Source organism: Arvicola amphibius, chromosome 2, assembly GCF_903992535.2.
Source record: "Arvicola amphibius chromosome 2, mArvAmp1.2, whole genome shotgun sequence".
Classification (NCBI taxonomy): domain Eukaryota; kingdom Metazoa; phylum Chordata; class Mammalia; order Rodentia; family Cricetidae; genus Arvicola; species Arvicola amphibius.
In genome coordinates, this window is record NC_052048.2 from 1,054,766 (window position 1) to 1,176,661 (window position 121,896).

General features: G+C 42.1%; 2 protein-coding genes and 1 pseudogene across 4 annotated transcripts; 2 read left to right on the forward strand and 1 right to left on the reverse strand.

The window, feature by feature from the left end:
* The first annotated feature begins 29,622 nt into the window (after nucleotides 1-29,622).
* On the forward strand, nucleotides 29,623-66,828 carry Amn1 (antagonist of mitotic exit network 1 homolog). 2 transcript variants are annotated; one of them, XM_038319518.1, is made up of 7 exons: nucleotides 29,623-30,861; nucleotides 44,590-44,722; nucleotides 48,283-48,427; nucleotides 55,594-55,811; nucleotides 56,655-56,711; nucleotides 57,884-57,995; nucleotides 66,395-66,828. In XM_038319518.1, exons 2-7 carry the CDS (start codon nucleotides 44,681-44,683, stop codon nucleotides 66,466-66,468), a joined length of 648 nt encoding a protein of 215 aa, XP_038175446.1. In that variant the 5' UTR covers nucleotides 29,623-30,861; nucleotides 44,590-44,680; the 3' UTR covers nucleotides 66,469-66,828. The 2 variants fall into 2 exon arrangements, with proteins under 2 accessions (XP_038175446.1, XP_038175445.1); XM_038319517.1 differs by having other exon boundaries at nucleotides 29,625-30,881.
* A 7,044-nt stretch (nucleotides 66,829-73,872) lies between these two features.
* Etfbkmt (electron transfer flavoprotein subunit beta lysine methyltransferase) lies at nucleotides 73,873-83,396 on the reverse strand. Of its 2 annotated transcripts, XM_038319973.1 has the most exons (4): nucleotides 83,292-83,396; nucleotides 81,607-82,001; nucleotides 77,434-77,564; nucleotides 73,873-74,883 (listed from the first exon to the last, which is right to left on the reverse strand). In XM_038319973.1, exons 2-4 carry the CDS (start codon nucleotides 81,897-81,899, stop codon nucleotides 74,540-74,542), a joined length of 768 nt encoding a protein of 255 aa, XP_038175901.1. In that variant the 5' UTR covers nucleotides 81,900-82,001; nucleotides 83,292-83,396; the 3' UTR covers nucleotides 73,873-74,539. The 2 variants fall into 2 exon arrangements, with proteins under 2 accessions (XP_038175901.1, XP_038175902.1); XM_038319974.1 differs by lacking the exon at nucleotides 83,292-83,396 and having other exon boundaries at nucleotides 77,434-77,590; nucleotides 81,607-81,737.
* LOC119806469 lies at nucleotides 83,005-108,906 on the forward strand (annotated as a pseudogene).
* The last annotated feature ends 12,990 nt before the right edge of the window (nucleotides 108,907-121,896 follow it).

Sequence of the window (121,896 nt, forward strand, 5' to 3'; positions counted from 1 at the left end):
GGGAACCAAGTATTCTAACATATAAACGTACAGAGGCCCTTCTCATTCAACTCCTCACACATCCAAGCCTCTTCTTTCTTTCTGAGAGGTCTGCAAGCCAACTTATATTTATGTTTCAGACTGGGGTTTAGCAATCTAGGCTCTGAAGTTCCAGTCCAACTGTTGTTAAGACTCAGGCTGAAGGATCCATGCTTGGAGGGCACGTTGTGTTGTTCAGTAATCTGACTACAAAAGCAAATGAAGACAGGAGGCAAGGCAAGCCTCTTAAGGCCTTCAGTTCACATTCATATCCGTCCTCAGTATCTCACCATCCAAAGCATGCCCTAGGGTCAGGCCTAAGCACTGCCTGCCCACAGTAGAAACCAAAGGAAAGCGAATATTTACTGAAGAAGAAGCAAGCCATTGCCCTAATCTATCATTCAGTGGTTTACCATAGAACAGACAGTTGATGTTCTTACTGTTGTCATTATTATACGATGTTATCAATGCACAGGAATACACACACACACACACACACACACACACACATCCTCTACACCCCCTTTTCCCACGGAAGGGTAACATCCAGTTCAAATTCCTGTTGTAATAGGTATTATAAGCTTTGAAATTATTCCAAATATTTACCTGATTTGCTACTTGAATAACTTCTTTTGCTGTAGTAAGAACCTGGAGTGTTCTCTATTTGTGACTATGATTTTTGTTTTCTTTTTCCTTCTTTCTTTTCTTTTTTTCCTGTGCTGGGGATTGAAACCAGGACCTTGTGAATATTAACTAAGTTTCTATCTCAGAGCTACAGCCCCAACTTCCTCTTTTAACAGACTCCATATCTGAGAACTCAGGGTGAACTCACACCTAGGAATGCAGTGTTTTAATTTGTCAGACCCATTATATGAGCTACTAACCTTAGCGGTATGGACTTGACCAACCTCATTTTGTTCCCTGTAATTTATAACTTGTTTTCACCTCTGTAATTTCATGATTCACATACCTTAAAAAATGTTTCCATTGTTCTGAACCATTCCCAGGGAACTGACTAACCACAAACCTGAACGCTTCCCAGGCTTGCTCAAAATAGCTAACTGCCACTTTCCCGTTTTGTATTGTGCTTGCTTCCAAAAGGTCCGTATCTCCAACTCCCATAAGATTGTAAGTCAGACCAGCCTTAATAAACCAATTTGCATTGCAACTCCTTGGTGTGTTCTCATTTGGTTCCAACACCATAACAAAAACTTTATTTCAAAGTGCCCGAGTTGAATGGTCATTTGGAGTACATAAGCCGTGTTAACGTCTATCTTTTTTTCAGAGATTAGCTGTATTTTCCAGGCACAGTGTGACTATTATTTTTGACTTATACTACCTCTGGTTACTTTAGTTTTATGTTTTGGCTTGCACAAGCATTAATTATTTTAGTTAATACATCTAGATCATTAGTGTCACGGATAGTCCCAGAAGCATTGCCAAGGCAAATGTGGGTATTGGGGGTAGAAGGCTGAGAAGTGTCACAGCAGACACAAAATTGAGTCGGACAAGATGGCGTTCATTACCTTAGTCACTTCAGTGATCTACACTGTCATTAGCTTCTCAGAACACACAGGGCACCGACTACTGCAGACTACACCCTGCTAGTTTTCCAGCTAATCTCTGAAGTCTTGTTCATTCCACACCAGCACAACCAACACTTGCACTGCCCTAATGTTGAACGTCCTCAGGCACAGTTTTGGGGGAAACATATTAGGTTGAAACCAATTTCCACACATCGACAGTGTTCCAAATGTTCCAGGACTGTTCATGCAGGCAAGAAAACAGACAGGAACCGTCCTAGAGCAAATGTATTTGCATTTATGGTGGTTCGGAAGAAAACGGCCCCCAAACGGAATGGCACTATTAGGAGGTGTGGCCTCACTGGAAAGAGTGTGTCACTGTGGGAGCAGGCTTTGAGGTCTCTTGTTCAAGCTTCCCTTTGTGTGACAGTCAGTTGACTTCCTGTTGCCTGCAAGATGTAGCGCTCTCAGCTCCAGCACCATGTCTGCCTGCACACCACCATGTTCCCCATCACGGTGGTGATGGGCTGATCTCTGAAACTTTAAGTAAATCACCCCAATTGTTTTCTTTATAAGAGTTTCCAGGGTCACGGTGTCTCTTCACAGCAATAATAACCCTAAAACAGTATTCCTTGGTTAAAGAAAACCAAACAATGACTTTAGTAGGACTTGGTAGTTTCCATAGTAGGAATTGTAGGAAAAGCTATCTAAGTTTCTCTTTCGAGACTACTTTTGACCTCCTCTTCACATCTTAAAATACAGACTCCAGAAAACAATGGACTCCATTTTTCTTGGTGTGCATAAGCTCTCTAGACATGTCTATGGGCATTTTGTGTCAGATTTTACATCTCCAGTGATTGATTCCGACTTGGTGAACTCTTTTCATGATATCTTTTTCACTCTAATGTTCCTAAGTAATTTAAATGCTGGCTTTGCTGTGAAGGATTGTACCTAGGAATTGATGAAGGGGATGTCCCCAAGGTATATACAAGGCTATTTTCAGTGAGTTTAATGCATCCTTACCCAGTGTTCAAACACTTTAACCTCAAGGTTCTTCTAGTTAAATTGTAGGACCCAGGGCAGCTTGGTACACACTTGCCAAGACAGGCTCTATAGACCGACAGGAAGGTAGGCCTGAGCCTCAGTGTACCCTAACGCAATACCTGGTTCCAAGAAAGACCACAAACTGAGACCACCCTTGCTCCACTCAGGAACAGACCATCCAAAGGAAATTCCTAAATTTCCAACTATTGTAAATAGGATCACTTGATGTCTCATAGCCTGGCACATACCCATGCCCTTTTCGCCAGGGCACCCAGTCAGGGGACTTAAACCTTAAAATTCCCTCTGCTTTTATAAAAACCCCACCCCTACTGCACCAGTACATTGGGAATGTAGAAAGTCCAAGATATTAAAGGGTCATATTTAACCATTGATTCAGGGAACCAAAGATGAATATTGCTGAGTGTGGTGACATACACCTTTAATCTCAGCACTTGGGAAGCAGACAGCCAGATGGATCTCTATGAGATCAAAATCAACCTGCTCTGCACAGAGAGTTCAAATCCAGCCTGAGTAAAATAGTAAGACCTTGTCTCAAAACATTAGCCAGGCAGTTGTTAAGTGAGACTGCTTATTTGTTTCCCAACCACCCAGACTCCCAAAATAATCACATAGGACCTATATTATTTGCAATGCTGTCTGGCCAATACCTTAAGCATATTTCTAGCTAGCTCTTATATCCTAAACTGACCCATCTTCATTAATCTGTACATCACCACAACGTCGTGGCCTACCAGCAAAGTTTCATGGGCTCCATTAGAGGTGTTTCTGGCAGTAGCTACATGGCTTCTCTCTGACTCAGCCTACTCTCTCTATCCTCTACCTGCTTGGAACTCCCACCTTGCCATGTTCTGCTAAACCACTGGCCAAAACAGCTTTATTCATTAACCAATAAAAATAACACATAGACAGAAGGACCTCCCACACCAGGCGATGATGGTCCACATCTTTACTCTTAGCACTCTGGAGGCAGAGGCAGGAGAATCTCTGTGAGTTTAAGGCCAGCCTTAAACTGGTCTATAGAGGGAGATCCAGGACAACCAAGGCTACATAGAGAAACTCTGTCTCAAAACAAACAAACAAACAAACAAACAAACATTAGATAGATACTAAACAAGAGCCCAAATTAATTTTTAATATTTTATAATAAAATCCAATATTTTAAAACATACTTTAATACTGACTTAGTTATACAGTGTTTTGTGTACTTTAAAGGTTTTCCATAAATTATGAAGAAAATTTTAAACTATTATAGACATTTTTACTAACATTTAAAAAGAGATAAGGCCATCTTCCGAAGTTGTTTAATCCTTCCATATGCCAGAGATAGTTTAAATTTTTTTGTTTAGATATCTGGGATAATAAAACAATAGTAGTATAGGAGGTCTGTCTGTCTTTGTGTTGCTTTCATTGGACAATAAAGAAACTGCTTTGGGCCTGTTGATAGGGCAGAATGTAGATAGGCGGGGAAGACAGAACTGAATGCTGGGAGAGAGAAGGGCATAGTCAGAGAGACGCCATGGACCCACTGCCAGAGGTAGATGTGCTGAGACTTTGCTAATAGGCCACAACCTCGTGGCCATACACAGATTAATAGAAATGGGTTAAACTAATATGTAAGAATTAGCCAATAAGAAGCTAGAGCTAATGGGCCAAGCAATGATTTAATTAATACAGTTTCTGTGTGATTCTTTCGGCGCTAAGCTAGCCAGGCAGCCGGGATGAACAGGCGCCCTCCTTGCAACACAATAGATGCTTTTTCTAAAAAAATTGACTCAGTAAAATGCTTTCACCTTCTGCACAGTGATTTCAGTTGTTCTTATCAATAAATAGCTACATTTGTGGACAAATAATAATCTCTATGTCTTGTTCAATATTTTACATATCTTTTTCCTTTCATTTTCATTTAATTTTGTTCTCACTGTAGCCTGACTTCTGAAGGAGCAGAACTGACTCCATTTTGAGAAATGACTCCATTTTGGGACGTGACCAGGGGCTGAACCAAGTTCTAGGAGAAACCACAAACAGTTCCAAGAAAGACTACAAACTGCCAGAGCCCAGTACGAGCGACCCCACGAGTGGGCCAGCCAGTGAGAAATTTTGGCAAACACCATCTGGGGTTTTTGTGTTGCTCCAGATGTCTTTGTGGTTTTTCTGTTAACCTTGATAAAAAGTTCCCCTAGACCCCACCCAGCACGTACCCTCACCCAATCCAGAAACCCCAAGGCATGCAACACCCTGCTTGCAATTTTTCCCTTTTAAAACCCCTTAGCCCAAAGGCTCGGGGCTATTCTTCTCCACCCACTGCTCAGGAGTGCTGGACATCGGTCCAAGCTCGAGCTTGTAATCAATAATGTGTTTGCATCAGATACTGACTCTGTGGTGGTCTTGTTTTGGAGGACTCATGACAGGGGCAAGACACCACATAAAGAAATCCTATCTCAAAATAATAATAATGGTGTAATGATAATAATATATTTGTTATACTGGAAATTTCAGTTTTATCAAATACTTCATAATCCTAGTTCTCATGCAGTATTAGAATTGATGATTACTTTTGGTTTTTTTAATGAGCACTTATTTATTTTGTGTGTACACATGACTTACGTAGAATTTCTAGTATTGTGATGAAACAGCATGACCAAAAGCAAATTGGAGAGGAAAGGTTTTATTCAACTTATACTTCCACACTGCAGCTCACCATCAAAGGTAGTCAGGTGTAGTGATATTTCATTTGTATTTTCATAAGTAAAGCAAGCCTGAAGATCACAGAGAAAAACAGCTGCACTGGTCACCCTTACAGACCAGGCAGTGGTGACACACACCTTTAATCCCAGTAGACACACTAATTTGCCATAAAAACTGTGGTTTTTATGTGGTCGTGGTGCACACCTTTAATCCCAGCACTAAAGAGGAATATAAGGCAGGAGGAGACAGCTCTCAGGCACAGCCTCACTCTGAGGACTCCTCGAGACAGGACTGCTATTTTTGGACTGAGGTAAAGATAAGGGCCAGTGGCTGACTGCTTTGCTTTTCTGGTCTTCAGGTTGAACCCAAATGTCTGTTTCTGAGTTTTTATTAATCGTACTACAGTCAGGACAGAAATTCAAACAGGGCAGAAATCTAGAGGCAGGAGCTGATGAAGAGTCCATGCTGTTTACTGACTTGCTCCCCATGGCTTACTCAGCTTCCTTTCTTACAAAACTTAGAACCACCAAACCAGAGATGGCACTACCCACAATAAGTTGGACCCTCCTCCATAAATTGCTAATTAAGAATATGTCCTATACGTTTGCCTGCAGCCCGATCTTATGGAGATATTTTCTTAATTGAGGTTTCTTTCTCTAGACTGACTTTAGCTTGTGTCAAATTGACATAAAACTATCCAGTATAATACATGTGTGTCTGTGAGTGATATATGCACATAGTGCAAGCTCACATATGCCTTGGTGCAATGTGGGTCCAAACACAGGCTGTCATATTTGGTGGAAGGGCCGTCTTCCCAGCTACACTCTTTTTCCCCTTTGAGACATAGTCTCAGTTTGTAATCCAGGCTGACCTATCAGAACACAGTCAAAAGAATGACACATAGCGAACAATGCCTTGGGGAACAGAAAAGAAAGAAGGCCTTTTACCTCAAGCGCATTTTGTTCCATGGGTTGTTCTTGGATGTGATTTTGTGCCACCTGTGTTAAACATTTACATTCAATTTATAAGACATGTTTATTCTTGTTGGACATCAGAACATAGCTATAGAACCCAATCTTGTCAGTGTACCCTGAATCTGGATATGGGTGTCTGCCTTGCTTTCATGCTTTCCAGATATAACCCATAATATGTGCCAGGCAATCGTGTTTAGACTGGTCTGTCTTGAGAAAATTCTGGAAAAGGGCCACTCTGTCAATGTTTAGTATGGCTTACTGACATTTATTCACATGTTTATCTGAATTCAAATAACCTTCCTTGGATCATTGCTTTCTTTGTTATATTTGTATATAAAAGTACACTGAAACTGAAGTGATATTGTCTACAGCATGTAGTCCACCCCATTCTATCAGGTCCTCAGATCCCAGGTCTCAAAGACACACACTGACCTAGAACGCATGGTGGTACTACTACCTCAGCCTCCCTAACACTAAGATTATAAAAGTCAACCACCTTTCCCAGTGCCATTTTGCATTTTAAAAACATGATATTGCTCTGTGGTTCAGGTTGGCCTTAAATTCACTTTTGTAGTTCAAGCTATCTTCATTCCCTATGTGCCGAGTTTATAACATCTCATCATCAGTAACTCACAATCAAGAGATAGATCTTGGGGCTGGCAAGATAGCACCACCTATAAAGACATCTGTCAAGCAAATGTGAAGACTTGAGTTTGATCTTCAGAATAAATGTAAAGGGGAAAAATGAAGTCATCAAGTTGTCTTCTGATCTCCACATATGTACTGGGGCATGAACAATTCTCTCTCCCTCTCTCTTTCACATACATATGCACACATACACATGCATGCACATGTGCACACACTTTCACACTAGAGAAAGAGGGGGAGTCTTTCAGCCAGCTCTTGTAGATACATCTGGTAGATTTGTCTCATGTAGAATGTTTTCATGTAAATTCTGACTAGAATTTTTTTTTCTTTGTTCATTAATTATCCCTAGAAAGGAAGCTAGAGGAAATAATTCTAAGAGATGTCATATTGAAATGTAGTATTGCCATTTCTTAACTATAAGATGTATGCAATCATGGGCTGGCAAAATGGTTCATCAAGTAAGAGTGCTTGCAAATAATTCTGAAAATATGAATTCAGTCTTCATGGTGGAAGAAAAGAACCAACTCCCATTGTCTTCTGGCCTCTATGTTTGTGTTTTGTGCACACACACAGACACAAATATAAATATATATAAATAAATTAAAAAATAAAAATAACTAAGCAATGGTGACACATGTCTTTAATCTCAGAACTCAGGAAGCAGAGGCAGGTAGATCTCTGAGTTTGAGGATAGCTTGATCTATAGAGTGAGTGCCAGGAAAACCAGGGCAATTCAGAGAAACCCTGTCTCAATAAATAAATAATTTAATTTAATTAAAATATAAATATAAACAAATTGATAAATTATGTGGGAGAGTCTTCTGTTTGTGTGGATTTCATTTGTTAATAAAGAAACTGCCTTGGCCCATTTAATAGGCCAGCCCTTAGGTGGGTGGAGTAGACAGAACAGGAAGAAGGAAGTGAGGTAGATGGCTAAGGCAGTCGCCATGACTCTCCTATCCGAGATGGATGCAGGCTAGAATCTTCCCGGTAAGCCACCCCTCGTGGTGCTACACAGATTACTAAAATATGGGTTAAAGCAAGAGAGAGTTAGCCAGTAAGAGGCTAGAGCTAATGGGCCAGGCAGTGTTTAAAAGAATACAATTTGTGTGTTGTTATTTCGGGGTATAAGCTAGCCAGGCGGCTGGGATCTGGGCGGCAGGAATGCAGCCCGCAGCACCTTCTACAGAAGATATAGCACAATATGGATCTAATGATAAGAAAATATGAGACAAATCCAACTTGAAAGACATGCTGCAATATAGTAGTAGTAACAATAATAAGTTATAGTAATAATAATTAATAATAATAACCAGAACTTAATGTCATGTAAAAAAAAAAAAGGAAAAGCTAAGGAACCATTCCAGATTAAGGGAAATAAAAGGATATGAGATCTAGAAAGGTTGGACCCTAAGCCAATGCAGTCTTTTTATATATCTTAGAAATGATATTTCTAAGGCAGGTGGTATATATGTGTTAGAATTAGGGAAGATTAAACAGAACTACCAACTATTTGTATATCCTCTTGAAATAGAATCTGTCCTCTTATATTTTTCACCTTTTGGGAAATAAGGGTGTTTCGAGACAGAGTTGTAAGTGGAGACTGCTTTTTCATTTTTTTCCCATGCCACGAGAAGGCGTGGGAAGGCAGACACTGGGGACACAGATGGCCCACACCACTCTGTGACAGGATTGAACAACTCGGGAGAGACAGTCGGACCCAGGAATTGAACTCGGACCCTTGGGATTCGCAAGCACTGCGCTTAACAGGCTGAGCCACCACTCAGCTCCTGCTTTTTTTTATTTCCCAGCCTCCCAGAGCCAAATAATCAGACAAAAACTACATTTATTACAACACTGTTTGGCCAATGACTCAAGCATATTCCTAGCTAACTCTTATATCTTAAATTAACCCATTTCTATTATTTTATATTTTGCTACAAGGCTCATGGTTTGTTACCTCTTGCTCTTTGGATGGCTACATGGTATCTGTTTGACTCTGCCTTCTTTCTCCCTTCATTCAGATTAGTTTTCCCACCTATCTATATTCTGCCCTGCCACAGGCCAAAGCAGCTTCTTTATTAACCAATGGTAATAAAACATATTCACAGCATACAAAGGGGAGTCCCACATCACAGAGTTTCACTTTATAGCTCTGGGTGGCCTGGAATTTACCATGTAGCCCAGACTTGAACGACTTGAACTCTTCCCACTTAGTCCCCCGAGACTTGGGACTATAGGTGTGAGCTACACAGCAACCTGTTTCTTGAGTATCAGGACAGTCTTGTGACTTGCTTTGACCTATTAGCTGCAGAAGTAATGACACATGATGACCACTACATTGAAGACCAGCCTCCCACAGCACAGGGCTTGATGTTGGAAGTATACTAAGACATTTTTATCTGATGGAGTAAGGAAAAAAGACATAAACACACTCAGGATGGTTTCCTTCTGACTTTTTCTTTATTCTTTTGTATTTTGCTCTTTGTTTTTCCTCTATGACTTATAAACCCCCAACAAAATCTTTCCAGCAATATAAAAATCACAATGTGGTTACAATATCTGTGTTTATTACCATACAAAAGATATGGTCACATTCTATTTTTCAAGTGAATGATTATAATGAATACAGGCAAAAAAAGCATGTTTTTTTCCTACATGATTAAAACAAAGTCATCCCAAGAACCCACATACATTTACATCTAAGTGACTTGTTATAGATTAACAGAGTGTGAGCATAGTTTTTTTTTTTTCTCAGTCAGTTCTTTTACTGGCTGTCTGCGTATTGTGGTTACAAAGAAAGAATCAATCACTTTATTACTTATCTTGAAAGGTAATCTTATAAGGATTCTTAAAAGAATCACAAACCTAAACTTTTATATATGAAAAACAGTCAACTGTGCTTTAAAACCTCAAGGTGCGTACCCACTCACCAACAGTTTTTTATATCAGGAGGTTGAGGGCATAAATGGGCACAAGGAATTAATCATCATCTTTGATCACTAACCAATTCTATCAAGGAAGGTACACCGCTAACAATAATTGAGCTGCTTTGCTTTTGACCCCTAACCTTAATGAATCTATCACTCAGCTTTGTGTCCTTGTGGACTTTAGATTGTCTTCTTGGACTTTTCACCTCAAAGCCATTATCAAAACATCTTAGTCTAACCTGAAGCTATTTTCAAAGCTTTGTTTCAGCTATGATAAACTCTGAAACGTGTGAACACATCTCCCAACATTAAGATTAAAACCATTTAAACTAGCTAGGATACTGGGACTCAACTGATTTTTCTTAACACTAATTTAAGCTAGTTTATACAATTCTTCAATAGAAACTCAAGTGTCCTAGCTGTGTGACACTTCCTTGTTTTATTTTTTATCCTTTGGAGCCTCTGCTTTATCAGAGGCAGAAGCAACATTTTATATTATTTTTACTGATGTTAATTTTTCTACTAAACTAACCCCTATAATAGTCCCTTACTATATTTATTAAAAACCCTCAATCATCAAAGTCTTACTTAAATTAATACTGTTATATAAAATCATTGCTTCAGTTAAACAGCTTAGGGGGAAATCATCGTCATAATAACCCACAGGTAAAAATGCCCAAGTAGAATGAGTTATTTCCAATAGATGATCCTTCTGTATTAAGGGCAGTTGGGATCTCCCCACGCCCATTCACACCATGCCAAATAACAGAGAAAAATGACAGCAGCAAAAACATGCAAAGACACAGCAGCAGCAAGAAACATTCTGGGGCTGAGGCTCTCACGAACCTTGCCTACTCAAGATTCACCCATCATGGTTTTGTTTCCTGGTGGACTGATCATCCCCTGAAGTCAACTGTCATCTGTTCCTCCTCTGACATGGCCATGGGCACATGACCTCTGTACCTCATCCTCCAAAGACCTTTGGGTTTCTGCCCTCCTGGTTAGAATGCCACCTTTACTAACTACCTCAGAAGGCTCAGTCAGACCTACTAGAAAGTGTGACTTTTGTAGAAAAAGACCAATGAGGAAACCAGACATCATTCAGAGAGTTGGAGAACTCAGTCTTACTATGGAGGAGACCAAACTTGAGCTGATGCTGTGGGGAGATGGGCTCTGACCCATAACCTTTTACAACATTTTTAGGCTAGTAGTGTCATTGCTGATCTGTTCTGTCATTGATGAGCTACACTTTCACCCTACATGACTGACGGATATACTCAGCAGTTTCTTTGCAATGACAAGTTTACTGATGTAGAAACAATAAGGTTAGAATGGCTATATTTTAATAATGTCTATTTCTAAAGATATGGAAGGGGATTTCAGCTGGTGCAGAATAATGCCTGTTTTCTAGAGATAAGAGAGGAGTTTTAGCTGATACAAGAAGTAAACAAGAAGCAGAAAATAGTAGACATTATCCTTAGCTATAAGTTTAGTAAAAATTTTAAGTCATTCTGATCCTCTTTATTATTCCCCCTTCCCCCCCTCCCCTTTTTTGGTTTTTCGGGACAGGGTTTCTCTGTAGCTTTGGAGCCTGTGCTGGAGCTAGCTCTTGCTCAGGCTGGCCTCAAACTCACAGAGATCCTCCTGCCTCTGCCTCCTGAACACTGGGATTAACACTGCCTCCTGAACACTGAGTGCTGGGATTAAAGGCGTGCGCCACCACCACCAGGCCAAAGATTTATTTATTTATTTATTTATTTATTTATTTATTTATTTATTTATTTATTATGTATACAGTAGTCTCAGTATTCTGTCTGCATGTATGCCTACAGGCCAGAAGAGGGCACCAGATCTCATTACAGATGGTCATGAGCCACCATGTGGTTGCTGGGAATTGAACTCAGGACCTTTGGAAGAGCAGGCGGTGCTCTTAACCACTGAGCCATCTCTCCATCTCCCCCCTTTTGATGCTCTTATTCTCATTCTCTCTCTCTCTCTTTCTCTCTCTCTCTCTCTCTCTCTCTCTCTCTCTCTCTCTCTCTCTCTCTCTCTCTCTCTCTCTGTTCTCTCTCTGTCTCCTCTCTCTATATATGTAATCCTGACAGTCTAGGGGGTTACTATGTAGACTAGGCTAGCCTTGAACTCACAAAGACCCTGCCTCTGCCTCCTGAACACTGGGATTAAAGTTGTGCACTACCATATCTGGCTCTTATACTTTCCTACAGTATCAATCCCTGTGTCTTTTTGGTTGATAAACTAACATTTGAAGTTTGATGCCTCTATGTGGGAAGAGGAACCAAACAAGCAAATTAAGGATTCAGGAAGCAACAGGAGTGTCATAAGAAGCTTAAGGAGGCTGGCAGTGGTGGTGCACGCCTTTAATCCCAGCACTCAGGAGGCAGAGGCGGAGCTCTATGAATTCAAGGCCTGATCTGCAAAGCAAGTTCCAGAATAGGCTCCAAAGCTACACAAAGAAACCATGTCTTGAAAAACAAAACAAAACAAAAAGAGCTTGAGAAGAGGATCAATTAACAGAATTAGCCAGGTATCCTAATCCAAAATATTATTTTACTAACTTCAGGAAGAAATAAACTTCAATGGAAGACCCAAGTTTATTTGAGCATTAGCTCAAGTTGGGTCCTCTGCTCAGAAAGGCTGAATTCTCCATTCTCCAACTAGCTCTTGGTTTCTCCTTCTTCAATTTATGCATCAAGGTGGATGAGTATGAAGAGTTTAAAGTCACCACCAAGTATTAACAAGTTCAAGGTCAGACTGGAGAGGAAGCTAGACAGCTACCTCAAGAGTAAAGAGCACTTTTCTTGCAGAGGACCTGGGTTCTTTTCCCAGCACCCACATGGTGGTTCATAATCACCCACACATCCAGTTCAGGGAATTTAACATCCACTTCTGATTGATAAGGGGACTAGGCATATGCATAGTACACACACATACAGGCAGGCAAAACAATCGCACACATAAGATAAAAAGTAAATAAATCTTTAAAAAATAATTTTGATAAAATTAAAAGTAGAAAGGGGAAATAAAGAGGATAGAGGGGAGGAGTGAGGAAGGGAGAGACAGAGGAGTGGAGGGAGGGGGAATAAAAGAGAGGAATGGAAAGAGAGGGAGGGAGGGAGGGAGGGAGGAAGAGATGATGATACAGGCCTTTAGTTCCAACATGTGGAAGCCAGAGGCAGGTGAATCTCTTTGAGTTCAAGGCTACCTGGGCCTACTGAACAAGTACAAGGACATCTAGAACTATACTGTAAGACCCTGGCCTTGGTGCTGAAGAGATGGTTCAGTGGTTTAGAGCACTGACTGCTCTTCCAGAGATCCTGCGTTCAATTCCCAGCAACCATAACCACATGGTGATTCACAACCACCTGTAATGAAATCTGGTGCCCTCTACTGGTCTGCAAAGACACATGCAAATAAATCTTTTAAAAAGAAGATCCTGGCCTCAAAACATATTATTAATTATTATTATTATCATTATTATTTTAGTAATTAAAAAAAGGAAGGAAGAGAAGACAGACAGACAGACAGACAGACAGACAGACAGACAGACAGACAGACAGACAGACAGAGGAAATAAATGAACATCTGATGGGCCAGCACTTATATGCCTTGAAATGTCCACATGGAGATTTACAGCCATTTGTAACTCTAGTTCCAGTAGGTTCAGTTCTTTCTTTTGGCCTCCTTGGGTGCCAGACAAATAGTGGTCAGAACTAGAGGGAAGGCTTGAACGTATTTAGGGGTATGATACTGTAGCAGGGCCCCAGACCTTAGTAGGCCCCTAGACCTTAGCACAACTGACTCCATGGGGGAAATACCATTCAGGCTGTAAAACTCAGCAAGTAGACAGCACCACCTGCTAAAAATGAAAACAAAGACCTAATCCATCAAAGTCCATAGTTATGGGAAAGTCTCTGAATGTACTAACCTTGCTTTTTTGTTTTTGTAGTTCTGCTTCTGGCTAACTGTTCTTGTTAACTGAAGTGTGCCAACCCAGGACATGGTTTTTGTTGTTAAAAGCTCACCGTGATGAAGGCTCAGAACTACACTGGGATGTAGTTGCTGATGAACTAATAAAGATTCCTATTGGCTTAGACCCATGTCCTAGCAGTCTTCTCTGGTGAATACCATAATACATACTCCTAGTTTAATAGGGAGAGAACACAGAAGACGGTGTGATAGAAGTGTTACTGACTGTTGCTCATCCGTGAAGATACCAGAGCATGTTGTACTTCTCTTGTAACTTTTCTCTAGCTTTAATGTCTTTTTTTCCACACCAGGTGTGGTAATTCTCTAAGAAATGTTGAATAACCAATCTATCCTGCAAAATCCTGTTTTAAAAAATTTCATACTTGCCGGGCGGTGGTGGCGCACGCCTTTAATCCCAGCACTCGGGAGGCAGAGGCTGGCGGATCTCTGAGTTCGAGGCCAGCCTGGTCTACAAGAGCTAGTTCCAGGACAGGCTCTAGAAACTACAGGGGAACCCTGTCTCGAAAAACCAAAAAAAAAAAAAAAATTCATACTTACCCCTTTTCTCTTACTGCTGAACATCTACAGTTCCCAGACGTTTAACCAATTCAGTGATCTCTTCTAAAGAGATTTAATCTCTTCTATAAAACAATAGCATGACTATTTCCCTTTACCAAAAGAAGGAATGTTTGTTTAGCCAGATGTGACCATCTCAAAATGATTAAACTGTGTTCTCTCTCTCTCTCTCTCTCTCTCTCTCTCTCTCTCTCTCTCTCTCTCTCTCTCTCTCTCTCTCTCTCTCTTCCTCCCTCCCTCCCTCCCTCCCTCTCCCTCTCATCCTTTCAAGCCATTTTACAAACTAGCTGATCAGGTGTAGAAAAGATGAAGATTTCAGGTTCTGGTATTTGGAATTTAGTCTGTGAAATAATTAACCTGTAAACTTGATAGTTCACTGAGTATTTGGCTTGGCTTGCTGTGCTCTCAGGAGCTTTTCTAGAACCTGGGTCCTGCAGCTCCTCAGCAGACTTGGATTTCTGTAGTCCTTTGTCTCCTCTATCCAGACTCTCCAATGTCTCTGTTCCTGGCTGCTTTCTGGAACTCTTCAGCCCTCCCTCTAGCTGCTGTTGGCTGTGCCTGGGATTCATAACACCAGAGTAGCCCTGTTCATGTTAATAGCTTAATCCACTCTGCCTGTTATTAAAACCGTAAGTAGACAATAAAAAAACTCAGATGAGGTTTACTGGAGCCTAGGATGTAACACCCAAGCCAGCAATAAGTAAGAGGAAGGGCTCCCAGACTGCTCCTTGAAGAATGAGGTAAGCCAGTCATACACATGTCCTAAATTCATGGGCCAGGAGTATACTTACCATGACTAAAAGACGGTTATAAAGAGTTCAGAATTGTCTGTAAGCAGGGTTATTTGGCATGAATGTAGGTGAGTCATCTTAAGTTGTCATGGCCAAAGTGAAACCTTCTGAAGAAAAGCCATGAAAGTGTTGTGCTTCCACAGACTGGAACAAACTCCCTGTAGAGCATCACGGTTGAATTTCCCTCTGGGTCACTGTGGCTGGCTCAGAGTCTCCCTGAGCTGTCACAGCAGTTTTTAAATGGGAGACTGTGCTAATGGTAGTCTCAGGATCCCTTTAGAAGCTGCTTCTTTAACGTAGGTGATGGTTGGATGATAATGGCTGGCTCCCAGAAGTTTCTTCAAGAACAGCAGCCACATTTGTAACAATCCCAAAACTTAGAACCCAGAAGACAATAGGAGCATTTTGATCCAGCTTCCATTCCTGGTCAGTCAGAACCAGTTGCTGCATCAGGGTCAAGAACAGGCCTGACAGCTGTCATCAAGTGGCCAGTTAACATAACTTAAAAGGAAAAAAATCAGCAGGGCGGTGGTGGCGCACGCCTTTAATCCCAGCACTTGGAAGGCAAAGGTAGACGGATCTCTTCGAGTTCAAGGCCAGCCTGGTCTACAAGAGCTAGTTCCAGGACAGGCTCCAAAGCCACAAAGAAACCTGTCTTGAAAAACCAAAAAAAAAGGAAAAAAATCATTAAGCATAATTTACAACAAAAGTCTGTCATGAAATTAATGTTTTTACCTTGCTTACTTTCTAACCAAATGCCCTTTAACAGATATGTGGGTTCTTCTAGACTTAAAAATAAAAGACTTTAAGCCTAGCCTGTGCTGGTAAGATTTAGCAGTTGGCATAACCCTAGTCTGCTTTAACAAGCAGAGCTAGCCCTTATACTTTATGCAAATATCTTCCATAATTTGTTTTTCTTAGACCCTGCCAGCCTGTGCCTAACCACCCACGAAAATATGCTATCTTTGTGTTTCCTGTTATTGAACTATTTGACAAAGCTGGTTGACTTCAAAACTTCCCTCAAAAGTTTTAGTATACCCCTTCCTCTTTCCACCATCACCTGTTCCCATACCCCCGTTTTTTTTTTTTTTTTTTTTTTTTTTGTTTTTTTTTGTTTTTTTTTTTGTTTTTGTTTTTGTTTTTCATGACAGGGTTTCTCTGTATAGGCCTGGCTGTCCTGGAACTTGATCTTTAGACCAGGCTGGCCTTGAAAGTGGAGATCAACTTGCCTCTGCCTTCAGAGTACTGGGATCAAAGTCATGTGCCATCATGCCCAGCTTGTTGTGTTTCCTCTCTTGTATATAAAATTTTGTTTATTTATCTCTTCTCTGAGACATGCATATGTTTCATACATATATATACGTGCATGAATTTGTTAAGTCAGATTTAAATCTTTAACTGGTCTAGTCACTGTTCTGTTGTTGTGAAGAGACACCTTTGATGGAGGAGGGTCATCTGCCTATGTGCTACTTTCATTGGTTAATAAAGAAACTGCCTTGGCCCTTGAATAGCACAAAAAATTAGGTAGGTGGAGTAGACAAAACAAAATTGTGGGAGAAAGAAAGCAGAGTCAGGCAGATGCTTCAGACAGACACCATGCCTCTCCTCTCTGAGACGGACGCAGGTTAAGATCTCTCCTGGTAAGCCACCCCTCATGGTGCTACACAGATTACTAAATATGGGTTAAAACAAGATGTGAAATTAGCCAATAAGAGGCTAAAACTAATGGGCCAGGCAGTGTTAAATGAATACAATTTATGTGTTATTATTTTGGGTACAAAGCTAGCTGTGTGGGAGCTAGGTGGCAGGACGCAGCCCGCTGCTCCTACTATACACCATGACCAAAGCAACTCTTTTATTTTATTTCTTCATGTAGCTCTGCCTGTTCTGAACTTGCTCTGTAGACCAGGCTGGCCTCGAACTCACTGAAAGCCATCTGCCTCTGCCTACTTGAGTGCTAGGATTAAAGGCATGTGCCACCACTGTCTCAAGGAAATGCTTATAAAAAGAAAGTATTTAACTGAGGGCTTATAGTTTCAGAGGTTTAGTCCACTACCATCACAGTGGGGATAATAACGGCACACACGGTACCGGAGCAGTAGCTGAGAGTTACATTCCAATCCACAGGTTGAGAGAGAGAGAGAGAGAGAGAGAGAGAGAGAGAGAGACTGGGTTTGGCATGGGCTTTTGAAACCTCAAAGTCCACCCCCAGGGACACACCTCCTCCGACAAGGCCACATTTCCTAAACCTTCTAAGTAGTGCCACTTCTTGGTGACTAAGTATTCAAATACATGGGCGTATGGAGGCCATTTTTATTCAGACCACCACAGTACAACAGTTAAATCACACCTGAGAAGCTGAGAGCTGAGTAGTTACTCAGTCCTTGAGGCTGAAAGCTTCAATAATTAAGTAGTTTCACAATAGCTCTCTTTCATGGTCCATGTGGCAGGGTACCTCTGTGGTTCTAATCTGGTGCCTGAAGCCCAGAAACTTCCTGGAAAGCCTCTCGTCCCCAGTCTAGGGTGTAAGCTTGGAAACGCTGGCTATGCTATCAGTGAAGGAATCAGCAGCAGCAACAACAGAGCAAATCAACAGGATGACAGTAGAGAGGGCACCCCTTTTTATCTGGGCTGCTACCAGAAGGTGCTGCCCACAATTGGAATGTGTCTTCCCACATCAATCAATGCAATAAGGACAGTTATTTAGGTGTGGTTCCCTACTTGAGCACTAGAATTAAAGGTATGTGCCACCACTGCCTCAAGGAAACACTTATAAAAAGAAAGTATTTAACTGGGGCTTATAGTTTCAGAGGTTTAATTCATTACTATCATGGTGGGGATATTAACGGCACACACGGTACTGGAGCAGTAGCTAAGAGCTACATCCTAATTTGTGATTTATGTTATCTTGAGTGTATCTCTATATTACAATTGTCTCCTTTTTTAAAGCTTGGCCTTATTAAGGCCTGACATCATATTTTTGCTATACTATCAGAAAAGGTTGAAGGATACTAATTCCTACAAATTGCTAATTTCTAGGTTATAAATTTAAGGTTAGTGACTTTTGCTTAACAGTACTTATGCTTTACCTATAATAAAGTAAGTTTATGGAATCTGATGATATAATCCCTATCTATCCTGTTTAAATCCAGTTCAATACTGGGGGGAGTGAGCTGCTTGTTGGTTCCTGCTGCCCAGAATTAAAATAATCACACAGAAACCATATTAATTAAATCACTGTTTGGCCCATTAGCTCTAGCTTCTTACTGGTTAACTCTTACATATTAAGTTAACCCATTTTTATTAATCTGTGTATCACCATGTGGCAGTAGCTTACCAATAAAGTTTCAGTATGTCTGACTCTGGCGGCAGCTCCATAGCTTCTCTTTTCTGTTTAAACAAAAAGGAAGGCTTTAACATAGTAAAATTACATATAGAAAAACAGGTATCAAGCAAGAAATACAGTTACAATATTTATATATACTTTATCTTCTATCACAGTTAAGGAAAACTATAACTATAAGTTCTTCAACTCCATCAAAGACTCCAAAAAATATAATATTACCTAAGTAAACAGGGGTGCATTGTAAGCAACTTCCAAAATTCTAGAATTAACAGAGACATCTCACTGCCAGGACAGTCGGGCATCCACTGTACCGACGGTACTACTGTTGTGTAATACGGTACTATACCTGTAGTGTGGCATCTGCATTGCAGGATCATTTGCGAGCTGGGCAAGGGCGTGGAGATTTAAACACACAAAGACACACAGACAGAGACACGGGTCATCCTTGAAACAAGAATGCCAACCTCATTGGGTATTAGACTCTCTTATATATGGATCCTTAACTGGTAGCCATGCTCCAGCCATCAGGAACTCCTGAGGGTCTCGTGCTCAGAGCAGCTGCAAACACAGGAAAACAAGTTGTTTTGCTCAGAGCAGCTGCAAGTATAACAAGTTGTTTACAGGAAATTCAGGGTCTGGGTCCATAGTCCCCAACAATACATCTTCAGCCTACAGGCCCATAGTATCTGGCAGACTTTTCCACGAAGCAGGGAATTTCAAAAACAGTTCTGCCTATATTGGCAGTTTGTCAGTCACTTTCTTCTGTGTCCTGCAGAATGTCTGGCAGACTCTTTCACGAAGCAGGAACCCCAAAGGATCATTAGCCATCTAATGTCACATTATAAAAGTATTTTATTTTGTGCCTCATTCATTTTAAAAATATTTTTACATTTTTATTTTTAACAGAATTTTCTAAGATTTTTATTGTGTGGGACCCTCACCCCTATGCTCAAGGGGATGAGAAGGAATTTCCTAGCAGAATGTTTTAAAATTAGAAACCCAGACTAGCCTCATGTTCCCAGAAAGATAGTGGCTTTCCCTTCCCACCTCCCACCCGGGGAAATTCCAAAGCACAAGGACGCCCAGCCACCTGGTGGCAAAGATGGCAGGGTGACCTTGCTCTGAAAACAAAGAACAAGCTGACATAGCAGGATGAAAAAAAGCAAAAGATATTGCACCCCTGCCAAAGCAGCTCTGAAAGGCTTGCTTGTAGTTTTACCTTTAAAAACTAACCCCATAGAGGGATATTAACTTCTCTCTCTCCCTCTCTACTATGGGGAGTTGGAGATAGAAGTTCTGAGCAAGCTTGTACTTGCAATTAAAAAAAAAAAAACCTTGCTTTTTGCAATCTGGTCTTCTCTGGTTCCTGTTGGTTTCTCTGAGGGTCATTATCTGTGCACAACAACTGTTGAATTTATGTGTATATGCCTGCATGAGTCTATGTGCATCATAGGTTTCCTCAGAAGTCAGACACAGAGAGAGTCCCTGGAATGGAGTTACAGGCAGTTGTGTGCTGCCTGATATGGGTGAGACAGGAACTGATCCTAGGTCATCTGCAAGAGTAGTAAATGCTCTCAACTACTGAGTGATCACTCTAGCCTATTTTAAAATTTCCAATTGTGTGTGTGTGTGTGTGTGTGTGTGTGTGTGTGTGTGTGCAATGTGTGTTCTGTATGTGAGTAGTTTCAGGAGAGGTCAGCAAATTCCCTGGACTGGTGTTATAGACAGTTGCTTTTTAGATACTTGATGGAGTACTGGAAACCAAACTGGGGTTCTCTCAAGAGTAGATATGCTGTAGTGCCAAGCCATCTCTCCAGCCCCGGCTTTGGGTCTTGATCTGACCTTTGTTGTTATATATTTATAATATATGATAGTCTTTAAAATAAATGTTGACAAAAGTTTTAGATTTCTTTCATTGTTCAGAGGTAATAAAAGTAAGTTGAAGATGGTGGCTCCAAGCTTGGAATCCCAGCCTTTGGGAAGATGAGGCAGGAGAACTGCCCACTAGTCTAAGATCAGCCTAGAACACCGAGACTCTGTCTTAAAATATAAACTAAAGATCTCCAGCAAACAAGATCATGACTGCTTCCGTAGAAAGTTGTGTTGGCACTCTCCCTGCATTTGGGAAGTTGAGTCAAGGGGATCTCATGTTCAAGGCTCTCCTGAGCTACACAGTAAAAATCCATGTTAAAATCAATGTGTGTGATATGGTACATACAATGGTAGCGCAATTGTAGGGTGAAAAGGGCCAAGGAAAGGGCTAGAGAGATGGCTCAGAGGTTAAGAGCACTGCCTGCTCTTCCAAAGGTCCTGAGTTCAATTCCCAGCAACCACATGGTGGCTCACAACCATCTGTAATGAGGTCTGGTGCCCTCTTCTGGCCTGAAGGCATACACACAGAATATTGTATCCATAATAAATAAACAAATAAGCCGGGCGGTGGTGGCGCACGCCTTTAATCCCAGCAGAGGCAGGCGGATCTCTGAGTTCGAGGCCAGCCTGGTCTACAAGAGCTAGTTCCAGGACAGGCTCTAGAAACTACAGGTGATGGAGGAGCGTTATAAATATTGTAACTGTAATACTTGCTTGATAACTGTTTTGTTATATGTAATTTTGCTATGTTAAAGTTAAAGCCTTTCTTTTTTGTTTAAACAGAAAAAGGGGAAATGATGGAGGAGCGTTATCTGTCTATGTTTCTTTCATTGGTTAATTAATAAAGAAAACTGCCTTGGCCCTTTAAGAGACAGAAAATTAGGTAGGTGGAGTAGACAGAACAGAATTGTGGGAACAAGGAAGTAGAGTTGGGGAGACGCTTCAGGCATTCGCCATAGTGAGTCTCCATGCTGCTCCTCTCCGAGATGGACGCAGGTTAAGATCTCTCCTGGTAAGCCACACCTCGTGGTGCTACCCAGATTACTAAATATGGGTTAAAGAAAGATGTGAGAATTAGCCAATAAGAGGCTACAGATAATGGGCCAGGCAGTGTTTAAAAGAATACAGTTTCCGTGTAATTATTTCGGGTGTAAAGCTAGCCGGTGGCAGGGTGGTGGGACGCAGCCCCGCCGCTTCACACTACATACAGAGAAACCCTGTCTCGAAAAACCAAAAAGGCTCTGTGGGAGCCTTCTCAGCTTGGTCGATCACCTTCCTGGACCTGGGGAGAGTTGGGAGGTCCTTGGTCTTAGCATAGAGTGGGGAACCCTGATGGCTCCTTGGCCTTGAGAGGGAGGGAGGGGAGGTATGGGTGGAGGGGAGGGGAGGGAAGGGGGAGAAAGAGGGGAGGGAAGGGGGAGGAGGAGGGGAGGGAGGGGGGAGGAGGAGGGAAGGAGATGGAAATTTTTAAATATAAAAAAAATAAACCATGAGAAAAAAATCATTATGTAAATATCTAATATGCAGGGTATCTGATATTTGACCCCTATGGAGGTTGGGATCCAGGTTCATCTACACGATCACAACAGTGATGTTTTATCATAAAACATTAAAACCCAGCTAAATGGACCATCAATGTTGGTGAATAACCTCAAAAACATAGTTAAACTTTTTAAAACATATCAGCTGCGAAAAAAAAAAAGAAAAACCAAAAAAATAAAAAAATAAAAAAAATAAACAAATAAATAAATAAATTTTTTTTAAAAAAGGCCAAGGAAAAAACACCCTGCCCCTGACTTCACCCCAGGCTAGGGCTTGAAATCTCACCAAGCCCTGAGTTTGCTCCAGAGTCAAGCTGCAGAATCCCACCAATCACAGAGCATAAAATCTAACCAATCATAGAGCTTGCCTCAGAATCAGGCTACAAAAATCCACCAATCCCAAACTATTCTGTAAAGCTCCACCTCCGCCCCCCCACAAGAAACCCTATAAGCTCTGTAACCCATATGATTTGCTGCTGCTGTAAGGACATGGAAAATTTTAAGAAACGTTGCTTAATCAGGAGCTGGTTAAGGCACTGGGTTAATCTTTGCAACATCAAGAGCTTGTCGAAAACAGGATCCTCTGCAAAAGTATAAACCATGAAATGCTCCTAGCAGCTAGCCACCTGTCGACACCCAGCTTTGTGGTCTAGACAGAAGCAGACATAACTGCTTTGTGGGGGTGCACAGAAGAGAAGTAGCTGCTTACAGGAGGAAAGGGAGGAAGGGGGTATGCAGAAGTGGTGCACACCCTTTGTTTAGCAAGACTGACCCCTTCAACCCAAAATAAACCTGGCTTGTGGTTTTTGTCTATATGTCAACCCCAAATGAAGAACGGGAGCTCTCCCCACTGTGCTGCTTCGTGAGTGGAGGCTTTGAGCTCCCAGCTAGCTGGTTTGAATTTTGCACACAGAAATAAACCTTGCCTTTGCATTCTGAACTCGACTGGATTTTCGTGGTAGTGGCCTGACAGTAGAGAACAACAGCCCCACTGGGAAAGTTTGTTAGGTTATATAGGGGCAAACAGAAGAGGGGAGCACAGCTCAGATGCTGGAATAACCAGGTGGGCAGGGTTCCAGTGCCAACTGTCGGGATTGGGAGCCATTACCATAGAATACTGCCATCACCATCACTTGTCATTCGGGAGCCATGTCCTAATGGTGGTAAGGTTCCATGGGTCATTAGGAGTTAGCCTTTAGGCATGTCCAAACTGTGGCATGCATCCCAGGATAACTATTAATGTGGCTCAACATATTTGCAGTCATGTTGCAATGTCAAAAGGTTAGGCACTAGCTGGTGAGGGGGCTCAGTGGGTAAAATACGTTCCACCCAACCTAACAATATGTTTGATCCCTGAAACACATAGTTGTCCTTTGAACTCCATAACACACCATGTCACAAGTGTGTACACACACACACACACACATACACACACACACACAGTAAATGTAAAAAAAATTTAACAAGGTTGGACATACTGAAAGACCCCCAGTGTGGGGAGACTCTCACTCAAGTCTCTGGATAACACGACCCCCCACCCCGAGTAACTCACGAGAGACCGTCCTTGCTGCAATCACATGAGGTTTAATAATGAGATGAGATGGGAATCAGTGCACTGGGGCCAAGACTCATAACCCACACAGGGGAAGAGTTCGACCCCCAGTGACCGGGAGAAAGGGAGTTTTTAAGGGAAGAAACCACAGCCCAGTGATCTTAAAGGGGCAGGGAGGGTGTCATAGAAAATTCCGAAAATACCAGTGATGACCACAAGGGGGCAACTCCCTGCCTCTCAAGATCACTCCCAGGGTCATAATCAGCTAGTTCCTGAAACACAGTATTCCAAAATACCAATGATAATGACAAGGGGGAAACTCCCTGTTTCTCAAGATTATTCTCAAGATTACAATCTAACTTTATCTTCAGCTAGTTCCTGAAACACAGTCACTGAACCGGCTAATCCTAGATTTCTGATTCTTCTCTTCCTGTTAGATTTTTGGCTATTTTCTTCCTGCTGGGGGGTCTGGATTTATCCAGGTCTTTCAATACCTGCTAGATCTTTGTATCAGACATCATGAACTGAGTCAAACTCCAAGTAGTTTCTGTTTGGGGGGAATTTCAGTGTTTTTGTCTTTACGGATAGGTTAAAATTGGTCTTTACAGGTTGTGTAAAGTTGGCATTTTCAGTGTGGGAGGCAAAATCATCTAAAAACAACAAGCAGAATGATAATTTCCCCCCTATTTTGGATTAAACTTTTTTCTAATTTTTATTTTATTTTTTTTGCATATGGTATTTTGCCTGCCTGAATGCAATTGTGCCTAACATCCAACAAGGACAGAAGAGGGTATCTGTTGGGTCCCTAGAGGACAGGCCTTCATACCCCTACTTGATCTGTTTTGCACTCTTGAGGTTGGTTGAAAACAGGAACAAAAACAGGAACAATCTGTTGTTTTCAGCAATGTTTCTAAGGATGTTTACCCCAAGCCATTGAGTTACGGTGATGAGCTTCCTGCTTTTGCTGGTTTGGCCTCCCTTGCTGAGGGCTATATATACTTATGAGAAAGTGGAATAAAGGGCTTGTCTGCAGAACCTGAAGTCGTGTTGCGTGTTAATCCCAACATCCCTCGCTCAGAAGAACGACAGTTGCTGTGCTGGCGCGGCAAGTATCAAATACCCTGAAACTTGAATTAAGTACTGTTGTGAGCCACTATGTGGGGGCTGGGAACCAAACCTGGGACCTCTGGAAGAGCAGTCAATGCTCTTAACCACTGAGCCATCTCTCCAGATTCTTGAGACAGGGTCTTTCACTATAGCCCAACATGTCCCAGAACTCACTCTGTAGCCTCAATTCATGGCAAGCCTCCTGCCTCAGCAGTAAGATTACAGGCTAAGCCATTATGCCTGGGATGGTTTCCCTTCTGTTTAAGTGAGTGCACACACATAAAAAGGACATGGTCATTCTGTATATTTATAATTATTATATATTTTACATGTATATATCATATATGTAGTACTGAAAGACCTGGATAAATTCAGACCCCCCCCCAAGCAGGAAGAAAATAGCCAAAAATCTAAGCAGGAAGAGAAGAATCAGAAATCTAGGATTAGCCGGTTCAGTGACTGTGTTTCAGGAACTAGCTGAAGATAAAGTTAGATTGTAATCTTGAGAATAATCTTGAGGAACAGGGAGTTTTCCCCTTGTCATTATCATTGGTATTTTGGAATACTGTGTTTCAGGAACTAGCTGATTATGACCCTGGGAGTGATCTTGAGAGGCAGGGAGTTGCCCCCTTGTGATCATCACTGGTATTTCAGAATTTTCTGTGACATCCTCTCTACCCCCTCAGATCACTGGGCTGTGGTTTCTTCCCTTAAAAACTCCTTCTCCCCGTCCCGGGGGTGGGGGGGGGTTGAACTCTTCCCCTGCGTGGGTTATGAGTCTCAGCCCCAGTGCACTGGTTCCCATCTCATCTCATCTATTAAATGTCATGTGATTGCAGCAAGGACAGTCTCTCATGAGTTACGGGGGGGGGGGGGGCGGGGGGGAAGGGTTGTGTTATCTCGAGACTTGAGTGAGAGTCTCCACACACCAGGGGTCTTTCAGTACATATATCATATGTATTACACTGAAGTGGCATTTAATTTTTATTTTAATAAAGTTTGCCTGGGGATCGGGAGAGTAAAACAGCCCCTCTGGTCAGTCTTACAGCCAGGCAATGGTAACACACCTTTAATCCCAGTAGCCACACTAGTTGCCATAGAAACCAGATGGTGCATGCCTTTAATCCCAGAACTAGAGAGGATTATAAAATAGGAGAAAACAGCTATCAGACAGAGTCTCATTCTGAGATTCCTAGAGGCAGGATCACCATTTTTGGACTGAGGACAAGGTAAGGGCCAGTGGCTGGCTGCTTTCCCTTTCAGGTCTTCAGACTGAACCCCAATTTCTCTCTCAGTTTTTATTAATGGTGCTTCATTACACTATGAATAGCATACTTTAAGAAAAGTAATTTTGCTCATCTTATATAACCTACTAGAACAATAAAGTATAATAAAGTTATTTTTTAAGAGTTTAAAGTTTTGCTGGGCATGGTGGTTTACATATTTAATCTTAACTCTTGGGAGGCAGAGGCGAGCAGATCTCTAGGAATTCAAGGCCATTCTGGTCTGGTCTACCAAGTGAGTTCACAGGTCATACAGTGAGACCCTGTTTAGAATCATTTAATCAAACAAAGAGAGTTTAAACATTTTTATCATTTATATTATTTATAATATCAGTTTTCACTACTGTTTTCACACATGTATATAATAAATTTTGATCATTTCCACAACCCCCACTCCCATTATCCTTGTTTCCTACTTCCACTGATTCCCTTTGTTAGACCATGTGACTTTAAGATCAGATCCACGACCCTATTGGGTCTGTCCCTTAAAACAAGTAAATTAAACACTTACTGCCGTGGTCCTTACCTCCTAGAAAGTAACGATAACTTATGAACAAATATGCTTCCTTATCTCTGCCAAACTGATTTTGAGCTGTGGCCAGGTTCCCCATCCTTTTGCTCCTCAGAGAAATCTTAACAATAGCAAGGATTTCTGTCTCCCTTGCTCTCTATTTCTCTGGTTAGTACACTCTTGCACTCCCCATTTTGTAGGTACCCCACCAAGCTGTCCTGATAGATACCTCTTTTATTTCCACCCCCCTCTCCTTTTTCTTCATGACCAGTGAGTTTAACTAAGGCTGCTTGCCAAAAACATGTGTGAAAGGTTATTCACAGGAGCGTGGACAGTTTACCAGTGGGTATACCGCAAGAGAAAATGTCTTTTCTTCCTCTAACAACCAGTAACGGTCTATAGATTCTCAGGGAACTTTATCTTGAGCCTGGTTATATAGCTTGGGCATGAGCTACCTCCACTCCCAAAACATACCTGTCTTCACACCTTCTAAGTACTAAAACTAAAGGCTTGCACCCCACACTGCAATAAAGTTTTCTTTATATTGCACCAATTGAAGAAAACAGAGAAGGTTCAAAGATAGAAAAAACTACAGCAATATGGGCCAAACACAGAGAAGAAAGAAAAATTGACATCTGTTTAAAGACACTAGTCCTGACAACAAGTCCCTTACTATCCTTTAGAAGATTTCTAATAACCTTACATTCCAAGATAAACCATGAATAACATGAACTTTCTAAGGGCTTCCACTAATGGGAAATAATCTTGAGACAACTCACAACAAAAACCGGGCCATGAGACGCAGGTGGCAATTAGTATTGAGATGTCAGCCCACCAGAGGCATAGTTTCTTTTCTTTAGATCCTTTGTAAATAATAGCTCTACATAGAAATACAGCTGTGTCCTTGAGCAACTGTTCTCTTCTCACTGTGTCTGAATAGAAGGAGTATTTTCCCAAATAAAAATGTCTGCCAGAGTCCGTGTTCTTTCTACTCTGTTTGGGTACCCATGCATCCACAATCAGCAAGAACACTTGGACATCACCCTTTCAACAAGTTTATGGAAGCCTCTTTCCCAGAAATCTCCATCAAAACTCACTTCACATGTAGTTTCAAAATGAGTCCCTTGTCCGTGTGCCGGTTGTGGAACTAATCCTGTGACTGAAGGTATACCATGATTTTGCTGTTGTTTTAGGCCTGTTCTTAAATTCACGCTTTCAGTTACCGATGGCCAACTGTCCTAAGGTGAGAGATTCCAGAAATAAGCAATTCATATATCTCCCCTCTCCCTTTTATGAGCTAAGATCTTCATATATAGCCCACACAGGCAACAGCATGTAGCCTCAAATTTGTGGCAATTTCCCTGCCTCAGCCTCCCAAGTGATGGGCTGATAGGCTACTAGGTGATGAAAAGCCATGCTTGTACACAGCATAGATATGAGACAAAAGGAAGGTTCATATTCCTGGCAGGATAGCATGAGTCTGAGAAAGATTCTATGTCTCTACTCAGAATTGATTTCCAGGGTCAACAGTCATGTGGGTGTTGGGAACCAATCTCTGGTCCTCTGTAAGAGTGACAAGAACTTTTAACTACTGAGCCACACGTCTAGCCCATCTCTTACTTATCTGACAGAGAAAAGGAACCCACCTCCCACCAGTATCCATATTTCATTATAATGTCACTTCAGTCATTTGACCTAATGATGTAGGTGTAATGATTGTCCTGTCTCTTTAAGAGACAAGCCATGCCCACTCCCACCCCCATCCACTGGGGCAAGCTGATCTTCAGCTTTCAGCCTGAGTGTTCTTGCTCTCTCTTTTTTGGCTTCCTCTCGGAGAGGCAGCTTCGATCTCTCTCCTCTCTCTCTCTCTCTCTCTCTCTCTCTCTCTCTCTCTCTCTCTCTCTCTCTCTCTCTCTCTCTCTCTCTCTCTCTCTCTCAAACAGCTCAGACACAGTCTCATCCTGAGATTCCTGGAGGCAGGATTGCTATTTTGAACTGAGGTCAAAGGTAAGAGCCAGTGGCTGGCTGCTTTGCTTTTTGGATCTTCAGGTTGAGCTTCTATTAAGCATGCTTCACTCTTGCTCTTTCTCCCTGGCTCACTCTCTGATTTTTTTTGAGAGAGGATTCTTCTGTAGAACCCATCTGTTCTGGAACTCACTTTGTAGACCAGGCTGGCCTCAAACTCACAGAGATCTGCCTGCCTCTGCCTCCCAAGTGATGGGATTAAAAGCGTGTATCACCACATCCCAGCTCATTGTAGTAGTTTCAACCCAACATCTCTTCTGCAATATGCTTTCTCCTTTAGAAGAGCAACAGTCAATGATTTTGTCTGCTCTTTGTTCTTTTGCTCTTGTTGTCATTTTTGCCAAGAAATAGCAGAAAATAATGAAGCAACGGCTGCAGTGCACCTTCTTGTCTCTGAACTCTACACTTCCTCCTTTGAACTAATTCTAATTGTCCTTTTTGAAGACCCCAAGAATAAGAATATAAAAATGCAGATTCCAAAATAGGAATATAAAAATAAAGAATATATAAAGTTGTAAGCCTAGGAGAATGAGAACAGACTGTCAGCAGCTTTCTCAGTAGCTTAAGGATTAACTATTAACAGTGGGTTACTCAGCTTTACAGCCCATAGCTCCATTCACAAGGCCAAAGCATCTCTCTGCAAACTGAGAGCTAACCTCAGATATGAGCTTCGTCAACTTTTAGGAACTAGATATATGGCCTCTGGGTTACGCATTATCCCTGCTATGTGAAGCTGACAGCATCAAAGGGAGGGCACAGGGCTTCAGTAAACACTACCTGGAAGTACCAAGGAAGGCAGTAGGTTAAGCACAAACATTAGTTTAACTGAAAAATGAAGATTGTAAAGTAAGGCAATCTGTATCTGAGTTTTACCTTCAGATTGTGTGAGAAGCTTTTTGCTATTTTCTAAGTTCCCAGCCTAAGAACCAATTATTCTGATTTACTAACCTTCTGATATTACTAGCAGTCCCTTTTTCTGACTAACTGCTAAAAACATCTGTTTCCTTGCAATTAGTGACTTTCACTGTAATCTCCTCTGGAACACATTTCATGATAGCTGCCTAGTTACCCGTTGATGTTAGAACCCACTCCCTTCTTTTCATTACCCTGTATCTAGCCCATTTACTCCCCTAATAAACTAGACTTGATCAGAACCCTGTCTTGTCTCCGTCCCTTGTATCTCTTGTCCCTTTCATCTCTCACTCCTCCCCTTAGGTCTCCGTTGACTGACCCGTGTGATCCATGGGTCGGGGCAAGGGGCAAGATTGTAAAAATTCCTTTGTTCAGACCTAATGCTTGGTGCCCCTAATGCTTGGGTTCAGAAACAGGCCTTTTGCCACAGCCTAACAAACACCATCTCTGACTGTGGTCTCAGTTAGCTGATAACCTTCTGTGCCCCGTGGTGTTTTTTTATTTTTATTTATTTATTTTTAAGTTTGCTTCTGGTTTTCCTGGAATCTGGTTTCTGGATAGACTTTGGTGGTCTGTCCCCATCTGTGCCCAATTTCCCTGGACCCAACACTTCCTTGTCTAAGGGAAGTGTGCACCACTGAACTTCCAGCACCCAACCCAATCCTGCACCCTCATTCAGTATTTAATAAACATGTACCAACATGTTTATTAAAGCTAGGGTTATGCCCTGGATTCAAGCCTCAATATGAGGAATATAGTGCTGAGCAGTATTCTGAAGAGATGGCTGTAATGGTTGACCATTCAAGGTGTTACAAAGGAAGCTCTGACATAGGACCAATAAATTACTCTGTAAGAAAGAATGAAAAACAGCATTTAAAAGCCGCAAGTATTCTACAGCAAACTATAAGAAGAGAAACCTACCTACCGGACCCAGGCTCCTTTCACAACACGGTCTCCTGCACAATGACATTCTGAGTTTATGTGTTGGTATGGAGTGTCTTCATCTGAAAAAATAGGCTAAACAATTTCAATTTAGAGAGATGATAATGAATACATATGGCTCATTCCTGAAATCACACAAGAGTGGATGGCTCAGTTCTTGCTTTATGTGTACTCAGTGGAGATGGCCACAGCATCCTGTAAAACGTGCATTTGACGTCGGTGGCATCCGTATCTGACTGGAGTCTCGGTGTGTATCACGGAGCTCCGTAACCTACTAGCGAAAGCAGTAACCTGCCAGCAACCTTTGCCTGGACAGGCTTACGGAGCGCGGTCCTCAGGAGGAGCGGTACCCGGCAAGCGCGGGCAGGAAGAACTACAAGTCCCAGGAGACCTTTCGCGCGCCCTCAGAAGCTCCGCCCCCAGAGCGCCCGGGCTTTCCTCCTCTCCAACCCCCAGACCCGACTCCGTGTGACGTCATCTGGGCTTCCGCGTCCTGCACGGCAGGAAGTTGGCTGTGAAGTCCCGCGGCGGTCCCGGCTCCAGAGGGCGGCCGCGATGCCTTCGAGGCAACTGGTCAGTCAACTGCTGGAACTGTGAGTCCGCCCCGGCCCCTCCGTCCGTCCGTCCGTCCGTCCGTCCGTCCGCGCCAGCTCCCAGCCCCTTTCTTCCCTCACCTACTGTAGTCCTGGGCCGGGATGGGCGCCTGGTCGCTGAGGACCGTGGTGCACCGCGGAGCGGGCGGGCGGCTCCACCCGATGGGCGCTGAGTACCCAGGCAGAACAAAAGAGAGCACTAGCCGGGCTGGACAAACCTCAGGAAATGCGGGCGCGGTTCGCCATCTTTGGGACCATGGACAGTAACCTAACGCTCCCAGGGCAGGAGCGCTTCCTAAAATGCGGGTAACGGTTGGGCATGGCAGTCCCAGCCCTCTGGAAACAAGAGGGTCGCCAGGAGGCTAGTGGGGTTATGTTGTGAGACACTGTTCCCCTAAAACAAATAAATAAAATTTTGAAAATTCGTGTAATAGTACCTATTTCAGGTAGTCTTTGTGAGAAACAGCTTAATTTATGTAAAGCCCTTAGGAAGACACTGGAGATGAAAGAGGATTAAAAGTTCAAGACCCTCCTCAGTTATCTAGTAAGTTAGAGGCTGGCTTCAGTGTTGTTAGTTATTGATTCTATTTTTTAAAATAGAAATAGCTTTATTAAAATACAATTGAAATGCCACTACAAAAAAAATAAGAAAAAAAATAAATGAACAAATGTTATTTCTTGCCTAGGTTCCAGTGTTTTCTTCTGAATTTGTTATTTCCCCACATGAGACAGCCTCATGTAGCTGGCCTCAAACACACTGTGTAGCCAAGGATAACCTTAAACTTATGATCCTTCTATTTCCATTTTCTGAATGCTGAGATTAAAGGCATACACTAGTATACTCTGTTTACTTAGGCCTCCTAGGCTCTAGATAAGCCTAATACCAACTCAGTTACATCCCCAACCTCTTTTGTTTTGAGACAGGATCTCATGTAGCTCAGGCTGGCCTCAGCCTCACATATCAGACTGACTTTGAACTCCTGAACCTTCTATCCCAACCTCCCAGTGCTGAGATTACAGGCTTCAGTTATCACCACCAGCTTGTGTTTTTTGTGTTCTTTGTTTTTAAAGACAGAGTCTCATGTAGCTCAGGCTGGCCTCAGACTCATGCTGTGGCAGAGGATGACCCTGAACTTCAGATCCTTCCTGCCTTTTCCCACAGAGTGTTGGGATTGCAAATATGCATTGCCACACTTGACTATGTGGGACAGAACTTAAACACGATTTAGTGAAAATGAAATAAAGTAACAGTCGAAAAATACTGGAAATAAAAGGATGAGCACATTCAGAAGAAAACATTGAAACCTAGGCAAGATTTGCATTGCCTTAACTAGATATTGTTCCTTATGTAAAGGTTCATTTTGTCATTAGATCTAGAGTTTGTACCCCTTTGGGAAGGAACTACAGCCTGAAACTAACAGTTGGTCAAGCCAGTTGTTTCTGATTTGTAACAAAGTAAGGATCTTATGTCAGAGTAGCATTCAGCTGTGCCAAAAAGCACAGAAGTCCAGCAGATGAGACTGTGTATGAAAGAAACAGGGCTTGGTTTACATCCTGCCTTCTCCTTAGCTCCTCCCTGACCAGCGCCTGTAGTAGCACTATGTAAGAGAACCCTTAGACCTGGCATCTGGTGATGGTCTTTAAGTAGAGGCACCAAGGAAAGAGAAGAATCATAAGTCACCTTAAAATTTTGAGCTTTGATCAGCTAGAAGGGGAGGGTGGTAATGAGACTCATGAAAGAGGAAATACCTTATGGGGAAAGTATATTACAATAGCAGGTAGAAGTATCAAGGAGACAGATGGAATATAATTTTGAATCTGAAAGAGAGATGGGGGTTGAGACTAAGACTGGATTTAAACCAATATAGAGGATAGGTAAAGGGTCAGGTATAAAGGGAAGAAAAGAAGACTCAGAGACAGCTGAATTTTTGATTTGTGGTACTGAAGATCGAACCTAGAAACTTCCACTTGATAGTGTTCTGCTGCTGAGCCACATCCCTACCCCACGGTAATTTTTTGAGGCACAAGACTGGCAAGCAGTGGTAGCTTCAGCATAAGACACATTCAGCTTTTTGTCTGTGCCCAGGTTATAATGGTGGATGTATTGCCCTTTTTGATATGAAGATGAATCCTGGCAGAAATGGCAGGTATCTAGATGGTGCATACTTGATGAGTAATGAATTCTAGTCTTTTCTGGTATGTGCAAGTATATCTAATTGTCATCTCCCGTTTCCATGGTTCTGATACCTAAGGTGGTGTCTCTAACTGTTGACTTAGTCTTTGTTCCTCTTTTGGCAGGTGGTGTAGGTCTTTGTTCCTGTTTTGAAAGGTGTTGCAGGTTGCTGGTGGGTTTCAAGGCCTGAATGGTGCTTCTAACATCACATCGGTTGTGCTAAGGCCTGGGGACCTGTTACAGTTCCTCTTCCATGTTTCTGTCAACATTCATTATCAAACTGTCAGATCTGGGATTTAACTTATGTTACTTACATATAATAGGTTAGATTTTTACTTTCTTTCATAGAGGTTGGCAGAAGCTACGCTTCCTAGATTAAAGAAGAAAAAGCGTATTCTTCATAGTACTCCAAGCAGCACAAGTGTTAGCTTGTTCCTAGAACTCACGGGGTGACACAGAGACCAGGTAAATACCTGTACATATTGGGGTTTATTCTTAGAAAAATACACTTAAAAAACAAGATGTGGTTTCACTACACTGGGCAGCAGGAAACATATTTTTGCCAAGCTGTATGCTTACACTTAACAGAATGACTGGCCCTTTAGAAGTGTTAGAAGTGATGTAAGTGGATTTTTCTGTCCCTCTTGCCAGCTTCAAATCATGACAAGGAGATTTATTGTTAATTAGGGAAATTCAGCCAGTAGCTTAGGCTTGTTTCTAACGAGCTCTTATAACGCAGATCAACTCATATTTTCACCTAACTTCTTTCTGCCTAGCTATTGGCCATTTAGCTCTTTATTAAATCAATGAGAACAACACATCTTAACAGTGTACAAAAAAAATTGTTCCACAATAAAATGACACTCAGAATTGCTTGGTGCTTAAAAGGATCTGTGTCCAAAGAACTGGATAGAGAAGTAAAACGGGAGGGTGAGCATGGACGGCCTTGCCTGTAATCACAGCCCTCTGGAGCCCAACAGGAAGATACTACGAATCAGAGGCCAGCGTGAGCTACTTAGTGAGTTCCACGGTAGCTAGGTCTCCATATCAAGACCCATCTCAAAGACCAAAAATATTTTTAAAATTAAAAAAAGACAAAGGTGCCTCTTGTTATTCAGCATCATGCTGGCAGCCTTAGCTATGTGATGTGGGGGACGAAATAAAAGGAATACAAATAGGAAAGGAAGAAGTCACAGTATCATTATTATTATTATTGGCTGATGGTAAAACCTGTACTTAACAGGCCTGAAGGACTCCACCAGAAAACTTTCACACTTGTAAACACTTTCAACAGAGTGACAGAATCCAAAATTGATGTAGAAAAGCCATTAGCTAGATAGGCATATAGCACAGATCTTTAATCTCAGCACTCATGAGGCAGAGGCAGGCAGATCTATGTAGGTTTGAGGATGCCCTGGTCTACACAGTGAGTTCCAGACCAGGTCTATATAATGGGAAGCTATTTCTAAAAACGAGGCAAACAAAAGTAGCTTCCTGTGTACCAGTAGCACCTGTGGTGAAAAAGACTGGGAACAGTCCCATTCACAATAGCCTCAGAAACTTTAAAACAAAGACTTCTCTTACCCATGGATTGACAGAATTAATGTGAAAGGGGCTATATTATAAAAACAAGCAATTTACAAATTTAATGCAGTCTTAAAACTTCCAATGACATTGTGGTGGTTTGAATGAATGACCCCTATGGGGAGTGGCACTGTCAGGAGGTGTAGCCTTGCTGGAGCAAGTGTGTCAGTGAGAGTGGGTTTTGGGATTTCAGTGTTCAGGTCAGGCCCAGTGTTGTCCTCTATTCCTGCTGACTGTTGTTCCTAATGTAGAACTCTAGGCCATCTCTCTAGCACCACATCTGCCTGCAACTGCCATGCTTCCTGCTGTGATGACAATGGACTAAACCCCTGAACCTGTAAGGCAGCTCCAGTTAAATGTTCTCCTTTATAACAGCTGTCTCTTCACAGCAATAGAAACCCTAAAATAGACGTTCTTCATAGAAAAGAAATCCAACTAGGCAGAGGTGGTGCATGCCTTTAATCCCAGCACTTGGCAGAGACAGGTGGATCTCTGAATTTGAGGCCAGCCTGGTCTACAGGGCGAGTTCCAGGACAGGCTCCAAAGCTACAGAGAAACCCTGTCTCAAAAAAACATTTTAAAAAATCCTGAATTTCATATAGAAGCATAAAAACCTCCAAATAGCCAAAGCAGTCTTGAGGAAAAACCAATGTTGAGGGCAAGGGAGATAGCTCAGTGCCATGCAAACATAAGGTGTGTTATTTTTGTGTATGTTGCATTTGCTTAACACTGTGAAGCTGTGATCCTTTGCCTATAGAACATCTGATGGTCTAATAAAGATCTGAACAGCCAGTAGTGACACAGGAGAAAGGATAAGTGGGGCTGGCAGGCAGACAGAATATATAGATATCTGGAGAAGGGAGGTTCAAAGAAGTAGCCGGAGAAGGAGGAGGACATTAGGGCCTGCCAGCCAGCTACACAGCAATCCACGGAGTAAGAGTAAGGTTTACAGAAGTCAGAGAACAGTAAAAAGCCAAGAGACAAAAGGTAAACGGACCAATTTAAGTAAAAGCTGGCAAGTAACAAGCCAAGTTAAAGCCGGATGTTTCTAACTAAGAATAAAACTCTGTTTGTAATTGATTTGGGAGCTGGGTGGTGGGATCCCCCAAGAGCAAAAAGAGTACAAAACATATTACTATTACAACTACTACTACCACAACAACAAACGCCAGGTTCAGTTTTGCTGGCTTCTAATCCTAGCACTTGTGAAGGCCAAAACGACCTGGGGCTTCCTGGACAGCCAACCTAAATGCACTGGGAGACAACAGACTAATTGTAAACCCTGCCTCACAAAACAAGGTAGATGGTTCCTGAGGAGGGACATTCAAGGTTGTTTGTTATCTGGCCTACATGCACAAACCCTTAATTTTTGGCAAAGGTGTCTTTGATGGCTGTTCTTGATTTTCAACTTGACTACATGTAGAATAAACTAGAACCAAATAGATGGGCACACCTGTGACGGATTTTTTTCTTAATTAGATCATTTGAAGTGGGAAGACCTGTTGGACCCTAGAGTCCAAACATTGAGGAGAAGTCACCCCCAGAGACCACCTCTCACACCACAGCTGATGTAAAAGCATGGAGATTTTATTAATTCTGTCATGACAGGATCTTCCGGCATTCGGGAGGCTAGAAAGACGCCAAATGGCTGATACAAGCTATTTTTAAAGGGAAAAACCACAAAAGGAGGGGGTGTCTGGGGGTTGTTCTTTGACTATTATGGTTGGCTTATTTAAAAGGGCTATTACCAATAATTGGCTGGAGAGTGGTTGCCAGATCAGATGAGGTAAGAGGTCACTTTGACCCCGTTTCCCAGGGGCTGAGTCAAAACATACATGTGTGAGTAATTGTCCAGGAACTGAGTCAACATTTTAAAGGTTATCTTGCCCCAATTTCTGGAGAACATTCTCAAAGACTCAGGGAAATGGAAAGTTCCCAACATTTCAGTAGCTGTTAGGTCCTTGGTTCCCAGGAGGGAAACAGGGAGCATTTCTACTGAGACTGAGAGGGCTCAGAATTGTCAGAAAGTTTTACAGACCCACTTCTAATTCAGATCTTTGAGATGGAGATAGACCTTTAATTCAAATCTTCTGAGGTAGGAGGATCCACCTTTAGTCTGGGCCATGCCTTCTTATAACCTATATAAAGGGTGTGTAAGAAGGAAGCTGGGTCCCTCTTTGCCTGTTGCTTGCTCTTGCTAGCAAGTTTATTCCTTCACTGGCATTAGAGCTTACTTCTTCGAGATCCCAGCGTATACCAAAGACCAGCTAAGACTTCCACCCTCATGGACTGAACAACTACTGATTCTTGGTTTCTATTGATAGACAACCATTGTTAGTCTAGTTGACACCCTGTAGTCATTTTAATAAATTTCATGTATATACTATAATTTCTATTCCTTTAGAGAACCCTGACTTACTAGGTAGGTTTTGTTTCTCAACTTGACACAAGCTAGAGTCTTCCAAGGAAGGAACTTCAGCTAAGGAAATACCTCCTGTAAAGCATTTTCTCATTTAGTGATCAATGGGAGAGGGCCCAACCTATGGTGGGTAGTGCCATCCTTGGGCTGCTGGTCCTGGGTTCTATAAGACGGTGGGTTGAGCAAGCCATGGAAAGCAAGCCAGTAAGCAGCACTCCTCCGTGGCCTCTGCATCAGCTCCTGTCTCCAGGATCCTGCCCTGTTTGAAATCCTGTCCTGACTTCCTTCAGTGATGAGCAACAATGCTGAAGTGTAAGCTAAATAAACTCTTTCCTCCCCAACTTGTTTTTTGGTCATGTTTTGTCACAGCAATAGAAACCATAACTAAGACACTTACTAATACAAATTTTGGTGTCAGGGAGTGGGATATTATTTGACAGTCCTGGTCATGTTGTTTGTTGGAAAAATATGGAATAGACTTACTAGAAAAGTGGTTAGACACATTAGTGGGGGGTTACTGGGCTTAGTCCTAGTAGGAACATTGAAGACAGTGCTATTTGTGGGCAGTTTGAACTCTGGGGTGCCCAGCAAGAAGTTTCAGTGGGGAGGGATATTAGTAAGTGGTCTGGAGACCATTCTTAGAAAATTTTGGCAAAGAATGTAGCTGCTTTCTGCCCTTGTCCAAAATATCTGCCTGAGGCTAAGTTGAGCTTTAGCAAAAGAGATTTCAAGACAGCCTAGTAGCATTGATATGTCATGTGGTTATTATAGATGTCATATGCATGTCTATAATGAAAAAGGAACAAGGTGGACAAAGAGAAATACCAAGCGTACAGTTTGAAGAGAAAAGGAGCGGAGCTAAGTCTGGTCCTCAAGGAGATAAAAAGTTTAAGGAAAAGCCTGGCACTAAATACAATAAAGAGAGTGCTGACGTCAGCAAGACCCTACTCAGCTAAGCTTCTGACTTATGAGAAGGAACTAAGGGGAGCTTAAACAGTGAAGGAAAGCATCCACAACAGAAAGCCCATGCAAGTCATTGAAGTAGCCATGTTCTAACCCCAGCAAGCAGAACTCGGCAACTTCATTCACGTGCTTCTGGCTTCAGAGTCAAAGATACAAGAAAGGGGTAATAGAATCTCCCTCTGTGGACAAGCCACTAAGGCCAGGGGTGTCCGGCATGGAGGCCCAGAGAGGCCATTGTGTGAAACTGAAGATGAAGCCTGGATTGTTTTGGAGACACCAATACATTATTGGACAAATGACAAACCTGTGGGATACCTGCCAAGAAAAGCTGTGTACCAAGTGTGGAACCAGCCCAAGAAATAGAAATATGTTGCGGTCAACAAAGCTGAATTTGGAGTTTGCCCTGATGGTTTTTGGTCTCAAGTGGTCCTGTATTTCCTCACTATGCTCTCTTTCTTTCCCTTTGGAATGGTGATGTATGTTCTGTGCCATTGATGGATGTTTGTTATCTGCCTTTTGACTTTGATTTTACAGGGGTTACAGTTAAGAGATTGCCATGAGTCTCAGAAGAGACTTTGAACTTTGGTTTTTTAAAAGGTGTAGAGACTGACAAACTATAGGGACTTGTGGAGTTGGACTGAATGCATTTTTACATTATACTATGGCTACAAGCGTATGGAATCTGGGAGTGAATCAGAATGGCCCCCATAGGCTCATAGAATTGAGTATTTGATAGAAGTATTAGAAGGTATGACCTCGTGGGAGGCAGTGTGTCACTGAGGGGTGGACTTTGAGGTTTCAAAAGCCTAAGCCAGACCCAGTTGACACTCTCCCTCTCTCTGCCTATGGTCAGGATGTAGCTCCTAGCTACTGCTTCAGCAATTGCCTGCATACCACCATGATAATGGATTAAGCCTCTGAAACTGTAAGCAAGCCCTAGTAAATGTGTTAAGAAGAGTTTCCATGGTCATGGTATCTCTTCATAGTAATAGAAGTGACTAGGACAGGGTCAAAAACATTGGAAAAGAGACAGCCCTTTTGACAGCTGGTTCTGGGAAAGCATAAAGAAAAATAAAACTGTCTATGCAATGTTTTACTCTCCTGGCTTTTTGGGGGGCCCACCACCCAGCTCCCAAATAAATCACACATGGAGGCTTAGTCTTAGTTATGAATGCCCGGCCTTAGCTTTTGGTGTGTTTCTTGCCAACTTTTCTTTTTTCTTTTTTTTCCTTTTTTTTTTCTTTTTTTAAAGGTTTATTTAACTTTTTATTTTATGTGCATTGGTGTGAAGGTGTCAGATCCCCTGCAACTGGATCTTTAGACAGTTGTGAGCTGCCATGTGGGTGCTGGGAATTGAACCCGGGTCCTCTGGAAGAGCAGTCAGTGCTCTTAACTACTGAGCCATCTCTCCAGCCCCCTTGCCAACTTTTCTTAACTTAAATTATCCCTACCACCTTTTGCCTCTGAGCTTTCTCCTTTTCTTCTGTATATCTCTTTTTAACTCTGTGCCTGGCCCCTGACATCTTCCTCCCCTTGTTCTCTCACCGCTCCTTCTCTTCCTGGTTTCTCTTCCTGGTTTCTCCTTCTATTTATACATTCTACCTCCCAGCTCTGACTGTCATTGCTCCTGTCTCGCTATTGGCCATTCAGCTCTTTGTTAGGACCATCACGTGTTCAAGACAGCAAAGAATCACAGCTTCCCAGAGTTAAACAAATGCAGCATAAACAAAAGTCACACACCTTAAAACAACATTCCCCAACATACATCCCTATCTTCCCATATAAAAATCAGCTCAGAGTGAATCAAAGGCTTTAATGTAAGACCCAAAACTCTGAAATTGATAGAGGAGAGCATAGGCATTTTAATGAAGTGTCTGAAAATGAGTGCAATATAGAGAAATAAATCCAGGAATTGGCAGGTTGGAGTGCATGAAATCAAAGAAAAACAAATAAACAAAACCACCTTTGCAAAGCAAAGGAAATGGGAAGAAATAGTTCATAGAATGGGGAGAGGATCTTTACCAGCTGTGCATCTAATATTGAGATCAGTATCTAGAACTCAAAAAAGAAAAATATCAAGGCTGGAGAGATGGTTCAGTGGGTAAAGATGCATGTCTCCAAGCCAATTCAATTCCTGAGAGCCACACAGTGGAACAAGAGAAGTGCCTCTGGTCGACTATCCTCTGATTTCCACCTGTGTATCATGACAGGCATACCCACCACATATATTCACCCTGACATGTACACATAAATAAAGGTGTGTTAACCCCTTCCATAACCCACTGAATAAATATCCAACCTCAAAAAAAATGGGGTTAAAAATCTTTAAAGGAAAATTTTTTTTCTTTTTCTTTTGGTTTTTCGAGAAAGGGTTTCTCTGTTTTTAAGGATACTTTATGTATTAGCCAGGCAGTAGTGGTACACACCTTTAATTCTTTAATCCCAGCACTCAGGAGGCAGAGGGCAGAGGTAGGCAGATCTCTCTGAGTTCGAAACCAGCCTAGACTACAGAGTGAGTTCTAGGACAGACTCCAAAGCTACGCAGAAAAACTCATCTCAGAAAACCAATGTAGAATATATATTGGTTTTCTATTTTATACACAGACACACACACATACACACTCACACACACGTCTCACCCATAAATAATCCAGTGAGCCAGAGCCAGTGAGTAAATGAGTTCATCTGGGTTAACCTGGGTGTGGTGACACATGTCCAGTCCTTAGGAAGCTGAGCCAGGTCATTTGCAAATATGATGCCAGACTGAACTTTTATAAAACAACAATAAAAAAGGAAGTACAACCAAGTGTGGTTGTTCTTGCCTATAATTCTGGCACTGGAAATACTGAAGCAAGAAGATTGTCCTGAGTACAGCTAACCTAGAGTGAAACCCTAGTGAAACCCTGTCACAAAAACCAAAAAGAAAAATAAAGTAGGGACTGGGGAAAGAGAGTGCATAATAAAAGAGAAAGGTATTCATTGTTTTTCTAGTAGTGTTTGGGAGTAGGAGATTTGTAGCAGTTTCCTTGAAACTGAAACATTCCAGCTTCCAGGGAATCTCTTAAAACAGGTTAAACCAGGTGGTGATGGCGCAGGTGTTTAATCCCAGCACTCGGGAGGCAGAGGCAGGCGGATCTCTGAGTTCGAGGCCAGCCTGGTCTACAAGAGCTAGTTCCAGGACAGGCTCTAGAAACTACAGGGAAAACCTGTCTCGAAAAACCAAAAAAAAAAAAAAAAAAAAAAAAAAACCCACAGGGTAACCAGGAAGTCCCTGAAACCCACTGGATTTGTTGTACCTCCTCCCCTCACTCCAAGAGTAAGCAACAAATATAGCTGAGTCACTCTCAGTCAAGCCAAGCTGCACAGAATTTGAGCCAGACCAGCTGCCTGAAAAGTAGAGACTAGCAAGCTGCCTGGAAGAGGGTCAGAACAACTGTATCACTTGGAAAGGACACTCTAACCAATCGAGCTGCTTGTAGACTCTGTACTGTGCTTCAGGTTCTCAACTTTTGTGAACTCTTACCCACGTTGGGGTGGGCTTTGTGATGCAGCTGTCTTTGAGTCATTTCAGCTCCTGTAAGTAACCTCTCACCCACATTCCTGTAACCCCAATAAAACTTATGGTTCCCTGTAGTAGGAGACTGCTTGGTCATTCCCGGCTACCCAGAAGACCCAAAATAATCACACAGGAACTGTATTAATTACAATACTGCTTGGCCAATAGCTTAGGCTTATTATCAACTAACTCTTACATCTTCAATTAACTCATTCCTATTATATATTACCTACCACAAGTCTCGTGTGGTTTACCAGTAAGGTTTCGGGAGGGGAGGTAGCTACATGGCATCTCTCTGACTTCTTTTCTCCTCTATCTCTGCTTAGAATTTCCACCTTGCTCTATTCTGTGCTGCCAAAGGCCCAAAGCAGCTTCTTTATTAACCAATGGTAATAAAACATATTCACAGCATACAGAGGGGAAGCCCACATCAGTTCACCAAGTTGGGCTTTGGTATCATCTATACTTTGGTTTGTCATGAGCTCCCTATTTGGGATAAGTTGTGTTGCATTTCCCCAGGGAAAGTTTTGACATACGATAGTAGGGAAAATGGTCATACATGGAAAAATATTCATTGCCAGAGGGATGCGGAGGAAAAGAACCCCTCCAGTACTTCCAATAACGATATAGTTACAGATCTTAAAGAAATCTGACAGTATTGTTACCATACCCCAGAACGATATGGATGCTTTTCAAAAGGCAAGTAACCGAGTAAGATATCCACTGTGAGTACTGAAATGTTTTGAAGGGTTCTCACAAGAGATTGTTGAATGAAAAAGGAGATATTGAGAAGAGAATATACTGGGATGCTGTTCTAGGTAACTATTATACCTCCCTTCACAACACCCTTTTGTTTTTGTTTTTGTTTTTGTTTTTCGAGACAGGGTTTCCCTGTAGTTTCTAGAGCCTGTCCTGGAGCTAGCTCTTGTAGACCAGGCTGGCCTCGAACTCAGAGATCCGCCTGCCTCTGCCTCCCGAGTGCTGGGATTAAAGGCGTGCGCCACCACCGCCCGGCCACAACACCCTTTTATAAGTTTGTGTGGGGTTGTGTATACAAGCACAGAGGCAGTATTCCTAGATTAACATAAGACACTAATGGAGGTCAGATGATGGCAGAAAGGGGAAGATGGAAATAACCAAAAGAGGAAAGAAAAAATTTTCACTAAAAAATGATAACAAGTATATGATCATTGTCATTCATGAATTAAAATTCTGTATATATAGTGATATTTGTAGACAAAATTTGTGGTTGCTTGACACAGGTATGAATTCATTAGATAGCTAGAAGTTGAGGCTATAAGACATATTGGTCACATTGTTTTAAAAGAGGCTAAAGAAGGCTCTACCCATCCTAAAGAGTCTTTATTCTTTCAGAGAAATAGCCAAAGTGGAAGGCTTTAGCACATTTCTGAAGAAGAGCAATAATGTCTAAAGGAATAGCAGGACAGAAGGGTTTGACCTAGGCAGTGGGAGCTTTAAGTGGGGGATGTAAAGTTTGTATGGCGTTTGGCAGCTACACTGCCACTGCCCAGGCTCTAGGATTACGGTTATTTCCGGATATGGTTCAGGGAAGGCTTCCTGCTCAAAGGGATTTCTGTGGTTTGCTAGTGTAGGAAAGGAAAGGTCAGAGAGCCCTTCCTGCAATCAGTATTTATCAAGTACATTTATCCTGAAATAATGTGCCAAAATGAAATCTTAATTAAGTTGTCTTCAGGGTCTTCGTCGTTACCTCTTCCCATAATTGCATATGCAGGAACTGATCTGTACTCTCCACAGAATCTCTATGGTTATAGTTTTTTTTCTCTTGTCATTATTGCCCACATACAGTTTTTGAAAATTGTTTTATTTTATGTATATGGGTAGGGTGCTCTGTATGTATGTATGTCAGTGCACCACATGCATAGCTGGTGTTTGTGGTTGCCAGAAGAGGTCATAAGATCCCCTGAACTGTAATTACAAATAAGCTGCCATATGCATTCTGGGAATCAAACCGAGGTCCTCTGGAAAGTAGCCAGTGCTCTTAATTGGTGAACTATTTTTCCAGTCCTGGTTTTGGGTTTTTGAGACAGTGTCTGATTTAACTCAGGTTAGTCTCCAACTCACTGAGGAGAGCTATGAACTCTTGATCTCCTACCATTTCCCAGGTGCTAGTATTACAGGCATACAGTAACATGCCCTCCTTAAAATGTATTTTGATAAAGTCAAGGATGGTGGCAGCATGCCTGTTACCCTAGAATTCTAGATGTAAGGTAGGTGGACTGGGAGTTCCAGGTCATCCTATGCTACAGAAAAGTGAGCTGGAGGCAAGCCTAGGCGAAATGACACTCTGTTTCAAAGCAAAATTTAGAAATGCATATTGACAATGGGTATGCAGCGGTAAAATGCTGAAGGAAAATGTCTTATATAATATTACATAGGTAGTGATTGTGAATCTTGTCAAGCTAAATTTGTAAATGTTAATAAAAATACTGTTTGTGAAAGGACGAACAGCATCGGTAAGCATGGTTACCAGTGCAGATGCAGTGTAATGCAGACAAGCAGCATCGGTGAGCGTGGTTACCAGTGCAGGTGCAGTGTAATGCAGACAAGCAGCACCGGTGAGTGTGGTTACCAGTGCAGGTGCAGTGTAATGCAGACAAGCAGCATCGGTAACCGTGGTTACCAGTGCAGGTGCAGTGTAATGCAGACAAGCAGCATCGGTAAGCGTGGTTACCAGTGCAGATGCAGTGTAATGCAGACAAGCAGCATCGGTAAGCGTGGTTACCAGTGCAGGTGCAGTGTAATGCAGACAAGCAGCATCAGTGAGCGTGGTTACAGTGCAGATGCAGTGTGATGCAGACAAGCAGCATCGGTGAGCGTGGTTACCAGTGCAGATGCAGTGTAATGCAGACAAGCAGCATCGGTGAGCGTGGTTACCAGTGCAGGTGCAGTGTAATGCAGACAAGCAGCATTGGTAAGTGTGGTTACCAGTGCAGATGCAGTGTGATTTACTGTACTGTGTCTTGTATTTCAGATGTCTTCGGTGCCTAATAATCAACATTTCCAGGTATATCTCAGATATTAAATATTTGCCTCCCAACATCAAAGATAGACTGATTAAAATTATGAGCACACGGGGCCGGATAACAGATTCCAATATAAATGAGGTAAGAACATGTAACTATAAAATTTTACTTCATTGTTCAGATTTAATTTCATATTTTTTGAACAAAAAAGGAGTATATAGTGAGATTGTTAGTCATGTTAAAATAGGACCCTGATTGAGAAGTCGGTACCCTCCCTTGGATGTGTACTATCTTCTACTACCCTCCCCTTGCTTTTCTTCTCCTCCCTTCCCCTCCTCTCCCTACTCTTACGTACATATTAAAACCATTTTACTGTTGCTGCTTTTGAGACAGGGTCTCACTGCTCTGGATGGCCTTGAACTCATGAAGATCTATCTGCCTGCTTAGAATTTAGACCATTATTTATTGACCTCAAGAAAACACTGAACAGTAGCTCCCCAAAACAATGGACATGTACTAACTACTCCAAACAATGAAGGACAGTTGGACATGGTAGATTATGTGTGTAATTTCAATATTCAGGAGTCAGAAGCAGGAGATTTGCTATGAGTTTCCAGTCAGCCTGGGCTATATAGTGAGTTCTAGGCCAGTATGTCTTTTAAAAAAGAAAAAAAGAAGAAGAAGAAGGAAATGGAGAGATGACTCAGCAGTTAAAAGTGCTTGTGACTTTTCTGGAGGTCCAGAGTTAAGTAACCAATATCCACATCAGGAGCCTTATAACTGCCCATAACTCTAGTTCATAGGGATCCAATGCCAAGCCGCCTTAGTCACACATACATTTTTAAAAAACTCTTAAAAAGGCATGGTGAGGGGACTGGAGAGATGGCGCTGGGGTTAAGAGCACTGGCTGTTCCTCCAGAGTTCCTGAATTCAATTCCCAGCAACCGCATGGTGGCTCACAACCATCTACAGTGAGATCTGGTGCCCTCTTCTGGTCTACAAGCGTACATGTAGGCAGAACACTATATATAATAAATACATCTTTTAAAAAAAGATTTAAAAAAAAAAGGCATGGTGAGGCCAGGCATGGTGGGTCACACATTTAATCCCAGCATGCAGGAGGCAGATCTCTGTGATTTTGAGGCCGGCCTGGTCAAGATAATAAATTCCAGGATAGCCAGGGCTATGTAGAGACCCTGTCTCAAAACAACAATAAAAAGACTTGGTGGTGTTTACCTAGAGGTTGAGGCAAGAGGATAAGGAGTTCAAGGCCAATCTTGTCTAAATAGTGACTTTGAGGATAGCCTGAGTTATGTGAGAGTGTTTCAGAAAATCAAAAAAGAAGCTGGGGTTCAGTAGCAGGAAACACTTGCCAGGCAAGCCTGATGACCTAGATTCAGTCCCCAAAACCCACAGTGGAAGGAGAAAATTGACTCTCCAGAGTTGTCATCTGACCTCTACATGTGTTGTGCCCAAGTTGAGACCCCCAGAGAGACCACCACCAGAATCCAGTCAAGTCCAGAATGCAAAAGCAAGGTTTATTCTGCGCACACATAGTCCAGCTAGCTGGGAGCTCAAAGCCACTACTCAAGACGCAGCGCAGTAGGGAGAGATCCCGTTCCTCATTTGGGGTTGACACATATAGGCAAAAACTGCAAGCCAGATTTATTTTGGGTCAAGGGGTTGGTCTTGCTAAACAAACTTCCACTTCTGTACATCTGTACATGCCTCCCCGCCCCCCCCCCCACCAAGCAGTTAAGTCGGCTTCTGTCTAGACCACAAAGCTGGATGTCAACAGGTGGCTAGCTGCTAGGAACATTTTGTGGTTTATACTTTTGCAGAGGTTCCTGTTTTCAAATTGTTCTTGATGCTGCAAAGTTCTTGAACCCAGTATCTTAACCAACTCCTGATCAAGCAAAGTTTCTTAAGATTTTCCATGTCCTTACAATGTACTATCACACACACACACACACACACACACACACCAATAATAGTAATAATAAATTATTTTTAAACAAAAGACTGAAAAACATGTTAAAAGAAGTTATAGTAGGCCCAGGCATGGTGGTACACACCTTTAATCCCAATATTAAGAAGGCGGAGGTGGACTGCTATGAGCTCGAGGCTAGCCTGGTCTACATAAGAGAACCAAGTCAGCCAGGGCTAATACCCTATCATTAAATACCTTACCTGTAATATCTAGTACCTAAGAGACAAATGTTGGGACACAATTTATTTAGTGGCTAAAGAATGAAGTGAGAGCTTTGCTCACAAATCAACTTTTCACCTGCAAGGGATAATGAGAGTATATATATTTTCTGGGAATAGGCAAAGATATTCCAAGAACTCAGGTGCCACCTCTTTTTATTCCTTTTATGATCTGAGATCTCTGGTCATAGTGGCTGGTGGGCATCTTTAGCCCTAAGTGGGTCTGAGGAAAGACTAGACAACTCTAGGTCAAGTTGACCCTGCATTTCTCAGATGTTCACCATGTCTACATGCAGAACTGTGTAACAAAGATGAAGGCAATAAAGGAGACAGACATACAATGTAAACAGATAGCAGGTGTTGCTTTCTATTGCACGCACCAATCAGACACTAGCAAGCAGTAATACTTGTCCAGTCCCTGCACTGCTAACGCAGCCCACAGAGAAGAGGCGTTACCTTCCTCAAGGCTAGTACTGTGGTGTCTTCTACTTCATATTGCTCAGCTATGTGCCCTCCAAAATTGGTCATTTTTCACTCAGGTAAGAGCTGGATGTTTAGTTTTTCAGTAACAGTAAAGGAGAGATATGTATCCAAGAGGGATTTGTTATCCCTGTACAGACTGCCTAACATCAGGCCATTTGACTGAAAATGTTTCAGGGGAGCAGGTCTTTTCCTTCGGAAGCAATACCTGCTGAACAGAACCACATGGTCCAGTTGCATGAGTCAGAGATGTCAGTGGAAGACATCCAATACTGTGGCTCTCCAGGGCCCTTTCTCTGCCCTAGCCTTCTGTTTCAGCATTTGATGGAGGAGTGTCTATGTGTTACTTTTATTGGTTAATTAATAAAGAAACTGTTTGGCCCAATAGGACAGAAAATTAGGTAGGCGGAGTAAACAAAACAGAATGCTGGGTAAAAGACAGTGAACAGATGCTTTAGGCAGTCACCATATGCAGTCGCCATGCTTCTCCTCTCCGAGATGGATACAGGTTAAGATCTCTCCTGGTAAGCGATCCACCTCGTGGTGCTACACAGATTACTAAATATGGGTTAATCAAGATGTGAGTAAGAGGCTAAAATTAATGGGCCAGACAGTATTTAAAAGAATACAGTTTCCGTGTAATTATTTTGGGTAAAGCTAGCCGGCGGCTGGGTGGCGGGACACAGCCCCGCTGCTCCATCTACAGATTGGCGCCCAACGTGGGGCCAATCTGTAGCCTTTAAGTGCTGGATATTGCAGTTCCAGCCAGAAGCTAACTTGTTTTTTGTTGTTTGTTTGTTTATTTGTTTTTCCTGCTTTATCTTCTACACAGAGATCAAATCCTGTATTTTAGGCTATATTTTCCATCAGCCACTTGCCTGTTAGGATCATCAGATCACTAACTGTGAAATGAATGTATGTTTACAGAAAACTTAATTTGGAGGCTAGAGAGATGACTTAGAGTTGCAAAAGTATTTTTAAGATTTTTTTTCAAAATCATATATTTGTTACAGGTGCTACATCCTGAAGTCCAAAGACTAGATCTCAGGAGCTGTGACATCTCAGACTTGGCTCTCCAGCACCTGTGCAGATGCAGAAAACTGAAGGCACTAAACCTGAAATCATCCAGAGAACATAGAAATAGCATAACTTCAGAAGGTATGTTTATGATCACTGAGTACATGGGCAACTGATGCTTAGCACCTGATACAGTTTTGAAGCAAAGAAGAAAAAATATCTTAGAGGATAACATAAAGACACCAGCAAAGTGGGGAGAGGTTAGAGTTTGAGAATATGAGCAAGGTACAATGGTATATATGTATAAAAATGTTAAAATAAAACATATTTTGTATGCTAATTAAAAAAGAGAGATAGAGAATATGAGCCAGGCATAAAACTGTAATCCGTCTACAGAGCGAGATCCAGGACAAGCTCCAAAGCTACACAGAGAAACCCTGTCTCCAAAACAAAACAAAAACAAAAACAAACAAACAAAAAGAGTTTAAGGCAAGCCTGGGCTACATAGTCAGTTTGAGGGCAGCCTGGAATACAATGAAACTGTCACAAAAAGTGAAAGACCCCCCCCCCCCCGTATGGGGAGACTCTCAGGTCTCAGGATAACACGACCCCCCCACCCCAGTAACTCACAAGAGACCGTCCTTGCTGCAATCACACGAGGTTTAATGATGAGATGAGACGGGAACCAGTGCACTGGGGCCAAGACTCATAACCCACGCAGGGGAAGAGTTCGACCCCAAGTGACCTGAGGGAAGGGATTTTTAAGGGAAGAAACCACAGCCCAGTGATACGAGAGGGTAGGGAGGATGTCACAGAAAATTCCAAAAATACCAGTGATGATCACAAGGGGGCAACTCCCTGCCTCTCAAGATCACTCTCAGGGTCATAATCAGCTAGTTCCTGAAACACAGTATTCCAAAATACCAATGATAATCACAAGGGGGAAACTTCCTGTTTCTTCAAGATTATTCTCAAGATTACGATCTAACTTTATCTTTGGCTAGTTCCTGAAACTCAGTCACTGACCCAGCTAATCCTAGATTTCTTATTCTTTTCTTCCTGCTTAGATATTTGGCTCTATTTTTTTCCTGCTGGGGGGGAGGGGGACCTGGATTTATTCAGGGCTTTCAAAAGAAAACAAAAACTATTGTTTTGGTTTTTAGGGTTGGGTCTTAGTATGTTGCTGTTGGCTGGCTTGGTATTCACTTTGTAGAATACCTAGTTTATCCTGGAACTCCTAGTAATCCTCTTGCCTCAACCTCCCACGTGGTTAAGGCACTTGGCTAGTTAATCATTTGTTTATTGCTTGTTTGTTTGTTGATAGGCTTTCACTACCTAGCCCTGGCTGGTCTCAAACTCACAGAGATCCTCTTGCCATCTGCCTCCTGGGTGCTGGGAAGAAAGGCTTTTACCGCCATTTTTTTGATGCAGTATTATAACAGAAACAATCTTCAGATCAAGATGGATGGGGTGGCTCTTACTTGTAAACCCAGCACTTGAGAGGTGAAGACAGAGATGAAGAGCTCAATCAAGGGCATTCTCAGCGACATACTGAACTTTAGGCCAGGTGAACTACATGATACCCTATCTCAAGGAAAAAAAAAAAAGAGAGAAATCAGATAAACTAGGCAATCTTTATAAAACCAAAAATCTTAAAGAGGCTTTGACTTGAGAAATGATTCAGCAGTTAAGAGTAACCAAGTTCAGTTCCAGCACCCACATGGCTGCTTACAGTCGGTAGCTTCAGTTCCATAGGATGCAATACCTTCTTCTCACCTCTTTTGGTGCCACATACTGTACATATGCTGCACAGAAATACATGCAGGAAAAACATCTATACACATATAATAAAAATTAAAAGATGACTGTGCAGTACGTTTTATATCCAAACTTTTTTCTCAGAATAATTACATGAAATGGTGAATTTTTATATTTGGTTAAGTTTGTTTTTTTTTTTTTTCTAGTATAAATCATTTTTCAGCTTAGGATTTGAACCTTTTTCTTTTTCAGTATACTTAAGAAGTACTTAGCTGGATATGGTAGCACTCACCTATAATCCCAACACTCAGAAGTCTGAGGCGGGAGGATCTGGAGTTCCAGGCTGGTGTGGGCTGTGTAGTGAGATAGTCTCAAACAAGCAGAAGGCAGGCAGGGAGGAGGGAAGAGCTTCTCTGCATAAGTAGGTTTCTGGATAACTGTTTGGCTAATTGACCGTATATCTCAATCATTTTGGTTATCTACTTGGGATATTCATAATACTGTAAACAAACGTAAGTTTTGAAATGTTTACATGAAAAATAACTCATTAAAAAAAAGGGTTCTAAGAAAGCATAGCCATCCTAGTAGTGAGTATGTTTCTCTATACGAAGCAATTTTCTTACTCTCCATATACCAGCTAGATTGGTTTTTCATTTTTAATTTATTTCCTGCCTGTAATGTCCTGTGGAGGTCAGAGAACAGCTTGGGGGAGTTGGTTCTTTGTTCCCACAATCTGGATCCCAGGAATTTGGCAGCAAGGCGTTTGCTTACTGAGCCATCTTGCCAGCCCCAGTTGTATTTCCTATCATTTAATTCTGTTCTGTCATTCTCTACTTGGAGTTAGTATGACATCCCACAGCTGAGTCTGCCTTGCAGGACTGTCTCCAGTTCATATGCCAGCCCCAAGTCTTGGCCTCCAGTAGGCACTTCTGACTAATCAGCTGTACAAAATTTCTGCAAGTTATTCCTGGTGAGAAGGCAAAGGTTCCCCATGTTGTCTCAGCTGGAGCCATCTTTGGTTTAACTGACCCCAACCCCCTTTCCTATCCCTGCAGTGAAAAGTCCCGTTGGAAAGCAACCAATCCTGTTCTAAAAATTCAGAATCAAAGTACCCAGCTAACTGCATGTTTCTGGCTTCTGTTAAACTGCTTGCTTGCATTATTTCCCCTTGCAGCTGCCAACCAGACTGTTGTTTTTCTGTGACTTTGTTTTTCTTTCTTTCTTTCTTTCTTTCTTTCTTTCTTTCTTTCTTTCTTTCTTTCTTTCTTCTTTCTTTCTTTCTTTCTTTCTTTTGCCTTTATAAGCTTTAAAAGTAAAATGCATTTGAGGATGCTCTGTGAGGACTGTTTCTATCTAGCTAAATAAAGACTCTCCATTTCAGACTTTGGTGGTGCTGAGTGGTCTCTGGGTCTCAACCCTGCAACATTCCTCAGGATTCAATAATTTGTCACCATGGCTCACAAAACTCAGGAATGTGCTTTTCTTTGTTACAGTTCATGTGAGAAAGTTACAGACCATCACGACTATAAGGCCAAATAAGAGTCCTTTATTTAAGCCAGAGTAGGCTCCTATCACAAAGAATTCTCAGCCAGAAGGTCAGGAATGCACCATTGATATACATAAAAACCACAATAGCATCATCATTGTTAGGTGTAGGTTAGGGGAGCCTTGTAACGTTCATTTCGACAGAACACAATGGTTGTTTTGGTTATATATTTAGCAGTTATTTGGTTATACATCAGGGACATGGAAATGTGCTGTCAAAATAGAGCCATTCAAGGAGTGGGTTTCAGTGGAAATTACACCTCAAAATAGAGTCAAGGTAAGATCAGGACAAGATGGTGTGACCTCAGTCACTGCAGTGTATGTCTGCTCGTTGATTACATGTGGTATTTATAAAAGACACAGATGAACAGCCACACAAAGAGAACATGGGGAGAGTCTAGAAGGGTCCTCAAGACAGGAGCTTTTGCTCCAATAGATTTGGAGTTTTAAGTCAATAGCCAGCTGTGGCAGCCCCAGAAATCTAGATTCTGCCACCCATACCAAATTACCAATTAAGGAAATAAGTAATGATGAAAACCAGAGAAAAGAGATTTAATAGGTGTGCATTGGAAAGAGGAACAGATAAAGAAGCCAAATAATCCCAAATTCATCTTTGCGGGTACTGACATAAGCCTAGGCTTAAGTAGGGAATGATAGCAGGATAACAAGGATAGCAAGAGAATGATAGCAGGATAGCAAGATGTATGCCTAATTAGTCGTCCTGGTCAAGATAAGGTTCCACCTACCACTGATCAGTTCTACTCTGGTACCTCAAGGTAGTTGAATGGTTAACTCTACTATAACCCAAGGGAACCAATCTGTTCCCTACAACATGGCTACTTCTCCACCCTCATGAGTAATTCTCCTATTCTCAAATAGTTTCCCTCTGAGATTTGGCTCTTCTTTAAATCAACGATGCCTGCAGGTTTAGGGCAATTACTTACTACTATAATTTCAGTCAGTGTTTCAAGTAGGTCGGAGCCAAGTGTTTGCAGATTCTTGGCCTCTTATTCAAAGAACTGAATGCAGGGGACAGCTCACACAGATTTGCAAAAGAAAGAAGTATGATAATTTTATTCAGAATGAAATCAAAGTACAAATTTTAGAGGGCTGTACCTTCAATATTGACTATGAACCACTCAAGAGTATTTAAGGGACCCGAGCTGTAGCCTAGGGTTTCTTGTTATTGAGATGTAAGGGGAAGTTCCTAGGAAGAGCCACAGCTTCCACTGAATGTAAACATTATTAACTGGTTAGAACTTCAGTGATTATGCAATGCTTTGAATGTTGTACATCCAGAAGTAAATTACAATTACTCTTAGCTCTCTTAATAGATATTTATTGTCTTCCTCTGTGTGTGATCTAAAGATCAGCACTTTGGGGCTGGAGAGATGGCTCAGAGGTTAAGAGCATTGCCTGCTCTTCCAAAGGTCCTGAGTTCAATTCCCATCAACCACATGGTGGCTCACAACCATCTGTAATGAGGTCTGGTGTCCTCTGCTGGCCTGCAGACATACACACAGACAGAATATTGTATAAATAAATAAATAAATATTTTTAAAAATCAGTTGTTTGAAATGTAAAAACAGACTCGTTTCCACCAATCAAAAAGTCGAGAATACCAATAGATAGCATCTGAAGCCTGTAGGTATAATGTGTCCATCAGTGTATTTAAAAAGTATCCTAATTCAGGATTTTCTTAGTTCTATTACTATAAAAACTACTATAAAACTGTTGACTTGGAATGTAGCTTGGGAATAACTTGAGCCAGTGTTCCAGGGCCATAGTCATTCATATCAGGCTCTAGAATAAACTTTTCATACCCCAAAGGGTAAGAGTAATGTTTTTGCATCAATTGAACCTACATAAGGACTGATTACTAAAGGGCATAGTTTAGGTGGTTCTTTATTGTGGTTGCTAGATTAAGTCATATATTGATTTTTTTCCTATTGCGCACGTCCCTTCCCATAATTTCTCTTCAGTGCCCAGTTATGCATAGGCACAAAATGGTAAATAGGGGATTCTCCCTGAAAGGGAGGACTAAAGAACACAATTTTGCCTTACAGTGAAATCCCCCCCAAACCAGTAGTTTATCCTGAATTAACCCTTCTATTATTTGTACCTGGATACCTTGGAAATACATTTGTTACTAGGGGCTTGGAGTACTATTTTTCAAAGGTGGGCATACAAGTAGCCTGATGGAGGTTCTGAGGCTGCTAGATGTATATGTGCACAGTATGTGCAGATGAAGGAGTAGGCTGCCAGGTGTAGACATAAAACAAGGGCAGAGATTTCAGGCTTACATCCTGCTTTCTGTTGCCTTGTCAGTCCAAGTGAATGGCAACCATTTTTAGCAAAAACAGTTTTAACAAAAGCCTACTCAATATCACTGAAGAATAAGTGTATCTTCATAAGCATCCAACGGGCTGCTCCTTGGATTTGCCCTCTGCTGCTTTTCCCTTTGGCCTGTCCATTCCTCGACCATTTGCTGAAAAGATGTTAACTGCCAAACCTTTCTCTAGAGCTCAGAACCCAGAATATCTAGACTTCATAATGCCCTTCCTTAGTTTTTAGTTAATAATCATGAAACTTAACATATAGAATATGTCTATCTTAAGACAGGAAGCCAGTCATGGTGACTCACATTTGTAATTCCAGCACTCTAGAGGCTGTGACAGGGTGATTGTTGTGAGTTCAAGGCCAGCCTGGACTACACAGTGAGTCCCTGACTGGAAAACAAGAGGAAGGGGGATAAAGTAACGAATGTATAAATAGCTACAGAAGGCCTATGTCCATTGTAATGTTCTGGTCAAAGAAAAAGAAAGGAAACACAGGATGATGCATGATGACAAACACTCCACCACTCCCTATAGAACATGGCCTACCAAGAAAAGCCTGTAAGTTATGATGCTCTCTTGAGAATCCTCCCCGTCCTGTGTGGTAAAACTTTCTCCTGATTTATTACTTGGTCTCTGAATTCTTTGCCAGTGACAGTAACTTGGAAATACCTAGTAGAAGACTTCATCTGGGCTTTTACCTCTAAGAATTCCCCCATCAGTCCTCACCCCTAACAAAACTGCAACCTCCACACATTCCTTGCCTCTACACTTTGTTCCAGATATACTTGTCCTGTTGTGGGACAGACTACTTTAAAAATGACTAACATACAATTGGTTGGTCTGGAGAGATGGCTCAGCGATTAAGAGCACTGACTGCCTTTCCAAAGGTCCTGAGTTCAATTCCCAGCAACACATGGTGGCTCACAACCATCTATATTGAGATCTGCTGCCCTTTTCTGGCATGCAAGCATACATGCAGACAGAACACTATATATAATAAATAAATAAAATCTTTAAAAACATACAACTGGCTATTGCTAAAATGAAAATTCATCCTAGTTACATTTCTTATACACACACACACTACAGCTCAATGATAGTGCATTTGCCTATTTTATATGATGCAAAATAATGGTTTCCCTTGAAGAAGATAAGAAAATATTTTATTCAGAACACAATATGGGTAACCTAAGATACTGATTCCAATTTCCCAGAAAAAGTATTCCAACATAAAAGGAACTGTAATGACTTTTTAAAATATAAGACAAAATACTATATAGCATTGCATCCAGTGACTACATTTCATGGACGTAAATCATATTGTTAATCTAAGGTAAAGCAAGGAAACTCTGACCATTGGATTTAGATGGCATCTTACTGCATCCACAGTGTGGTAAGTAGTACAGTCAAGTCTGGATCTATTCTTTGTCAAAGTAGGTATGGCTACCATGCATCCACAGAGGTTACCTAGAAGAACAAAAGACAGCCTCTGGAATCTATTCCTGCAGGCTTCCAGTAAGCCTGCCTGTGTTGATATCTCAGAAAGGAAGTCCTTGTCCATCTGATGCTTAAAGAAACTCTATTCTGATCATTTTGGGTCATTTTAATTACGTGATATACATTGATAACCATATAGTTCACTGATAGCAACCGTGTTTCCCCCAGGGATAAAAGCTGTAGCTTCTTCGTGCTCCGACCTGCATGAAATCTCTCTGAAAGGGTGCTGCAGTGTCACTGATGAAGGCGTCCTTGCTCTCGCACGCCACTGTCAGCTGCTGAAGATCATTGACTTGGGAGGCTGCCTGAGTATCACTGATATGTCCTTACGTGCACTAGGAAAAAACTGCCCATTTTTGCAGTGTGTTGACTTTTCAACTACTCAGGTAAGTGAGATATAACTTGACACCAATTACGTGCTGTCTCTATTATCCATGACTAATCAGAATATCGTAATTAGTTCTTTTATTATTGTTGAGGCTTTTGATAATCTCGTGATATAGATAGCATGAGAATGGTTTTTCTGGAATGCCTCTTGTAGCTGGCCTTCAGACACAGAGCATTTGCCCGACATGGGAGCCAATTTAGTAATATGCTTTGAGATCATCTAGAGCTACATGCTGTATTCAGTTTAACTATAACTTACCTTTAAGAAAAACAGCATAATCTTACTGTATTTTGTACTCTCCATGTAACTCAGCTTTTAAAAGCTAAGATGAACACATAGCTTTGATCTCAAACTAAATTTCTTACTCATAACCACTCTATGCCATGATTCAGAATAATGTATGTCTCCCTTGTAATCCTTCCATGTCCCTAACTCAGAACAATGTATGTGTGTATAAGGTATGATAACATGTTTTGTGGTTTTGCTTGCTGTTCTGAGTCTATAGGGTCAGAGAAATTACTTCGTTGCCTGTAAAAGATAAAGCAAAACTCACTCCTATGCCATGCTGATGTGCTTTTCAGTAAACAAAGTGTGGTCCTTAGTTAGGAGGCACCGAGCTCACACTTGGTTATCAACTCCAGCAGTCGGTTTCTTTCATGCTGCACTGCCATGGGTGGTTCGTGATTGTACTAGAATTTACATCTTAAGTAACAAAGGTGGGGAGAATATGTGACTAAAATGCATGTTTGCTGGATGAGAGGCAATTGTTCTTCGTGATTAACACACTTGAGGAATTCTCTTGTCTCCGTCACAGGATGTGTTTCTTTTCCCTTTCGTTCAGGTGTCTGACATTGGTGTGGCTGCACTCGTTAGTGGACCATGTGCCAAACAATTAGAGGTAATTTTTAAATGTCTATGAAAACACTAAAGTTTATTTTATCTTCAAGGAAAAAAATTATGATTATTGGCAGGCAGGGTGCCAGAGAACAACTCTGTACATTTGTTTCTCTCCTTCTGCCCTCACAAGGTTCTTCAGGTGTGCATGCCAGGCCTCTGTCTGCTGAGACATCTTCTCCCTCTGGCCCTTTTATGGGGGTTTTTTGTTTGCTTATTTGGATGTTTGTTTTTTTTTTATTTTGAGCCCACACTGGCCTTGAACTTGCAGCAGTCTTCCTGCCTCAATCCTCCCACAGGTAAAATTGCAGCGAGTGTGATTCCATAACAAGCTTTCATCCTATTTTCTTTCTTTTTTTCTTTTTTAAAAAAGTATTTGTGTTCTGGGGCTGGAGAGATGGCTCAATGGTTAAGAGCTTTGGTTGTTCTTCCAGAGGACCCAGGTTCAGTCCCCAGCACCCACATGGCAGCTCACAATTGACTGTAATTCAAGTTCCAGTGGATTCAGCTTCACACAGACATACATGCAGGCCAAACACCAAATGTACATTTTTTTTTAAAAAAAAGTGTGTTTGTGGTGGCTCATGTGCTTTAATCCTAGCATTCGGGAGGCAGAGGCAGGCAGATCTCTGTGAGTTCAGGGCCAGCCTGGCTTATACAGTAAGTTCCAGGACAGCCAGAGTTACAGATTGAGATCCTGTCTGAAAACAAATTTATTTTTATTTCATGCATATGGGTGTTTTGCTTGCATATGTATCTGTGCACCGCATGCATGACTGATGCTTGAGGAAGCTGGAGGAGGATATCAGATCCCCTGGAACTGGAGCTGCAGGCAGTTGTGGCCCACTCTGTGGATGCTGTGAATCAGATCCAGGTCCCTGGGAAGAGCAGTTATTTTAGACCATATTTAGCTTACATAGTCATCAGTTGTTTTGGTTAATACATTTGGATCATGGTCAGAGCACTGGAAAACCCCAAATGTGTTGCCAAGGCAGACATGGCTGTTGGCAGGGCAGAGGCTGAGAAGTGTCTACGCAGACACAAAGTGGAATCGGGACAAGACGGACTTAGATTAGTCACCTTGGTACGTTTTATATAAAATTATATCCCAGACTTTTTTGTGCTGTTATTATACATCTAGTTTTAATTTTTTCTTCCATTTTGTTTTCTCTGTAGGAGATTAACATGGGGTATTGTATAAATCTAACCGATAAGGCTGTAGAAGCTGTCCTGACTGCCTGTCCTCAGATACGGATTCTTCTTTTCCACGGCTGCCCCTTAATAACAGGTCAGTCTGACAGGTTGCTTGTATTTAATTTTGACTTCCGCTTTTACCAACTGTAGAACATTGAGAAAATTCCTTAGTCCTTCAATTCCATTATTCATTGTACTCATCAGTAAAATGATGTAATACCTCCTTCACAGGCTTTTTCTCGTGGTGATCTATCGGGGTCACAAAGCGGGTACCAGTCATGGCAAGGGTGGTGGTAATGGTGGTGGTGGTAAGGCTCAGCACTCCCTACAGAAGGATAATGATGCCAGCAGTGGTCATGAGCACAGTGTTAAGATGGTGGTCTATGTAGAGACTGAGATTAAGAGCATTTTAACAGTCCGGTGTTGTTTTATCAACAGCACAGTGACTGCACCTGAATCTACTACTGTTTCAGCTACTGGCTGCAGCTCCACAATCACAGCCCAGCTGCTCAAGCCGAGGCCTGGCAGGACTTCTGCAGCCCCTAGAACTGTCTCTGCCTCTGCAGCCAAATGTAGTTTTTGACTAAGTCTCTATCATTTTATTTTGCCAGTAAATACTTGGGAGTCAGATACTGGGGTGAAAACCTGCTAGCTCAAACCAGTTGACCTTCCTCCTTAGCTATTGACCCAGCAAGAGATTATCTCTTCCGCAATCCCAAACCAAAAAGGACCACCACACTCTACTTCCTGTGTGTTTATCTATTTTACAGACTCCCTCAAACTGTCTGTGACTACTTCCTGTCAACTAGTTGTTGACTCCACCTCTTGACCTGAGGTTTTATTTAATTAATGCAAACTTGGGGTTCACAATGTGATCAAATATCCCGCAGCAGGGTTGGGGCTGGGTGGAACACTCCTTTAATCCCAAGACTTGGGAGGCAAAGGTGCTGGATCTCTGTGAGTTCCAAATCAGCCTGGACTACAAAGCGAGTTCCAGGACATTCAGGATGACACAGATAAACCCTGTCTGGGGTGAGGTTTGGGGGAGAGCAATTTAACCAGGCATCATGATTTATCCCTGTAAACCCAACACTCATAAGGCGATGTAGGGTAGATGGCTTCTTGTTCGAGATTAGCCCGAGCTATGTAGTAATTTCTAGGCTGGCTTAGGCTACAAACACTCTGTCTCAAATACCACCATAACAAAAAAATTTTCGGTTGAAAGCTGAGGAGATGGCTCACCAGGTAAAGCTCTTGCTGCACAAGAATGAGGCCCCGTGTTTAGATTCCCAGATTCCACCTGTCGTTCTAGCTTATGCACACACAGGAGGCAGAGGCAGGTAATCCCTGGAAGAAACTGACTAGCCAAACTAGCTAAAATGACAAGCTCCTGGGTCAGATACACAAGGTGGAGAGCAATCCGGAAGACACCCGGTGTCAACCTTAGGCTTCCACACATGTCCACCTACACACACACACACACACACACACACACACACACACACACACCACATATGCAACAATAACCACAAAAAATCTGTCTTTCCATTGAGTTATGTATGCACTTATCCTATATAATGAATAAGCAAATATGCTTATAAAGTAACTCCTACGTCTCTTGTACACCATTATCATTATGATTATCATTGTACATATAATCATTATGATTATCATTGACCCTAGGCTAGTCCGGAACTCTAGACCTGGGGCAAAGTAGTAGAGGGATTCTTGTAGCCCTCAGTCTAAGGATTTGCTACCTGGGCTTTCTATGTGATGTGACAATTCCACAGCAGTTCCCTTCTGCCTACGGGAAATCTATGCTTGGACTGTAAGATTGTAGGTATTTTTCAGCCTCGGTCCTCTCTTCACCTTCCTGGACAGCATATAAGGACATACTACCCTTCCCAAGGGAACTTAGAGCCATTCTTAATAGACTTCAGGTAAAACAAAAACACCTTCAGAATTCTAATACTCCAGTCACAGCTGTCTCCAAAGATTTTTTTGATTTTTGATTTCTAATTTTCTCTTTCCCACTTTAAAAAAGTGTGTGTGTGTGTGTGTGTGTGTGTGTGTGTGTGTGCGCGTGCGCGTGTGTGTGTGTGTGTGTGTGTGTGTGTGTGCGCGCGCGCGCGTGCGTGTGCGTGTGCATGTGTGTGTGTGTGGTCAATGCCTTCAGAGCCAAGAGCGGGCACTGGATCTCCCGGAACTTGAGCTGCCGGCAGTTGTAAACTCACGTTCTGTGAAAAGAGCAGCAAGTGCTCTCAGCCGCTCCAGCTCCTGTTCTGATACTTCCCGTACTTTAAGATCAGTGAACTCCTGTGGACTCTACAGTCTGAACGCTGAGCAAGCAGACTGACATCAGACTGTGAAATGAACTCTGTGGACAGAGGTTTCTGGTTTTCAATTGTTAGCTGAATAGCTCTGTCTTAATATGCTTTGTCTAGGGGTAGCTTGCATATACAACATATTATAAAATTCATCTCTGCCAACTCTGCTTTAAATATTGTTCTGGTTACGATCTGGAAATAATCAAACTGGTATTTTCCCTTCTATTTTTAATAGAAACCAAGTCAGGAAAAATATATACAGTCAATGAGGAAAATGATTTATTGATTTGTGTATATGTTCACACGCCATGGTAGGCGTGTCAGGTCAGAAGGGAACTGCTGGAGTCAGTTCTCCCCTCCAGCATATGAGTTTGGGGGGTCAAACTCTGTCAGGCTCTTGTCATGTGGCAAGGAAATTTACTCATTGGACCATCTCTCTGGCCCCCAACATGGCTTAAAATAAATTCCATACCAAGTAGAGAAATATCCAATTATGTGACAACCTTCATGTAATAAAATTTTATTTAAAGTTTAAAAAATGAAATCAATATCATAACATTTAAGAATAATGAAAATGTTAAAACTACTGCCTGTTGTAGGAGGCCGCTTGTTGGTTCCCGGCTGCTCAGCAGCTCAGCCCCCCGAAATAATCACACAGAAACCGTATTATTTGCAATACTGTTTGGCCAATACCCCAAGCGTATTTCTGGCTAACTCATATTCTAAACTAACCCATCTCGATTATTCTGTGTATCACCACATAACTGTGGCTTACCAGCTAAAGTTTTGACGTTCATCTCTGGCAGGACTACATGGCTTCTCTCTCTCTCTCTGCCTTCTTCCTCCCAGCATTCAGCTTAGTTTTCCCTGCCTAGCTCTGTTCTACCCTATCAGGCCAATCCAGGTTTTTTATTCATTAACCAATAAAAGCAATACATAAGGGCAGTGGTGGCACACACCTTTAATCCCAGCACTCGGGAGGCAGAGGCAGGTGGATCTCTGTGAGTTCAAGGCCAGCCTGGTCTACAAGAGGTAGTTCCAGGACAGGCTCCAAAGCTACAGAGAAACCCTGTCTTGAAAAACCAAAAAAAAAAAAAAAAGCAACACATAGACAGAAGAACCTCCCATGCCAACTACCCAAGGGGTGTGAGTGGTGGTATGCTTGTAGAGGTGAAAAAAAGGACTACCCCCTACCCACCCAAAGTGAGTTTGGAGGCAAAAAGAAAAAAAGACTACCCTCTTTTTGTGAAGCTGTTGAAGTTAAGCCTGGGTTACATTGGAGAACCCAAGATGTTAAAGGGGCCAGAGCCCAAGCCGTCTGCAAAGGAGAGCTGCAGACAGAGTGGAACCAGCCCTAGAGAGAAATAAGTTGCAGGAAGCAATGCTAAAGGGATGGAGCTACGGGATTTGGAGTTGTCCCTCTTTGGTCTAGTGTTTCCTCACTGTGTGACCATTCCTCCCTTTTAGAATGGTAATATATATTCTGTGCCATTGTAAGTTGGAAGTATATAATTTGCTTTTTTTATTTTATAAGGCTTACAATTAAGAGTATGCACTAGGTGCACAGACCTTTAATTCTGGAACTTCGGAGGCAGAAGCGGGCAGTTTGAGTTTGAGGCCAGTCTGGTCTATATAGCAAGTTCCAGGACTTCCAGGACTGTAGAGAGACCCTGGAAGGGGTAGGGTTGGGAGATTGCTTTGAATCTTAGAATTGATTCTGATCTTTGAACTTTTAAAAAGTATTGATACTGAAAGACTGTGGAGACTTTTGAAATTGTATTAAAAATATTTTGCATTATGATATGGCTACAAACCTATGGGGCCAGGGAGTGGAGTGTGGTGTTTTAAATGAGACCGACACTCATATGTTCATGTTCATATGTTTGAATACGTGAGCCCCAATGGGTGGAAATGTTTGGAAAGAACTAGGAGATGGGGGCTGGAGAGGTGGCTCAGAGGTTAAGAGCATTGCCTGTTCTCCCAAAGGTCCTGAGTTCAATTCCCAGCAACCACATGGTGGCTCACAACCATCTGTAATGAGGTCTGGTGCCCTCTTCTGGCCTGCAAACATGCACACAGACAGAATATTGTATGATTAATAAGTAAATAAATATTTAATGATGGGGAAGCTCAGCCAATCACATTTGGCTAGGGTGTGGCCGCTTGGGGCGACGGAAGAAGGACGTGGGCTTCCACGCACGTGATTCTCACTGGATCCCTGTTGTGTGAGTTTCTCTTGCTCCCAATTATTAAAATTATATTCCTTGTTTTTGAGCTGGTCTGGTTAATTCTGACTACCGGTCAACCACGCCCTTCAATTAAAAAAAAAAGAATCCTTTAAAATAAAAAAATAAAATAAAAAGAACTAGGAGGTGTGGCCTTCTTGAAGGAGGTGTGTCACTGAGGGCAGGCTTTGAGAGATTTTTGGTTTTGTTTCTTCAAAACAGGGTTTCTCTGTGTAACAGCCATGGTTGTACTGAAACTCACTTTGTAGACCAGGCTGGCCTTGAACTCACATCTATCTTCCTCTGCCGCCCAAGTGCCAGGATTAAAAGTGTATGCCACCACCGCCCAGCTAGGCTTCAAGGTTTAAAAGACACCATTCCCGGGACTCTAACTATCTGACCCTCTCAGCCCACTTAAACACTTCCTTTCATAAGTTGCCATGGTCACAGTTTTGTCACAGCAGTAGCAATGAAACTCATACACATCTTATCAATAAAAGACAAGATCATCTCAACAGAAACAGAAAAACCATTTGAGAAAAATCAAGCACACTCCATATCCTGGTAAGAGGCATCTGTTAAAAAAAAAAAAAAACAGTTAACACCAGGTGTAGTGGCACAAGATACTGACCAGTGTCTCAGACCACTTCCTGTTGCCTGTGAGTCAAGAACTCACCAGCTTCCTTCTCTAGCACTATGTCTGCTGCATGCTGCTTTGCTTCTCACGATGATAATGAACTAAACCTCTGAAACTGGAAGTGAGCCACCACAGTTAAATGCTTTCCTTTATTAGAGCTGCTATGGTTACGGTATCCCTTCACAGCAATAGAAACCCTAACTAAGACAACCCCTAGCAGAGGTGAGAGTAACTGAGACATCATCTGTCTGCTTTTATCGTGGTATAGTCTGTACTTCCAGAGGACACCTGAAAGTTGCCAGTTATTGTTCCAAATTCCAGTCATCTTGGGTTCCAGGAAAAACAGATTTCTAATGTTGAAAGTGTTATTAGCGACTTATCCTTAGAGCTTCCAAAAGGAATTACAGACAAGCCAAATCCTAATTTTAGTTCAATCAGACCCATTTTAGACTACTGTCCTTTAAAACTTTATTATAATAAATCAAAAATGAATGAAATTTATGCCCTGACAATGCTAAAGAATGCATGGGCAGCTGTATATGGCAGGTCTGTTGAACTTGTCCATATTGGGTTTCAGTATCTAAGTTGATGAGGACAACTGACCAGGTCAGTGCCTTCCTCAAGAGGGCACCAGATCTCATTATAGATGATTGTGAGCCACCGTGTGGTTGCTGGAAGTTGAACTCAGGACCCTTGGAAGAGCAGGCAGAGCCATCTCTCCAGCCCATAATAATAAATTGATGCTGATTTAAACCACTGAATTAGGTGATTGTTAGAGCAGCAATAGGAGACTATTACAAGGTAAAAACATTGAGTTTTCAAGTTTTCCGATGTTGAAACCCAGGCAATCATAATATGTGATCCTTTTTTAGTTGCTAAATTTGGGTATTGAAGGTTTTGTTGACGATTTTTGAGTCTATATTCACAGGAGATCTTGATTTGTTTTTTTTTTCTTCCCTTCTTTTTTTCTTTCCTTTCTTTTTTTTTTTTTTTTTTTTTTTTTTTTTTTTTTCCGTTTTTCAAGACAGGGTTTCTCTGTGTAGTTTTGGAGCCTGTCCTGGAACTCACTCTATAGACCATGTTGGCCTCAAACTTACAAAGGTCCACCTCCCTCTGCCTCCTGAGTGCTGGAATTAAAGGTGTGCGCCACTACCGTCCAGGTCTTTCTTCCTTTCTTTTGTGATATTTTTGACTATATTTGATGTCAAGACAGTAGTTGTAGTGTGAAGCGGCAGGGCTGCGTCCCGCCACCCAGCCGCCGGCTAGCTTTACACCCGAAATAATTACACGGAAACTGTATTCTTTTAAACACTGCCTGGCCCATAGTTTCAGCCTCTTATTGGTTAATTCTCACATCTTCCTTTAACCCATATTTAGTAATCTGGGTAGCACCACGAGGTGTGGCTTACCAGGAGAGATCTTAACCTGTGTCCATCTCGGAGAGGAGCAGCATGGAGACTCCCTATGGCGACTGCCTGAAGCGTCTCCCCAACTCTACTTCCTTGTTCCCACAATTCTGTTCTGTCTACTCCACCTACCTAATTTTCTGTCTCTTAAAGGGCCAAGGCAGTTTTCTTTATTAATTAACCAATGAAAGAAACATAGACAGATAACTCTCCTCCATCAAGTAGTGGCCTTGGACAGAATGAGCTGAGAAGTGTTTCCGTTCCTTCTCCAAAGTCTCTGCAGCTCTGTGCAGTAGCTCTTTGCATGTTACCTATCATTACTTTTAACACGTGCTTTTGTTCGTTTGTTGTGGTGCTGGAGTTGCACACAGGACCTTGCACATGCTAAGCAAGCATTGTACCATTGACTTACACCCCTAACCCTAATCTGTATTTTTTTTCTTTTTAATTTACATTTTTAAAAATGTTGTGTGTTCCTATGTGTGAGGTGCACATGTGTGTGGAGGGGTATATGCACATGTTTGTGTGCCTGTGAAAGCAAGAGATAACCTCAGCTGTGCTTCTCCAGGAGTCAGCCACTGAGCCCCAGGGATTTCCTGTCTCCACCAGCACTGGAATTAGAAGTGTGCAATTTTTTTTTTTTTTTTTTTTTTTTGGTCAGGGCTTCTCAATATGTTGCCTTAGCTGGCCCAAAACTTAATATGTATACCAGTCTGAGCTACATAGAAAAGAGCCTATCGCAAAAGAAAAAAATAATAATAATTACATTGTTAGGTGGGCTAAATCTAATGATAGTGAAGAGTACCATTAATTAATTATTAGAGAGTTATTGAGTTGTATGCTATGCTTTGCATTTGAAAAGTACATTTATTTACCAGGGCTGGCAGTCTAGCTCAGGGGTTACGAGCACTGGCTGCTATTCCAGAGGACCCAGGTTCAAATACCATCATCTGCATGATGTGTATAACTCCAGTTCCAGGGAATCTGATGCTCTCTTTTTGGCTTCTATGGGCACCAGGCACACAACTGGTACACCAGGATACATTCAGGCTAAGCACATAAAATTTAAAGTAAATAATTTTTTGTTGTTTGTTTTTCAAGATGGGTTTTTTTTTTCTGTGTAGCCCTAGCTTTCCTGAAATTCACTCTTTAGACTAAGCCAGCCTCAAATTCATAAGAGATCTGCTAGCCTCTGCCTCCCAAGCCCTGGGATTAAAGGTGCCCTCCACCATGTCCAGCAGAATAAATAAATTTTATAAATTACTTATTTGTGTGTAGAAGATTGTCATCTAGTGTATGTGTGGAGGCGGTCAGACTATCCACTCTGCCACGTGACTCCCAGGGATGGAACTTGGGTTCTCAGTTGGCAGGAAGTGCACTTCCCTCCTGAGCCATCTCACCAGCCCCACTGCGTTTTACAGTTCATTTTATTTTCAATCCTTTGAATAATCCTGTGATAACTATCATCATATCTTGTTTTTGTCTGTCTTTTCTTTGTTTATGCTAAGAGCATCTTTTTTTAAAGATTTATTTATTTATTATATACAGCATTCCTTTCCTGTATGCTTGCAGGCCAGAAGAGGGCACCAGATCTCATTATAGATGGTTGTGAGCCACCATGTGGTTGCTGGGAATTGAACTCAGGACCTCTGGAAGAGCAGGCAATGCTCTTAACCACTGAGCCACCTCTCCAGCCCTAAGAGCATCTTATATAGCCCAGGCTGGCCTTATGAGCTAGCTCTGCCATAAATTCCTGACTCTCCTAACTACACCTCTCAAGCACTAAAATTACAGGCATGCATTATCACACCAGCTTACATCCAGTTTACGTATGAAGAAAAGCATTAAATATCTTTTATTATTATAAATTGATATATTGTCATTGTTTTCTTTTATAGATCATTCACGAGAAGTCTTGGAGCAACTAGTAGGATCAAGAAAACTAAAGCAAGTGACTTGGTCTGTTTATTGATCTGTACTGAGGCTAGTTACAGGAGCCTTTCCAGGAACTTATTATAACACTAATTTATTACTTTATTGTCTTAGTTAAGCTGTAACTCCCAGAGAACCAGTTCAATCTTCATGTGAATGTTTGTGCTTTGAAGTTAACCAGACTCAGCATTTAGCACTCCAGTCATCCCGTATTTGTTTGATGAGCCATCTCTTTGTTATAATGGTGACCCTGGTGTGAACTGTACTTGATGGAGAGGAAGCTGGGTTTGTTTCTTTAATAACAACAGCTTCAAATGATTCATTTTCCCTTTATAGTCCTTTCTCTGGTGTAAGTATCTGAGCTGTTGAATTCTAAATAAAGATGCTTTTAAAAGTGTAATTGCCTTCTGAGTTGATTTCTAGCTTTCACCTTCATGAAATATTCAGCCAGAAGCAAAGAGGAAGATAAAAGCCTCTTCACAGAAACAGATATACCTGTTTCACTGAAATCAGTGGTAATAATTCACCAGTTAAAATGAGACATTCAGCCGCAGAAGTGACTCAGTGGTAGAGCCCATGCCCAGCTTGCATGAAGCTAGGGTTGAATTGTCAACACCAAAAAAATTAAAATTTACAAATTCAATATAGTCATATTACTGAGACTTTTGCTCAGATGCTCATTTCATTGATTCTTACCCCCCTCAGTTCTAGGTCTTGGTCTCAGGGCCTCATACATACTAGGCAGACATGCTACCACTGAGCTGTCTCTCAGGGCAACTTCATTGGGCTTTACAGCTGCTTTTTCAAAGCATATTTTATTTATCTATGAGCTTCTTCCTTGGCAAAATCGGATTCATAAACATGTGTAGTGTCTTGCTGGGTATTGAACCTAGGGTTATGTGCATGCTAGGTGGGTACTGTACCATTAGACTGTTATCTCTAGTCCCATAAGTGTGTAAGTATGTAAAAATTAAATATGACAGACCATTATAGAACGGGGTGTGGTAGTTGTAAGTGTGTAAGTGTGTAACAATTAAATACAACAGACCATTATAGAGCTGGGTGTGGTAGTTGTGTGTAAGAATTAAATATGACAGACCATTATAGAGCTGGGTGTGGAAACTGTGTGTGTGTAACAATTAAATACGACAGACCATTATAGAGCTGGGTGTGGCAGTTGCTCATATTTAATTCTAGCTCTCAGGAGGCAGAAGCAGGCAGATCTCTGTGAGTTTGGGGCCTGCCTGGTCTACATAGTATGTTCTAGGCCAGCTAGAGCTACAGAGTGAGACCTGTCTCAAAAGAAAATAAATAAATAGGGACCATTACAGAGATTGTTTACTGAAGCTCTATTGATTTCACATTATGAAATGCACAGCAAGTTCATTCCTAGCAGTGCCCTAGCAGACAATAACCAGACCACCCTTCTTTTTTAACCAGTTATTGATGTGGGATTCCCCTCTGTATGCTGTGAATACAACTGGTTAACAAAGGAACTGTCTTGGGCCTCTGCAGGGAATAGAGGTAGGAAAACTAAACTGAATGCTGGGAAAAAGAAGGACGGAGTCTGAGAGAAGCCATGTAGCCCCACTGGAGACACACAGAACTTTACCCAGTATGCCACAGCCACGTGGGGATACACAGATTAATAGAAATGGGTTAAATTAATATGTAAGAATAGGAAGCTAAATAGGAAGCTAAAGCTAATGGACTAAGCAGTGCTTTAAATAATACAGTTTCTGTGTGATTATTTCAGTTCTGGGCAGCCGGGATGAACAATCAGCCCTCTAATAACAAATTGGCACACCAACGTGGTGGACTAAATCCATGAGAAACCTGAGAAAACTTAAAAAGGAATTCTAGATACAAAAGAACAGAATTAAGCATGGTTTGGAAGCAGCATTTTCTTGGGTGGGCTCTGTCTGCTAGAAGTAAGCAGAGGCATGGCTTCTTTAAGAGTGGTTTTCCTGACGCAGCAGTAGCAGAGAAAAGCCTTGCCTTCTGGGCTGTGCTACCAGTGCGATCTTTGGCTCTTTTAAGAGACCAAGCATTTAAGTGGGGTTTATAAGCAGCGTGTTACAAACTGCTTAATGGCTCAACATAGACTAGCTGCATACTTGAAACTAGGGCAATGTGCACAGTTTGCAGGGGCAGTGAACGGACTTCTACCATGTTGGACTGTGAGGAGCAAGCAGGAAGTACTATACCCTAGTAATGCTGCAGCTTAAGTTTTTTAGAAGCGCTTAGCATTTTAAAAAGCACTCCTGAAGCCGGGTGGTGGTGGCGCACGCCTTTAATCCCAGCACTCGGGAGGCAGAGGCAGGAGGATCTCTGTGAGTTCGAGACCAGCCTGGTCTACAAGAGCTAGCTCCAGGACAGGCTCTAAAGCTGCAGAGAAACCCTGTCTCAAAAAAAAAAAAAAAAAAAAAAAAAAAAAAAGACTGCAAAAGCACTCCTGAACAGTAAAGAATAACAGATACAAAATAAAACAAATTCAGATGGAAAAGACCTCTAAATGAGACACAGTGTGTTTAAAAAATGTATGTAGGCTTGGGAGAGAGGAAAAGGAATATAGACAGTTATAAAAAGAAGTAAATAGTATTAAAATAAAAAAGGTAAAGTCTTGGGCTGGAGAGATGGCTCAGCGGTTAAGAGCATTGACTGCTCTTCCAAAGGTTCTGAGTTCAATTCCCAGCAACCACATGGTGGCTCACAACCATCTGTAATGGGGTCTGATGCCCTCTTCTGGCCTGTGGGCATACACACAGACAGAATATTGTATACATAATAAATTAATTAATTAATTAATTAAAAAATTAAAAAGGTAAAGTCTTTAAAGAGATAGTACAGACAGTCATAGACTAAAGGAGTAAAAAGAAAATAAGCCACGTAAAGATGGATTATACACAGAGAGTCTGGATTATGTATATTATTATGTTTTCTTTGAATTTTTTGACTATGAATGAGCTAAGTACAGACAGACATTTCATTGCATGGGCTGCTAAGTTAAACCAGCATAGATATTTTAAAGGTTTCTTGACTTCAAAATTTGAGTCTAAGGATAAGTTGCTTTGGAAAAGAGGTTCTTTTGTTTCCACAGAGGAGGAGAACCAGTGGATTCATTCCAGACTAATGTGGTTAGATCCCATGAAAAGTTGCCTTGAACACCCCTCAAAAATTACTTTGCCCAATAAATAGCAAGAAAAAGTTTGAACAGAACTACACCCAATTCCTAAATATCATCTATAAATATTACATTTAAAAGAGGATATGCTATAGAGATTTGCATTGGTATGGATCTTGGTTTATTGATACAATTTAAGGTCAATTTTGTTATACTGTGTATATGTATTTCTGATCTTGATTAAGGTATTGTGTTTGTCCAGCTCATTTAGAAATATAATGTATAATTAAGAAATATGTTAATAATCTTCTATAATAGTCAAGCTTGTAGTCATGTTAGTTAGATTTTGCGGTGCACCACACCCGTCTGCGCTCTATGCAACTGCCATGCAGTTCATGAGCCAGGCAAGGGGCTGGAGATTGAAATACACAAAGACACATGAGACACGAGTCATCCTTGAAACCAAAATGCTCCAAGAATGCCCCCTTTATTGTGTCTAGGGACAGCTTATATAGGGACCCTTAACTGATAGCCATGCCCCAGCCAAACCCACCAGAAACCACTCTCCTGCCATCAGGAACTCCTGAGGGTCTTGTGCTCAAAGCAGCTGTAGACACTCAGATCAGGGGAAAAAAGTTGTCTACAAGAAATTTAGGATCTGGGTGTTTACAACTCTCAACAAGATTTTCTAGATGTATAGAGATATATTTCAGGTAGATAGGCATTCTTCAAACCTTTCAAAGACTAAAGAATATGGAATTTAAAATGATTTAAGAATTTAGGACTTTTCATGACAGTGAGATATATATGCTCCTGGCAGCACCAAGCTACTTCAAGAGGAAGATGGGCACTGAAGAGGCTCCTTATGGAGTTTGTTAGCCATTTGGACAAGAAACTGCTTTTGCCTGGACTACTTCATGAACTGGACATGCAGAACCCACAGAGAAATGACTGCTGAACTTGCCTAAAGGTGAGATGATCCTTCGGGGTTCCTGCTTCATGAAAGAGTCTGCTAGACATTCTGCAGGACACAGAAGAAAATGACTAACAAACTGCCAATATAGGTGGAACTGTCTTTGAGATTTCCTGCTTCATGAAAAAGTCTGTTGGATACTATGGGCCTGTAGGCTGAAGATGGATGCCCTAACAATACAGAACTTTGGGGGCTGGAGAGATGGCTCAGAGGTTAAGAGCATTGCCTGCTCTTCCAAAGGTCCTGAGTTCAATTCCCAGCAACCACATGGTGGCTCACAACCATCTGTAACGGGGTCTGGTGCCCTCTTCTGGCCTGCAGGCATACACACAGACAGAATATTGTATACATAATAAATAAATAAATAAATATTTTTAAAAAAAAAGAACTTTGGGTGATTGTCTAGGCAGTGAGATGTCATTCCCAGAGTTTTGGAAGTTGCTTACAATATACTTCCTGTTTACTTAGGTAATATTATATCCTTCTAGAGTCTTTTATGGAATTGAAGAATTTTTAGTTAGTTTTCCTTAGTTACGATAAAAGATAAAGTAGCTATAAATATTGTACTGTAATTCTTTCTTGATACCCGTTTTGTATATGTAATTTTACTATGTTAAAATTAAAACCTTCTTTTTTATTTAAACAGAAAAGGGGAGGTGATGTGGGATTCCCCTCTGTATGTTGTGAATACAATTGGTTAATAAAGGAACTGTCTTGGGCCTGTACAGGGAATAGAGGTAGGTGGGAAAAGCTAAACTGAATGCTGGGAGAAAGAAAGGTGGAGTCAGAGAGAAGCCATGTAGCCCCATTGAAGCCAGACAGAACTTTACCCAGTAAAGTACTGCCACGTGGTGATACACAGATTACTAGAAATGGGTTAAATTAATATATAAGAGCTAGCCAATAAGAAGCTAGAGCTAATGAGCCAAGCAATGATTTTTTTAAATAATACAGTTTCTTTTTTTTTTCTTTATTTTTTTTATATTTAAAAATTTCCATCTCCTTCCCTCCTCCTCCCCCCTCCCTTCCCTCCTCCTCCCCCTTCCCTCCCCTCCTTCTTCCCCTTCCCTCCCCTCCCCTCCACCCATACCTCCCCTCCCTCCCTCTCAAGGCCAAGGAGCCATCAGGGTTCCCCACTCTATGCTAAGACCAAGGTCCTCCCAACTCCCCCCAGGTCCAGGAAGGTGATCGACCAAGCTGAGAAGGCTCCCACAGAGCCCGTCCATGCAGAAGAATCAGAGCCCAGAGCCATTGTCCTTTGCTTCTCAGTCAGCCCCCACTGTTGGCCACATTCAGAGAGACGGGTTTGGTCGCATGATCCATCAGTCCCATTCCCACTGGAGTTGGTGATCTCCCATTAGTTCTGTCCCACCGTCTCCATGAGTGAACGCACCCCTCTCGTTCCTGACTTTCTCCCTCATGTTCTCGCTCCTTCTGCTCCTCATCAGGACCTTGGGAGCTCAGTCCAGTGCTCCAATGTGGGGCTCAGTCACCTTCCCCATCTGTCGCCAGCTGGAGGTTCCCTCACGGTCCTGACTTTCTTTCTCATATTCTCTCTCCTTCTGCTCCTCATCAGGACCTTGGGAGCTCAGTCCGGTGCTCCAATGTGGGGCTCTGTCATTTTCTTCATCTATCGTCAGGTGGAGGTTCTATGGTGATATGCAAGAAATTCATCAGTATGGCTATAGGAACTGGCCTTTTCAGGCTCCCTCTCCTCAGCTGCCCAAGGAACTAACTGGGGGCATCTCCCTGGAAACCTGGGAACCCCTCTAGGGTCAAGTCTCTTGACAACCCTCAGGTAGCTCCTTAAATTAAGATATATGCTTCCCTGCTCCCATATCCACCCTTCCTATATCCCAAGCACCCCATTCCTCCGAGCTCCCCCCGGTTCTCCCCTTCACACTTTTCTCTCCCCATCTTCCCTTGGCCCAGTCTCGCCCAACCCTCAAGTTCCCAATTTTGCCTGGCGATCGTGTCTACTTCCAATATCCAGGAGGATTACTATATCTTTTTTTGGGAGTTCACCTTCTTATTATCTTCTCAAGGATCCCAAATTTATAGGCTCGATGTCCTTTAATTATGGCTAGAAACCGAATATGAGTGAGTACATCCCATGTTCATCTTTATGGGTCTGGGTTACCTCACTCAGAATAGTGTTTTCTATTTCCATCCATTTGCCTGCAAAATTCAAGATGTCATTGTTTTTTACCGCTGAGTAGTATTCTAGCATGTATATATTCCACAGTTTCTTCATCCATTCTTCCACTGAAGGGCATCTAGGTTGTTTCCAGGATCTGGCTATTACAAATAATGCTGCTATGAACATAGATGAGCATATGCTTTTGTTGTATGATTGGGCATCTCTTGGGTAGATTCCCAATAGTGGAATTGCTGGGTCCTGGGGTAGGTTGATCCCGAATTTCCTGAGAAACCGCCACACTGCTTTCCAAAGTGGTTGCACAAGTTTGCATTCCCACCAGCAATGAATGAGTGTACCCCTTACCCCACAACCTCTCCAGCAAAGGTTATTATTGGTGTTTTGGATTTTAGCCAATCTGACAGGTGTAAGATGATATCTCAAAGTTGTTTTGATTTGCATTTCCCTGATAGCTAGGGAGGTTGAGCATGACCTTAAGTGTCTTTTGGCCATTCGAACTTCTTCTGTTGAGAATTCTCTGTTCAGTTCAGCGCCCCATTTTTTAATTGGGTTAATTGGCATTTTACCGTCTAGTCTCTTGAGTTCCTTATATATTTTAGAGATCAGACCTTTGTCAGTTGCAGGGTTGGTGAAGATCTTTTCCCAGTCAGTAGGCTGCCTTTGCGTCTTAGTTTTGGGGCTAAGTGGCTGGGAACCTACAAGTGGCTTCCTCCAACAAGTTATGGTATTAATCTGCAGTAACTGCCCAAAACTTGCTCTGAAAGCCTAGTCCATCCCCAATACAGTGATGTTTGTAAGTGGATCATGAGGTCTCTGACTTCACCAATGGATTAGTTCATTGATGGATTCATAACTGAATGTTCTACTACAAAGACAGGGTTCAGGAGAACAGCCCTGGGCCAATTCTTCACACCTCTTTTATAGGGCAAAACTGCAGGGTGGGGGATTTTGCAAGCAAGCACGGTTACAGAAGCAAGACTAGGCAGTTGGTCCCTTCCTCTCTCTGCTTCCTGGCCACCATGTGGGAAGCCACTTCTACCGCACACTGTTTTTGCTCTAATATTCCACCTTGCCTCTACACAAAAGAATGGAGCCAGCAGACCAAGGAGGAGCTGAAATAAACCACTCCTCCTTTTAAGCTGATTTTTTCAGTTATTTTGTTACAGTAACAGAAAGATAACACTCCAGCTCATCTTTCCAAAGATATTTTATAACTACTATAGCAAATTGTGTATGTTATATCCATACATATAAGATATACTGTCTACATAATCAGTTGTGTGTGATATGTATTATTCACATTATTTTTGCTTAGAATATTTTGTTCTTATAAAATCCTGCCAACCTGGTATATGAAATGGAAGCATAACCATTACTAACTTAATAAACCATACAGAGTTATTTCAGGTAGAATAGCAAAGGAAGGTGAAATTTTCTTTCTTTTTATTTTCTTACTAATTTCTATTTGTTTGTTTTGAGACCAGGTCTCACTGTGTAGCTCTGCTGTCCTGAAACTCACTCTGTAGACCAGGCTGGCCTCAAATTCAGAGATCCACCTGTCTCTGCCTCCCACATGCTGGGATTAAAAGCAGGCACCACTATGCAGGGCTGAACAGAGAAATTTTAAATAACTCCCTCCATTAGGGTCTCACTATGTAGTTCTGGCTGTCCTGGAACTAACTCACCATGTAGACCATTCTGGCTTCAAATTCAGAGAGATCAACCCACCTCAGTCTCCCAAGTGGTGGTATTTAAGCCTCGAGCCACCCAGCCCCACTGAACTGCATTCTTTAAACTATATCCCACAAAGGAAATTTTTAGAGTTTAATACAAACACTTGAAAGCATTCTGACAAATCAGGGATGAAAGTCCCACACTGCACTTGTGGTCAGTCCGTTGTTATCCTGCTGAGTTGGCTCTGGAAGTGTGTATTCTTCTAGTTGGTGCAGCTGATGCTGAATGCTGTGTCCACTGAACTGGGGCCTCCCAGGGTCACCAATCAATATTCGGGTTCTGTGGGTCCAAAAATACTTCTCCAGCCACAAATGAAGAGTGTTTGCAAGGTCTTCATCATAAAACATATCTCCAAGAACAATGAGATCAAACTTACTTGGTTGCGTATTCAAAATGTTTTTGGTTAAAATGGGAAATGGATTCAGTCCATTTAATTTGCAATTTAGTGTAATCGCCATTCCTGCAACTTTACAAAACATGATAAATTGGTCTATAAGCATATATTAGTAAGCTATTTAATTTCTTATTATTTAAAAACACATTTTCCCTCCAAATACGATCTATATTTCATTTTCTGTTTCGGCCCAAGCTTTCCTAAAACAGCAGTATTGATCAACAATGATTAATATGAATTCTGCATAAAGAGTTCTTGAACTTGGCTTAGAAACAATTTTATTCTCTTTGAGTGAGATAAAAACTTTAACAGACAATATGCCTCTTTCTCTACTCCTCAGGCAATAGCATTTAGAAATTTTTCCAATTTAATAATTTTAATTTATTAAAAACTCACAAGAACATCCTGTAACTCCATGATATGTAAGTCTTGTGTACATAGTCTGAATCATTTGCTATTTAGACCTCTAGACCAAGATCTTATCACTGATGAGAGAAGTAATTTGTTGCAAAAAGGTCACCTTTTTGGGAAAGAGAATGTCTTTCATATCATACCCACAAACCTTGCATAAATATTTGTATACCTAGAAATTGCCATTTTTATGGATTGCAAAAGTCAATGGGGGATAGTCTGAGTTTCTGTGGTTAAACACCTTTTTAAATTCACAATAGGGGCCAGTGAAATGGCTCTGCAGGTTAAGATGCTTGCCACTAAACCTAACAAGAGTTCAACATCTGAAGGCCAGGCATGGTTACACACAACTTTAATCCAGCATGCAGGAGGCAGTGACAGGGAGACCTCTGTGAATTTGAGGCCGGCCTGGTCTACATAGGGAGTTCAAGGACAGCCAGGACTACACAGAAAGAACCTGTCTCAACAAATCAAGTAAACAAAGAGTTCAAAGCCTAAAATACACATGGTGCAAAGAGGGAGTCAAATCCCACAAGCTGTCCTCATATCTCCATGTGGTGTGCACTGTGGAACACACACAGATGAATAAATAAATAACTATAAAAATAATCTTATACTTATCTTCTTTGTTAAAGGGGATTTTTGATGAATTAATTTAACTTTATGTGCACTGGTATTTTGTCTGCATTCATGTCTGTGTGAGGGTGTTAGATCCCTAGAACTGTAGTTACAAACAGTTGTGAGCTGCCATATTGGGGCTGGGAATTGAACCTGGGTCCTCTGGAATAGCAGCCAGTGCTCTTAACCACTGGACTATCTCTCCAGCCCCTGTTGTTGTTGTTTTTTCAGCAAAGAAGTTCAAAGTTTATGTCAATATAAACTATATACTGGCTGGGCATGATGATGCATACCTCTGACTCCAAGATGTGTAGGATCCCTGCAAGTATTAGCCAGCCTGAGCTACAAAGGGAGGTACCAGGCCAGCTGGGTCTACATCATAAGACCTTGTCTCAAACAAACAAACTAAAAACAAAACCAAGAGGCTGCATGTGGTCGTGCATGCCCATAATTGTGGCACTTGGGATGGAAATAGGAAGATCAAAAATCCAAGGTCATCCTTAGCTACATAGTTAGTTGAGGCCATCCTGGGCTATATGAGACTCTGTCTCAAAAAAGAAAGAGGGAGGGTGAGAAGGGGAACTGGTCTAAGAGAGATCAGGTTATCCTGATTCCATACCCACCTCCCAGAACTACATCCTGCTAGACAGAACAGTTTCTCCCTTCTGAGAAATGATGCTTGTGAAATGTTTAACAGATCAGTGTTCCTTTTTCCTTGCTGGGAAATGATCCCTTGTTTAAAGTAAAAACCCCCTAGCCTACACCTGGTGTGATTCAATTGTGGTCTTTTATCCTTATAAATTCTGTAGTGTTTAATATAGGGGCCAAGGGTTCGTTGTGACAAAAGCCAGCTCTCAGACTCTAGCTTAAATAAAAGACTCTTATTTGATCTCATATTCATGGTGGTCTATAGCTTTCTCTTTTTCTTTTTTTTTTAAAGCTATATAATGAATATAGAACAACAATGGTAGGATATTTAGGAACACTTTCTGGTTTTTTTGTATGTTTGTTTACTGTAGACAGAAAAAAATGTTGAGCTTAAGTTATAACTGAAACCTCTTAATAAAATAAGACTCCTGGAGAGCTCTACCCTAAATGAAGACAGGATCATAAAAAAAAATCAGATGAAATACCTGTCACCACATAGGCCTTTGTTCTTCCCTCCCTTCCGCCCTCCCTCCCTTCCATTTTGTTTGAGACAGGGTCTCATTGTATAGCCCTAGCTAGCCTGGGACTCTAGAGTCTACCTGCCTCTACCATACCATACTTGGGTCTTAATGAAGTAAAAAAAAAATCTGCCAAAGACACAAGCTTATCTTTACTTGAATTTTGTGTCAAATAAACATTACTTACACATTTCAGGGAATTCTCAACCCCGAAGCAACATACATGCCCTCACATTTGTATCCTTCTGGAATGTCTAGCAAACACATCAAATCCTCTTGGGGAAATGCACTGTCAATTCAGACCCCAGATAATGTCCCACTGAACATACCTCATAATATCAGATTACAAACAAGGCAATAAGCTATCTCAATATATCCTGAAGGGGAAGTAGTGAGCTTTAAATGTTTTAAAACACACAGTCCTTACGGGGGTCTATGTCGTTGGCCAAGATTTCTGATGCTCCTCTCATCTTAGCAGCAATTGCTGTAGCTCCACATCCACTCCCAAGATCTAAGACCGACTTTCCTCTAACAACATCAGGGTTATCCAAAAGATACCTAAATTAGAGAGAAAGGGGAAACACCTAAAGGATGGGAAAGGACAGTGAGAAGTATAAAAGAATAATTAAAAAAATAAACAGAAACAGGCAAAGCGATTCAGCAGGTCAAAGTGCTTGTTGTCAAGTCTGATGACCTGAATTCAACATAGTGGAAGGAGAGAACCAATTCATCAAAGTTGTCCTCTGAGCTTCACATGCACACAATGGCATGCCTGTGCTATCACACACAAACACGCAAAGCAATTAATTGTAATTTTTCCCAGGGTGTAGAACATACCTGACCTAGACCAGGAGTAACAATATGATTCCTGAGGAACAGGAATACCTTTTGTTTAACCACTACATCCCCTTAAGACATAACCAGATGAAATCATGACCAATGCCACAGCAAAGTAGAAGTACTTGCCTCTGTTTCAGCTACTACTTCTTAACAAAAAGTACAGTTACAGCTATATGAAAAACAAGATGAGAGAGCTTAAAAATTAAGAATCAAATCAAATGCAGGGTCCACCTAAGATGTCTTTGAGCTGCCATAGAGAAATTCCCAACCACTCATACTTCCTGTGTGCAAAGAGGCAGTTCAAGGAGAAGTTGGGGCTTGCAGTATTAATGCAGGATCATTGAAGGGTTGGGTCTTTAGGACCCATCTAGGAACTCTGTACTAACTGATGATATGTACACGGACCTGAACACAGAGTAAGGCATATGAATCCTTCATGACCATGTAGGTTCTTTAACAGCTGACATTAGTTTCTTATAGGGTAGATACTTTACTTATGGATAAAAAAAATCTTATGTAAGTGTAGTGATATTTTATTCATATTTTAATAAATAAAGCTTGCCTGCGGATCAGAGTGCAGTACTAAGCTACTAGGGACCAGGCAGTGGTGGCGCACACCTTTAATCCCAGGACTCAGGAGACAGAGGCAAATGGATCTCTGTGAGTTCAAGGCCACCCTGAGCTACACAAGATCGATCCAGAAACAGATCCAGGTGATGGGGGCTCACATCTTTAATCCCAGTGTTTGAGAGTCACACACCTTTAATCCCAGCACTAGGAAGGTAGATACAGGAAGGATATGGCTGGGCAGAGAGAGGAATATGAAGGGGAAGAGACAAACTGGAGTGTGGAGTCTGAGGATTCGTGGAGCCAGGATTGTTGCGGGAGCTCCTTCTGCTCCTTCAGCCAATAGCCGCTGAGAGACCACGCCCCAATGGACTGGTATCTCAGCGGCTATTGGCTGAAGGAGCGGAAGGAGCTCCCGCAACACAGGATCTTGCCTTTTTGGTTTTAAGATTTGGTAGAGGTAAAAGGTCTCTCTAGTGTTTGGCTGCTTTGCTTTTCTGATCTTCGGCTTGAACCCCAATATCTGTCTTTGGGTTTTTATTATTCATGCTACACGTAAGGGGGTAAAGCTACGCAATGAAGCACCAAAGGTTTGGCCAAGCTGCTATCAAAATAATACCTTGGGGGTGAGTTAGTTTGAGGGCTGGAGAGTTGGCTCAGCAGTTAAGAGCACTTACTTGCTGCTCTTGTAGAAGATCAAGGTTCAAGTCCCAGAACCCAAATGACAGTTCACTGCTGTCTATAACTCCAGTTCCAGAGGATCTGATGCCTTTTTCTGATCTTCATGGGCACCAGATACACAAGGTACACAGACACACATACACAAAATGGATTTTTTTAAAAGTTGCTTAGTGGTACACGCCTTTAATCCCAGCACTAGGAGGCAGAGGCAGGTGGATCTCTGAGATCCAGGGCAGCCTGGTCTACAGATCAAGTTCCAGGACAACCAGGGCTGCAATAGTGAGACCTTGTCTCAAAGAAATAATTTTTAAAAAGTCAGTATGACTCATTGCTGTAACCAAATACCTGACAGGAAACTTGTAAGGTGTGAGGAAGAGTCTCTTCTGAAGGAACAGTTTGGAGATACCGTCTGTCAGGGGGAAGGAAGGCCTGGGAGGAGGGGGCTGTGACAGCCAAAGTATGAGAGTGCTTGCTCACATCAGTATAAATTAGGAAGAAAAGAACTGTAGGACTTGTAGGTCTATATTTCTACATGGTGTGGCAGCCAGGCTCTCAAGCCCTAGCACACCTCAGGTGGTCACGTAGCCTTCCAGACAGGCTGACCCTACCCTAACAAGGGGTCAGGATGTTGTTTTGCTCCTTCTCTGTAATTTGGAGGATGCCTGGATAGAGATGCTAATTCAAGCCTAAGTGACAGAGCTGGCATACAGATCAGGAAGACGTTGACAGAGCAAGCATAGGTAGATGTGGGCGTGACTAAAGCCATTCACCTGGTTACCTAGGTAACAGAATGCTAATGTATTTCCCCCTCAGTTTATGGTTTGGTATAAAGGCTGATTGGAGAATAAATGCAGAGAAATTTTCAGGAAATGAACTCAGGATTTCATGAGGGATCCCTGAGAATCTCCCTCCCAATAAAGCCATGTGAGTTGTGTCCAGAGAGAGAGTTTATGTTGGGGCTGGCACATGGATCCTGACAAGGGCTCATCTAGTTTTCTTCCTTTTTCTCTTTGTATTCAGTGAGCGACCCATTCCTGTTAGAACAGTGTCACCCACATTCAAGATGGGTCTTCCCTCTGTTAAGCTTCACTGGAAGCATCCAATCTTGTTTAGTTTTTTGTCAACTTGACACCAGCTAGAGACATCGAGAAGTTTGGCCTACGGGCAGGCAAGCCTAGGAAACATTTTCTTCTTTAATGTTTTCCTGGGATCTAGTTCCAGCGGGTCCAGGTCCCAAAGAGGAGGTGTGAAGTTGGTGAGGACTGACAGGATCAGAGGGTGAATCTGGATGGCTGCCACTTTACTTTAAAAAAAAAAAAAAAAAAGGCTACACACCTTTTATACTCTGTAATTGCACAGAGAATTAAAGGGAATAAAGGAGAAAGTTAGTACTGACCTTGACAAGTTAATAGTCACCCTAGTTACCACAGTTATGTGTTAACGGAAGGGCTACAAGTTCCTCTTGTCAGAGATAAAAATGATTCTGTTTTTAGCAAGGAAGAACTTTCTTCAAGCCCCTGAGGGAATGGGATCTGTCTTTGGGTTTCTATTGCTGTGCAGAGACATTATGACCATGTCCACCCTCATAAGGAAAACATCTCATTGGGGTGGCTTACATTTCAGAGGTTCAGTCCATTATCATCACGGTGGGAAGCAAAGCAGTGTGCAAGCAGACATGATGGTTCAGGAGTAGGTAAGAGTCTGACATCTTACAGGCAACAGGAAGTCAACTGAGACACTGGGTGGTATCCTAAGCATAGGAAACCTCAAACTCCAACCCCACAGTGACACACTTCCTCCAACAAAGCCATACCCACTCCAGCAATGTCATACCTCTTAGTAGTGTGACTCCCTATGAGATTCTGGGGGTCAATTACATTCAAACTACCACATTCCACTCCCTGGCCCCTATAAGCTAGTAGCCATATCAAGATGCAAAATGCATTTAGTTCAACTTCAAAAGTCCCCACAGTCTATCACAGTCTCAACAATGTTTAAAAGTCCAAAATCCAAAGTCTCTTCTGAGAGTCATGCAATCTCTTAACTGTAACCCACTATAAAAATCAAAATAAAAAAGCAGATCACATACTTCCAACATATAATTGTTGGGAGCTGTTTTGGGGGTGACTTTGTCTTCCCACAGGACAAATCTTCTAATTTTATGAGAAGGATAGCCATCCACATCATATACAAGCTGGGATCTGCACAAGCCCCAGTGATTTTCTGGTTTTGCTGTAATGTTATAGGGTCAGAAAAAAAATGGAATGGAGGGGGGCTGGAGAGATGGCTCAGAGGTTAAGAGCATTGCCCGCTCTTCCAAAGGTCCTGAGTTCAATTCCCAGCAACCACATGGTGGCTCACAACCATCTGTAATGGGGTCTGGTGCCCTCTTCTGGCCTGCAGGCATACACACAGAATATTGTATACATAATAAATAAATTTAAAAAAATGGAATGGAGGTGGGGGCAGGTGCTGAAAGGAGCCGTAAAGATTCACATTTAATGAGACATACCTGGAGAGGGCCTGGCCTCCTGGCCAGTAGATGGCCCAGTAGGGGTCACTGTAGGGCCACAGGTCAGCTCTTTCCCACCAGAACTTGCACCTGGGGGTCAAAAGCCGCAACTGGATTTCAGGGGTAAGGCTGCCACTTCTGGTGACTTCAGTATTCTCCTCCAGGTAGGCTTTCATCTCAGGGTCCAAACAGCTGCCTGCTGTCCTCCAGGACAACAGGGGGACCCAGCCGCTCACAGTCTGCAGCAAACGCCATTGGCTCCTGGAATTTTTCCAACCCAGGCTGAAAGCCATTATTAGTACTTTTCCAAACCTCAGGGTCTGTCAGTGTCGCTCCCCAAGCAGACAGAATAAGGGTCTGCCTCTCCACTTAGATGACACTGGAATTTTGGATCTCTATAACAAACAAACAATACTGAAAATTCTTAGTCCATATCCTTCAACTTCAAGAAAATAAACTAGTGTATGCTCTAACAACTCACAAACGCAAGTTCATGTCAGAGGACAGTTTTGGCTTTTCAATTTGAGTTAAAAAAAAAAATCCTTTTTTTTAAACTAAAATTCTTTTAGTAATCCATAATCACAAAAATACACAGGGCTTTTTGTTTCACAACAATCTTCAAGAAAATGAAATAAGCTATACCTTTTTGTTTGTTTTGTGTTTAGGACAGACTTGAGCTTCGGCTAATGAGATGGTTCAGCAGTTAGGGGGGCACCTGATGCTCTTGCAGAGGACCCAGGTTCAGTTCTTAGCACCCCACGGCCTCTCACAACTATAACTCCAGTTCCAGGGCATCTGGTGCCCTCTTCTGGCATTCCTAGGCACCAGACAGACAAAACACTCATATCCAAAAATACAGACTTGGGCTGTAGCCCGGGCTGCACTGCTATGCGGACCGATCTGTCAACAAGCTTGTGGTTATTCTCCTGCTTCTGTCTCTTGATGGCTGAGACTACAGGAATACGCCATCGTACCCGGCGTGGATTTCACTGTAATACAAGGAACCAACTTCTAGGGCTGAGACTAAAGGTGTACGCCATCATACCAGGCGTGGATTTCACTGTAATACAAGGACACCAACTTCTAAATTCCTGACAATACTGATTCGACTTTACCAAACCTAAACTTAAAATATTTATAACCCAAAGTATACCTTGGTAAGGAAAAGTGAGGAATACCATTTTTTTGTTTGTTTGTTTACTGGCACGGGGTCTCTCTATTATGCAGCTCTGGCTGCCCTGGAACTTACACCTTGAACTCACAGATATCCACCTGCATCTGCCTCCAGAACGCGGACACTAACGGCATGTGCAGCTATGCCTGGCTTGTTGTTTTAAAGATTTACTTTTATTTGTGTCTGAGTGTATGTGATTGTCTGCAGAGGCAGTTGCAAGCTGCATGACACGGGGGTACTGGGAACTGACCTTGGTCCTCTGCACAATGCAGGGCACAGTAGTACCTGTCTGGGATGCTAAGGCAGGACTGCCTCTAATTCGAGCCAGTCTGGGCTGCATTGCGGGCCAGGGATACAAAGTGAGACCTTATCCTCAAGCAAAGAAATAAAAAGATTAAATTCCAAACAATGCTTGTGACCACGTTACTTTTCTAAGAAAAAAGAAAAAAAAAAAAAAAAAAAAGGTCAGGACTCTACTTTTAAAAGGATAGTGCGGTCCTTGTGGCCTTACCTGACTTTGCTGGAGCTTCACGCGTAGAAGAGGAACAAAAAGTGCACCGAGTCGGACTTCTCGGGACAGGAAGTCTGAACCAGCAGCAGGAAAAACAGAGCGGCCGGAAAGTGGAGGCGGAGAAACGCGGAATGCGCAGCCGCCAGGACACGCCAGCTCCGCCCCTCTTCCTAGCTGTGTTTTGTTTCGGACTCCCTCAGTTCTCAAGGCAGCTGCGAACGTTAAAATCCTTCTGTAACCTTGCAATCTTCAGACCTCGGGTCCGTCCCTAGAGACCCGGAGTGTAAAAGCACAGCTTCCAGGCGCCGTGTCTGGCGAATTCTGATTTATGAAACGTCCTGCAGAAATGCATGCAGTCAGCACTGCATGCCAAGCACTTGTAAGAGTCTGAATCTGGAGAGGCGAGTGAACCTCTTATGACATACTGAGTTGCGATAAATCATAGTATATGGCTCCCCTATTGTAAAGTCACAGCCTAAGGAGATTTCCAGACTCAGGTTCTGAATCTCTTATATCCACCTTTCTAATGAGTTTAGATTTCCCACTGGTCCCTCAACTCACGACTCCAAAATTAACCGATGTCACTTTTATTAATGAAAATCTACTATGATATACAAGAAAGAAAAAAATCCCAAACTAAGAAAATGACCAGCTATGTTTCTGTGTCTAAATTAAAATTAAGAGAAATGCTCTTCAGATGCTTGGTCAAAATCTGAATTGGGGCCTGGCTCGGTTGTTAAGAGTTTTTAATGTAGCATGAGACCTGGGAGCCATCTCTAATCCTAGCTAGCAGTCAGGAGAGGGGGGGGGGAGTTCAAGGTCATGCTCTGGACACCCAGTCTCAAAAGAAAAATAAAAACCAAAGCTGTACCCATCCAGGTATCTCAGTGTGTCAGGCCCACTGCCAAGCCTGACAACCTGAATTCCACAGGGTCTACAAGTGTCCTCCGACAGCACACACACACACCACAGTATACAAATGTAATAAAACTTTAGAAATCTGTATTTAGGGGCTGGAGAAGTGGCGGGGTGGTGAACCTGTGTGGTGCTCGTAGAGGGTCTGAGTCTGCCTCTCCCAGCCAACTGGTTCACAGTTGCCTGATTCCAGCCCGAGGGGATCCAATGCCTCTGGCCTCCTTGGGCATCTGCACTCATGCACACAGACACAAACAGATGCACGTAATTAAAAGTAGAAATGAAATGTTCTAAGCACCAGGTGTAGTGGCTCACGCCTCTAACCACAGCACTTAGCCAGCAGAAGCAGGTGAAGCTCTGTGAGACCAGCCTGGGCTACAGAAAGAGGTCCAGACTTAGTGAAATCCTGTCTCAAAAAAGGGGGGGTAGGTTTAAAAAAAATCTGAGCAGTGTTGGTGAATGTCTTTAATCCCAGCACTTGGGGGTGGGGCAGAGGCGGGCAGATGGACATCTGTGAGTTCAAGGTCAGCCTGGTCTACTGAGTGAGTTCCAAGACAACCAGGGCTACGCAGAGAAACTCTTTCTCGAAAAATTAATTAATTAATTAATTTAATTAAATAAAATGAAAAAATTTTTAAGAGTTAGTATTTATGGCTTACCAGCTTATCTTGTCTTTCCAATGCTAAGCATAAAGGTCTACTGTTATGGGTTCTGCTTGGATTCAGCGCAGCTCAAATGCCAAGTCAGTGCAAAAAAACTTTATTGTCATCAATCTGGGACCAGTCGGGGACACAGAACAGACTTGGGAGCTGAATTGTCACTCCGAGACAAAATGCTACACAGCTTTTTAAGTACAAAACCCACAAAAGCCACAAATCGGGATTCCAGGATTTTACCAGTCAGGATGCAGGGACTGGAGACTTTCCTAGGGACATTTCGTTGAGAACATTTATCCTGTTCTTGTTGGTTGATTCACCTGTGACTGTGTGGCTTCCCCACATTCATGTCTCAAACAGGATGTCAGTTACCCAGGGAGGTCTTATAATTTATATAAACTTATAATTTATTTGACCCCCTATTCAAAATGGAAGTTTTACTCAAAATGGCTTACATTACCTCCCCTTGTCTTTGTACATTATTCAAATCCTTGATTATCTATTTTCAAGTATAAGGGATTATATTGGATCCTTAGGACCATGAACTTAACTGAGTTAACTCTAGACTGTGTAACATGAAGGGGGCCAGGCCTGCTTGTTTGGATTTCTGTCCCGCCTGGTACCCCACAGACGGCAAGCCCCAAAGAAATAACACAGAGATCTCTATAAGTTATAAAGCTGATTGGCCCATTAGCTCTAGCCTCTCACTGGCTAACTCTCACATCTTGATTAACCCATTTTTTTATTTATTTTAGCCATGTGGCTCAGTACCTTTGTTCATTGGGGCAGATCACATCCTGCTGCTTCGGTGGTCTGGGCAGGAGTGGGAGGAACCAACTTCCTCCTTCCCAGAATTTTCCTGTTCTCATCACATCATTTTTACTTCCTGTCTGGTTTTCCCACCTATATTTTCTGTCTGGCCAATCAGCGTTTATTTATAACATGATTGACAGATTACAGACAATTCTCCCGCATCAAGACTGAACCAGTTTAACTAAAACATTGAAGATGCAATACCCTATGAGAAGCAGAAGGAGGGCCAGTAGTCTCGCTAAGGCAGTGAGCAAGGTGGTTAGCCAAGGGAACCAAACAATGAGATTCTGGCTTTGTTGATTGCCCATGAGAGCCCTTACCCATTGGGAGGAATGAGTAGGGGGTGGGCTAAAGGTGAAGTGGGGGGAAGGGGGGAGGGAGAACTCTGGCTGGAATGTAAAATAAAGTTTAAATAAAATAGAAGAGGTTCTGGAACCAGTTACTGGCCTGTCTCCTTTGTTCCTCCCTATCCGGCAGGTTTTGTTTTATTTTTGCTACAGTATCTCAGACTATCCCAGAATGATTGGCATAAAAACAAGTTTCTCACAATGCCATATAGAGACCTCCATCCTTAAGAAACAATAGATTCAGTCCTCTTCTGTTTTGTAGGACTAACTATACCATGGAGTGAGTATAGTTGCAATCCCTACATAATAAGGGGACCTACCTAGGGTCCAACCATAGCCAACACTACCAGAGCCAAACCTTCAGTTCAAGGCTCTCTACCATCCTATTAATGGTTTTCCAGCTGTCCATAACTATAATCTCTAGGAGCCTCCAAGAAGAATGACACCATCTACCAAGTAATAGCCCCAAATGTATCATCATTTGCCTCAGATGAATGGTGTGTTTACTCCTGCTAATAGGAAATTCCAGTGTAGTCTTAGATTTCTTCTATAGTAACCAATATGTTTTAATTGCCTACATTATTGATGAGTAGCTTGCATTTGTGTATATGATATATACAGATATGTGCTGGTGCACTTGTCAAAGAATGTAGAGGTCAGAGGTTGTCTCACTCAATCAGATGTCTTCCTTACCTGGTGTGGGAAGTCCTTCCGTATATGTGTTGCTTTTATTGGTTAATGAATAAAGAATCTGTTTCAGCCAGTGGCTTAGCAGAGTAGAGCTTGGCGGAAAAACTAAACTGAATGCTGGGAGAAAGAAGGCAGAGTCAGTGAGAAACCATGGAGCTGCCACCAGCATGACCTAACAGAGGAAAACACTGCACATTTCTGCCTGTTATGCCAGCAAGATACACTAAAAATAGGAATTTGTACCTGTTTTATTCAGTTTGTAGATGAATAGTTCAGAAAACTGGTTATGAAGGTTACTGGCCTGAATAACTCCATCTTGTCCTTCTGGTTCTATGGCTTCCTTTATCTTTCTCTGGAGTCACCTAGATTCCATGACTGATAAACATCTTTGTAAACTGGGACTCAAACTACCCCCAAGTAACATGAGCCTGTAGGGCCTGCTATATCCAGATGGGAACAATTATCCATGATTGGGAGGCCCTTACCCCAGAGCAGAAGTAATCTCAGGAGAACCAGACTGTTCCCTCAGGATATGACAGAGATAACTTCCTCAGGACCAAACCTGAGACAATGAGAACCAGAGCACACCTTCACTGGCAACGCCAAGCTCCAAGGTCTTGGAGGCACTTTGACAAAGATCCCATGCGTGGATAACCTTGAATGACCCTTCACTGCCCTTTGGTGGAATTTGCTACACAGTTTTTGCTTGTTCTGCCTCAGAAACATGGAACTAGCATGGACAGGGAAAGATTTTGATTATAAAACTAATACCAAACCTTGATACCCTCTTGAAGGCAAATAAACCGTTTTAGGCATCTTGACGTTCTTCTGCCTTTTGCAGGACCGTAGGGATTATATTGTGACAGAGTTTACGACAAGGACTTGTTCTGGTTCAGTAAACCTGTCTTCCTGAGCGGACTTGTCAGATCAGGACTTTTCTGGAATTGTAGAAAGAATAAGGAACAGAGCACAGCACTTTAAAGGTCAAAGGAAGGAGGTGGTCTTAAAGAGTCCAGAAATAAAATACAAATAAAAGATTTGGTCCAGGAATATAGAAATATAGAGTTGTAAGCCCAAACACATTTTGGGGAAAAAAAATAGATAAACAAAACTGGCAGCCAGTGTTAACCTTTAACAAACACTTTCTGCCTTAAGATCAGACATCCCGGCAGCCACTGTGTACAGAGGTAAACTTTTAACTATTGTCCCCTGCCTCCCAGCTTTCCAGCTAGTCGGGTACTGCAGATAAAGGTTAGCTTCCAACTATTGCCTCTAGGGGGCCCCCTGCTCCCTCCCATTCCCTTCATTTTTAACTGTCCTCCCATGTGACTCTGCCTTGCATTCTTTCAGGGACAGTGAAAGTTAACATTCTCATGTCCTAAACAAAAGTTGTGACTTTAAGCCTGACCTCAAGGATGTAAAAGCTCTTTGATCCACACCTGGTGCTTGATTTTATTACAAAAGGAGGCCCAAAACCAGTCCCATAGCCACAGCTAGAGAAGCCAGATCTCTGGCTGTGGTCACAGCCAGAGTTGAGAAGCTTTGTGTGCCCTGTGGTGATTTTTTTTTTTTCTTTTTCTGGAATAAAGTTTGCTTCTGGTTTAATAGACTTTTGTGGTCTATTGTGTGACCCCATCATTGTGTGACACCTGGACCCAACAGTTTTATGTCAGATATAAAAGAAAAATAGACAAAAGGAAAGAAAAAACTAAACAAGAGGCTGAGGGATTGGGTTTTTTTTTTAGAAAGATCAGATATTCTGTCAGTACGATAAATAACCAGACCAGCTCAAAAACAATAGATATAATTTAATAATTGAAAAAGGGGGGAACTCACGCTACAAGAGTGAGAGGTCCAAAGTCCAAAATGGTCCTGCGAGCACCTACCTACCCTGGTTTTTCTACCTGGGCTGCAGGCAGCCACACCCTAACCAGATGTGATTGGTTGAGCTTCCCCATCAATATTCATCATAGTCGATTAATAAAATAATAAAGAATAAGCTTGATATAACAGGTGGTAGGAAATGACTTCTGATCTATTAACTTAGTCAAACTTAGAGAAATCCTGTCTAGCATTTCTGTAACCGCAAGGGTTTATGGCACTGATTTTAAGAAAAAAGACATTGAGTTAAAAGAACTGATTTTATCATGTTAGATTTTAGTTCTCGTGAAATTGGCTGTTTGCCAGCAGCAAGAAGCAGCAGCTGCTCGGCTGAAAGAGAAAGAAGAATTCCTTCAGCTTCATCAGGAAGCTTGAGAACGGCATCAGTTACAAAAAGAAATCCGTAGCAGCCGGGCGGTGGTGGCGCACGCCTTTAATCCCAGCACTTGGGAGGCAGAGGCACGCGGATCTCTGTGAGTTCGAGACCAGCCTGGTCTACAAGAGCTAGTTCCAGGACAGGCTCTAAAGCTGCAGAGAAACCCTGTCTCGAAAAACCAAAAAAAAAAAAAAAAAAAAAAAAAAAGAAATCCGTAGCAAAAACCAAAATGCTCCAGACAACCGACCAGAAGAAAATTTCATCAGGCGCCTAGATTCAAGCATAAAGAAAAGTACTACTTTAAACAAAAAAAAACTAAAAACAATTACGGAACAACAGCGAGACTCCTTGTCTCATGATTTTAATGGCCTGAATTTAAGCAAATATATTGCAGAAGCGGTAGCTTCCACTGTGGAAGCAAAATTAAAAGTCTCTGGTGTGAACTGTGCAGTACACCTCTGCTCTCTCTTTCACCAGCGGTAGCTGACTTCCTGCCCTCACTTCTTCCCATGTGGATAAAGCATTTGAAAGCAAGGAAAGAGGAGAAAATGCCTACCATTACCAAGCTAAGAACTGACTTGTGTATCATTGCAGAATTGACAACAGTGGGAATTTTCACTGACAAGGAAGGTCTTTCCTTGATCTATTAAGAGCTAAAAAGTATTACTAATGCTGATCGAGAATCCCATGCTCATGTTTCTGTGGTGATTAGCTTCTATCACCATTGTGGAGATGATACTGTTGGACTCATACCAAGGAAAGAGTGCTGCAGAGAAGTTTAATTTGAACTTTCCTCCTGAGTCCAGAGAAGCAACAGCCTTTCCAGAATCTTTTAAAGGAGTAATTTATGTCTTTGACCAAACACCTGAAAAGGGAACACAGGGAGCTTCAGAATACTGAGAGGCAAAACAGGCGCATTCTGCATTCTAAGGCACGCTAAGTGAAGATAGGCACAAACAGTATGAGGAATTTGCAATGTATTACCATAAGCTGCTGGCAAATTCTCAGTCCTTAGCAGACCTTTCAGATGAAAATATGCCAGATCTTCCTCAGGACAGAAGAACATGGACCTGGAATCGATATATTTAGACCTTGTAAACCTGGAGAATATGACTTAGAAGGTGATATATGGGAAGATGAAGACACTTGAAATTTTTATGAAAATCTCATTGATTTGAAAGCATTTCTTCCAGCCATCTTGTTTAAAGATAATGAAAAAAGTCAGAACAAAGATGCTGATTCCAAAGAGGCGAAAGAACCAAAGGATAATAAGGAGGCATCAAGTCCTGATGACTTGGAACTTGAGTTGGAGAATCTAGAGATTAATGATGATACACTGGAGTTAGAAGGTGGAGATGAAGCTGAAGACCTTACAAAGAAACTCTCTGATGAACAAGAACAAGAAGATGAAGAAGCCGCCAGCACTGGATCTCACCTCAAACTCACAGTAGGTGCCTTCCTCCAGCGTTGCCTGTGTCAACCGAGATCTAATTGACAAGGCAGCCATGGATTTTTGCATGAACATGAACACAAAGGCAAACGGGAAAAAATTGGTATGATCACTCTTCATAGTTTCTAGACAAAGGTTGGATTTGCTACCGCTTTATGCAAGATTGGTTGCTACATTTCATCCCCGCATGTCTGATGTAGCAGTGGATCTTTGTTCCATGCTGAGGGGGGATTTCAGATTTCATGTACGAAAAAAGGACCATATCAACATTGAAACAAAGAACAAAACAATCGCTTTTATTGGAGAACTAACCAAGTTTAAGATGTTCACCAAAAATGATACACTGTATTGTTTAAAGACACTTTTGTCAGACTTTTCTCATCATCATATTGAATGGCCATGTACTCTACTGGAGACCTGTGGACGATTTCTTTTCAGATTGTTAGAATCACACCTGAGGACCAGTGTGCTTTTGGAACAAATGATGAGAAAAAAACAAGCAATGCATGTTGATGCGAGGAATGTTACAATGGTAGAGAATGCATATTACTATTGCAACCCACCTCCAGCTGGAAAGACAGTGAGAAAGAAACATCCTCCACTTCAGGAGTGTGTCAGAAAACTTTTTTATATGGATCTCTCTAAGGTCACTGTTGGGAAGGTTTTGAGACAGATATGAAAGTTGCCCAGCAAGACTAAGAAGTAAAAGACTATGTTACTTGTTGTATGATAAACATCTGGCATTCACTGTGTGGCCAGCCTCGTAGTTGAACTAGTACTCTATCAGGAGGATGTAGGAAACCATGTTGTAGATGGAGTACTTGAAGATATTCTATTGGGAATGGAGGTTAATCAACCTAACTTTAGCCAGAGGCGTATCAGTAGTGCCAAGTTCTTAGGAGAACTTTATAATTAAAGAATGGTGAAATCATCTGTTATTTTCAGAACTCTTTTTTACTTCATTTGGTGTCAACATTGATGGTTCTCCAAGTTCCCTGGACCCTCCTGAGCATCTGTTCAGAATTAGACTAGTATGCACTATTTTGGATACCTGTGACCAGTACTTTGACAGAGGTTCCAGTAAACAAAACCTTGACTGCTTCCTTGTATAGTTTCAGCATTATGTTTGGTAGAAGAAAAGTTTGGAGGTTTGGACGAAAGACCATCCATCTCCTATTGATATAGATTACATGATTAGTGATACACTAGAACTGCTAAGACCAAAGATCAAACTCTGTAATTCTCTAGAAGAATCTATCAGGCAGGAACAAGACTTGGAAGGAGAATTCTTAATAAAATGAGGCCTAGTAAATGACAAGGAGTCCAAAGATTCTATGACAGAATGGGAAATCTTGAAGAGGATGATGAAGAAGGAGGAGGAGGAGGAGGAGCTGAAACCAAAGAACAGTCTGGAAATGAAAGTGAAGTGAATGAGGCAGAAGAAGAGGGTTCCGAAAAGGAAGAGGAGGAGGAGGAGAAGGAGGAGGAGGAGGAGAAGGAGGAGGAGGAGGGGAAGAGGAGGGGAGAAGGAGGAGGAGGAGGAGGAAATACAAATGACCTCACAGATTCCAACAGGAGAATGGGACTGCTAAAGAGAGTGCTGAGGTGGTCGTTAAAGGAAGTGGACTGAATGTTCCTCGTGTAGAAGATGAGGGTTCATTCAGGCTCTGGACAAAATGACGTTAGAAAACCTTCAGCAGAAAAGTGTTGAATCTATTAAAGTGCACCAACTTGATGTTGCTATTCCTTTGCATCTCAAAAGCCAGCTGAGGAAAGGGTCCTCACTTGGTGGGGAGGAAGGAGAGACTGAGTCTGCAGACACAATGCCTTTGTCATGTGAACAAGAAAAGGCAATAAGCAGCAGTTTCAGATTATTAATGTGCCCTTGTCGTCCCAACTTGCTGCAAATTGTTGGAACCAGCAGCAAGCAGAACAAGAATGAGAATGAAAAAGCTCACATTAGATATCAATGAGCAACAAGAGCTAGAAGATTATCAAAAAGTGTTACAGTCTCTTGCACAGCGCCCAGCTCCAGCAAACACCAATCATGAGCAGTAGCCAACATCCAAAGGGAGCACCTAATGCAGATCTAATCTTTAAGACTGGAGGAAAGCAAATGGATGGATCTAGAAAAAAAACATATTGAGTGAGGTAACCCAGACCCAGAAAGACAAATATAATATGTACTCACTCATAAGTGGCTTTTAGACTTAAAGCAAAGAAAAACCAGCCTATATATAGTCACAACCCCAGAGAACATAGACAACAAAGAGGACCCTACGAGAGATATACATGTATCTACGTAGGAAAGAGAAAAAGTCAAGATCTCCTGAGTAAATCAGGAGCACGGGAGTCACAGGAGAGGGTAAAAGGGAAGAGGGGAGGAAGGGAGGGGAGTGAGGAAAATGTATAGCTCAATAAAAACAATAAAAAAGCAAAAAAAAAGAAATTTGCTTTTTGCTCATTTCCCTTCTTTTACTTTGATATGTTTATCTAATCAAGGAAGACTTTAGAAAAAGTAATGTACCATGAAAAGGTTTTGTAATCAATGATAACGATCTATGAGGAAATGATTTTGTGTATAAATAAAGCCTGTGAGAGAAGCAGGCTGTCAGAGTAGGACACCATGTGCTTCCTTTTGTCCATCTCTCATGAAACTAAAAAGTGTCCTCTCTCCGATTTCACCCCTCTTCCATCCTCCCATTTCAGGCCCTGCCCTCCTCTCAAGCTGGACTCTGGCACTTCGTCATGAATGCTTAACTGTGCATGCCTCTTATCCTCTGTCTCAATTTCTCTACCAAACCTACGTCTCCATTGGCATCTAACTTGGGAAGGGTCACAACTTGTTTCCCGAGTCAGGTCCAGGTACCCATCCCCAATAAGCCAACTAAAAGAGCCAAATTAAACTAGGAAGCAGAGAAAGGAGATTTATTCAGTGTGGCTATGTTAGGAAAAAGGACAAAGAGATGTAGTGAACTACCTCAGAGTCCTTCTTCGGGGTCCAGAAGTGAGATCAAAGTTTAGCAGCAAGGGCATCCGAACAGCCCTGGACAAAGAGGGCTATTGTTTCACTATCATTACCTGGACTTTTGTTTTGTCCTGTAAAATGGTCTGGCAAGTTATTAGAACTGTGTGAAATCTCTTTTCAGGACATAAATTTCCTCTCTGACTGGAAACTTTTCCTTCTCCCGACATGCGATTCCTAGGGACATTACCATGTCTTCTGTGTCCATGTTTAGTAGTCTGATGGATTGGGAGACACAGTGTCTCTTTAGAATATCTGCATTCAGGCAATCCAGTATCTAATGAGTGATAATAAATAAATAAAAGGAAAGGCATGTCTGCTTCTGGTGTGGTGGAGGAGAAAGTTTATTGTAGATAAAAAGGAGAGCTTGACTGGAACAGAAATCTTCCAGACCCTTAGCAGGTTTGTACTATCACATTGTAGCCTTACATATGCATTTACCCGTAAATTGTATATAGGTTCCTGCCCCCAAATTACACTTTGAGCAACCAAACATGTTGTTGTGGTGTTTGAATCTACTGGGAGAAACCAAAGACTTAGGCTCAATTCAAATTTAGATTAAATGAATGTATTCTTACTGCAGAAGGATTTGCCTTAGAGCATGCAGGTGCAGAAGGGGGGTTAAGATGGGGTTGTGTGTATTACAGCTACCTGTGGAATCCACAGCGGGGCAGGAAAACTGTTTACTTCTCTCAGATGTTTACTTCTCTCCCTGCTATATAGTAATAAAAAGACCATTTTATCCCTTTCCCATAGTAAAAAGCAAGAAGCAAAGGCAGCTGTCAATACCTCAGAGCCATTATCCTATTCTTACCTCACCTGCAGGCCACTAGGATCTCCCAGACATTCCAGAGCAAAAGGTCAACAGCCCTTAGGGATGCTTGGCTCCACATTAAGTTTCTTTAGTCATCCTAGGGGACCTGTGTAAATTATTTGAGTCTGATACTCTAATGACTGGGATAGAGCAGTTCATTTATTTATACTTCAACAATAAATATGCCCCTCCATCGTTAACCTCAGGCAAAAACAAACATGTGTCCCCTACCTTTAAATCTAAACAACTTTTAAACCAAAATCAATGCTCAGTATTTTGCTAGCTTGGCTAAATATCAAGCTAGGCCATCCTGTCCTTACAAAGCTTACATGGGTCCACATTCTCCAGACAGCAATCCAGCCAGGTGGTGGTGGTGCCCGCCTTTAGTCCCAGGACTTGGAAAGCAGAGGCAGGCAGATCTCTGTGAGTTCAAGGCTAGCCTGGTCTACAGAGTTCCAGACGGGACTGGCTCTGTAGGAGCCAGCCACGATGAAGCAAATGTGAACAGATCACCCGAAGGAAGTTCTTTCTTTGCTTCCAACCATTGTCACCTGCCAGAGTGGGACTCAGCCCTCCAAGGATTTGGTGGGGGCCTGAGTCTCAGTAGTTTGCCCTGGAGTGCTGCTTAGTTGCAGGAAGAACCACAAACTGAGATTAGCTGAGCACCACCCAAAAACAGACCGTCCAAAGAAAATGCCTAGCATTCCAACCACCTGCCGGCACACACTCACCAGGACACCCCTAGACAAATGTCAGCCAATCAGGGATCCTAAACCTCAAAAAACCCTCACCCCCACCTTTACTACTTTAAAATCCCAACTCTAACTGAGCTTGGGGCTCTCCGTTTATTCCAATACATTGGACATGCGGAGAGACCGAGTTTGCAAACTTGAATAAATTAAAGGCTCTTTGCTTTTACATATGGGACTCAGTCTCCTTGTTGGTTTTGGGGGACTTAGTGGAAAAAAATTTAACAAACCATATATGCAGAAATAGGGGTGAACTGACTTAAGGTGCCTGCATACAGTTAGTTTAGCTACCACTCAATAATAAACCTGACTCAGTTCCTGTGGTCCGAGGTTATTACCCATTATTTCCATATCAAATAAGGACAACCTTGATTTACAACTGGCCATTAGGCTCCTTCCCTTATTAAAGAACATACCTCTAATAGGCCTGGAGAGGGGGTGGTGTCACAGCCATGATTAAGTCTGACACTAAGTTTCATGTGCTTTTACCAAGAAAAGCATAATTCTGTCAGGTAGGCAAGATGAACCTGGGAGACAACTATATGAAAAGAATAATACTGGGGTACTTAAGAAGTAATCCTGGCAATAACTTCGCTGTGTAAATCTCCCTTCTGCCCAAGTAACCAGACTTGTGGTGTCCTGTCTCTATTTAAATTGTTCAAAGTGTAATCTGGGGCCGTGTCCTGAAAGAGATTTAAGGACGACAGTGTATGTAAGATATATAAGCTGGTAACATTTTCTATTTAAGACTGGTTCCTTTTTGTGGATTAGCCAGAACCAGTCAAGGGCTATTATTAGAGTCTTTTCCTTATTAATCTCTAAGTGTGGGGGACAATTTCTTACTGGGAAGGCATATTACTTCCATGGCAAAAACTCTATGGCACTAGTTTGTCATTTTTAATTTTTTAAAATTAACTTATCAATGTCTCTGTCTTCCACTGTTCGGTCCAGGGGGTGGCACAAAGATGGGGACACACCACCAAAGTCTAAACCAGAAGCAAACTTTATTCCAGAAACCAGATTCCAGGAAAACCGGAAGCAAACTTAAAAAGAAAAAAGAAAAAGACTGCAGGGCACAGAAGCTTATCAGCTGAGACCGCAGACAGAGTTCAGGCTTCTGACACTGTGGCAAAAAAAAAAAAAACGGGTTCTCGAGGTCCTCTTCTTAGAGCACCAAGCATCAGGTCTGAATAAAGGAATTTTTACAATCCAGGGGTAAAACTCAGATACAGATTGCCTTACTTTTTACAATCTTCATTTTTCAGTTCCTTGGTATTTCCAGATAGTTTTTACTAAAGCCCTGTGTTCCCCTTGATGCTACCAGTTTCCCATAGCAGGGACAATGCCTAACTCAGAGGTCTCTGTCTCCTAAAGGTTAATGTTGATCAAGAATGGCCAGGAAACTACTCTCAGTTTGCGGAGAGAAGCTCCAGTCTTGTAAATAAAACAGCTAGTTGTAAAATGAAATACCTAAGCTTATAGAAGCTTCTTAAGCATCTGAGAAAATAGTTCACTGTGAATGATTGATCTTTGAAAAGCTGTTGGTAGTCTGCCCAGGTTTACAGCTTTATATGTCTTTCTTCCTGTACCCTAAGCTTCTATATCCTAACCTTCGGTGTCTATATTTCTATTCCTACATTTTCATTCTTATTTATAGACCCTTCATTCACCATAAATTGTTTCCTTAATTGGTATATCTGGAGGGGATGTGAAGCCAACCAGTTGGGATTGTGAAAGCTGGGGTGTTTGCCCTAACTTTCTCCTCTATCCTGTGCCCTTTTTTTGAGGGGGGGTGTAATATTACTTATAAATCGCACATTTGATAAATGCTCATAATTGTACAATGAGTAGCTTGATGACTATCTTCCTAATAAATAACTCAGTTCAGTTTTACAGCTGAGCTTAGTCCAATGAATAAATTAAGTTGTACCTGTTAAGTTTCGATCCTGAGTCAAAGGCTGAAGTGTGTATTTATTATATCAAGCTGGATCTGGTTTGTGCCCTCAACCCCGAACTCTCCAGCCCAGGGGCTGGGCTGTCCTTCCCTCAGAGACTCTTCCATATATAATCCAGACATTTTTGGTTTCCCTCCCTCCTTTTTGGACCTTTGGCCTGTTGGCTGCTTCACTGGCTTCCTCTCTCTCCCTTCCTCTCTCCCTCTCTGCACGTGGTCCAGCTGAGGCTGGTCATGTCCACTCTGGACTCTCCCAGATGTCCCAGCCTCTGACTATGTTCTTTTATCTACAATAAAACGAAGGAGACCAAGCAGATTAAATTGTCAAGGTCTCCATTTATTAGGGTAATGGTTACAGCTTATATAGTCATTGAATGAGGAACTTGGCTTGGGGTGGGGGGTAGGGAGTAGTAAAGGTCACCAGTTAGCACACCTGGTGTTTTTTGTGTAAGCAGAAACATTCTTTTGTGGTTCCATTAACAAACAGTTCTCAAGATAGTTGAGATGTGGGGCTCTCTGCAAACATCCTTAGGACAATGGTTCCTGACACCCCATACCTAGGAGAAGTCATGTTCTTTCCTTTTTTTCTTTTTTCAGTACCAAAGATTGCCTGTGCAATGCAGGAATAACCTCCACACCAACTCCTGCAGGGAGTTTGGTTTTCCAGGGCTTCATTCTTCCAGCTTCTCTCGCCAACAAATTGCCTTATGACAAATTTCTAACACCAGCTTTGTGGGTATCTGAGAATTTCTTGTATATAGTTTCTGGTCTGCAAACAGTGCAGGCTCACACCTGTAAACCCTCGCTGCAGATCTAAACCCAGCCCAATCTTTAGGTAACTGGTGGTGTGGTGCCACCTAGTGGTCATTTAATTTAATGAGCACTAAGTCCTACCTAAAAGTATTAAAAATTAAAAAAATATTACTACAGGGTGAATGTTTATTTAGTGGTAAGAAATTGCAGAAATACTTAGTGTAAGAAACTGCAGAAATACTTAGTACTGATAAGTAGATATGCCCTAAAGTTTAAGATCAATTTGATGTTGTCTATAGCTCATTGTTTTCCCTTCTCCCCTCTCCCTCTTGCACCACCTCACCTGAATTATTACAATTGTACCCTAGCTCCTCAATTTCCACCCTTCCTCCTTTGGTCTATGTTAGGAATATTTCCTAAGCGAGCTCTCTGACAACGCCAAAATTCCCAATCAAGCCAAATCAAAACAAGCCAAATTAAGAAATATCCAGGTTTAATGGGAGATCTGCGCTCTCGGGTGGCCCCGAGGGGGAAACCGGAAGCCGCCGGAACGCGATCCCCGGGAGGGAGAAAGAGAGAGACCACGTGTTTTTCTTGGGGGGGGGGGACACTTAAGTACCCTGGGGAGTGATCCTGATCCCACCTCCAGGGAGGGGTCAGGACCTGGCCTGCTGGGATTTGAAGTCCAAACCAGGCCTGGGGGCTGGGATAGACGCGAGGGACTGGGACCTACGCTCCTAACCTAAGACCAAAGTTCCTCCATTTGTCCTCCGCCTCCGTCTTCTGTCTTATGTGAAACATTCCACTCCACAGAAATGGCTAGGGGCAAAAGTAAGTGCGTAGCCACCTGGAGAGTACAGAAAACCGCAGAACATTCCCTCCCCGCCCCAAGGTCAGCCTATAAGAACACTTGACAAGCAACAGGCGAGGTTTGAAAATAAAATCTCTGAAAAGTCCCTAGATTCGAACGAGCCAATCAGGATTGAACCCATGACCCCACACCCTGCTAATGTAACTTTTCTGGGGTTTGCCTTTAAATAATGCCCGCTAGAAGGGCAGGTACCTCCTCTTGCTGATGCTATGTCTATTACTTTAACAAGGTTCCTGCCAGATAGTATTGTGCACACAATAAACCTTGCTTTTGCATTTCGGTAAGTCGTCTCCTGGTGGTCTTCTGGGGTCTCCACGGACTGGGCATAACACTACCCTCTATAGAAAAACACAATGACCCTTAGAGCCCAGCAATGGAAGGACGGAGGCTCAGGAATGGAGACCTGAAGATTAGTCCTGGCAACATAGCAAAATCCCATCTCAAAATAAAATTTTTAACTGTATCTGACAATTTAAAAAATTGTCATTTTTAGATCATGAAATAGGCCCCAGATTGGCAGTGCTGCTCACAGTGGCCTAAGATGACAGCCTGGGCACAACACAGGCTGGATGCTTATCAAATAAATAGAAACCTAAACTCAGCATTTGGGCTGGAGAGATGATTCAACAAAAAAGCACCACATGGAGGCTCACAACCCTCTATAGTTGGATGGAACGCTCTCTTCTGGCATAAAGTTGTACATGCAGATAGAGCGCACACACACACATGTGTATACATACATATGTATGTATACACATGTGTGTATGTAGGTATTTATATGTATACATACATATACACACATACACAATACATATATACACATCGATACATATATGTAAGATTATATAATGTAAGATTATATAATATATAATATTTAATAAATGATGTAAGATTATATAATCTTACATAATCTTAAAAACATCTTTAAACAAAATCTTGAAAACAACTCAGCATTCCTCAGAGACCTCGTGATGGGGGTTTCTGTTTGTCAGGAAAGCCACTACTTCCTTTCCCTGCCCTCCACCTAGTTCCTGATTAACACAGACAGCCTGCAGCTGCTTACAGACCCCCCACCCTGCTGATTATCACATCAATTCCACCTGTTTTCCCACTGAGCAGCTTCTCTCTGTTCCAGGAGACAACTCAGCAGTTCCTTACCCAAGAAGCCCTTGGGTCTAGTTGGTCTGGTTCAGTGGTTTCTCTTTGATCGTCTACCGTGAGGCAGCTCCTGGCAGAATGTTCAGCAAGTACAAGGTCCCAGCTTTAATTTGGTATTATAGATTTTTTAATAGATATTTTTTAAATCTTTATTTTTTCTGACAACTTAAGAGACTGAATGTAACTAGAGATAATGACCAATCTACATGATAACAGAATTCTCGCCCATATCTGCAGTGGTAAATTGTAAAAAATCAAAACAAGCTGTCAGCTTCCCTAACGCTTTCCTCAGATCAAATTGAAAACCAACCAGAGATGCTAAGCACAACCCTCAAAGCAGTCTCAAATAAGTGCCTCCCTTTAGTTGGCCCCGATTCCCATTCTCCTCCCCTCCAGAGCTTGCCAGTGCTAGCAATGGTGGGGACTTCCTTGCTAGAATAAAGCCAGTTAACCTCTATTCTCATGTGGGTGTAGTGCACTTATTCACAAAATGGTTGATTTATTTCACTAGAGAATGATAAAACTTATTGTTCTCCAAAACCTGACCTGAGTACCAGTTGTTTACGCTAAGACAAAACCTGGCTCCAAGAAAGATCACAAACTGAGACTACCCAGGCACCACCCGGGAACAGACCATCCAAAGGAAATTCCTAACTTTCCAACCATTGCATACAGAATCACCTGCCAGCTCACACCCATCGCTTTTCACCAGGACTCCCCCTAGACAATGTCAGCCAATCAGGGGTCCTGAACCTTAGAAATCCTCACCCCACCTTTACTATTATAAAAACCCAACTCCAATTGAACTCAGGGCTCTTTGATAATGCCAATACCTTGGACACGTGGAGAGTCCAAGTTTGCAAACTTATGTGAGAATAAAGGTTCTTTGCTTTTACCTACAGGGACTTGGTCTCCAACTGGTTTTGGAGGGGGACTCTGTGATCTGGGCATAACACTCCTAAGGTCAGAAAATGTTTAGAAATTCCAGAGAGATGGCTCAGTGGATAACGGTGCTTGTTGGGGAAGCTTGGCAACCTAATTTTGTTCCCCAGATACAAGCAAAAGTAGGAGAGAACTGAATCCACAATAGTTTCTTCTTAACATATACAATATTTTTCAATTTAAAAATATTTTTCCCTTATAGAAGAGAAAGTGGGAAGTACACTTGAATGCATTGGCACAGGAGACCACTTCCTAAATATAAACCCAGCAGCACAGACATTGAGAGAAACAATTAATAAATGGGACCTCCTGAAACTGAAAAGCTTCTGTAAAGCAAAGGACACGGTCAACAAGACAAAACAACAGCCTACAGAATGGGAAAAGATCTTCACTAACCCCACATCAGACAGAGGTCTGATCTCCGAAATATACAAAGAACTCAAGAAATTGGTCATCAAAAGAACACATAATCCAATTAAAAAAATGGAGTACAGACCTAACAGAGAACTCTCAACAGAGGAATGGTTGAAAGGAAATGTTCAACATCCTTAGTCATCAGAGAAATGCAAATCAAAACAACTCTAAGATTCCATCTTACACATGTAAGAATGGCCCGAAAGACCAGAATAAAATCCAGACCCCTCTAGCAGAAAAAATAGAGTCAAAAATCTAAGCAGGGAGAGAAGAATCAAAAATCTAGATTAATCGTTTCAGTGACTGTTTCAGGAACTAGCTGAAGATAAAGTTAGATTATAATCTTGAGAATAATCTTGAGAGACAGGGAGTTACCCCCTTGTTTTTTGTTTTTTTTTTTAATTTTTAATATTTATTTATTATGTATACAGTATTCTGTCTTGTGTGTATACCTGCAGGCCAGAAGAGGGCACCAGACCCCATTACAGATAGTTGTGAGCCACCATGTGGTTGCTGGGAATTGAACTCAGGACCTTTGGAAGAGCAGGCAGTGCACTTAACCTCTGAGCCATCTCTCCAGCCCTGAGTTACCCCCTTGTGATCATCACTGGTATTTTCGGAATTTTCCAATGACGCCTTCCCTATCCTCTTTGGATTATTGGGTTTTGGTTTCTTCCCTTAAATACCCCTTCTCCTAGCTACTCCGGGTTGAAAACTCTGCTACCCCTGTGTGGGATATGAGTCTCTGCCCCAGCGCTGGTTCCTGTTAATAAACCTTGTGTGATTGCAGCAAGGATGGTTTCTCGTGAGTTCTTGGGGGTTCGTGTTATCCCAAGGCTTGAGTGAGAGTCTCCCCAGGTCTTTCAGGCCAAGATCAAAAACACTGATGAAAACTTATGCTGGAGAGGTTGTGGGGAAAAGGGAACACTCCTGCATTGCTGGTGGGAATGCAAGCTGGTACAGCCCTCTTGGATGTCAGTGTGGCGATTTCTCAGAAAATTAGGAAACAACCTTCCTCAAGATCCAGTAATACCACTTTTGGGTATATATCCAAAGGATGCTCAATTGTGCCACAAGGACATGTACTCAACTATGTTCATAGCAGCTTTGTTTGTCATAGCCAGAACCTGGAAACAACCTAAATGCACCTCAACCAAAGAATGGATAAGGAAAATGTGGTACATTTACACAATGGAGTACTACACAGCAGAAAAAAATAATGACATCTTGAATTTTGCAGGAAAATGGATGGAGCTAGAAAACATTATTTTGAGTGAGGTAACCCAGACACAGAAAGATAATTATCACATGTATTCACTCATAGGTGGTTTTTAAACATAAAGGAAAGAAAGCCAGCCTACAAACCACAATCCCAGAGAACTTAGACAACAATGAGGACACTAAGAGAGACTTACATAGATCTAATCTACATGGGAAGTAGAAAAGACAAGATCTCCTGAGTAAATTGGGAGCATGGGGACCATGGGAGAGGATTGAAGGGGAGGGGAGAGGCAGGGAGGGGAACAGAGAAAAATGTACAGTTCAATAAATATCAATAAAATTAAAAAAAAATTTCCTAAAAAATAAATTCCCAATATGAAGTCAGACAGAGTTCTCAAATAGAGATCAAGGATTGAATTCTAAGCTCAACATGGTTGTACACAACTATAATTCAAGCACTCAGACAGCTGAAGCAAAGGAGATTACCTACCTGGGCTATAGAGTGAGACCCTGTTTAGGCCAGGAAGTTGGCCTATCAGATAAAGGGGCATTGCTTAAAAAAAATCTGTTTTGTAAATTCAGTACCTGTAAATCACACAGTGGAAAGAGAGAACCAGCTCCCATTCTGTCCTCTAACCTTGACACACTGTAGTAGGAGGCCACTTGCTCATTCCCGGCTGCTCAGCCCCGGAATAACCACACAGAAGCTGTATTAATTAAATTACTGCTTCTAGCAGTAATTAGCTCTAGTTTCTTATTGGCTAACTCTTACATATTAATTTAACCCATTTCTATCAATCGGTGTATTACCATGTGGCTGTGGTTTACCAGGTAAAGTTTCACCTGGCGTCTCTCTCTGGAGGGGCTATATGGCTTCTCCCTGACTCCACCTTTTTTTTCCAGCATTCAGTTTAGTTTTCCCCACCTAGCTCTACTTTGCTCTATTACAGGCCCAAAACAGCTTCTTTATTAACCAATGGTATTCACAACATACAGAGGGGAATCCCACATCAGACACACATGCACACACACACTGAAATAAAAACAATTTTAAAAATTACTAATTATTGGGCTGGAGAGATGGCTCAGTGGTTAAGAGCATTGCCTGCTCTTCCAAAGGTCCTGAGTTCAATTCTCAGCAACCACATGGTGGCTCACAACCATCTGCAATGAGGTCTGGTGCCCTCTTCTGGCCTTCAGGCATATACACAGACAGAATATTGTATACATAATAAATAAATAAATAAATAAATAAATAAATAAGTGAGTGAGTAAATAAATAAATATTTTTTAAAAATTACTAATTATGTTTTTATCTTGTTTCATTTTTTGTTATTATTACAATAGAATAGTTTATTAACAGTCCGTTAACTTGCTGAGGGTTTAAGTCTTCATGTTTTTTCACCAAACATTTTGCTAACTGAGCCATCTCCCTAGTCCCTCAAATTGTTTGTTTGTTTTCAAGATATATTTATTTTTATTTTATGTGTCTGGATGTCTTGCTTGCAAGTATGTCTGTGTACCATGGGTATGTAGTACTTGTGAAAGCCAGAAGAGAGCATCAGATCGTCTGGAACCAGAGTTAAATACAGTTACGAATTGCCACATGGGTGTTGGGATCCAACCCTGGTCTTCTGAAAGAGCAACCAGTGCTCTTAACAACTGAAACATCTCTCCAGCCCTTCACATTTGTTTTTAAACTGCAAACATGCAAGTCTTGGGTGATAGCGTGATTTTGTCATACAGATACACACACACACACACACACACACATACACACACACACACACATACACCTGTAATCCAAGTATCATTTATAACAATGTTTCTGTTTAAAGATGTTCTCCAAGGCAGGCTTGGTACTGCAGGTCTGTAATATTAGCACCAGAGAGGCAGACACAGCAGAATTGCAGCAAGTTCCAGGACAAGACTAAACCACACACAAAAAGATGTCTTCCAATTCTTGATAGAGCGTGACCTTGTGGCTCAATGGTAGTGCGTCTGACTCCAACTCTTGATAGAGCATAGAATTTCTTAATATAGCATGATACATTCTGGATGATTTGATTCATGAAGAAACATAATACTTATTTGTAACATATAATGATTATTAGTAATAGGTATTGAATGTTCTAAGCTCTCCTCACCACAATCCTGCAGGGACCTCATCTCATTTATAGACAGGGCAGAGCCCAGTGAAGCCAAGGACTATAGCTCATGGAGGTCTTGGAGCCTGAGATAACCCCGCCGGCAGGGTCAGCTATTCAGGGTCCTCTGAAGGGGCGCTAGCCTGAAAGACATGGGCTGAAGAAGAGGAATGGAGACCAAGCAAGATTCTATTGTCAAGGTCTCCGTTTATTGGGGTGAAAGTTACAGCTTATATACCCTTGAATAGGGTGGAGGTAGGGGTAGGTAGGAACTCTGCCGAGGTAACTGAAGGTCATCAACCAGCACCTGGTGTAAGCCGAAGCATGTGATCCATTAGCATTGGAGTAAGGGTTGGGTTCCGTTAGCAGATGTGATCCATTAGCATTGGAGTAAGGGGTGGGTTCAGTTAACGGATAGCTCTCAAGATAGTTTGGGATGAGGGGTGGGATCTCCGTAAACATCCTTAGGGCAATGACCTCTGCTATCCATGTAGGGACGATGGTCCCTGTCAAATCTATCCTTAGGAAAATGGTCCCTGACACTGAGACAGCTGAGCCTGTGCTATACTATTCAACAGAATTTCTTTTGTAACGTAAACCTTCCTTAGATCTCATATGCACACTTTAAAACTACTTAGATTCAAACAAACAAAACACTTGAAGGGAGACTCTAAAACCTTACACATTTTGTTCCTTCCAGAGTGCCTACCTTTAGTTGGGTCTCAGCAGGTGACTAACAGTTGACTACTGAGCTAGTCATAAGTGTTTTTTGTCATCTTAAACGTGGGATTCCTGCCAGGCAATGGTGGCACACGCCTTTAATCCCAGCACTCGGGAGGCAGAGGCAGGCGGATCTCTGTGAGATCGATAACCAGCTTGGTCTACAAGAGCTAGTTCCAGGACAGGCTCCAAAGCTACAGAGAAACCCTGTCTCGAAAAAAAAAGTGGGGTTCCCAAGCTGGGCAGTGGTGGTGCACACCTGTAATTCCAGCACTCAGGAGGCAGAGGCAGGCGGATTTCTGTGAGTTCAAGGCCAGCCTGGTACACAGAACGAGTTCCAGGACTGGCTCAATAGCTACTGGGAAACCCTATCTTGAGAAAAAAAATGGGATTCCTGTTCCCAACCCTGTGTATGGGAGTCACTCACTATGCTGCCCAGGTTGGCTTGGAACTCAAAATCTTCCTGCCTTGATGTAGGTGTGTCTTCTATCTATCTGATGATTTCATTGGTTAATTAATAAAGAAACTTGCTTGGCCTGATAGGTTAGAACATAGGTGGGTAGAGTAGACAGAACAGAATGCTGGGAAGAAGGGAAGTAAGGCAGATGCAATGAAGCTCCGACCCAAGATGGACGTAGGCTAGAATCTTCCCGGTAAGCCACCGCTCGTGGTGCTACACACATTACTATATATGAGTTAATCAAAATGTGAGAGTTAGCCAGTAAGAGGCTGAAGCTAATGGGCCAAGCAGTGTTTAAATGAATACTATTTGTGTTGTTATTTTGGGGCATAAGCTAGCCAGGCGGTCAGGAGCCAGGCGGGACGAAAAGCAGGCCTGCCCGCAGCTCCTCACTACACTGCCTCAGTCTCCTTAATCCTAGGATTACAAGCAAATGACACCAAGCTGAAGTGAGAACCCACAAAAGTCTATTAAACAATTTACTAAGGGGTGCAGTGAAAAAACAAACTCACAAATACAGAACAAAATAGATACCGCCGCTGATCCAGCTGCTGCTGTCCCATTGTTCTCCCAAGGGTGATAAGGTCCAACTGCAAGGCTTGCTCCAGCTCTGACCTCCCAAGAGAGCATTATATCCAGTCACCTCTCCATGGAAAACCACACCCACGGCAAGTCACCCCAAAAATCATTGGTTGAACGGATCAAGCTCCCACAACACCAAGCCATGTTTTGTGTTTGATCATCTGTTTGTTTAAAGACAGTCTTTCTGTGTAGTCCATACTGGCCTTGAACTCACACTGTAGCCCAGGCTCTTCTTAAACTTGAGGTGATCCTTTATGTCAGTCTTCTGAGTGACAGGATTTTAAGTATTTGCCACTGTGCCCAACTCTATGTTTGTTTGAAGTAGAATCTCACTATATAATCCTAGTTGTCTTAAAAGAATTTGCTATAGGAGATGGCTCAAGGGCTAAGAGCATTGGTTGCTCTTCCAGAAGTCCTGTGTTCAATTTCCAGCAACCACATGGTGGCTCACAGCCATCTGTAATTGTAACCCGCCAGCAGGTCAGCTATTCAGAGTCCTGAAGAGGCTCTATCTGAAAAGAGACATGGGGGGGAAAGAAGAACAAGACCAAGCAGGGTGTGATTGTCAAGGTCTCAGTTTATTGAAGCAGGCTTTTCGTCTTACCTTGGGAAGAGGGAGAGGGGAAGGGAAGGAAGGACTCGGTAGCTATGCGGGGTAGTTGAAAGGTCAGTGGTTAGAACACCTGCAGTTAGCGATAAGCAAGGAACAATGGGGGCACTCTATGGTGCCTTTCCGACCTTGAGTCTCTAAGATTAACACTCAGTGTTTCAGTTAACTTTAAGTTTTCTGTCTCAAGGTTTTTGCTTCAAGGCCATGTAAGAAAAGGAGAGGCCTGAAATGGCCCCTGACATGTAATGAGATCTGGTGCCCTCTTCTGGCGTGCAAGCATACATGCAGGCAGAACACTGTATATATAATAAATAAATAAATAAAATCTAAAAAAAAAATGCTGTGTAAACCATACTAGTTGAGATATGATAGTTTCTTCCTCCAAAGCAATGGATTAAAGACATATGCTATTCCCAGTCCAGCTTTGTGGTCTTAATATACCTCTGAGGGACATGCTTTAGTAAATGGGAAAAAATATCAGAGCCACAAATGTGATTTGAAGAAGGCTAAGAGTTGCCACTGGCCTAGTGATACCCCATTAGCCTACAGAGTAGAGAGAGTTAGGGTCCAGGAGAGGTCCCACAAAACACCACCAGAACATGTGCAAGAGCGTTTTTTTTTTTACTATACCAGCGTATGCGGGGTCATTCCCCTGTACAAAATGGCAACTACCCTGAATGGCACTTTTAGGGACAGATAGATTATCTTACCTATGATTGGTTAAACAAGTGGCAGTTATGTTAGTAGATTTCTGATCGGCTAGGGCTAATATGGGCTGTCTAGGACTATAATTCTTTCAACTTTGAGCACGATTGGACAATTCCCATGGTATTAATAATAAAAACCCAAAATCAGATATGGGGCTTAATGCTGAAGATCAGAGAAGCAAAGCGGCCAGCCACTGCAGTCTGAGCATTGGTAGAGGTAGATGAACTTCTAGATGTCACAGTAGTTAAGAGCCCTGTCTGATCTTCCAGAGGACCTGCGTTCAATTCCCAGAACCCACATGGCAGCTCGCAACCATCTGTAACTCCAGTTCCAAGGAATCTGATGTCCTGTTCTTGCTTCTGTGGGCAACGCACACAGGTGATACACAGATGTACATGCAGGCAAAACACTCATACATACGGAATAAAGATAAATAAAACTCATGTTGATCTGCCTGCTTCTGCTTCCTGAGTGCTGGGACTAAAGGCGTGTGCTATCCCTCCCAGCAAATGAAATCTTTTTAAGAAAAGAGGGGGGGTGTCAGGGACCATTGTCCTAAAGATGATAGCAGGGACCATTGTCCTAAGGATGTTTGTAGAGAGCCCCACATCCCAACTATCTTGAGAACTGTTAACGGAACCACAAAAAGAATGTTTCAGCTTACACAAAAAACACCAGGTGTGCTAACTAGTGACCTTTGCTACCCCCTACTCCCCACCCCAAGCCAAGTTCCTCATTCAAGGGCTATATAAGCTGTAACCATTACCCTAATAAACGGAGACCTTGACAATTGAATTCAGCTTGGTCTCCTTCTTTTCTCTCGCCCATGATTCATACCCTGAATAACTGAGCCTCTTCAGACCCTGAATAACTGGACCTGTGGGATGGTGGGGGGACTGGAAAGATGGCTCAGCAGTAAGAGTTCACTCTGTTCCCACAACTGACTGTCTGTTCCCAGCACCATGACCGGGCCATTCTCATTCAACACACCACAGTCTCAGAATTCAGGGCTATCCTGCCTCCATTGCCTAAACGCTGGAATTAAAGGCCTATGCCACTGCACGACCTTAAAGTTTCTTTTCCAGACTAATATCTATGATTCTACGGAAAACAGAGAAACACACACCACCCTCTTCTTTGGTTTCCTCTTTTGAAAGAGCTCTTGCACAGATCAAAGTAGAAACTGGACAGAGCATATGTTTTCAGGTGATTCCAGGTGTGGGTATCTTCACTACGAACAGTGGCAAATTATAGCCTTTAACCTCTGTGTCTGTGTGCAGGAGACAAGAAGCTGGTGAGCATGGCTGGGTCACCTTTTTATCTCCTCACAAGATGTCATGGCAGCCCAGAATAGCTTGAACTTGTTGACAAGAGAGCTTTTCTTTCACCCTCACAACACTCCATATTTTGTCTACTTTATTATAGAGCCATTAGATGCTGACAGTTACTGAACTGCTATTCCCATTTGACTCCCTTGATTGTACAGCTACCATGACTCAATTAAAATTCCTAACCGAATCCAAGTGTCTAAGCCTGGCACCGGAAGTCCTGAATCAGCTGGCCGCACCCTGTCCCTTTCGTTTCGTCTCCCATTACCGGCCCCCAGAAAACTCCGCTCCCGTCAGCCTGAGCTCTTTATTCTATCCAAGCGAACCTATGAATTCCTGTGCTGGACTATGTGCTGGAAATAGCTCTCTTTCTCATTACTGGGTTTAAGTCCGGTAATGGGATATGACATGCTGTTTAAAAGTGCATTGCTCTTGAACAAGTGTCTACTTAGCTTTACCGAGAATTGTTGTTGCTGTTTGAGATACGATCTCACTCTGTTGAACTCATCCTTGAACTCCTAGACTCAAGCAACCATTTGAAATTATGTGGTGCCTGGGGAAGTCAGTGTGGGGAGAGAGAGAGAGAGAGAGAGAGAGAGAGAGAGAGAGAGAGAGAGAGAGAGAGAGAGAGAGAGAGAGAGAGAGAGAGGGCACCTCCAGCTTTTAAAAGCTGCCTAGTGCATGCACACAAGGGGTTGATGTGACTATATCATACACAGCTAGCTGATGGGGCTCACGTGCAAGGGCTTAGCTGACTCATATTGGATGATGCAATCACACATGCATGTGGGTCACACGGGGCCCCAGGGCCATTAGGCACTTCTGCCTGAGGGTTTGTCTACACATGCATGGCCCTAGAACCCCAAGTGTCAGCCTTATTGTGGCTGAAATCATAACACCACTCATGGTGTATTGTAGTCTCTACAGAAGCTGGAACTTCAGGCTTGTGCTATCATTTCTAGCCTACTGCAAATTAATGTCAGGCAAATGACTTAACCTCAAACTCAGTTGTCAGACTTGGCGGCGAGTGCCTTTCACCTCAGCCATCTTTCCAGCCAATGACCTATTTATTTTGAAACTTGGCATTTGGAAAAAAAAAAAAAAAAACAGAGTAGGCTTTAAATAGATTATGATGAATCTGACAAGGTGAAATGAGAAATCTGAAAACTTGAAAGGTTTTGGGAGTTGATTCTCTAGGCAGTGATTCTCAGCCTTCTAAATGCTGCAACACCTTAATACAGTTCCTCACACTGTGATGACCCCCCCAACCATAAAATTATTTTCATTTGTGCTTCATAACTGAGATTTTGCTACTGTTATGAATTGTAATGTAAATATTTTTGAAGATAGAGGTTTGCCAAAGGGGTCGTGACCCACAGGTTGAGAACCACTTACCTAGATTTTTGTTGCTTTATCTTGATTTGGTTTTATAAAGTCCTGTTTCATCCATCATTGGGTGTGACCTTTTTGTCCTCCATCCATTATTAGAAATGGTTTTTCATCTATGCATGAAATCATAAGAGAAACATAAGAAGGCAAAAGGAAGATATATTTTATTTAAAAGGTTGTATAAAACTGGGGAACATAGGCCAATGGCAAAGTTCGCTGAGCAAGGTCCTAAATCCAACCCTCAGCATAGCTATGGCAGTTTGAATGAGAATATTCCCAAAAGCTCAGATGTTTAAATAGTTGGTTTTTAGTCAGTGTGGCTCATCAGGTAGGTTTAGGAAGTATGGCCTTGCTGGAGAAAGTGTGTCACTGAGGGTGGGCTTTAAGGTTTCCAAGACTCGGGTCATTCTCTGTTGATTGTCTCTGCTTGGTGCTTGTAGTTCCCGGTATGAGCTCTCAGCTCCCTGCTCCGGGTACTCTACTCTGCCATCGTACGCTTTAACCTTTGGAACTATAGGTCAAAACAAACTCTTCTCTAGGTTGCCTAGGTCGTGGTGTTTTATCAGTGACAGAAAAGTACCTAATACACTAGCAAAACAAATACACACACACACACGCACACACACACACACACACACACACACACACACGCATGCATGTAGAAGAAACAGCCGTCTAGATTGGAATTAATGAAGATTAATGGCATAGGCATTAGTGGGACATGGTGACATGACATAATTCCAACTATTAGGAAGGCTGAGGTAGGAGGACTGCCTTGAGTTCAAGTCCAGCCTAGGTTACAGAGTGAATTCCAGGCCTGCTGGGGCTACAGAGTGAGAGAGAACCTTACTCCCCCCACGTATGTATGTATGTATGTATATATGTATGTATGTACGTACATGTGTGTATGTATGTGAATGAGTCAGATGTATGTAAATGAGCCTAGCTTGCATAAGATGCTGGGCCATAGGCCCAACACTGAAAAATAAATAAATAACAGGTGCAGGACAGTTTCCAAAAGGAGCTGTGGAATATCCTAGGCAGATCTGGACCTTCTGCCTCTAGCCTTTGCCTTTGTCAAATCTGCACAATGTACCTTTGTACCCAGCAAGTGTTAGGCTTGAGTACAGTTTTTCTAGTCAACAGTACTGTCTGAAGACTTTATGTAATGCTGTTTCTCCGAGTAAGCTAACACTTCATTTTCTTTTAATTCAAAATGAGAAGGTTTAGTATTTTTATTTAGTATGTTTCAGGCCTTGATTTCAAGCTCCCGTACAGAAATAAGAGAATAAATAGAGCGTATGAAAATGAGAAACAATACAAACGAAGGCAATATGTAAGCCTGCCCTGGTGGTGCAGGCCTTTATCTCATTGACTCCGGCTTCTGAAGCAGGAGAGTCCAAGTGCAAGGCTGGCCTGGACTGCAGAGTAAATTCAAGGCCACTCCAGTGTGACCTGTTTCAAAATAAAACAATTTAAAAAGCCATAGAGATGACTCATCAGTTAAAAGTGTTTGTTGCACAGACCTGATGACCTCAATTCCATCCTCAGAACCCACAGCAGAAGGCAAAAACACAGCTCCTGGAAGTCGTTCCTCAGCTCTCTGCGTGGGCACCCACACACACATACACGGGCACATGTGTGCACCCACACACACATACATGGGCACACATATCAGGTACAATAACAATAAAAAAATTTTAAATTTTTTTGTTTGTTTTTCGAGACAGGGTTTGGAGCCTGTCCTGGAACTAGCTCTTGTAGACCAGGCTGGCCTTGAACTCACAGAGATCTGCCTGCCTCTGCCTCCCGAGTGCTGGGATTAAAGGCGTGTGCCACCACCGCCAGGCCAAAATTTAAATTTTTCAAGTGAAAAGGGGGCAAGACTGTAGCTCATTGGTAAGACATTTATCTCACATGCTTGAGACCCTAACTTCAATCCACAGCACACACACACCCCAAAAAGACACATCCTGATTGGTCAGTGGTGGCACACACTTTCAATCCCAGCACTTGAGAGGCAGAAGCTGGTGGATCTATGTGAGTTCGAGGCCAACCTGGTCTATAGAGCAAGTTCTAGGACAGGCTTCAAAACTACAGAGAAACCCTGTCTCAAAAAACAAACAAACAAACAAATAAATAAATTTGCAATTTATTTATTTATAAATAAATTATTTGTTTATAATAAATAAAACAAGCAGCCTGGTTGTTTAGTCCTTTAATACCAGCACTCAGGAGGCAGAGGCAGGAGGATCTCTGTGAGTCTGAGGCCAGCCTGGTCTATAGAGTAAGTTCCAAAACAGCCAGGACTGCACAGAGAAACCCTGTCTTGAAAAACTAAAGAAAAAAGCAAACGAGCAAAAAATTAAATAAATAAATAACTAGAAGTGGTAGCAACTAGTCTGTAATGGTCTGCTCTGTCCCTTTAAGAGACAAGCCACACCCATTCCTTATTGTCTGTGGAGGCATGCTGATCTTCAGCTTCCAGAGTCCTTTCTTTTCATCTCTCTCAAAGAGGCAGCATCTGTCTCTTCCTTCTCCTCACTTCTCCCCTTTCCCCTCTGTTTCTCTCTCTCTCTCCTCTTCCCCTTCTCCCCTTACTCCCTCTACCCTTCCCTTCCATAACCCACTAAATAAATATCAAACCTCACTTTGCATGGCGTGCCTAGCCATGTCTCTGTCTCTCGCCTGCTGCATGGTACCTGCCCAGGACCTGCCACCTTTGGAGACCTGCGGCATGGTCTTACAGCATGCCCATCTGTCTGTCTCTCCTTGTGGGACTGGCTGCCTCATCGAGGTCTCTCACCCACCACACGGCTCCCTGCCTAGGACTCGTGGCCCACTGCAGCCACTCAGGGGAACTGCGCCATCCCTGCCTGGGACTGGGGCTGCTCTCTGGACCCGCTGTCTGTTGCCTGCCGCCACTTCGGGAACCTGCAGTCTCAGGGCCCCACTGCCCGCTGCAGGGAAACTGTAGCGTTTTACTTAAGCCATAACACAGCCTTTGGTCTTTAATGTGTCCATCTGACTTCTCTGAGAACTAAGATGTGAAGCTACAGGAGGGAGACTGTTTCCATGACCTTCGACCTTCTTTAAGTCGCTCCAATAACTTTCGCTATTTTTCCTTTTCATCCTTTTGGACACCCCAAAAGAAGGCAGGACTTTACGTGGCTGATCTCGGGCCATGGTCACTTTGATCTTTCCGCATGCTGTTGCAGGATCCAGAACCATCAGTTCACAAGACAAAGAGCTCGAAAATACCTCTCCTGCAGGGGCCACCTTCCGTGTTCCCTGACAAGCAGAAGACATGTTCCTTGGCAGGCAAATATGAGCAAGGGGTTGCTGGTGATCAACATGTCATCTGCTCTATCAAGTGTGGAGCTCACTTTGTGTGGGCTACCCTTTTATCTGTAAGCAGCACTTTCAAATTGCGAATTACTCGAGGACATATCCAGACCTTCAAGAACTATCAGTGGCTCAGTGATGGGGTCATTAATTTTTACAAGAATCTTCTAGAGGAAAAGAGTAAAAACCAAGGCTATCCAACCAGCACTTCACGCATTCAGTACATTCTTCTATCCCAAATTAAAGTCTGGAGGTTACCAAGCAGTGAAAAGATGGACCACAGGAGTAAATCTCTTTGAACAAGAGCGTGTTCTGGTACCTATTCATCAGGAGGTGCATTGGAACCTGGTGGTGATGAACCTAAGAAAAAAGTGTCTTAAATATCTGGATTCTATGGGACATAAAGGCCACAGGATCTGTGAGATTCTTCTTCAGTATTTGTAGGGTGAAAGTAAGACCAAAAGAAATACAGATCCCAGTCTCTTAGAGCGGACCCACTACAGCATGAAGCCACATGAGATTCCTCAACAGTTGAATGAGAGTGATTGTGGAATGTTTACTTGTAAATGTGCCGATTATATTTCTAGGGACAAACCTATCACATTTACTCAGCACGGAAACCTTTTGACCCACAATGATAAAGTTTATGGAAACCTCCATGGAAGAACCACCAGCAGCTAGAAGGCCCAGGGCAGACTATTGTCACAGCAACTGCTGGTGAAGGATTTCCCATACCAGAGGCATCTGGTGCTGAGTAAATGTAGAAGAAAGAGTAAAAGGAATAGTAAGAGAAGGAAAAGTATTATGAGCAAAGAAACAAACACTTCCAGGACAACCAGACTTTCAGAGCTCCGGCTAGCTCCTGGTCCATCCAGCTGTGGGGGTGGGGGGAACAAGCTGTGTTGAAGGTTGCTGGCCCAAAGTGTTCACAGCTGTAGTCAATAAATTGGGTTTAGCCCTCACTGTAGCAAAGCTAGGGAACTGCAGCACTGAAATGAGAACTATGAGGCGCTCGTAATGGGAGTCAGGTTTATGACTAAGGTGAACACTGCTTTGGGTGCTGACAGAAAGTGGGGGCCGTCTGGTGGTTGGGCATCTTTCTAAAAGTTTTCATTTGTTAGTTTGTACGTGTTTGTAGGGGGAGTGAGTTTCCTATGGAGGTTAGAGGAAAACTTGTGGGGATCCGTTCTCTCCTTCCCTCTGGAGCTCGTGGATGGAACCGGCTTGTTCGGGTTTCGTGGGGAGCACATTTTCCTACTGAGCCTCTAACGTGCTATGTAGCCAGGAGTGATCTTGAGCTTCCGATCGTCTTTTCTCGGCCTCCTGAGTGCAGTCTTACAGGCTAGCACCTTCATGACCCTATGATGCTGGAACTCTCAAATACCTAGTCTGTGGCAGAGATCAGACCTAAATCGGTAACAAGGCAGCTGCAATGTTCACGATCGCCAGCAGAGGGGGCGTTTTATCCATTTCTGTAATTCACACTTTTTTTGATCCAGACAGGGCTTTAAAAAAAAAAGTGTGTTTGTTTATTCTCACTCCAGAGCAGTGGCAGCGTGGCCTGGCGGCCTCTGCGGTTGTATCAGTTCCAGGATGGGTTATGTTCAGCATGTGGACATGTGCTCTCCTTGTCACGGACCTAGATCCTAGCTGAACGGTCCTTTTTCACGTGCTTCTTGTCTGTGGTGACGCCATCACCCAATCAACACCCAGGAAGGTCCTCAGTACAGAATGAAGGGTCCCGCTGCCAAACATGTATAAGATGATTAATTTATGATTTTGGCTACTGTCACAAAAACATTTTCCTTTAAACTCTGATGCCAAGAGGAGAGATTCGGTCGGTCTCCACTGTGGAGACTGTTAACTGCACAGTCCAGGATCTGTAATAAATACAATGAAGAGATTTTCCAACATTGAACAATTGCGACCTCAGACTGATCCAGATTGGCATCCAACTCTACCATTCACTGGCTGAGTGAGAATGTTTTGAACTCGTCCGTACCTGTGAAACAGCTGAAAAATAGTACTTACCTTTTGTGGAAGTTGGGGGAATTAAATACAATAGTATATAAGACGATGGAAACCGTATATAGGCCATAGTAAGCATTTAACGTGACTGTCCGTCTTTACCATCATTTGTCTGAGGTCGTTGTTCTTGGCAAGCCATTGGTCAACACTAGATATCCACCCAGGCGGCTGAAGAGTCCAGTATTAATAATTTGTACACTAGATGGCGCTCAAAAGAGGAGCTGAAAGATTGTCTGGTACTTCTGTGTCTTTAAATTTAAAAATCCAATGGCCGGACTGTGGTGGCACACGCCTTTAATCCCAGCACTCAGAAGGAAGAGGCAGGTGGATCCCGGTGAGTTCAAGGCCAGCCTGGTCTACAAGAGCTAGTTCCAGGACAGCTAGGAAACCCTGTCTCAAAATAAAATAAAATAAAAATAGGGGCTGGAGAGATGCTCAGAGGCTAAGAGCACTAGCTGCTCTTCCAGAGGTCATAAGTTCAATTCCCAGCAACCATATGGTGGTTCACAACCACCCATAATGAGACCCGGTACCCTCTTCTGGCCTACAGGCATACATGCAGACAGGCTACTGTATATATATAATAAATAAATAAATCTTTTAAATAAATAAATAAATAAATTTAAAAATCCAGACTTAGTAAAAAGAGACTTTCATCTAAAAGTAATATTTAGGGGCTGGAGAGATGGCTCAGAGGTTAAGAGCATTGCCTGCTCTTCCAAAGGTCCTGAGTTCAATTCCCAGCAACCACATGGTGGCTCACAACCATCTGTAATGGGGTCTGGTGCCCTCTTCTGGCCTGCAGGCATACACACAGACAGAATATTGTATACATAATAAATAAATAAATATTTAAAAAAAATAAAAAATAAAAGTAATATTTAAAGGTCAGGGAGCCCCTGCAGAAGAAGAGGATAACTATTTCAGCAGACAATACTGTGGTCTTTGTCTACAAGCACGTTGTGGCTTAGTCAAGTTTTCTGCAGTGCCAAAGAGCAACCAGGGCCAAGATGACATGGGAAGGGTGTGTGGGCTGATCTGAGAATGACCCCGAGGTCAACTGTCCTCTAGGGGACACTTGTTGACTCAAACTGAGTGTGGGCCAAGGTTCAGGGACCTGGGAAGAAAAAGAGATTGAACAAAGTTGGCTAACAAGCCCTTTGCTCCTGGTGATCACTGAGAACAAGAGCTGAGCTAATCATTGATCGTTTATCGAGCAAAGAATTGTGAGGCCTCGTGTCTGTCCTTCTCCTCGGCAAATAGAAGGATTACCTGGGAGGCTTTTTAAAGTCCGACAGGAAGGGTGGGACTTTGCAGTTTTCCAGAAATACAAGAACTAGGTAAAACTGAACATTGACAGTAGTAGGTTTTCTATTTCCTGTTTCGTGTATCGTGTTTCAGATAAAGGATGAATGGCAGGTGTTCACTGGACCTGGAGACTCCAGGATCTTTGAGCATAGGAGCAGCCTCTGTGGAGGCTCATTCATGCTTCTCTGGCAAACTGCCTTGTTTACAACAAACTTTGATCAGCATGGCTTTTATTATTTCTTTCTGATGCAAAATTAGATCAATGACAAATAAAAAAAAATTTTAAGTCAGGGTCTCATGTATCTCACGTTGTCCTCAAATTTACTGTACCCAAGGATGTCCTTGAATTTATAATCCTGCCTCCATTTCCCCAGTGGTGATTTAGGAAGTGTTGGGAATAAACCCTAGGCTTTGTTCTTGCTAGAAAACCATTCAACCAATTGGGCTATAACCCCAGGAACAAACAAAACCTAAAATGAGCAACATCGGCACAAATGCTGAAACTTCCATTTAGTCTCAAATCAAGTAGATTTGATTTAATCTGCTTTAATCCCAGCAGAGACAGGAGGATCTCTATGAGTTCAAGGCTACCCTGGTCTACAGAGCGAGTTCTAGGACAGGCTCCAAGGCCACAGAGAAACTCTGTCTTGAAAATATATATATTGAGACTATGTATATACATACAGTCTCAAATCAAACTTGGGTCCCCTGGGAAAGGAGCTAGTGCTTTAACCACTGAACCATCTCTCTAGCCCCATTTGATTTTATTTTATATTTTGTGTAGTGTTGGAAATTGAATCCCAGGTCCTTGATATGTTACGTAAGCATCTTGTTTAGTGTTCTGTTGCTGTGAAGAGACACCATGATCACAGAAACTCTTACCAAAAAAAAAAAAAACACTTAATTGGGGCAACTTACAGTTTTAGAGGTTTAGTCTGTTATCCTCATAACAGGGGACACGGTGGCACGCAGGCAGACACAGTACTGGAGAAGTAGCTGAGAGTTCTACATCCGGATCCACAGGCAGCAGGAAGAGAAAGAGAGAGATGTCTGCTGGGCCTGACTTGGGCTCTTGAAACCTTAAAGCTCACCCCCAGTGACACACCTTCTCCAACAAGGCCACATCACCTAATTTCTCCCAAACAGTGCCATGTCCTGATAACCAAGCATTCAAATATATGATCCTATGGGGCCAATCTCGTTTAAACCACCACAGCAAGAGATCTTTCACTAAGCTATACCGTTGGACTCTTAGAGTTGATTCAAATAAACTAAAATGGAGGTTATAAATGAAATAGATCAGCCATATATTGAGAAATATAGATATATCACACTAGATGCTGGAATTTCTACAACAAAAGCAAGAATGCGTTCAATATTTTGTCAGTGTTTCGGGTCTTGGATGATGTTCAAAACACACAAGATAAAAGATTGTGAACTATTTCCTATCTCTCTTGCTTTGGAGTGGTCTTTTTTGAAAAATATCAAATTGTACATTTAAATATAATTATAAAAAGTAGCATGTATTTAACTATAACTTCATTTATCTAGATCCTGGAACTCATAAACACGCCCAGCCATAGCAAGGAGAGTAAATAATTCCCCCTAATTTGGCCTCAGCACAATGCTGTCACACTAATTGGTACTTTGTGGAGCCTACTGCCAGCTTGTTCCCAATGATTACACTGAAAACATTATAAGACAATACTTTAATGTCTTACATTTACACATACAATTAGCAATATTTCCATATTTTAGTAACATTTTTAGCCAAAAATGTTTAAAATTGATTTGGTCCTTTAATCCAGCTAAGCCGTGTGTTGATTTAGAGGAGTGTCCAAAGCCACTTTGACTCAACCGTGTTGATGAGGTAGTTGCATATATTTTAAAGTTTCTAGCTATAAATTATATAGTGTGCATCCTTATCCCTATGATAATACTAATTCTCTCTACTGGTAACGATTACAGCTACTTTATAAATAGCTCTAGTGGGCCAGCATGATAGCTCAGCAGACAGATGCACTTGCTGCCAAGACTGAGGATCTCAGTTTGAGACCTAGATCCCACACGATGAAGAGAAATCTCACTCGGATGTCCTCTGACTCCCACGTATGTATTGTTTCACATGTTCATCCACACACATAGACACACACTAAATAATAAACGTGGAGTTGGAGAGATGGCTTTTGCAGAGTATTGGAGTTCGGTTTCCAGTGCCCCATTAGGGTTGTTCACAACTGCCTGTAAGTCCAGCTCCAGGCCTCTTCTGGCTTCTTAGGACACTTTTTCTCCTGTACAAGTGCACACTCTTGCACAAACACACTAATAAAAAATTTTTGGTGGGTTGAAGTTTATTATGTCTGTAGCATACAATAGTAAAAGAACAAACAGCAAGGCAGAAATAAAACACAAAATCAGACACAGCATCCCTCAGAAACAACTGGAGGAGTAAGTCCAACTGACCAGTCCAGCCGGAGTCCCAGTGAAGAGTAATTTACTGATGTGGGGTTCCCCTTGTATGCTGTGATTACCATTCATGAATAAAAAATCTGCTTTGGGCCTATAGCAAGGCAGAACAGAGATAGGCAGGGAAAACTAAACTGAATGCTGGGAGGAAGAAGGCGGAGTCAGAGAGAAGCCATGTAGCCCCACTGGAGACAGATGCTGGAACTTTACCTGGTAAGCCACAGCCACATGGTGATATACAGATTACTAGAAAAGGGTTAAATTAAGATGTAAGAGTTAGCCAATAAGAAGCTAGAGCTAATGGGCCAAGCAGTGATTTAATTAATACAGTTTCTGTGCGGTTATTTCGGTTCTGGGTGGCCAGGACAAATAAGCGGCCTCTTGGGGAAAGCCTTCATATTTTCATGGTTCATCTGCATGTGTACTATATGTATGCAATACCCACAGAGGCCAGAAGAGGGCGCTGTGAGCCACCCCAGACCTCTGGAAGAGCAGCCAGTGCTCTTAATTGCTGAGTCATCTCTTCAGTAACCTCCCCCCCTCCTCCCCCAAAGCACATTTTTTTTTAATATCATAGGATGAACAAATAGTAACCTAATTTGAAGTGCTTTGCCTTCTTGATGTTCTCAAGGCCTCAGGATCTTAAACTTTCTTGGACACACACTAATAAAATTTTTAAAAATCTTTGAAAGCCTCATAAAAATCAATGTAAAAATTTATAAAATGAAAAGGTAAATAGTTCTTATGTGTTTGGGGAAGGAACATTGCTGAAAGGGTTTAAATGGGCATTTAAAACAAATTGTATTCTCTCTTTTTTAAAAAATAGATTTGTTTAATTTTGTGTGTATGGGTGTTTGCCTGCATGCATGTGTGTGATGACCTATGTGCTTGGTGCCCAGGGAGAACAGAAGAAAGCATCAGAGCCCCAAGAACTAGAGATACTGGGTGCTGGGACCTGGGTCCTCTTCAGGAACAAGTGCTCTTGACCACTGATCCATCTCTCCAGCCCTGACCTGTATGCTCCTAATAACTTAAAACTCAACAAAAACAATGTATGTTTGAGAGCTGTCTATTATCTCCTCTACTGGTTTTTCCCCAGGATGCAACCCATGGCTTCATATATTCTAGGAAAGCTTTCTACTGCAAGCTACATCCTTAGACTGCTACAGCCTTCTGTTTTATTTTATATTATGTTATAATTTTGGGTTCTGGTTCTTTTTTTGTTTTGTATTATTTTTTGAGACAGGGTTCTTTGTGTAACTCTGGCTGTTCTGGAACCTAGCTCTGTAGCTCAGGTTGGCCTTGCACTCACAGTGATCCACCTGCCTCTGCCTCCCAACTGTTGGAATTACAGGTGTACGCCACCATCACCGCCCATTGAGTTTTGGTGCTCTGAGACAGATCTGTTTAGCTCAGATCAAGCCTGTCATCATTCTGCCTCCACATCCTAGGTTCTAGAATTATAGGTATGGACAGCAACACCTGGTTCATTTGCTTATTTTATTTTCTATAAAACTTTAATGCTTTTTTTATATTTTATATGTATGAGTGTTCTGCCTGCATGTATGTAAGTGCATCATGTGCAGGTATCCAGTGTCCTCATAGACCAGAAGAGGCCATCAGACTTCCTAGAACTGGAGTTATAGACAGTTGTGAACCATCACATAGATGCTGGAAATCAACCTAAGACCTCTGTAAGAGCAGCAAACGCCTTAACCATTGAGCTATCTCCCTAGCCCTCACTTTTGTTTTATGTTTTGAGGCAGTGTGTTACCATGCAACTCTGGCTGGTCATTATGTGAACCAGGTTATCCTCAAATTCACAGAGATCTGCTTGCATCTGCCTCCTGTGTGCTAGGATTAAAGGCTTGTGCCATCATGGCAAGCTGTTTGTTTTATTTTTATTTTTAATTTTTTTGTTTGTTTCTTAAGAAAGTCTCATGTAGTCCAGACTATCCTCAAACTAGCTGTATAGCCCAGGGTGGCCTTGAATTCCTGATCCTCCTGCTTCTTTTCAAGTGTTGGGATTATAAGAGGAACCACAATACTTGGTTTAAAGCTTTTTTCTTTTTTTCACTGTGGTCCTAGGGACTGAACCCAGCGCTTTCTGTTAAGCAAGCAATGTATTTCTGAGCAAAAACCAGGCATTTAATGATGTTTTTGAGAAGTGAAGAAGATCAGGCAAACATGTAAAACATTTAACTTTTTCAGTCCTTAGGTAATGCTTGTAATCCCAGTACTCGGTAAGTAGAAGCAGGAGGATAGGAATTTCATTTGAGGTCAGCTTGGACTACATATGACTCCATCTCAAAAGAACAACAACAAAAAAGAAATTAAATAAAAGATGGGTGTAGTAGCCTGTAACCCCAGCATTCTGGGGTACAGACAGTGTGATTCATGAAATGAGGCCAGCTTGATCTAAATATCAAGTTCTAGTCAAGACAGGACTACGTAGTGGGATTCTATCTCAAAAAAAATCAAACAG

Bases quoted from the DNA above. Each gene is read 5' to 3' on its own strand.
- Amn1 (XM_038319517.1), top strand. From the start codon at position 30,844: ATGCCTTCGAGGCAACTGGTCAGTCAACTGCTGGAACT. The intron at 30,882-44,589 runs GTGAGTCCGCCC...CTTGTATTTCAG, and splicing joins GTCAGTCAACTGCTGGAACT to ATGTCTTCGGTGCCTAATAA. The intron at 57,996-66,394 runs GTCAGTCTGACA...TTTCTTTTATAG, and splicing joins CGGCTGCCCCTTAATAACAG to ATCATTCACGAGAAGTCTTG.
- Etfbkmt (XM_038319973.1), bottom strand. From the start codon at position 81,899: ATGGCTTTCAGCCTGGGTTGGAAAAATTCCAGGAGCCAATGGCGTTTG. The intron at 77,565-81,606 runs GTATGTCTCATT...TCTCTAATTTAG, and splicing joins GGAGGCCAGGCCCTCTCCAG to GTATCTTTTGGATAACCCTG. The intron at 74,884-77,433 runs GTAAGGACTGTG...TGTTTTGTAAAG, and splicing joins GGCCAACGACATAGACCCCC to TTGCAGGAATGGCGATTACA.